The following is a 141171-nucleotide window of genomic DNA, read 5'->3' on the forward strand; positions in this document are numbered from 1 at the left end:
CACAATCAGAAAAACCCTAAAGTGTGTGTGTGTGTGTGTGTGTGTGTGTGTCCCTCCCTCTACGAACACAAACCCTCTTGGTTCTTTGGTCTCGGTCTAGTGGTGCGTCTCCAGTGATGAAACAAGTTGTAGTACCAACAAAGTTAACTGAACAACGATCAGTTTACCGTATGTGTCCCTTCACACGATGTGGTAGACAAGGAACAAAGTGTGTATTATCCATGTTTGCGTCAGCAGATGGGCTTTGTGGTCGTTTCCATTTGTTTAATGATAACTCCCAACAACTCCCCCTGTTGAGCTGGCCCAATCGGGTCACCTCACAAAACTTGTGTGGTGATCCAAATGAACATGGCTCTGGCCCCTAAAGGGATTTAGCATAAAATCCGTCTCCCAGACAGTGGAGTGTGGATGTAGCACTGTGTTTAGAGCTGGAACCAATGGAAGCTAACCTTCCCATGAGCCCTAGGGGTTAGGGTTCCAACCCTAACACTAGGGACCTGTAGGCATGCCATTAGTACCACAAGCAGTACAGGGGGAGGCCGAGTGAAGGTCGCGCCGCAAATTTGGTTGTAGGGGGGACACCGCCTCATTCAAGGGCTCCTCGGCAGTGACCGGGAGGTGAGCAGACACCTCCCACTCAATCTGGCTGGTGGGAGCAGGACTCGAACCGCCAATGTCTGACCGCAAGGCGTCTGCTCTACAACGGAGACACTACTGCCCCAAAAGAGAAGATCCATGGCGTCTTTGTAGATCTAGAGAAAGTCTATGACAGAGAGGAAGTGTGGGACTGCATGAGCAGGTCTGGACTGGCAGTGAAGTCCGTTAGAACAGTACAGGACATGAACGAGGGCAGCAGAACAGGTAAGGTGTGCTGCAGGTGTAACAGGAGTTCGAGGTAGAGGTGGGACTGATCACGAATCAGATCTGAGCCCCTTCCTGTTTGCAGTGGAGGTAATAGGCTGACATATGAAGTTAGACTGGATTCCCCATGGACCATGATGTTCACAGATGACACTGATCTGCACGGAGCTGGTGGAGGAACATTTAGAAAGGTGGTGGCATGCGATGGAGAGGAAAACAGCACCTGTGCATAAATGAGTGGCGAAGGAAGAATGTTCCTCCACCTGATCCCTGCTTTCACAATGTCATCTGTGAACATGATGGTCCATGAGGTAATCCAGTCCAACTCCATCAGTCAGGCCATCATCACCACTGCAAACAGGAAGGGGCTCAGATCGGATCCCTGATCAGTCCCACCTCTACGTTGAACTCCCTCACACCTGCAGCACACCTCACCTGTTCAGCTGAACTCGTTCATGTCCTGTACTGTTCTAACGGACCTCTGCCACTCCAGACTTCATGCAGGACCCCAGTTCCTCTCTGGGTACCCTGTCATTCTTTCTCGAGATCTACAGCCACCATGGAGCTCCTCCTGACCTTCTCTGTACTTCATTAACATCCTCAAGGAAAAGAATGCATCTGTGGTTCTTTTCCTGGAAATTAAACCAAAGTCGCCTGTAAATTCTCACATCTGTCCTAACTACCTTCTACCACTCGTTACCCACAACTTCATCGTGGGATTCATCAAATTTATTCCGCCATCGTTCCGACAACTCAGCAGATGACCCTTGTTCCTAAAAATGCATGTCCTTCCCATCTCCATCCCTCTGTCCGGCCAACCTGTAGAGACCTTTCAGGAAAGACTCACCGTATATCCAGGAGTCGTGGACCGACCCAACCTACATTGCCTCCACTTCAGAAATGTGGATTTCAGCACCACACATGATCTTGACAGGGCAGAGAATGATAGATGTTAGTTTAGCTATGACTCAGTCTAACATTTTAACAGTCAATCTACATGTACCTGCACGTTTGGGTTGATGGATTTATAGGATGGAGCCTCGATGGGGTGCCATCCATGCAGCCAGTTATGTCGGGAAATCCTAAAAAAAAATTAAACTGAGGTACTGAAGTTGCAGCACAATGTCAGATATAATTTTAAGTTAATTTAACAGATCTCCACATGACTCACCTGTAATCCTGTGGAACTCCTCCTTGATGGCTCAGACGGGTTTCTGTCCAGGGAAATTGACGACCGCGGTAAAAGCCGTTTTGACGTTGAGTCGCACTCTGATGACCGCTCTGATACAGGAGTCTTACTCAGGTGCATCTCCCACATCATACCAAGACAACTTTATATAATGTGGGAGATCGCAATACCTGTTGGGACGCGAGAGCATGACCGGTTGTTTTTTAGGCTACAAATGTGAGGACATATTAGGCCATGGATGTGATGGATTCATACATGAAACACCGAATACTGCTCGTCACCTCAATCACCTCATCGTCATCATTGTTAGCAGTATCAGCATCATGTTCATCAGCATCTTAATTATTGATACCCTAATCGGCATCCTCATCACCATAATCATTGTCAGTATCATCTTTGAGGCATTCCATTTCTTCAGCATTATCAATAGCACATCATCATCATCACCACAATCAGAAAAACCCTAAAGTGTGTGTGTGTGTGTGTCCCTCCCTCTACGAACACAAACCCTCTTGGTTCTTTGGTCTCGGTCTAGTGGTGCGTCTCCAGTGATGAAACAAGTTGTAGTACCAACAAAGTTAACTGAACAACGATCAGTTTGCCGTATGTGTCCCTTCACACAATGTGGTAGACAAGGAACAAAGTGTGTATTATCCATGTTTGTGTCAGCAGATGGGCTTTGTGGTCGTTTCCATTTGTTTAATGATAACTCCCAACAACTCCCCCTGTTGAGCTGGCCCAATCGGGTCACCTCACAAAACTTGTGTGGTGATCCAAATGAACATGGCTCTGGCCCCTAAAGGGATTTAGCATAAAATCCGTCTCCCAGACAGTGGAGTGTGGATGTAGCACTGTGTTTAGAGCTGGAACCAATGGAAGCTAACCTCCCCATGAGCCCTAGGGGTTAGGGTTCTAACCCCAACACTAGGGACCTGTAGGCATGCCATTAGTACCACAAGCAGTACAGGGGGAGGCCGAGTGAAGGTCGCGCCGCAAATTTGGTTGTAGGGGGGACACCGCCTCGTTCAAGGGCTCCTCGGCAGTGACCAGGAGGTGAACAGACACCTCCCACTCTGAAACTGGCTGGTGGGAGCAGGACTCGAACCGCCAATGTCTGACCACAAGGCGTCCGCTCAGACACTGCTGCCCCAAAAGAGAAGATCCATGGTGTCTTTGTACATCTAGAGAAAGTCTATGACAGAGAGGAAGTGTGGGACTGCATGAGGAGGTCTGGACTGGCAGAGAAGTCCATTAGAACAGTACAGGACATGAACGAGGGCAGCAGAACAGGTGAGGTGTGCTGCAGGTGTGAGGGAGGGGTTCGAGGTAGAGGTGGGACTGATCACGAATCAGATCCGAGCCCCTTCCTGTTTGCAGTGGAGGTAATAGGCTGACATATGAAGTTAGACTGGATTCCCCATGGACCATGATGTTCACAGATGACACTGATCTGCACGGAGCTGGTGGAGGAACATTTAGAAAGGTGGTGGCATGCGATGGAGAGGAAAACAGCACCCGTGCATTAATGAGTGGAGTGGAGAAGGAAGAACGTTCCTCCACCTGATCCCTGCTTTCACAATGTCATCTGTGAACATGATGGTCCATGAGGTAATCCAGTCCAACTCCATCAGTCAGCCCATCATCACCACTGCAAACAGGAAGGTGCTCAGATCTGATCCCTGATCAGTCCCAGCTCTACGTTGAACTCCCTCACACCTGCAGCACACCTCACCTGTTCAGCTGAACTCGTTCATGTCCTGTACTGTTCTAACGGACCTCTGCCACTCCAGACTTCATGCAGGACCCCAGTTCCTCTCTGGGTACCCTGTCATTCTTTCTCTAGATCTACAGACACCACGGAGCTCCTCCTGACCTTCTCTCTACTTCATTAACATCAAGACAAATAACGCATCTGTGGTTCTTTTCCTGGAAATTAAACCAAAGTCGCTCGTAATTATAACACCCTCAATGTCAAGTTTCCCCCTCATCACTGGATCTGACACATTCCACCCACACGACCCTCTTAGCTAACCCTTCTTTTGAAGTGACCCCCCACTCAGTTTCTCTTCCCATCAACACCACAGTAAATCTGAATCCTGTTCTTCAGATTCTAGACCTACTGCCTTTCCACCTGCTCTCCTGCACACAGTGATGCTGGTTAGTTCTAAACCTGGTTCCTTTAAAATACATAGTTAGCTGGGTTCAAAAACTAGTCATTTTAAAACCTAGTCCGCAACCTAGTTTTTCAGAATTAGAGTCTTCATAATTAAGATAATGTAAACAAAAAAATGTATTCCTATTCTTTGACGACTGATTTTTCATTAAAATGTTTATCTAAACTTAACATGTTTTTAATTGGATTGATAATTTTTATGATCCTTTTTGTAACCAAACAATTTCACTTTGAGATTCTGATTCATCGGTGCACTCTTCCCTCTCTGCCCCCCTCCCGAACTAACCAGCCCCTACCCCCAACCTCTAACAATAATTAAATAGACAAAACTAAGATACACAACTTTAGACCAATACAACTCTAGATCAGGTGAAACCAACAGTTCATTAGCTGTAGTACTCATTTTAACCACTCGAGAGAGACAAAGGACCATCGAGCCAAACCTGAGCTCCAGTCAGCAAAGACCAAATGACAAAAAGAAATGTTTCATGAACAGCTGAAGGAAAACTAAATGTTTACATAAAACTATAGAAAGTTGAAATGGTGCTCAATTTGCACAATGACTCACTTGTTTCACATTTATGCAAGTAAATGCTTTTTAGTTCTTGTCATTTCAAGTTAAAATAGTCTTTGTCAACCTTTACACGTTCACTGTGGACACCAAAGACTTTAATTGTGAAGTACATAGTGCCGCGCACTTATACTGTAATGCTTTGTGGGCGGAGTGATACGGGACAGTGTGATGAGACCAGACACCGGCATGGCTGAGAGTGTAACGTGTGTGAATGACAGTGAATAAAGTGTCGCTCCTGAGACCAACGATGAGTCTACGAGCATCTGTCATCTAAGGCAAGTTATGTGGTCACCAACAACACATTGTACAGGGAAACCAGTTTCTTTACACAACACACACTTTACATCTCGAGTCTTTTTAGATTAACTGTTAAACTATTCTGGTGTGTTTTCTTAACACTAATCCATCAGTCAGTTCACTTCAATACAGTCACGTCAGGTGACGTCACATTTAACATGACTTGGTATTATCATCAATAACCAGCAGCATCATCATCAATAACCAGCAGCATCATCATCAATAACCAGCAGCAGTATCATCAATAACCAGCAGCAGTATCATCAATAACCAGCAGCAGTATCATCAATAACCAGCATCATCATCATCAATAATCATCATCAGGGTGAAGGCCTCATGCGGTGGGCGGAGCTCCCCTTGTGGAACCAGGTGTCTCTGGATGATGACGCGTCTCATCGCTGTGACTCCAGCCGTTTAGATTTTTGCTCTTTTAGGTTTTTAATTAACCTATTACATCAAAGCTGGTCTGATTTTAAGTTTCAAACAAATAATTTCACACCGGAGCGCGCTCACGTTTCAGTCCGACCAACAACCGGTGTCTGCAGGCCTACGTCACCCCAGGTCCAGCTCGGTACCGGACCTGAGGGCCCGGTAGGTTAACGTGAGCACCGCCACACGGCTGGTGGCCACTGGTTCCTGTCCGACCACCGCTCTGGGACCCCCCCCCATGAGCCAACACCCCCATCAGGAGGGACTCACCTGCTGCTGGAGGCTCCTCCCAGAGGAAGCCGCTCAGGGGCTTCCTCTGGCCGCCCCGGACCGGGACTGTGGGGGTGACGTCCTGCAGCTCCATCAGCCAGCTTTACAAACACCTGCTGGTGTAGCCGGTCTGGCCCAACTTGTCCTTTAAGGTCTCTGCGTTGTGTAACAAGGACCCTGGACGTGATGGTTTGAGCCCAGCTGGCGTATTTATTCTGCACACAAAGCGGGACAGAGCGGCACAGGAAATGTCATGAAAACAATTGACGCGGTCGTCCTGAACTTTTCCCGCGAAATACACATTCTCTAAACATTGACCAAACACTTCACTCGGGACAAAAACTCGATAGTATCAAACCCAATTCTTACTTTCTAACACTTTAACTTCATTCGTTGAACTTTTTATACCACATGCAACGTGGGAGCACTTCACAAACTCACCTTCCTCCATCGCCACAACGGGACTGAGTTAAGGCACAGCCGCGGGTTAACGCCAGCTTTACACACAGCTGCTGGCTAACGCCGGGTCGCTGCTGCTTCAATCTTAACTCGTCCTGAAGCGAAGCTTCCAGAGCCGTGGAGGAGAAACCCGCGTTAACGCTGACCTGAAGGCGCTGGACCGAACTCTGCACGCCGACTGACATCACCTGTGTTGGAGACGCCAAATCTGACATAAAGCCATCCCATCAGCCAATCCACGCTAATCAATCAGCCAATCCACGCTGATCAATCAGCCAATCCACGCCCACCCATCAGCCAATCATCGTGGTCACGCGGCTCCTGCTGCAGCTGGTCATCATTAGTCTGATTTCCTTGAATCCACCGACGCAGCGCACATGCGCAGTAGAAGTTGTTCACGTCCAACATGAACTGTTTAATAGACAAGTTGTGTTTCTGATGATTCATTTTATTCTTGAACAATTACAACACTCTCACCTGAAAACGTGAATAAAACCCAAGGCTGAATATTTCAGAAGAATCACAGCGAACATGAAGGAGAACAGGAACCAGAACCAGAAACCAGATTTAATATTTAACACAAGTCCTCACACCAGTGATCCTGGACATGAGGGTCAGACCGGACTGATTAGAACCGGTTCTACTTCACACCTGATTGGGACTGAAACTGGTGCTCAGGTCCTTCTGCTGACAGCAGGTGGCGCTACACGCATGACCGCTCACCTGCTTCTTCTCAGGAGGACGGATCACAACACACATTTATCAGTACTGTGTGTGTGTGTGTGTGTGTGTGTGTGTGTGTGTGTGTGTGTGTGTGTGTGTGTGTGTGTGTGTGTGTGTGTGTGTGTGTGTGTGTGTGTGTGTGTGTGTGTGTGTGTGTGTGTGTGTGTGTGTGAACCCTCTTCTCTGCTGCCACAATGGTATAAATTTTCCACTGTGGGACAAATAAAATATTTCTAACCTTTTCTCATCTTCCTTGTTAAATGATTGTTTTCTCACCAGAATTTCATGAACAGAGACCAGTTCACAGGAAACCAGTTCACTGAACTGGAAACCAGTTCACTGAACTGGAAACCAGTTCTCTACACCACAATAAAGGCTTCACACCTTGAATCTTTTTAGTAATGATAGTGAACATTCTGGTGATGTCACAGGCTGGGGGGGGGCAGGTTCTGAACCCTCCTGGACTCATCGGCAACGCGTCCACTTCAAGATCCTCCACCACCTACAAACCCCAGTAACCTGCCCCCCCCCCCACACACACACACTGCCTTTGCCACAGCCGCCCCCTCCTCTGGAACAGCCTTCCCTCCTCATCCAACCTCAACTATCCTTGACCCTCCACTCCCCTGCCCCACCCACTATTCTGTCCCACCCCATTCCCCTGCCCCACCTGTTCCCCCACCCCACCCACTATTCTGTCCCACCCATTCATTCCCCTGCCCCACCCATTCCCCTGCCCCATACATTGCCCTGCTCCTGTCTGTGGTTTGTTTTATAAATCTGATCTATTGTTTTTACCATGTGGACGTTTCAGAGGTCCAGCAGTGGATGAGTCAGGTTTAGGGTTAGTTAGGTTTCCCCTCAGCCCAGCTTCAGTCCTGTGGGGGGGTCATCTGGCCGTGGGGTCAGTTGGTGGATGAATCTCCAGTGAACCTCCACCTGTTGGAGCTGCCGGCCTTCAGTGTGACGGCTGTCAGGAGTGGGACATCGACTCCATGCTGACCCGTCCTGGGGAGACAGATGTGCTGTGCTCCTCTTAGAGTCCCCCCCCCCCCAGGTTGGAGGGTGTTACTCTGTCCAGAGGGTAATGCCCCCACAGATACATCATTGGTTACGTTGGATTGCTGTCACAACCATCAAAACTTGGGGTTGGCTTCATGTCTTCAGATTCCTGGACCAGTGATGTCACCGGTTACCTGGACAACGTTCTCCAGCTCATCCAATGATGTCATCCAGATTCTCATTACAAACTTCTGTGTCAGTTTTAGTCACATTTTGCTCCAACTCCCAAATTTTAAATACCTATTAAGTAGTGTCATCGATGATAAAGATCAAAGATTTTTTCACCAAGTTATCATCACCTTGATGAATGAAATGTAAAACTAGCCAATAGGACGCCTCGACAAAAACCTTACATCACACGACTGTTTATGGATCTCTGCCTGATTTCAGTCAATGTCTGAAGCTGCTTTAGGAAAAGTCAATCTGCTAAGTCAGCAAATACATGACATTAACTCTCTGAAGAAGTCCACACACACACACACACACACACACACACACACACACACACACACACACACACACACACACACACACACACACACACACACACACACACACACACACACACACACACACACACACACACACACACACACACACACACACACACGAAGCTTTGAAGTTTATTGGTTTTCACAGGACTCAACGTGTGAACGGAGCTGGGATGTTCCTGTCTTCACTGACTTTAACATCCCATAATAGTGCATCCCAGTTAACTGATGATACGACTGTCGTAGTGTCAGAAACCTCAGACCAGCCCCTCAACGGGATGCAGCTGGTCACCTGACATACGGAGAAGCGTTCTAGGGTTCTTCACCCTGTGAGCAGAGAACCATCCCATGAGGTTGTGGAACATCTCCAGGGAGAAAATCCATTTGTTCGATGTGAACGCTGTTTGGTCCAACTTCACAACAAACTAAAATATTAAAGTTCAGTTTAGAACCCATAAATAAACTCCAACCTTAAATCATTTTAAAACTCATAAATAAACTCCAACATTAAATCATTTTAGAATCCATAAATAAACTCCAACCTTAAATCATTTTAAAACTCATAAATAAACTCCAACCTCAGAGTTCTCCACTGCTCCTGCAAACACATGAAAATAAAACCAAACACATCCTCAACAAACCAATGAAACTACAGAATGGTTCTGTCCTGTGGTGCTCGTGGGGGGGGGGGGGGGGGCACAAACACATCCACACCCTCTCAAACAAATAAAAAAGTCCTCCAGTGGCCCCCGATTCTCCAGCGGTCCCCGGTTGATCCGTTCGATGGCCCCCGACACAAACCGACAGCCATCAGTGTTTGAAAACGACAGAGCTGAACTCAGGCCGGTTCCATCGCCCCAAGGAGGGGAGGGTCATCCTGGAAAGAAGAGATCCATCCATCCATCCATCCATCCAATCATCCATCCATCCATCCATCCATCCATCCATCCATCCATCCATCCATCCAGAGTTTAGATAAACAACTTGTGTTCTGGACAGATGTTTTTTCTCATTCACCCATAATTGTTAAATTACCATCAATGAGATCTGCAGTGATTTTATTATCAATAAAACACATCAATAAGATGATGAGATCAATGTGATTTACCTGCAGCGCCCACTGGTGACGCTCCGCCCTCCATGTCATCTGTGGTGTCTGCTCACAGTCAGCAGTTTGTTCTGTCACACACAAACACACCAGTCCTGTCAGAACCTGTAGGGGGCGCTCACCCAGCAGTCCAGAGTAGTCCAGAGTGAACGGAGCTGTGAGGAGCCGAATGAGCAATCAGATGGTGACCCTAACCCTAACATTTAACCCTAACCATAACCTCTAACCCTAACCTCTAACCCTAACCCTAACCCTAACCCCTAACCAGAGATGGACTGTGTACTTGACTCCAGTACTTGAGTAAGAGTACAAATACTTCTGGTCAAAATTTACTCTGCTATAAGTAAGAGTAGCCCAGTCAATATATTACTTGAGTAAGAGTAAAAAAGTACTTGCTTTTAAATGTACTTAAAGTAAAAGTAAGAGTAAATTCCTATTTTTTTTATCTTTGATGAGAATGGACCTGACTGAATTACTGTCATTTTACAGTTTTATATATAGTACCTTGTATCTCTTGTTTCAGAGAAAACTCTTTGAAACCACCTGCACTGATGTTCTTGCCTGTAGAACCATCATGTTATACTGAACCAAGCCCTCCCCAACATCTATAACAATGGAAATAAAATTAATGGAATCATCAAAGAGGACTATTCTGTCCTTTTCACATTTTATTAAACAACCCCCCCTTCCATACACACACAAGACCAAATGGAGCCATACAGGCCCAACCAACTGGTTTAACTGGGGACCAACTGGAACCCCTAAAGGACACCCTGGTGGACTACTGGTTGAGAACCACTGCTTTACAACAAACTAAATCTCCGCTTTCAACAACTCAATGTTTACAGGAAGGACATATCCCAGGACCACAATATTGTCTCCCCCAGACTGTCTGCTCCCCCCCCCCCCACAATCTGTGTGTCTCTGTGGCCCGGTGTCCGCCAGTCTCTGTCAGTCTGTAAAATGAAGTGACCAGAGGTCTCTAGGTGTGACTTTTGTCAGTTTTTCTTCGGCGAACACAATAAGCATTTGAAAATGTACTTTTTCTTGTCTGAGTCTCCGTTGTCCTTTTTCACTTCTACCAACTCGAACATATCTTTAAGATGAGGCCGTGGGTTTTCTTCCTCCGCCTCATTAAACTCCAGCTCATCATGTTCATCAGATTCAACGGAGGCTTCTTCTTCCATCGCCACCGCGGCCTAGTTTTGAACTGATTGGGGAGGGGATGACGTATTTCTGCTTTTACGCAAATCCCAGTTGAGAACGTGTACTGTGATAGGTTTCCTTCTTTGACGAACACTGCGTGTGGCCAATTGCATTTTGGGGGGGGGACAAAACAACAACAACAGGCAAACCTAAAAGTAACGAGTATTCGTGAGCCTTCTCAGAAATTAACTCGAGTAAGAGTAAAAATCTTTGCCTTGGAAATGTATTCGAGTAAGAGTAATAAGTATGAAAGAATTCTAGTACTTGAGTAAAGTAAAAATCCTCAGAGTCTGTACTTAAGTACAGTACTTAAATAAATTTACTACATTACTGTCCACCCCTGCCCCTAACCCTAACCTTAACCCTATCCCTAACCTTAACCCTAACCTAACCCTGACCTAACCCTAACCTCTAACCCTAACCTCTAACCCTAACCTTAACCCTAACCTAACCCTAACCTCTAACCCTAACACTATTTAAGACTAGACTTAAAACTTTTCTTTTTCATAAATTTTACAATTAATGGCAACTTAGGTTACTACGTTTATATTCATATAGACCTACACTGCTGGAGACTCAACATCCAGACTCACTGAGTTCCTCTCTCCTCCCCCTTCTCTCCAACCATCTCTGTTACTCCTCCTCCTCTCTGATCTCACTCTCCAAGTCTCCAATCACACCGTACTAACTAAACTTCTTCCCTGGAGTCTCTGTGCTCTATGTCCTCCCAGGTTTTTCTCAAGTTCACCCCTCATCCACCCATCTGCTATGGACCTGCTCTTCCCATCCCACCAGTACCACCCCTAACCTAATTATTGGCTGGGGTCCGGCTTCCTTTTTCCTCCGCGCCACCATACTGTTCCACCCCTCATCCACCCATCCACTGTGGACCATCTGCTGTGGACCTACACCTCCCATCCACCAGTATCACCCCTCACCTAACCATCGACTGGGGTCCTGCTTCCTTTCTTCCTCCTTCCTCCATACAGTCATCCACACAGCTGTAGTTGTGCCTTGACTTTATCAACCTTAACCATATTGATACTGTCTCTCTCTGGCCTGTCTCACTCTCTCTCTGTCTCTCTCTCTCTGATGCTGTTCTTATCTTCCTTTGATTTCTTTTCCACCCAACCGGTCGAGGCGGATGGCCGCCCAAAAGAGTCTGGGTCCTGCCCGGAGTTTCTTCCTCAATGAGGGAGTTTTTCCCTCCACTGTCGCTGATGCTCTGGAGGGTTCAGTTGGGTTTCTGTCTGTTAAAGTGCTTTGAAATGTCTGCTGTCATGATTAAGCGCTATATAAATAAAACTTGATTGATTGATTGAACCTTAACCCTAACCTTAACCCTAACCTCTAACCCTAACCTAACCCTAACCTTAACCTTAACCTTAACCCTAACCTCTAACCTAACCCTAACCTTAACCTTAACCTTAACCCTAACCTCTAACCTTAACCCTAACCCTAACCCTAACCTAACCTAACCTAACCCTAACCTCTAACCTTAACCCTAATCTTAACCCTAACCCCTAACCCTAACCCCTAATCCTATCTTCACACACAAGTCAAGGCGTTTTTGGTGTAGATGCAGTTAGAAATCAGAATTTGAGCTCTCTTCACTCGGGCTCATTGAGACCCCCCCAGACTGCCTTCTGGTGACCTGGATCAGATGTGAGGTGCCCCCCCCCCTAACCCCCCCCCCCAGTTACCTTGTGTCCTGGACATCGGACAGAGAAGTTGTCTTCATTTAAGACACAACCTGAAACACAAAGCGACAAAAACACCCATCATCCCACCGTTCACACACAATCCACAGGGGACCAATCACAGCGCTCGCCCTGGGGGTCAGTACCTGACTGGACAGCGCATCTGAAGTGATAATTCCTGGGACAGCCTTTCTGAAAACAGCCCATGATGGCCCCCGACTGCTGGCACACGGAGCACGTCTGGAACAACAAACAGGACAAGTCGTCAGCCCCAGTTACCCCCCAGACACACGGACACATTGTGACCCCCCCAGACGCAAAAAACCCCGCTGTGACCCCCCCCACCACACACTGACCCGTTGTGCCCCCTCACCGTCTGCTGGGCCAGCTGCGCCGCCTCCTCCAGGCCATACAGCTTCCCCCGGACCAGGAAGACTCCAGCAGACCAGACCCCACAGTCCTCGTGGATCCAGCACTCCTGCAAACCAGGAGCCTCTGGGGGGGGACCGGTGGACTTCACAGCGTAGCCGTTCACGTGTAAACATTCTGCCTGGTTCTGCTGCTGCCGCTGCCAGTCCACAGCTGGGCAAGTGGACCGGTAGGGGGCCTGAAGGTCCACAGCCGGGCCGGTGGCCCAGGACAGACCCTGAGGGTCCACAGAGGGGCTGGTGGCTAGGGATGGACCCTGAAGGTCCATAGAGGGGCTGGTGGCCCAGGACCGACCCTGAGGGTCCACAGAGGGGCTGGTGATCCGGGACGGGCCCTGAAGGTCCACAGCCTGGCCGGTGGCTCGATAGGGGTCCTGAATGTCCACAGAGGGGCCGGTGGCCCAGGACGGACCATGAGGGTCCACAGAGGGGCTGGTGGCCTGGGACGGGCCCTGAAGGTCCACATCTGGGCCGGTGGCCCGGGACGGGCCCTGAAGGTCCACATCCGGGCCAGTGGCTCGGTAGGGGCCCTGAAGGTCCACATCCGGGACAGTGGCCTGGGACGGGCCCTGAAGGTCCACATCCGGGCCAGTGGCTTGGTAGGGACCCTGAAGGTCCACAGCCAGGCCGGTGGCTCGGTATGGGCCGTGGAGGTCCCCGAGGCCCATGGCATTGGCGGTCTGACCACACAGGCAGCACAGCAGCCGGGCGAGTGGCCTGTCGGAGCCGAAGCGACTGAGCTGGAAGCAGGAGGTGTTGGGAACGTAACCAGGCCGAGGTGTGGAGGCAGTCTGCTGCCCCCGCCTCACGGACACCGCTTCCTCCTGACAGTTGACCACGGTGCACAGCGTCGCCTCCATGTGGATAAACGGACTGAAGCCCCCGGACCTCCTGTCCTTCTTCTCCTTGACATTTGCATATCGGAGCTGGATTTCTGGTTCTCTTGGAGAGAAATGAACAGAACCTCCCGTCTGCGAGCGCCGTTTCTTCCTCCGTCTCCTGACAGGTTTTGCGGGTTTGCTTTGCGGTCTGTGCTCAGACAGAGTCTTACGTTTTTGTTTCCTGAACCTCTTTGTTGTAGAAACAGCCAACGGCGTCTTTCCCTTACAGCCGAGGCTTTGTAACGCTTTTGGCCGAGGCTGCGACCTTCCGTCTGCTTGGAACTGATTGGTCGCTGGCTCGTTGGCCTCGTCACTGGAGAGTCTCACTGCATGATCCAGGACATCGTCGGAATCACAGCTCTCATTGTAAATGCCCACGGCGTCGTTCTTGGCTCTTCTCCTCAGACGGTGTCGAAAAGCGCGGCAGGGGGACGACGCCTCAGACAGCGACTTCCTGAACCTGGCGCTGCGTCTGATGCCTCTGGCTGGAGCTGTGTCACCCCCACCCTGAGGAGGAGGAGGAAACGGGAGGCCTTCCTCCTTCTCTTTGGTGACTGACACTTCAATCACGTCGCTGTCGTCACTTGAAACATCCGGAGAGTCGGCTGGACGGCTGAATACGGCCTTCAGGTCCGACAGCAGCACGATGGGCCGGGTGTGATGCACAGGAATGTCCACCGAGCTGTCTGAGGAGTCCTCAGAGTACGAGCTGTCAGGGCTGGGGGAGCTCAGGTGGGGCGCCAGCTGGCAGCAGCCTGACCCCGCCTCCAGAGAGGAACCTTCTGGGGACAGGGAAGCACAGAGCAAGGGCTCCTTTGCCGATGAAACCAGGAAAATGACATCAGAGCCGCTATCACTCTCCTCCCCACCACTGCTCTCAGGATCCGGACCTCCCGTCTGGTTGGACCCGTAGAAACCGGGATGCCACAAATTGCCATGGACGCCATCACAATACAAGTCCAGCCCTCGGGTTACTGAAGCATTAATGTAGTTCCCTATCGACTCGGAACGCTGGTCCAGGTCCAGGTGGGGGGGGGGTCCGCTGGGCTCAGGGTGCAACCGCGTCGGCACCGAGTTGTAGGAGGATGAGGCTCTGGGTCTGAACGGGGAGGGGAGGTCCGTCCGGTGGTACCACTCAGGCTTCTGGGCCAGGTCTATCACCTCAGTGTGGCTGAAGGTGAGGGGGGGAACCGAGTAGCCCTTCGACAGGTCCATCGCCATGACAGGGGGGTCTGCAGGGGAGACGTCCATCACTGCAAGACACATGAACACATCTGAGGCGCATTTCTAGAGGCAGGACAAGAGAACATGAGAGAGGCTAACCTGACCCTAACCTAACCCTAACCTAAACCAAACCTAACCCCAGCTTCAACCCTTACACTAACCCCAACACAGACCCCAACACTAACCCCAACACAAACCCCAACACTAACCCAACACTAACACCTGCTCCAACCCTGAGACTAACCCCAACACTAACCCCAACACTGACCCCAGCCCAACACAAACCCCAACACTAACCCTGACACTAACCACAATACTAACCCCAGCTCCAACCCTAACACTAACCCCGACACTAACCCCAACACTAACCCAGGATCAAAACCCTCAAAGCAGGACAGCAAAACCTGAGTCCTCCACACCAATTTTGGACACGTCAAGTATTACATGGAACAGTTCAAAAAACATTCAGCATCATCAATATCAGAAATATGGATGAATGAAAAAAAAGACATGGATTTCTGCTTGGAGGGATAACATTGTTTGAGACTTTTAAAGAGCATGTTGATATGTGTTGATAATATAATAGCATTTTTAACTGTTAAAATGTCTGCAACAAACAGGTTAATTCTTGGATAAACTCTGTCTATCTGCTGAGGGATATTAGTATTATCATTTTATTCCTGTTGAGAACACTGGTAAGGTCAACAAACCTTGTTGTTCCTGGGAAGACTAAACATGGTTCTGCTCTAGGTTATATCTGGGACAAAGGCTAATATCTGGAAGTGGATAGGAGTATACACTGGTTGAAAACATTTAATGTTGAGTTTATTGACAGCATGTTGAAATGAGTAAGATGTTTGTTGATTCTGGGGGAATTTCACAGGCCTAATGTCTTCTACCCATCAGCCCTTTATTTATTCACTGGGGTAGACAGTGGGGTATGTTGATGTTGTAAATGTGATGAAGGAGTGAAGTCTGTTATATTAACATGTCCGGAAAAAAATAAACTAAATAAATACAATAAAAATAAAATTATTGTAGCTCTGTTATTGATCTATGATTGTAGTTCTGTTATTGATCTGTGATTGTAGTTCCGTTATTGATCAGATATTAGCTCTATTCTGTTATTGATCAGATATTAGCTCTATTCTGTTATTGATCTGATATTAGCTCTATTCTGTTATTGATCTGATATTAGCTCTATTCTGTTATTGATCTGATATTAGCTCAATGTCAGGATGTTAGCAGGAGGCCCTTCAGGCTCTTGATGACTACAAACGTAAGGAACCCGTTGTTACCGGTTTGCCGGCTCCGTCCATCTTTAGGGGCACCCGAGGCGAGGCTTACCCCTGGGGGGCAGCAGGTTGGCCGGACGACTCCCCTCCGACAGGTCGGCTAGCTGCGTTAGCTAACCCGCCTCTCCAGGCCCGCTGGATGTAAACAAAAGCAGTCCGACTTCATGCTAGCTGGAGCTAACGGCTCACCGCCGGCTAACTGACGGCACGTGACACGTGACGTAGCAGCTGTTGAAGAACGTGTTCATATCGTGACAGGGAATTAATCAGAGCAGCCGATGTCGTTTGTATTTCAAACTCGTCACCGCGGGTACCTACTTCCGGTAGTCGCTCGTCAACCGGAAGCTGTCGGAGGCCGATCAAATAAAAACACATAAACCGACGAGAAACATGCGCGGTTTTTTCTCCATCTCGAAGAGGACCGAACAGATGCTGATTAAATCGTTTTTGTGCTGAATGTTTAGCCAACGAAGTGGCTATTAAATGTAGGTCTAAATACAAATGGGGTTAGAATAGCTTACTGAAGCAAAACCATTCTAATCACATGCAAACATTTTACAATTTTACCTTACATGAAAGCACTGAAGTGCTTCAGAAGAAGAACATTTCGTGCAAAAAAACTTCAATCACATTCAGAACATTTTACAATCTTTCATTAGATGAAACTTCAAAAACACTCAACACCAATAAATAAAAGGAAATACAATTTAAAAATTAGTGCATTATATCAGGAAGTTTGCAAAAGTGAGCTGGTCATCAACTAAAGTGCATAGGACATTTTTGTAACACCAGATGTTCCTAAAGTTGTTTAGGTCTTTCGTCATTTTATAGAAACCAAATTCTAGTTTAAAGCGACATCTGATGTTACAGCATTACAGTATTGTTTTCAATTCTCCTCTTACTGGTCACATAAATTGCGAGTTTTGCCTCTCCAGAAATAAAATTTAAAAGCTGCCACTTTCTCTGATTCGATCTATTGTACCCAGCACCGTAGATGAATTTCCTGATACTAAAATTTTCACTGAACAAATTAAAAACATTCGTTAGAAGAGTGAAGAGCACTGAAGTCTCCCACACTCACTGAAAGCATGACAGACTGTCTCCTGAAGGGGACAGAAGGGACACTGGCTGGACACCGCAGGGTTAAAAACAGAGATAAAGCATTGGAACCGATGGCACCATGTAAAATCCTCCACTGGGGGTTAGGGTTGGCTGGATTTTTCTTGAGGGGGGGTTTGTACAGAAGTCTCCACTGTGGGTCAGGTCCATTTCCCCTCATCCTGTTGGCCCAGGTAGTGGGGGCTCTGTCACACAGGCTTCTCTTGTTGATTACTTTTACACATTGTTTGTACAGTATTTTTTTGTTGGCCGTGTGCAGGCTGATTTGTCGTTCGAAGAAGAAGAAGGTGGGCTGTAGGTACACCAGGTTATGATCTGATTTACCTAGTGGAGGGAGGGGGGTGGCGGTATATGCCTCCTTAGCATTAGCGTAGAACAGATCGATGGTTCTGTTCTTCCGTGTGGGACAGTCTACACACTGGACCATTGTGGGGAGAGATGAGTCCAAGGTGACGTGGTTAAAGTCACCGGTGATGATGACGAGCGCCTCCGGGTGCCGGGTCCGAAGAGCAGAGGTGGTCCCACAGATGGTCTCTCGTGCCGTCTCTGGGTCGGCCCGTGGAGGGACGTAGACGGCGAGGACAATGACTTGTGAGAATTCACACACTAGGTAGTAGGGTCTGATGCTAACAGCTGTTAGCTCCAGATCACGGTTACACAGTGTTGATTTCACCGTCACATGTCCCGGATGGCACCATCTATCGTTGGTATAGATGATTAATCCACCTCCTTTCTTCTTACCGGCGGTGTTTATGTCCCGGTCCGCTCGTACGGAGGAGAAGCCGGTTAGTCCGACGTTAGCGTCTGGCACGTCACCAGTTAGCCACGTCTCTGAGAACACCAACAAGCTGGTCTCCCGGTAGCGCTGTTCAGTCCTGCACAGCGCCGTCAGTTCGTCCAACTTGTTCGGTAGCGAGTTCACGTTCCCCATGATGACGGAGGGGACGGAGTGCTTGACTCTCCTCCGGTTAGCGGCTCTAGCCGTTAGTCTAGTCCTTTCAACGCGACCCGCTCAGCATCCACGATATCTCCGTCGGTGCTCAGCGGGGATGAGATCGCGTGTTGCTGGGTCTCCTTTGACCCTCATAGACATCAACTCCTCCCTGGAGTACACTAGCATATTACTGTACATTATCTAAATTTATGTTAGAATAATATACACAGAAACATGGGAAAAAACGCAAAATTGAGCACAACAAACTCGCTCAGAGCAGAGGAAACTGCAGCCTGCTCGCGCATGCGCAGAGGAAGAGGACTTTAGTGATCCCTGTAGAGAATTCTTTTATTTTCTCTCATGGTTAGTAATAATGCATGTATATATGATTTTGTACAGGCCCCTTGAAACAACTAAACACACATGGGGCCTGTAGGCATGTAGTAAATACAGGGAGGCAGAGTGATGGCCAGCCCCATCTTTGGAACGCCCCGAATAAGCAGCTTGTGGAGGGGACGGCGCCTTGCTCAAGGGCACCTCGGCAGTGCTCGGGAGGTGAGCTGGCACCTCCCACTGCCAGCTCACACTCCCGAGAGTGAATGATGAGGAGCGGGCATTGAACCGCCGATCTTGGATCATTGGACGACCCGCTCTACCGTCTGAGCTACTGCCGCCCCTTTTCCAGAAGAAAGTGTAATTACACATCCGCTACTGTGGGTGGCAGTGGTGCCTTCAAGTCTACATGTCCCGTGTAAATAACAGAGCCCAGGGTTTACTCCACTGCTACGGGGTATGGAGAAGCACTGGGTTAGACAGTGGGGTATGGAGAAGCACTGGGGTAGACAGTGGGGTATGGAGAAGCACTGGGGAAGACAGTGGGGTATGGAGGAGCACTGGGGTAGACAGTGGGGTATGGAGAAGCACTGGGGTAGACAGTGGAGTATGCAGAAGCACTGGGGTAGACAGTGGGGTATGGAGAAGCACTGGGACAGTGTCGTTCACATGCCTCGATGCTTCATCTGTATGTATGAGTTAAGAAAAGTCCAGAAGCTCCTCTTTTTGTGGATAACTCAGGATAAACTCCTGATGCTGGTTGAATGATTCTGGTATTTATTCACACTAGAACCACTCTGTAGCCATTTCCTGTCTTTTCCAAGTTCAAGGAAACAGGACATTAAAAAAGTAGCTTGATATTTTTGATAGAAAAACGAATAAAACCCAAAAAATCTAATCATAAAATGTACATGGCAAATAAGGCCGACACTGAACAGAAGAGAACGAGTGAATTCACTCCTTTGAAGGAGGAAAGACACTTCACCCGTTCATCACATCGACTGGGGGGCCTCAGCACCAGTTCATCACATCGACTGGGGGCCTCACTCATCTGCTCTCAGTGTTTTGTAAAGATGTGACATTGATTAATGATTTGTTTGACATGTTCAATATTTATTTCAAGTAGTCTCCAGTGGGCAGGACCAATTTAATGCATTTATTATCTTCAGATATTGAAATTCTATATTTACAATTTTTTAAATTTTCGACAAAACATTTGCCTTAAGCAGTTAAAAGCATTGAATACTTTTAAGGAACATTGATGAGTGACATACGCCGGAAAATATCAGCTCAAATACATAAAGAAGTGTTGTTTTTTTCCCGTGGCCAGATGATGGGTTAGATGGTTTGTCCAATCGTCAGCTAGAACAGGAACCAGGTTGTACTCCGGAGGGAACCTCCGTCTGATGGGATGTGTCCTCAGGCAGGATTCAGGTTCACAGATTCTTTCTGCTGCAGACATGATGCTTCTGGAACCCAGCAGGTTTGAGTACTGGGCTGAAGCTGACTGAGATATTTGGAGCTGAAGAGACACCAAAGTCCAGTCTGGCCAGCGGGGGGCTCCAGGAGTGGCTCCAGACATCCAGGCTTTCAGAACTGGTGTCGGTGATACAGGTCGGGGTCGTAATATTTGGTGACCACCACTCGGTTGGCAAACTTGCGGCCGGTGAGCGCCTGCATGGCTTTCTGACAGTCAGCAGCAGAAACATACTCCACAAAGATCTGCAGAGAAAACAAGGGATTGGTTCCTGATGGGGTGATGAGCGCGAGCACCCTGACCCCGACCCTGACCCAGGACGGGATGCGTGGACAGACGCTCACCTTTCCACAGCCGGGGACGTCCACGCCGTCCAGGGGGCGGGGGATCTCCATGGAGCGCACGCTGCCATACTTACAGCACTCCTCACGGATGTCTTCCAGGATCTCCTCGTAGTCGTCGTCGTCCACCAGCTCGTCGGGCATCACCATGTTGAGGAGGCACAGGACCTCCGTGGCCACGCCCGAGTTCTGCAGCCGCTGGAGCCCCGGGACCTGCAGCATCACCGGCGTCTCTACGGTGGAGGTCTGGGGGGAGGGAGAACGTCAGCCTCGGTGCTGCTGCACCTGGACCTGCTCTGGGCTCCTGTGATTATTTAATCCAGAGCAGCTCAGGATACTGGATTAAAAACTCCCAAGACCCCCGAACCGCTCTCAGTCTTTCCAATCAGGGGGATCCCTGGACTCTGCTGAGGGTCGGAGGGGTCCCGCCCCCAGTCAGGTGTCTGCATGGAGACACAGCTGAGCTACTGATAGACCACAGGACACCAGACAGACGTGAGCACACACTGGGGGGGTACAGACGTGAGCACACACTCGGGGGGCAGACAGACATGAGCACGCATTACGGTGGGGGGGCTGGACTCACAGGTGTGGTGTTCTTAGCCCCCACACTCGCCCTCTGGACAATCAGCTTCTTGTCCCCCAGCTGCATCCCGTTGAGCCCGGCGACCGCCTGAGAGGGAAGTCTGAGTGAGACGGGGCCGGGGCCACGGCGTCAGCGCGGAGCAGCATTGGGGCCCCAGCCGGGGCCAGGGCGTCAGTGGGCAGCAGCAACCCCTACCTGGTCGGTGGCACTGATGTCCACGTATTCGCAGAAGGCGTAGCCCTTGGACAGCGAGGTTGCGCTGTCCTTCACCAGGTTGAAGGCTTTGAGGGGCCCGAACGACGTCAGGAGCTCCTTTACCTGCCGACAGGAGGAGATCCATCTATTCATTCCTTCACAGCGTGATCACGGGACGTGTGCCGTCAGGCACTCAGGATGGTGTTGTTTCTACACTAAGGAGTTTGTGAAGACGCGTGAACGACAACAAGAGAATGACGAGTGTCATTACAATAAAAAAACAAAAAAGAATGACATACAAGTTCAGACTCAAGGGGTCAAAGGTGGAATCATTTCCCTGAAGCTGTAGTAATAAAAAATAGCTAAATCCAGTTCAGAAAGCTTCAGACCTGACATGGATAAAAGAAAATCCCCAAAATCATTGAGATTAAGCCTTTACCCACAATCCCCGGGTCCTAAACGCACTGCAAAGCATGATGGAAGAAAGAAATCAGCCAGTAAAGAACCTGCTGGCTTGGAGTGTATCCTTGTGAGGACGAGGAAGTCTGGCAGAAGTAGATGAGAACTCCTGAAAAAAATGATCTTAGGGGCCCTAACCCAAACTGTAACTCTAGCCCTAACCCTGATCCTAACTCCTAACCCTAACCAGTTCTAACCCTAACCCTAACCTGAACTGTAACTCTAGCCCTAACCCTGATCCTAACTCCTAATCCTAACCAGTTGTCACCCTAACCCAAACTGTAAGTCTGGCCCTAACCCTAACCCTGATCTAAACCCTAAGCCTAACCAGTTCCAAACCCTAACCCTAATCAGTTCTAACCCTAACCCTACCCTGAACTGTAACTCTGGCCCCAACTCAAACCCTAATCCAAACCCTATCCATAACCCCTAACCCTTAATCCTGATTCTAACCCCTAACCAGTTCTAACCCTAACCTGTTCTAACCCCTAACCCTAACCAGTGCTAACCCTAACGCTAACCCTAACTCCATTCAATCGGACCCCATAATATAAGGATTCCTCGATCCTGTCATGTTGAGGTTAGGGTTACAGTTGGGTAGGTCATGTTGAGGTTAGAATTAGGGTTAGTCATGTTGAGGTTAGACTTAGTCATGTTGTGGTTAGGGTTAGGGTTAGTCATGTTGAGGTTTGGGTTAGAGTTAGGGTTAGTCATGTTGAGGTTTGGGTTAGAGTTAGGGTTAGTCATGTTGAGGTTTGGGTTAGAGTTAGGGTTAGTCATGTTGAGGTTAGAATTAGGGTTAGTCATGTTGAGGTTAGAGTTAGTCATGTTGAGGTTAGGGTTAGGGTTGGTCATGTTGAGGTTTGGGTTTAGAGTTAGGGTTAGTCATGTTGAGGTTTGGGTTAGAGTTAGGGTTAGTCATGTTGAGGTTAGAATTAGGGTTAGTCATGTCGAGGTTAGGGTTAGTCCTGTTGAAGTTAGAATTAGGGTTAGTCATGTTGAGTTAGGGTGAGGTTTAGTCATGTTGAGGGAAGGGTTAGAGTTAGGGTTAGTCATGTTGAGGTTAGGGTTAGGGTTAGTGATGTTCAGGTTAGGGTTAGGGTTAGTCATGTTCAGGTTAGAGCTAGGGTTAGTCATGTTCAGGCTAAGATTAGGGTTGGTCATGTTGGGGTTAGGGTTAGTCATGTTGAGGTTAGGGTTAGTCATGTTGAGGTTAGGGTTAGGGTTAGTCGTTTTGAGGTTAGGCTTAGGGTTAGTCATGTTGAGGTTAGGGTTAGGGTTAGTCATGTTCAGGTTAGGGTTAGTCATGCTGAGGTTAGGGTTAGTCATGTTCAAGTTAGGGTTAGGGTTAGTCATGTTGAGGTTAGGGTTAGGGTTAGTCATGTTCAGGTTAGGGTTAGTCATGCTGAGGTTAGGGTTAGTCATGTTCAAGTTAGGGTTAGGGTTAGTCATGTTCAGGTTAGGGTTAGTCATGTTGAGGTTAGGGTTAGGGTTAGTCATGTCCAGGTTAGGGTTAGGGTTAGTCATGTTCAGGTTAGGGTTAGGGTTAGTCATGTTTAGGTTAGGGTTAGTCATGTTCAGGTTAGGGTTAGTCATGTTGAGGTTAGGGTTAGTCATGTCCAGGTTAGGGTTAGGGTTAGTCATGTTCAGGTTAGGGTTAGTCATGTTCAGGTTAGGGTTAGTCATGTTCAGGTTAGGGTTAGTCATATTGGGGTTGAGCAGATGGAAACACGTTCATCACACGAGACTGGCGTCTTTGCTTTCGGCTGGATTCTCCTGATCTTTCTGTTCTTTGTGTTTCAACAGCTGCCTGTTCAAACATGACTACACCTCAGCACAGGACAGAACGGCAGAAAAGCAGCGCACCTGCCGACGTGGTGTTCGAGCCATACCTGATCATCGTTCAAGTAGTTGGGGAGGCCTCCTATAAAGAGTTTATGGGGGGAATCAGGAACGACTGTGGAGACCACACCTACAGAGACCAACAACAAGCACACTGAACTCCTCCTCTTGGCCAGGACAGCGAGTCACCATGGGGATCTGGTCTGGCACAAACCTGGGACGTGGAACGCTGGCTGCTCTGAGATCCCAGGAAGCGGCCGGTAGTCGTGAGGCCGTCGAATCTTCAGCGACTGACCCTGGAAAATGATTCCGTCAAAGGCCATGGCCTGAGTCGTCTCATCCACGGAACGGAACTATGAGAGAGAACCACAGAGACCTGCTGCTAGGTAACTTAAGGAGGAACAAGTTCAAAATGGTTCATTCAGTGGGAAGCCTTCTGCTAAAAATTGAAAGCATGTTCCACTAACAAATTGGAGTTTAAAGGTCCTGAAAAAGGTGTCTGCTTACTGCAGACCTGCACCCAAGCCTTCCTTCCACAAAGGAACACATCTTTCTACACGGCAACACAAACCTCCAAGAAAGCAAAGTTTTTATCCTGGTTGATCTGGACAGCAAGCACAGGGTTGCTCGGGGCTTGAGAGAGTCCTGCCAGCCTCATCTGAGCGTTGAAGAACTCGGCCATGGACTCCTGCACAGACAAGCAGAGATGTCTGAACGCCCAACGTGAGCTGGAGCTGAAGACGTGCAGCCACACACCTTACCTCCGTCACTCCAAACGGAATGTTTCCCACGTACAGGCGTCTGGCTTGTCTCGTCATCTGATTGCCAACGACGGGCACTGGTGTCGGCGCCGTGGCCACGCCACCGCTGCTGGGCGTGGCCAGCAGCGCTATCGTGGGAATCTGGCCAGCCGCTAGAGAGAGAGCACATTGTTAGCAAAGACGCGACGCCTTTCTGGCGATTCATCTGAGCTGCTGGACTGTGATGAAGACCTGACAGGAGAAACCACCGGTCAGTGGGAGGACCTACAGGATCACGGCTCTGTCTACCTGTGACTAGTGAACTATGATCCAACATGGATGCAGAGCAACACTGCGAGGCAGAGCCTGAAGCTCTGAGGAAAACCTTGACTACTAGAGAATGAAGCACCTTGCATAGCTTTGTACTGCAGTGGTGTGATGTGTTCGAACCCCGGCGGAGGCACGTCCCAGTATCGACAGCTCCGTTTCTTCCTGGTTCTCCGAGGGGAGTGGCTGAAAGCAGGTGAGAGTGAGGTTGAGGAGCATGTGTTGGGCGGTGCTCTGACGGCGGCAGACACCCGCCGGCTCACCTGTGCTTCTTGTGATCCCGGGAGGAGCTCCGACGGTCCCGGCTCCTCCGGTCGTGGCTGCGGCTGCGCTTCTCTCGACTGCGACTCCCTCGGTCTTTGCTCCAGCCGCCATGTTTGTCGGCTCGGCCAGTCGATCCACTGCGACTCCTCTTCCTGTGCCGCTCTCTTTCTCTCTCTGTTCGGAACGAGGATCACACTTCTGTCAGGAACCAGCAGGTCAGTCCACCAATCAGCTGCTAGTCCAGTTACTACACAGAATACATCACTGGACTGACCACCAATCAGCTGCTAGTCCAGTTACTACCCAGAATGCATCATGGCCTGCAGCGCGTCCAGAGTTTGGGCTGAAGACAGGATCGACATGACGTCTGTGAGACTTGTTCCATTCTTTTCGTCATAACATGAACTATGTGATATTGATCACTTACTGCTGTATTGATCATTTATTGCCAGTGACGTGCGGTGAGGTTCATCGCTGGTGAGCCACTGACTTCATCATAATTTACGAACACATGAACCTGCAGTGTAGTTTATTCACCATTTAATTATCAACAGTGAGTGGGTTATGTTAAAGTCTCATAGCAGAATAATTTTCACATACTAACTGTAACACACTAATACGCACATTGGATTAAAAATCATTGTGTTGTTTCCTACATGTTTGCTTATATGTTATGTTGACTTATAAATGAAGTCCACGCGCCACTTCCGCTGAACAAAAGTAGAGAAAACATTTTGGTTTGAGATACGTAATCCTCCATTGTTATAGTACGGGGAGAGGAAAACAGATGAATGGCTGCTCTTGACTCGCTGACTATAGATTATGGTTTACTGTCACTTCTACGGCCGAAGACGGAGAATCTCTGGGATCACCGGCACCCCCTACCATGAGGCAGGAGAACTGCATGCCATAATTATTGCCCCTTCGGCAATCTATGTTGAGGCTGTCCTGCTGCTGCCCCCCCATAGGTCCCTTCTCTATTTCAGCGGTAAATGGGGTGGGAGGCAGCAGTGTCTCAGACGGGGGTGGCAGTGTCTCAGGAGCTGCCCACCACTCTACCTCTCAACTCAAAATGTCTCAGTGGGGGGGCGGGTCGTCTAAAGTTGCCGAGGTTCGGCGGTTCGATTCCCGCTCCCGCCCTTGAGCAAGGCGCCGTCCCCCTTTACAAGTTGCTCATCTGGGCGCTCCACAAAGGGGCTGCCCACCGCTCTACCTCCCCTGCATCCATACAGGCCTCCCGTGTGTGTGTGTGTGTGTTCAGGGCCTGTACACACACATATATATGAATGTGACTAACTAGAGTGTGCTACTAATTGCCTTTCAGTAATGAATGCACTATTTATAAAAAATGTGAAAATTCAGCTGTGCTGAGTAAAAATAATCAATAACTGGTGACGAAAAACAGAAAATAACTTTAGAATATCAACACTGTAATCAATTAATCAACTGTTTCATTTATTTATTCCATTGTCCATTTTTTTTCTCTCATGATGTCAGGTGAGGCCGTGCCTCATTGGTAAGTGCTGCATTGATCAGTTACTGCTGTATTGATCAGTCAGGTTAAACATCAAACCTTTTATTTTAGTGCTACATCAAGAATTCATTTTAAATAACCTATATTTTCTCTGTACAAATAACAGACCAGATAATTTTAACAGGTTATGACGCACAGTTGTAGGGCTTTGATTGGCTGTTTGATTGGGTATTGATTGATTGGAACTGTTCGTTTTATCTGTGTTCTCTATCTGGAGGTGAAGCTGGAACCTGGTTCTGGTTTTTATTCTCAGTGTGTGACGTGGAGCTCCTCTTGTGTCGACAGGATGTGAGTTAACCGGTCCGGTCCCGGTCCATCTCTGGGCTAACGGTTTAAGCATGGATCTAAATACTAACGGCTGGTCGCTGTCAGCTGTCATTGGCTCGAACTGAACGCGGCTAACGGAGCGCATGACGCCATAACGCGCACACACCGGGCGGAGCGGTCGGTAACGGGACCGGCACCGGTTTCCCACCTTGTCGGTTCTCGTTCAGCTGCTTCTCAAATTCCTCGAAGTCAGACATTCTGTCGGTGATCAGAAGTGTCGGTGGGCAGCGACCCTCCGACCGGCCGGGCTTCAGAGCATCCAGACCCCCGCGTCCCAAAACACACAGCATCCGGTGGCCCTTTCAAAATAAAACACACACTGAAACACCCATGAAGCAGTGAACGAGATATTGACGAGGACGTGGTGTGACACCAAACAGTGACGTCATCATCTGACGTCATTAAGACAACAACATGTCCGCTGGCGGTCCGTGCGCTTCAGACGACCTCTGTGACTTTTTTAACTTTAGTTAGAAATCACATCAAAATCACATTATTTTGATCAAATGTCCTTTTTGTATTTTTGTCAGCGGTTTGAGGTCAGACATGACCCCCCCCCCCCCCCCCCCCCACACACACACACACACACACACCAGCCCTCATTCTGAAGATAACATGCATGGAAAACACGTGACTCAGCTGTGCTGCTATTAAAAGAGCTCAAAGCCCAGAGAGGAATCAAACCCGAGTCCACCGCTCCTCAGGACGGGAATCAAACCCGAGTCCACCGCTCCTCAGGACGGGAATCAAACCCGAGTCCACCGCTCCTCAGGACGGGAATCAAACCCGAGTCCACCGCTCCTCAGGACGGGAATCAAACCCGAGTCCACCGCTCCTCAGGACGGGAATCAAACCCGAGTCCACCGCTCCTCAGGACGGGAATCAAACCCGAGTCCACCGCTCCTCAGGACGGGAGTCAAACCCGAGTCCACCGCTCCTCAGGACGGGAGTCAAACCCGAGTCCACCGCTCCTCAGGACGGGAGTCAAACCCGAGTCCACCGCTCCTCAGGACGGGAATCAAACCCGAGTCCACCGCTCCTCAGGACGGGAGTCAAACCCGAGTCCACAAGGCTGGTAATTGATTTGAGTCTTTATTTGTTGAAGCCACTCCGTGAAGCGGAGATCTTTTTCAGGTGTTTCTACTAGAACGAGCTCTGATTGGCTGTCTCTCTAACTATGGGAGCACTCTGGCACTAGTGAGAGACAGGATCTATTTCTAGTCGTTTATATTTAGGACCAATGCTTGATGGCCGGTGAACCCAAACTGAAACTTCAAGTAGGACAAAGAAGAAATCCATAATGACCCTCGGAAAACAAGTCATAAACCGTTGTGTTATGAATTATTACCATTAAATATTCATTGAAGACACCACTACTCGGACATGCAGCAGCTCAACACTGAGGGGTCCAACAGACACGCATGCACATTAAATGTAATACCTGGACGAACATAAAGAATGGATAAAATAACTATTTCAATCATGAGACAGCAAAATGCTCTTTTTATATTAAAATCAATGTGGGGCTGGACAGAGCGTTCAGGACCAGCCCCCCCCCCCCTCAGTAAAAGGGGTTGCTGCTTACCAAATCCTGTTTTGCACAACTACTTCTCCTTTTAAAGTACGACTATTTGTATCCTGTATAAATACGTAGAAATACAAATAATACGAATATCTTATTAAGCAATATTGAGTTCATAAAAATGTCAGTGATGTTTTTATCATTTCGTTTGACTAATTTAAGAACAATCCTAAACATCCTCTCTATTTTCATTTCAGAACTGTAAGAATAATTAGCTTGAAAGATGCTTGTAGAGAGTGAGATGGATTCCAAAGTTACCGAGCTGGAGCGATTTGGTGTAAACGCAGATCTTAAATAAAACCCATCCAATCACGTTTATCACCTGAAACATAATCTCCATCTAAACAGTATGGTGATATCGTCCAAACACACTTTTACAACAAAAGAGTTAAACTCACTAACCAGGAACTCTGTGATGACAACAGCAACTCTGGTGGAGACTCTGCCTCGCCTTGTTTTAGGGAACAATTCAGTATTCACTGACAAGGCACCGTCCCCTCCACAAGCTGCTCATTCGGGACGCACCAAAGATGGGGCTACCCATCACCCTGCCTCCCTGTACTTAGCCTGCAGGCCCCTTGTGTGTGATTGGTTGTTTCAGGGGCCTGTACAAAAAACATATATATGCATGATTACTAACCACGAGTTAAGATATAATTTCCCTAAGGGGATCATTCAAGTGTACTACTTCTTCTACAGTTTACTGTAGCATAGTACAGAATAGTATAGTGCAGTAGTGTAATACAGTGCAGTACAGTATAATAGAGTATAGAACAATTTTCTTCATGCAGAAGCCAAAACACTGTTTACACAATTCAGAAGGTTAGTGTCTCTGGACTTACGGACTAAACCACTTCCTGTTCTATGCACTACATTGCATGGTGGATTGATGCCAAGCTACACTAACCACCTACAAACAGGTAGAGACAGATGTCAAACCTCCTCATTAACTTCCTGACTTGTGGTTTAGGATGTTTTATACAAACCTGTACAAACTAATTTCGTTTTTTGGGCTCTGTTTTTTCAGAATCTTCTCCAGAAGATGGACCCAGGCTGGACCACCACTGCTCTCCTATTGCCATGTGTTGTGCTGACCGCCGGGTTCTTCTACCTCTACAGTGCAATGATGGGTTTGTTGTCCAGAACATCTGTGCACAACAAAGTGGTGGTCATCACCGACGCTCTGTCCAGCCTGGGCAAAGGTAAAGAACCAATGACTGCAGAACGTTCCCTTCATGGTGTCATGGCTTCTGCTTCATGTTCTCTACACAGAGTGTGCAGGCGTGTTCCACAGAGGGGGGGCGCGACTGATCCTCTGTGGGAAGAGCTGGGACAAACTGGAAGAGCTTTCTGATGACCTGGCCCACTCTTCAGACCCCACTGTGGTAAGTCTAGCAGAACCCAGACCAGGAATGATCCAGTGCTGTTACCCATGAGCCCCCCCTCCACTGACAGGAGGCGCCAAACTTCCACCTTGAACCCCTACAGGGGGTCAGCCTGAACCTGCTCAAAAGGTTTTTGGGTCTTTAGGGCGACAGTGGCTCAGTGGTAGAGCGGGTCATCCAGTGATTCAATATTGGCAGTTTGATTCCCGCTCCCGCTCTGTCCTTTTTTGTTGTGTCCATGGGTAAGACACTTTACCCTCCTTGCCTCCAGTGGGGCACTCGTTGGCATTTGTTTGTTCCGGTGGTGAGTCGAGGGGCTGTTGGCGCAGATTGGCAGCCACGCCTGTCAGTCTGCGCCAGGGTAGCTGTGGCTACGTTCGTAACTTACCCTCACCAAGTATGAATGAGGAGTGAATGAATAATGGATCCAATGTAAAAAGTAGCTTTGAGTGTCCAGAAAAGCGCCATATAAATCTAATCTATTATTATTGTGTCATTAGTTGTACATGTGTTCTTCCTGTGCGTAGAACCAGTTTTAGAACCTGTTTAAGAACCTGTTTAAGGCCCTGTTTTAGAATCTGTTTAGAACCTATTTTAGAATCTTTTAGAACCTGTTTTAGTCTCTGACAGCATGGGTGTCTCCTGCCCAGACTTTCCCTCCCAAACTGGTGCTGTTGGACTTTGGAGACATGGACAGCCTGCCTGAGGTGGTGGAGGAGCTGCTGGACTGTTACGGCTGCATGGACATCCTCATCCTCAACAACAGCATGAAGGTCAAAGCCCCGGCTCACAGGGTGTCTCTGGAGACTGATAAGATCCTCATGGACAACAACTACTTTGGACCTGCTACCCTGGCAAAAGGTAAGAAGGTTAGGAACGTCTAGAAGCACACAGTTAGGAACATTGCAAACGTCTAGAAGCACGACGTGAGGAACGTCAAGAAGCACACAGTTAGGAACGTCTAGAAGCACACAGTTAGGAACATTACAAACGTCTAGAAGCACACAGGAACATTACAAACGTCTAGAAGCACACAGGAACATTACAAACGTCTAGAAGCACACAGGAACATTACAAACGTCTAGAAGCACACTGTTAGGAACGTCTAGAAGCACACAGTTAGGAACATTACAAACGTCTAGAAGCACACAGGAACATTACAAACGTCTAGAAGCACACAGGAACATTACAAACGTCTAGAAGCACACAGTTAGGAACATTACAAACGTCTAGAAGCACATCGTGAGGAACGTTGAGAAGCACACTGTTAGGAACATCTAGAAGCACACTGTTAGGAACGTCTAGAACAGGGGTCTGCAACCTTAAACGTTCAAAGGGCCAAATTGAACCAAAAAAAAATAAAATCAAACCTGTCAGGGGCTGCAAAAAATTATGAGCTTTATATGAAGGCAACACAAGCTCTAAGCGTCTATATTAGCTATGTTAACCTACTATCAAATTGATAAACTACTCGACAATGCATAATGAGATTCATTATTTTCCATGCAGCGCATCCTAGAGAGGATGATGCACCACGTGACTCTGTTGTACCAGATTTGGTGCTTTAAGTTTAACTTCCATTACTTTATTATTGTATTATGTTTTGTTGCATTGATGAACTTGTTAAATCTGCTCCCAAATGCAGCTCAAATATCAACGATCTCTCCTAAATACAGTAATCCCCGTTCAGTGTGTGATGGTGATGGGGGGGGGTCGTCTCTGGACTCTTTCAGGGAGGGGGGCTGAGAGCCTCGCTGTTCATCCCTGATGAGTAGTCAGCTGGAGCTCCAATGACAAAAGTGTTTCCCTCCCTGGAGACTTTTATTGAGCATGTTTAGGTAACATGTTCTAAACAAGCAGTGCTATTAACTATCGTTTCTTTTTGCTGCTCGTTGGAGTTTACAGACCTGCACAACAGCCTGTCTGTTCACCATCGATCACATCACACAACTCATCACGTTTAATTGATAATGCTGGAGTTGAATTAATGTCCTAGATTTGCTGACTGGTGATGTTGTGTAGCCGGGGCGGTCCGCATGCTCCGACTACCCTGTGTTGTGTTCTGGTGCGCAATAGACCGGACACAGAGGTGACTTTTTCGGTCGGTATTTATTCCTGCAGCGTGATATTAGAACAAACCAGGGTGTGAATATTCATGCCCTCCATGCAACACCTCCCGCAGTCAGGTTCAAGGCAGACCGACTTAAAACATTCAAAATGTCACAGAAAACAAATAAAATATAAATGATTGAAAATAAAATACAATGTACATGAAAGAAAACCTACAGTTTATGAACATAACACAGGACACTAAACACCTGTACACATACCTGCAGCGTGATGAAATTAAAACAAACCAGGGTGTGAATATTCATGCCCTCCATGCAACACCTAACACAAGGGGGAAATATGTTAGGTTGGGTTAACAAGGAGAGAAGTTAGGACGCTCCTGTGCACCCCTCCACACACACACACACACACACACACATACACACACAGAGACACACACACACACACACAGACAGACACACACACACACACACAGACACACACACACACACACACACATACACACACAGACACACACACACACAGACACACACACACACACACACACACAGACACAGACACACACACAGACACACACACACACAGACACACACACACACAGACACACACACACACACACACACACACACACACACACACACACAGACACACAGACACACACACAGACACACACAGACACACACAGACACACACACACAGACACACACACAGACAGACAGACAGACACACAGACAGACAGACAGACACACACACACACACACACACACACAGACACACACACACACACACACACACACACACACACACACACATACACACACACACAGGTAGAACACGTGTAAAGCTAGCTTACTTTTCCCATCCCAAAGCAGCTAACGGATCCCGTCCCACAACACAAACACCGTAAACATGTAAACATGTAAACGGATCCCGTCCCACAACACAAACACTGTAAACACGTCACTGAACAACATTACTTTTCAATATTGCAAGAAACCGTCACTAAAACTTGTCAGTAGAACTTTTAGTGGACAGCGGACCGGTGCACCTACCTCCCGCCGTCAGGTTCAAGCAGACTGACGAGTCGGACGGACCGGATGTTACGGACATCACTTCCTTTATTTTTCAAAATAAAGGTGCTGACCGTAAGCGCAAAGGAAATACAAAATATAAAACTGAAATAAATAAATTCACATCCTTAAAAGAAATCAAAGCACATCGTGAGGGATTTTGGTGAAATTAATAAAACTCCAAAATCAATCTTTTCTTGTCTGTTACAGTTGCGTCTTCTTTCCTTCACTGTCTTTGCAGAGAGAAGCAGGTCTAACTTTCTGTATTGTTTTGTTTTCATTATTTTAATGAGTCCTCCGTGTAATCACCACCTGTTGGAGATATAATGGGGGGACTGTGTGTGTGTTGGAACCCCCTTATCCACAGCGGTAACTCCGGTCAGAGAGCAGGCACCACACAGGGAACAGTTGATTTCTGGCATTTAATCAGTAACTTCTGGCATTACAGACCATAATTTCGTGAACAACTGTTTTGTAGTTCACCGCTCTCCAGAATCGCCTCCGTCCAACGGATGCGTCCTCCCTCAACGGAGCAACAGGCGCTTCTCCGGTCCTGATTTCACCCCCTACCAGAACAACCGGCCCCGCAGACAGGCCCTACATACATAGTGTTACACATACCAAGGCTGAACAAACCCAACAGGAACACACTTGTTTGGATTAATGATAATAACTACACGATTCACTTCGCTATTAGCAGCGTTAGCGCTAATTAGCGCGGCTTTCAATTCCCGTCTAATCTGTATGAACTCATATAAATGTACACGTATGTGTACCGACCAGCAGCGGACCTCCTCCCCCCACCACTGAATGGCTGCAGCGCTGCTGTGGAGTCCTCGTGCCTCTCTGTCGTCCACCCTGACTCTGTCCGGCAGCCCCCCAGGACAGAGCGGCAGTGCCGCTGAGGCAAATCGTAGACCGAGTAGACCCGCCCTCAGGTGGCCAGAGATACCGGGAGTCTCATCCGATTGGTCAGGACTCATGTCACATCACTCATCACCCGCCCACTGTGCTGCCAACCAATCACCACTGCTTTCTGGAGCCGGGGCAACAGTAGGACCCCACAGTGCATCTGAGCTGTCCTAGAAGGTGCCTGACTAAAATTTTAAACAACACGATAACGATGATAAATCAGCCAGTCAGTCATCTTCAGATCACCACCGCTATATCCGCCGCAGCGCGTCATGGGGAGCCGGAGCCTATCTCGGCAGCATAGGGCGTGAGGCGGGGGACACTCCGGGCACGACGCCAGTGCACCGCCGACGATGATAAGTATTCTTTTTTATTTTGTGATTAATCTCCAGGGGGCCACAAGGGAGGCACTAAAGGGCCGCATGCGGCCCCGGGTTGCCGACCCCCTGGTCTAGAAGCACACTGTTAGGAACATTACAAACATCTAGAAGCACACTGTTAGGAACATTACAAACATCTAGAAGCACAATGTTAGGAACATTACAAACATCTAGAAGCACACTGTTAGGAACATTACAAACATCTAGAAGCACACTGTTAGGAACATTAGGAGCGTCTGGAAGCACACGGTTTGAAACGTGTGATAGTGTCAAGCCTGTTCTGCTGTTTCTTGTCTGTTGATCTGTCCTGTATGGAACCTTCAACAATGGACTAAAGTTTATGCAGCGCTTTTCTTTGCGTCTCAGGTGTGCTGCCCTCCATGATCTCCAGGAGAACCGGACACATCCTGCTGGTCAGCAGCATCCAGGGGAAGCTGGCGGTACCATTTTGCACAACATGTGAGTTTATGCACTTAGTTCCCTGTTACTACATTAGTTATTAGAGAAGGTCCTTCCCTAATAAGGACTATCGTGACAGCCAATCACATTAGAGTTTGTATCAGCCAATCATGACACAGTAGGAAGGAACTTGTCAAACCTGTGTTGTGCCGTCAGTTGATATAAGCTTCTGTCCAGTTTTAGTTCAGACTCTAAACTCAAACAGGGCAAAATATTGATTAGCGGGCAGAGACAACAAAATTAGATTCATTTAAAACAATTAATACAAATCAAAATACACAAATACATGGAAGCAGGAGGGAGTAGGTTGTTGAACTGAATTCTGATCCTGGTGCAATGTTTCCAAAATAACCAATTATAGTAACCAATAACTACAGGATTCATTCGATTAAAGTCTAACAGGAAACAGGAAGTCTGTCTTTGGATCAACTCGTTGTAAGAGATGATCCAATTGATGATCCGTTGAGATGATCTGTTGTAAATGACGTGACGTCTCTCAACCATTGGCTAAAACGCCTGTTTATCCAGTTTTTGTTGGGATTCTTTTTATTATTGTAATGGATTATTATTATTATTAGTTTGTGCATCAGTTGTTTTATAAGACCTAATATTCTGTCCAGAGATTCAACAGCAATCCAAGACTAGAACGGTACCAAACAGACATGTGAGAACATTTACTGTGTCCATGTGGAATGAGCGGTTCCACGCAGTGTTCCTCTCTGCTGAGACGAACCACCAGAGCTGTGACGGTGGAAACGGCGTGTAAAACTGCGGGATCAGGAGCTGCTGTTTCACCGCCTGCCTTTTTCCAGACGCAGCCTCTAAACACGCCGTTCAGGCGTTCTTCGACTGTCTGAGGGCTGAGGTGGACGAGTATGGGATCTCCATCAGCACCATCAACCACACCTTCATCAGCTCATCTTCCTCTGACAGCGTGGAACCAACCTCCTCCAGGTCCATCTGGTCCTGTAAGTAAGACCAAGCTGGACCACACTTCTACGCTGCGTTGGGTTTGATCGTAATGGAGCAACGTCGTGACGTGAACCTATGACCAATGAAGGACACGATCAATGTCTCCTGCAGGGTTCTACACCCAAAGACCTGGTGGTGTGTCTCCACATGAAGCAGTGGCGGAGCTCGTGAAGACCCTGAATAACAAGACGAAAGAGGTTCTGATCGCTCCCTCGCTCCCCAGGGTGGCCATCTACACCCGGGCCCTCCTCCCCGACGTGTTCTTTGCCGTGACGGCTGCAGGCGTGAATGGCACCACCGCCGACAGCATGTTGACATGACAGGAACAGCGTCCTAACGACGTACAGTCATGAGTTCCACGTGATCGCCCACGTTAGTTCTCCTGTATGTGTGAAAAATGTCTCAAAGTTATTAAAGGATCGTACTGCACCAAAATCTGAACAAGGAGACTTGAGATTTTGTTTCCTGGTCATTTTAAGTCTTTGAAAATGAGATAATATTGATTAATTTCTTACCTATACAATCCTGAGTTGTCCGTAACGCATGAAAAACACACTCCATCACCTTAAAGTCGTGATTATTTATGCCAGAGTATTTGATCATCGGCCCATCACTGACGGTTCTGTCGGTAGACCGCAGGTGGGGCGGCTCGGGGTTCGCAGCGCCCCCTACCGGACGCTCCTCACACGACACACCGGAGCACTTCCGGGTCCTTCCGTGCCATCATGGGGTTGGAACTGCTTTCCAGAGTCGCTGCGGTGACCCTCAGGGTCCAGGCTCACCGGACCGCCGTCGGTTCGTCCAGCTCCGGTCGGTCGTTCGGTTCCGTGGTGCAGCACGACCGGCGGAACCGGCTCTTCACCGTCTGTGCGGCCAGCGGGGCGGGTAAGCAGCGTGAGCCGGGGCCGACGCTCCTTTGCAGGGGACACTCCACAGCTCGAGCCCGGCGTCTGTGAGCGGCCTGTTGACGTCACGCTGGTGGACTCGTCGTTTCCCGGTTGGCCCGTTAACCGGTAGCTGGAACCGGAGGCCTGAACGGTACCGAACGGAAAATGTTTCATCTTGTATTTCGGCGTGGATTTGACGCGTTAAAGTAACACGTGATCACCCGTTCCAGCCAATTACAGCGGAGGAGCAAGTCACGTGACACTAATAAGAAAGAATTTAAGGTTCAGTCTTTAGGGTTCATCCATCATTACTTTAAACTCCTCCCTTCAGGGTCTCCACAGCCAATCAGTGTCCTCCATCTAACCCTGTCTTCTCATCCTCTTCTCTCACACCAACTACCTTCATGTCCTCTTTCACTACATCCATAAACCTCCTCTTTGGTCTCCTGACAGCAGCTACTTCTGCTCTCCTCTGCCCTCCTCTGGTCTCCTCTGCCCTCCTCTGGTCTCCTCTGCCCTTCTCTGCCCTCCTCTGGTCTCCTCTGCCCCCTCTGCCCCCTCTGGTCACCTCTGCCCTCCTCTGGTCACCTCTGCCCTTCTCTGCCCTCCTCTGGTCTCCTCTGCCCTCCTCTGGTCTCCTCTGCCCTCCTCTGCTCTCCTCTGGTCTCCTCTGCCCTCCTCTGCTCTCCTCTGCCCTCCTCTGGTCTCCTCTGCCCTCCTCTGCTCTCCTCTGCTCTCCTCTGCTCTCCTCTGCCCTCCTCTGCTCTCCTCTGCCCTCCTCTGCCCTCCTCTGCTCTCCTCTGGTCTCCTCTGGTCTCCTCTATCAGCATCTGTAGCATGAAACCATACTGCTGCTCACTAATGTTCACTTCTGCCCTTAGTCCAGCTTCACTACTCTTTCCCATAACTTCCTTGTGTGGCTCGTCCATTATTAGTATTACTAGTGATATTAATGACATTGATATTCATATAAACATTAATATTAACGTTAATATTAATGGTGACCCCGTGAGGAAACGCCAGTGATTCAGTGAACAGTAGAAATGTGTCCACGTCCCATCTGTTTGCCGTGAACCTCTGACCCCCCCCCCCCCCGTCTACAGGTTGTAGTGACCGGGCCGTGCTTCACTACAGGTTCACAGCCCCCCAGGAGGTGGAGCTCATGTCCACCTTTGTTCCAGAGGCCCTGAGGGGTCGAGGCGTCGCAGCCCTGCTGTCACAGGTCAGAGGTCAGCGGTGAAGCTTTAGAACCGACCTCTGGGGGAGGGTGACCTTCTGGTTCTGTCTTCTAGGCTGCTTTGGAGTTTGTGGTGGAAGAGAACCTCAAGGCTCACGTCTCCTGCTGGTACATCCAGAAGTATCTGGAGGAGAACCCTCTGCAGCGCTACCAGGACCGGATCTTCCCCTGACTGCAGAACCACCACCCGAGCAGAACTGGGTCGACCGGTACCAGCGACCCACCTGTGGAACCAAGTCACGGGGAATATTTGTGGAATGCTGGACAGGGGTTCAGGCTTCCAGCAGAGGCTGCAGTGCTCCACAGACGTGTGTGTGGGTGGTAATGACATTGATTTGATCTGTGATCGGTTCTGATTGGTGGGGGACCCATTCATTTGATTTGAAGCTGGGACTGAATCACACTGAGTTTAGGTAATCAATATATTTGATCAGAGTTTATAACGATGGAATTAAAGGTGTGATAACCTGCCCAGCCTTCCTCTTTTTAAGGTAACAACACAAACTGTTAGACCTCATAGTGGAAGTGTTGGCGTGGCCCTGGGCCCGGGGCCACAGGAGGGGTCATCACCTGATGGCGCTTCTGTTTCTGCTTCTGGTAAAATTAGGACAAATTATAAAATTTTCTGAGAAATGAAATGCAGGTTATTTCAAAGTTGTGTGACAGGAAGACCTGACGGAGCAGAGCTTCTCTCACAAGATCCCATAATAATCCAGTCCCTTCATCAGCAGTAGCATGGTTACATGATAACAGGATGGTGATGTCACTTACAATCTGCGCTGATGGGTTTCCTGTATCAATAAATGCAGCAGGATGGACATATTCTAGAAGAATAGAACCGTTCCAGAAGAATAGAACCGTTCTAGAAGAATAGAACCGTTCCAGAAGAACAGAACCGTTCCAGAAGAATAGAACCGTTCCAGAAGAATAGAACTGTTCCAGAAGAACAGAACCGTTCCAGAAGAATAGAACCGTTCCAGAAGAATAGAACTGTTCCAGAAGAATAGAACCGTTCTAGAAGAATTGAAATGTTCTTGAAAAACAGAGTGGAGGAGGACATTTGTGGAGGGTCGGTGACTTCCTTCACATTCTAAAGCAGGGGCATCAAACTCATCTTCATTGGGGGTGGGGGGGCACATCAGCATCACGGCTGTCCTCAAAGGGCCAGATGTAACTAATAAATGTAACTCATTGTAACTCAATGTAATGTAAATGTAACTAAATGTAACTCAGTGTAATGTAACTAAATGTAACTACTCCTTAATGTAACTAATAAATGTAACTAAATGTAACTCAGTGTAATGTAACTAAATGTAACTACTCCTTAATGTAACTAATAAATGTAACTAAATGTAACTCAGTGTAATGTAACTAAATGTAACTACTCCTTAATGTTAAATAACTGAATTTCTGACTGATTCTAGTTCCAAACATTACAGTTAGACAGAAAAAACATGTTTGTTTGTTTCTCTGTTCTAACATAAATCCTTTTCATTTGTCAGGTTATTAAACCCACAGAACTCCATCAATCAAGGATCAAACGATCAATCAATAAAGAAAAATAACATCAGACACAAGTTAGGACGTTAACTTTGTTCACTATGTTTAGTCAGACTTAAAATGGGCTGAACTACTGCATTGTGGGAAATGTAGTTTTGGTCAAAGCACACTTTTGACCTATTTATTTTCAGACACTCTGACCTTTTATGCTCTCGAGGGCCACATTAAATGATGTGGAGGGCCACATTTGGCCCCCGGGCCTTGGGTTTGACACAAGTGGTCTAAAACATCAAAATCCCGGCTGTCACCGTCACACATGTTCCACAAGCAGGAAGCCAATCACCAGTCAGCGGCGAGAACCTGTGACAGCTGGCTGTCACACCAACACGCTTCTAGTCTGTCGTGTGCATCTGAGGTTCTGCGTTGTGATCATCCATCTATCTTCTTACCTCCTCATTGGCTGTGGGGGGTAATGGGAGGGGTGGAGCCTATCCCAGCTGACTGAGGACGTGAGGTGGGGCAAACTCTGGGTGCGACGCCTGTGCGCCGCGGAGCCACACACAAAGACAATCACGCACACACACACACACACTACGGTCAATTTGGGACGGCCAGTTAACCTGAAGCTCATGTTTCTGGAGGGGGGAGGAAGCCCCCCAAACACGGGGAGAACATGCAAACCTTGCCTTGCTGTGCGGCGACAGCTTCCCCCACTGGCCACCGCGCCGCTGCTTTGTGATCATGTAGAACTGATTTTCCATGGAACACGTTCTTCTGCCCCCTCCTCCGTGGTGACAGCGAGCTGCTGGAACGTTCTCCAGCCTCGTCCATCTGGAGGACTCATTGGGCTGAGGAGGTCCGTGTGTCAGAGCTGCAGCTGGAAAGGAATTCTGGGATTCCTCGTGACGCCAGGAGAAACAAAACTCCTCCAGTGGAAGAAATCAGTCCAGCTGTTGGAGACGAGCAGGAGAAGGGAGGTTCTCCAGGTTCAGCAGTACGCCTCTCCTTGTTCTGGGACCTGGTCCAGTCCCACCAGGGTCCTGGTCCCCGTGGTCGGCTTGTGGCCGTTGACCAGCAGCTCCAGCTGTGCCTCGCCATCCGGCGGCGCGGCCGTCAGGAAAACGTCCCACACGGGCTCTGGCAGCTCCAGCTCCAGCAGCTTCTGCTTCACCAGCAGGTTCTTCTCGATGTTCCTCCGCTTGTATTTGAACTCGATGATGGTCTTGGTGTAGCGGTTCAGCGCCGTCACTGCCGAGGCCATGCAGGTGCCGAAGGAGCCCCACGCTAAGCTAGGAGTAGACCAGGATTAGATTCAGGTTCTACTGATCAGACTGATGGGGAGAAGGTCAGAGGTCATGTTGTTGAGATGCTCACACGTAAGACCAGCTGTAGTCCCAGGTCTTCGGCCTCCAGTCCTCTGGCCCCATGGCCACGGCCAGCTGGAAGATGGTGGTGAACATCATGTGGGCCACCATCCCACAAAGGCCTGAGCATCCCAGGGTAACCACAGAAACCAGGTCAGTGGTTAATAACCAAAAATAACTAACAATAAATACCAATAATAATAAATAACACTAATAATGATGATGATGAGGATGAGGAGCAGGAGGAGGTCACCTGACAGCGCGGTGCACATGGCAGCGAAGGCACTGAGCTTCAGCTTGTTCATGATGCTGAAGCAGGGAGACTGCTCCAGGGTCATCAGGGCGCCGCCGGCGAACAGCAGGCTGAGGTACAGGCTCTCCGCCACGATGCACAGCCACAGGACCCCTAGGACACAGGGGCACAGAGCACCTGTCCCTCACTGATGATGTCACATGAGCTCAGACGTTCTGACGTCCTCCAGCCGTAGAGACGCATCATCACCTAGCATGTGAATGGACCCCGGCCACCAGGCTGACCTGTGATGGGACTCAGCTGATCCACCTGCTGCTAGCGCTGCTGCTGCTAGCGCTGCTGCTGCTAGCGCTGCTGCTGCTAGCGCTGCTGCTGCTAGCGCTGCTGCTGCTAGCGCTGCTGCTGCTAGCGCTGCTGCTGCTAGCGCTGCTGCTGCTAGCGCTGCTGCTGCTAGCGCTGCTGCTGCTAGCGCTGCTGCTGCTAGCGCTCACTGAGGACTTAAACCTCAGTGATTGGACGCTTCCTCCTGATGGAGGCTCCATCTGTGCATCCCATAATGTCATCAAGTCATCACAATTAATCCCACATCTGAGGAAATGAAAAAGCTCTCGTGGTCCTTCTGCCGGACCTTTTAGAGAGCCTTCAAAGGTCAGCCAAAGGTCAGACCAGGTGTGAAACTGGGTGGCAGGGTGGAGGCATACCTCCAGGCTCCGTTCACAGGGTGAAAACGTGGAGGCGTGTCCCACTGAGTGAGAGCCAATCAGACGCAGACACCACATACAAACCTCTCTCGTGCTCCGGGGCGATCTCTGAGAAGTCCCGACAGTTAAAACCTGAAAGAGAAAGAACACCGCTCAGGAGCAGGACGCATTCCACACAAAAACGGGGCCCGAGGCTCCGCCCCTGGGAGGCAGATGCCCCACCCTGAATAGGGTCAGACATGCTGAGGCCCCTTCCCTTCCTGTCCACAGTCAGTTCCTTCTCTTGAGCCGTATCAGCCTTCTGGTTACCATGGAAACAATCCATGGCATGACTGGGTTGGCAGCAGCACAAAGTGACATCATTATCACCATCATCATCACTATCTTTATTTTCATATGTTTTCTTTTTCTTAGTGCTCGATTAAAAATACTACAAACTGTAGTCTCTCTCATGGAAGTAAATTAAACAGGATTATCTTTAGATTAAAGTATTCCAGTATTATTCCACTATGGTCAACCAGTGAAAACAAACCACACATTCATGGTTTTCAGGGTTGAATTTTTGTAAATGAACTAAACCCTAAAACTTACCAGATTTTAAAGCTTGTTGCTCATTTAGTCATTAATATTTAATATGATTTAACAATATAAGCACTCTGAACAACCCCTGAGCTGAACCACAGTTCTCCTTTCAGGCATAAATGTTCTCTTTCATTCTTCATGTGGACATCAAGTCTCTCCATCCTGGATCTGAACTTAATCCATGCAAACAGGAGACAATTAGAATGAGGACACATCCCAAAATATTTGATAGGGGGTTGAGGAGAAGAGCCTTCTGTCGGGAACGTTACGTAAGGATCTTACAGGTAGATCTGCTCTGAACACCTGCTGACATGATTTCTGCTGCAGCGACTCGACGGAACAGAAACGTGTGAACGGCTTTAATGTTTAATCTGATGAGATTAAGCTCCACATTAATTCTAGAATCTGATTCCTGACGTTGGAAACGATCAGCTATCCTGGTGTTCAGAGGCCCAACAATCCCCTAAAAACGATTCTTCTATGATGCAACATGGTTGTCATGGTTACCTGCTGCAACATCCCACAGAATTAACCCTGCAGAGTATGGATGGATTTGTTCATTTTCCACAGACTGACAGCTGTCACACCTGCAGTTCCCCCTACTTTAGTATTTGGAGTAGTAATGACATTACTTTAGTATTTGGAGTAGTAATGACATTACTTTAGTATTTAGAGTAGTTCAATCAATCAATCAAGTTTTATTTATATAGCGCTTAATCATGACAGCAGACATTTCAAAGCGCTTTAACAGACAGAAACCCAACTGAACCCTCCAGAGCATCAGAGACAGTGGAGGGAAAAACTCCCTCATTGAGGAAGAAACTCCGGACAGGACCCAGACTCTTTTGGGCGGCCATCCGCCTCGACCGGTTGGGTGGAAAAGAAATCAAAGGAAGACAAGAACAGGGTCAGAGAGAGAGAGACAGAGAGAGAGTGAGACAGAGAGAGAGACAGAGAGAGAGAGAGACAGAGAGAGAGAGAGACAGAGAGAGAGTGAGACAGAGAGAGAGACAGAGAGAGAGTGAGACAGAGAGAGAGACAGAGAGAGAGAGAGACAGAGAGAGAGAGAGACAGAGAGAGAGTGAGACAGAGAGAGAGACACAGAGAGAGTGAGACAGAGAGACAGAGAGTGAGACAGAGAGAGAGACAGAGAGAGAGTGAGACAGAGAGAGAGACAGAGAGTGAGACAGAGAGAGTGAGACAGAGAGAGAGACAGAGAGTGAGACAGAGAGAGAGACAGAGAGAGAGTGAGACAGAGAGAGAGACAGAGAGAGAGTGAGACAGAGAGTGAGACAGAGAGAGAGTGAGACAGGCCAGAGAGAGACAGTATCAATATGGTTAAGGTTGATAAAGTCAAGGCACAACTACAGCTGTGTGGATGACTGTATGGAGGAAGGAGGAGGAAAGGAAGCAGGACCCCAGCCGATGGATAGTTGAGGGGGGGTACTGGTGGGCTTGGAGGTGCAGGTCCACAGAGGAAGGTCCACGGCGGCTGGGCGGATAAGGGGTGGAACAGTAAGATGACACCAAGGAAGAGAGGCAGCAGGACCCCAGTCGATGGTTAGGTGGGGGGTGATACTGGTGGATGGGAGGTGCAGGTCCACAGCAGATGGTCCACAGTGGATGGGTGGATGAGGGGTGGAACAGTATGGTGGCGTGGAGGAAAAAGGAAGCCGGACCCCAGCCGATAATTAGGTTAGGGGTGGTACTGGTAATGACATTACTTTAGTATTTGGAGTAGTAATGACATTACTTTAGTATTTAGAGTAGTACTGACATTACTTTAATTTTTAGAGTAGTACTGACATTACTTTAGTATTTATAGTAGTACTGACATTACTTTAGTATTTTGAGTAGTACTGACATTACTTTAGTAGAGTAGTAATGACATTACTTTAGTAGAGTAGTAATGACATTACTTTATTATTTAGAGTAGTACTGACATTACTTTAGTATTTGGAGTAGTAATGACATTACTTTAGTATTTAGAGTAGTACTGACATTACTTTAGTATTTGGAGTAGTAATGACATTACTTTAGTATTTAGAGTAGTAATGACATTACTTTAGTATTTAGAGTAGTAATGACATTACTTTAGTAGAGTAGTAATGACATTACTTTAGTAGAGTAGTACTGACATTACTTTGGTAGAGTAGTAATGACATTACTTTAGTAGAGTAGTAATGACATTACTTTAGTAGAGTAGTAATGACATTACTTTAGTAGAGTAGTAATGACATTACTTTAGTACAGTAGTAATGACATTACTTTAGTACAGTAGTAATGACATTACTTTAGTAGAGTAGTAATGACATTACTTTAGTAGAGTAGTAATGACATTACTTTAGTAGAGTAGTAATGACATTACTTTAGTAGAGTAGTAATGACATTACTTTAGTAGAGTAGTAATGACATTACTTTAGTAGAGTAGTAATGACATTACTTTAGTAGAGTAGTAATGACATTACTTTAGTAGAGTAGTAATGACATTACTTTAGTAGAGCAATAATGACATTACTTTAGTAGAGTAGTAATGACATTACTTTAGATAGATAGATAGATAGATACTTTATTAATCCCGGAGGAAATTGCATATACAGTAGTAATGACATTACTTTAGTAGAGTAGTAATGACATTACTTTAGTAGAGTAGTAATGACATTACTTTAGTAGAGCAGTAATGACATTACTTTAGTAGAGTAGTAATGACATTACTTTAGTAGAGTAGTAATGACATTACTTTAGTACAGTAGTAATGACATTACTTTAGTAGAGTAGTAATGACATTACTTTAGTAGAGTAGTAATGACATTACTTTAGTAGAGTAGTAATGACATTACTTTAGTAGAGTAGTAATGACATTACTTTAGTAGAGTAGTAATGACATTACTTTAGTAGAGTAGTAATGACATTACTTTAGTAGAGCAATAATGACATTACTTTAGTAGAGTAGTAATGACATTACTTTAGATAGATAGATAGATACTTTATTAATCCCGGAGGAAATTGCATATACAGTAGTAATGACATTACTTTAGTAGAGTAGTAATGACATTACTTTAGTAGAGTAGTAATGACATTACTTTAGTAGAGTAGTAATGACAATTGAATTTCCTCAAATGTAGATTACAGATTGAAATTTAATCAATAACGATTTATGAACAATTCAACTTATGAACAACCTCTAAGAACCAGTTATGTTCATATGTTAAGGACCACATGTACATACAGTATACTGTATACACACACACACACACACACACACACACACACACACACACACACACACACACACACACCCTGTATATACTGTATATGTATATATATTACATACACACACATATATATACATACACATATATACAGTGTATACAAATATATATACACAAAGATACAGTATACTGTATGTATGTGTGCATACACACACACTAATATAAGTAATCCCTCGTGCATTCACGCACCAACGCTCGTGACTTCACCTCATCGTGGATATTTAGTAGACAGTCACGTGATAATTTACGCGCATCCTATTGGCTGACGGCATCCTGAAGTGCGCTATGTTCTGTGAGTCTCGGACTACCGTGAGACACTTAAGTGTTTTAAACAGTCTATCAGAGTGGTTTAAAGGTAAAACAGATAGAAGGTGGTTTAATATCAGGATGGGGGGGTTCAGAAACCCTTACATCACCCTACATAACAAGATAGTTTTTCGCTCTATCTTGGAATTCGTTATTCGTTTGTGGTTCCTGGAATGCATTAACCGCGAGGAACGAGGGATCACTGCCTACAGATACATATATATATACACATATATATATATATATTTATGACTGTAAATAAGATGTTATTGTGATGAAGAGTCAGCCCCCCCCCAGACAGTTAGGCTCACCGTTCATGTCGGCCGCCTGCTCGCAGGAGAAGAAGATGCCGGTGTGGAACTTCCTCAGGAGGAACTTTTCCTCCCCCGTCTCAAAAATGTACTGGACCAGCCGGCTGTCGTTGACATTGGAGCTGTTGAAGCGGATGCAGAACCACTGCTTCACCTTGAGGGGGGGTCCGGTGCAGAAGGGCTTGGCCACCTTCCTGGTGCCCTCGCACCAGTAGCTGGTGGTAACCGCTGACAGGGCGAAGGCAAAGGCCAGCAGGTTGAGTGTGAGCGCCATCGAAGCCCGCCAGCCCCGCTCCAGCCTCATGGTGGGGGCCAAGTAGGGATGAAACCAGAAGCAACTAATCCTGGCTTTTGAGATGCAGCCACTGCGTTGCGCCTGTCAACAGAGACACCAAATCTTCATAATCTGGTTGCGTTTGAGGCTCTTTGGGTGAGAAGTGTGTCCATCTCTCCGCCGGCTCTAGTAACGAGGCGCCGCCGTCTGTCCACAAACCCCCGGCGGTCCCACAAACCTCTCATTCCTGTGCTGCCACTCCTCCTGCCCCGTCGCTCCTCCCCTTCTGCAAATCTTTGCCTTCAATATCATCCATTACAAATCATAAATTATGGTCCAGACTTAGGCTGAGCATATTATAAAAAAGATTACTCTGATTTAATCCAGGACAAGGTTTGCATTTCCCTCATTTTTCTGCATTTCATGTCATCTCAAAGCATTTGCAGCCGCAGGCAGAAGATCAAGTTTAGCAGTGGCTGAGCTGTGACATAACGCGTGTCCCACGGGAAAATCAGGACAAATCTCCTGCCGGTCCACGCACAATCACCACATAAGTAGGTGAAGGAGACACAGTCAGGAGGCAGCGGCGCAGCCCAACATCAGGCACCAGAGAGACACAGTCAGTCAGGAGGCAGCGGCGCAGCCCAACATCAGGAACCAGGGAGACATAGTCAGTCAGGAGGCAGCGGCGCAGCCCAACATTAGGAACCAGGGAGACACAGTCAGTCAGGAGGCAATGGCGCAGCCCAACACCAGGAACCAGGGAGACACAGTCAGTCAGTCAGGAGGCAGCGGCACAGCCCAACATCAGGAACCAGGGAGATACAGTCAGTCAGGAGGCAGCGGTGCAGCCCAACATCAGGAACCAGGGAGAAACAGTCAGTCAGGAGGCAGAGGTGCATCCCAAAATTAGGAACCAGGGAGACACAGTCAGTCAGGAGGCAGTGGCGCAGCCCAACACCAGGAACCAGGGAGACACAGTCAGTCAGTCAGGAGGCAGCGGCGCAGCCCAACATCAGGAACCAGGGAGAAACAGTCAGACAGGAGGCAGCGGCGCAGCCCAACATCAGGAACCAGGGAGAAACAGTCAGTCAGGAGGCAGCGGCACAGGCCAACATCAGGAACCAGGGAGAAACAGTCAGTCAGGAGGCAGCGGCACAGGCCAACATCAGGAACCAGAAAGGAGAAGCTGGCCAGGAAGTGTAGGTCTGATGAAGAGTAGGTCTGATGAAGAGTAGGTCTGATGAAGAGTAGGTCTGATGAAGAGTAGGTCTGATGAAGAGTAGGTCTGATGAAGAGTAGGATGGATAAAGACGTAGAACCAGACAAGAGACGGGGAACAGGAATGAACTGAGATGTGAATGCAGAGGTGAGGCGTGTTGATGATGTCAAAGAGCGTGTTGATGATGTCAAAGGGCGTGTCGATGTCATATATTTCTGATGGTTTTAGTTCTCCTGCAGGCCGGACAGCAGCGTTCTGCCTCCCCGCCGGCGTCACGCTGAATGATTCCCCCTGAACATAAAGGGATTAGCGCCAACATTAGCTTCCATGTAATAAAATGCAAACAAGGGCCAATCCCCCGAGACGGATACGCTGGACATTTTATGCCTTTTTGATGACAAAGCCTTGAGTGGAGGATGATTACATAAACGGAGGCCTACATGATGATTTGGATTGTCCTAATCCGATGCTGAGGTGGATCTGGTTCAGGAGTCATTCCAGGTTGAAGGTCTTTGTTCTCCTGTTCTGTCCCCTGATATGACAGGAACTTATGGATTCCTGCAGATTAATGCTGCGGCACTCTCACAAGACTGGGCCTGATTGTGTCATGGACTGGGTCAGGACCCATATGCAGAACACCAGTGGAGAAGAACACTGGTGGAAAAGAACACCGGTGGAAAAGAACACCGGTGGAAAAGAACACCGGTGGAAATTTGATTTTTGATTTTTTAAAAATACATTTATTCATAAAAGCCAAATTACAAGATAATCACTTTGACACAAAATCCAAAAGAGATTCACACAAAAAGGAATTCACATCAAAAACATTCCTGAATGAAGAAAACTAACATTTATCAAACTAAAAACAGAGGCTCTTGTCTCCATGTTGAATATGCTCCATTCATATTCAAAGTACAGGAAAAGACTGTCTCCTGAAGGGGACAGAGGGGACACTGGCTGGACACCGCAGGGTTAAAAACAGAGATAAAGCATTGGAACCGATGGCACCATGTAAAATCCTCCACTGGAGGTCGGCTGGTTTTGTCTTGAGGGGGGGTTTGTACAGAAGTCTCCACTGTAGGTCAGGTCCATTTCCCGTCATCCCGTTGGACCAGGTAGTGGGGGCTCTGTCACACAGGCTGCTCTTGTTCACTTTTACACATTGTCTGTACAGTATTTTTTTGTTGGCCGTGTGCAGGCTGATCTGTCGTTCAGAGGACCCTCCAGCTCTCCAAACAGGGACTGATGTGGACCTCTGGGAAAGGATCTTTATTGTCTGGCACAGTCCCTGTACTTTAGTCCAGGAGGAGGCTTCTCTCCTTCCCGGAGAGTCTTTGCCTCCACAGTTGTAGCCCCCGCTCAATCTCTAGAGATGTTGGGTTAAAGGTTCTAGAGAACAGGAAGCCCACCCCACCACTCAGCGTGGTGTTGAGGCTCAGGACCACCTGTCCTTCCCACTCCTTCATCCAGTCCACCTCATTGTTCTCGTCGCTGTGTGTTTCTTGTAGAAACAGAACATCAATAGTTTTCCTCCTTGCTGTGTCAAAGACCAGAGGCCTTTTCCTTTCTTCTCTGGCTCCATTTACGTTTAACGTCCCCTCTCTAAAAGAATCCATGATGAGGGGAAAGTTGAAGGGACCTTAAAATAACTAAATAGGAAAAATAATAAAAGCAAAATTAAAAGCTGTTGTTTACGGACTTTACTCATTTTTTTTGAGTCGGTATATCTCTTGGTCACTGAGTTCTGATGTGGCTCTGTTTTTAATAAGTTGTTTTGCCGAATTATAAAAAAATAATTTATCAGGGAAAAACTGTTCTAGATTCAGACCTTTCATGCCTTTAGTTTGTTGTAAAAACAATTTAAACATTCTTTCAGGGTACAAATCGTGCTGTTGACTGGCAGTGACTGGAGTATGAGATACCGTATTTATTCGAGTATAACGCGCACACGTGTATAACGCGCATCCCTAATTTTCGATTAAAAATCGGTATAAAATTTTGTTTCACTTTTTCTCGGCTCAGACAAAGCATTGTAAGTGCCAAACATTGTTAAACACGTGCGTCCATGATAAAAATCATTTATTGACAACGTAAACTATGAACACAATACCGAAATAAAATTGACAATATCTACCGGTATTTAAAATCCTTCAAAGTCAGATACACCAGCAATGCTTACCGGTAACTCACGTTTCAGTGTGGCCGAGGCGAGGGAAGGAAATGAAGAGACAAGGCGTAGCTAATAAAATGCTAATCAATAATCAAATATCATACGTCACAGCGGATAATAAGAATTCTCGGAAATGACACCATCCGACAAGGTCTGCTGAGGACGCATTTGATTATTGAATACCATTTCCTTAGATACGCCTCGCCTCTGCAGGAGTGATGCGCATGAGCCATCATGAATTACCGGTATTTATTTTAGATCGCCCACGCAAATGATTTGGATACTGTTACTAAAAATTGACCACGGATGTTTTGTGGGTCGAGAGATGTGGTTGCATTCAATGTTTTGGGATTGTGGTCAGCGATATCTTCGACCAATAAGTCATTGCGCAAATAATACTGTATACTAATACATCTAAGAGTGTCACCCCAGCTCTCGTTTATAACGCGCACCCAAACTTTGAGTTCTTTTTTAGGTAGAAAATTTTACGCGTTATACTCGAATAAATACGGTAAGTCACTGCAATCAGACGTACAATCATCACTGTCACTACTGTCTGGAACACTCGGTGGGACCTCAATCCGGCCAGCTTTACATCTGGCAGAAACAGTTAAAACATTCTTCCGCTCACCGCGCCGCCTGGTCGGAACAGGAATCCATCCAGACGAATGGTCATCTGTGATATCTTCAGTACCTGTCTGGTTTCCTGTCTCAACATTCTCATTTTCATCACCAGTCTCCCTCCTATTCTCACCCACTGCACCTGTCACCACCTTAGTCTCACCCAGTGTACCTTTCTCACCCAGTTCACCTACCACCTCCATAAACTCATCCATTTCACTCATTACCTCTCCATCCTCCCCCTGTTCATCTGTCAGCCCCCCATTCTCACCCCCCACAACCGTCACCTCACCCAACTCGCTGGGCGCCGCCCCACTCTCACCCATCACTCCACCTGCTCTCTCAGCCAACTGCCACCATCCTCACTTGTCCCACCTTCACTCCGCCCCCTCACAATATTACTGGTTATCACTGCTCCTACCTGCATCTGACTCTCAGTCTCGCCCCTCGGAGCATCTCTCTGCTCCGATTCCCCGATGCTACGGCGCCGCGGAGCCGGAACGGGACGCCTCGGAGCGGCGGTGGGAGCCGCTGTGTCACCGGGACCCGGAGCATCGCTGATGTGCCTCAGACAGGCGCTAACAATGTGTCCCTCCTCTCCACAGCCAAAGCATTTCATCCGAGAGGAGGTGGCGTACCACGGGTAGTCATAGTAATCCACTCTAACAACAAAAAGGAAGTTAAATTCTTCCGCCCTGTTGTTCAGGATCATGGAAACCTGTCAGCGGTGACACACGAGATGCCCCAGTTGCGGGGACTTACACCCCGATGTGACTTTGGTAACTGGCAACACAACGTTTCCGTGTCGAGAGAGTTCTCTAACCGGTGGAGAAGAACACCAGTGGAGAAGAACACCAGTGGAGAAGAACACCAGTGGAGAAGAACACCAGTGGAGAAGAACATCGGTGGAGAAGAACATCGGTGGAGAAGAACATCGGTGGAGGAGAACATCGGTGGAGCAGCCTTCCTTCATAGTTCAATCAGAGAAGCAAAAATCCAGGAAACACAAGAAAACTCTCAAAGTCCAACAAACTAGACGTGTGGAAAGATGAAACAATCTGGCCCCAAACCGAAGGGGAAACCAGCTTCAGAAGCTTCAGCCTAATCAGCCTGATGAGGCACAGGTGTGAAGATGAGGCACAGGTGTTGAGATGAGAGACAGATCTGGAGCTGTTCAGCCTCTCCTCCTGCCACACCCCCAGAGCAGCAGAGCAACACCCAACTCACCATTTGAAATAATACAAAATTCAAATTGTAAAATATTAAAATATTATGAGTTTATGATACATTTTATATTATTATACATTATACTGACTTTAATGTTTAAAGATATGACAGGAAACATGGATGAAATGTTAAAGCAGGAAGTCAGGTGACAAGTGCATTCATCAAAACAATAAGCTATTCGCTGAAGACAAGTGTTGCTTGGTAACATGCTACTTGTGGTTAATGTGTGGAATTTAACACCAGTGGTCCAGGTAGGGTTGCAGAGTCAGTGATAATCCTGCAAAAAGCATTAAAGGCCCCCAGATGTTGACCCGTTTGCCACCTGCTGGCTTTAATCCTCTGCTTTAGCAGCGTGTAAGCCTGTCTTCAGCGAGGTGTCATCGTGTGCTGACGTGGTTATCCCCTTAATCTTTCAGACAGCCGTCAGGATATAGGTAGCGATGACCATAATCCTGTTTGGCAGCTTCAGGGGCCATAGGAGTGAACAGAAGCCAGAACTGCAGGACCCCAACAAGGATGGGGAACAGCAAGAGCAGCGCCTTGTCCAAGGAGCTGCTGGAAGAGCTGAAGTCCAACACCAAGTACTCGGAGGCTGAGCTCTGCACCTGGTACCAGTCCTTCCTGAAGGAGTGTCCCGGTGGGAAGATCAGCAAGGAGCAGTTTGAAGGCATCTACGCCAGCTTCTTCCCCAACGCCGACCCCACAGAGTACGCCCGGCACGTCTTCAGGAGCTTCGACACCAACGCCGACGGCACCCTGGACTTCAAGGAGTACATCGTGGCTCTGCACCTGACCTCGGGGGGGAAGACGCTCCAGAAGCTGGAGTGGGCCTTCGCCCTGTACGACGTGGACGGGAATGGAACCATCAGCAAAAACGAGATCCTGGAGATCGTTAGGGTACTTCTTACCTTCTGCCATTACAATGGTGCAGAAAAGAAATTTCCTTTCCTTACTCACACATTCTGTATTCAGTCACTTTACCACAAGTAAACGTTGAAAACAAGAGCGAATAGTTTTGCAAATCTGGTTTAATTAATGACAACAGTTTCAATTTGGCAGATAATTCATCACTTTAGATGAAGCTGCATATGAAATGGCAAACTGGGACTTCATGAAATTCATTCATGCATTGTGGACGCGGTCGGATGGTTTTAAACCTTCGTAAACAGATAAAGTCGGACCCTCTGAATAAAGTTAACCTTTTAAAGTTATTTAAATTGCAAGTGAAATATTTCTGTAATTCCAAAATATAGAGATATTTTTATTCAGTTGGAAACAGCAAATGTTGAATCGTGTTAATCCCTGAGACATGTTGAGATTGTTCTACTGACTGCGGGTCCTTTAAAGTCACGTCTGTGAAACATATTCTTCCTGTCACTCAGTCCATTTTCAACATGATTCCTGCCGACGACCAGAAGAACCTGCCTGAGGATGAAAATACACCCGAGAAACGAGCTGGAAAAGTCTGGGAATTTTTTGGAAAGAAGGAGAACGGTAACAGAACTGCCCCCACATTGAGGTTTAAAAGAACGACAATATGATGCTTCTTTAATTCTGCTGTTTTAAATCCCATCAGACAAGATCTCGGAGGGAGAATTCATTCAGGGTGTGATGGAAAACAAGGAGATCCTGCGGCTGATCCAGTATGACGAGCCTCAAAGAATTAAGGACAAGCTGAAAGAGAAGAAGCAGTAGTGTTCAGACCAGAGGGGGCAGAAGATCAGGCAGGAGGTCTGAGCATGTTAAAATCATCTACATGTTCATCTACGTGGATCCTTGTGTGTCTATTTTTATTTATGGACTAATGGTTTGTGTTCCTGTTGTACCCAGAAATCACTGAATTCATTTTAAACGGATGACCTTTAAAACGTCAGAAAACGTAAAATTCATGAGATTGACAGATGACCTCACAGTGGTGACCCTAACTGTAGGCTCCAAGCTAGGGGACAGGAAGGCAACTTGTGATTAAAAAAAGAGAATCCATCAAACCTGCCCGCCACTTAGTTTAGGACAAATAGTAAGATAGCATTTAGCCACCACTAATTTACCTGGAAACATAATATGTTTCCTGGAATAAACATTGAAAGAAAAATAAACACTCGATCAACTGCCCCTGCTAAACCCGATTTGCCCTGTTATCAGTGCAACAGCAGCTGTCATTTCAGACACCTCACACTTCAGTGTGTGGATGTGTGTGTTTTCAGGGTTAGGCTAAATGCATTACATACCCTGAAGTATGTAGAAGTTTGTAAAAAGGTTTAACAATCAGTATTTAATGTAAATTTATGAACTTTTTTAAATTATGAGGTCCATATGCTCCACAAGTCTGTAAAGGCTAGCTAGTGCGCTAACCTTATCTAGCTTTAGAAAAACCTAACTTACTTGGAATTCAGACATACCTTGATCATTTTATTTTTATACAGCACATTGACAAGAAAAACGGTCCATCTTAAACTATGTGAGCAAGAGTAACATCTGATAAATTACACTGGTAAATACTGACTAGTCCTGCTAGCAGAGCAGCGCTATCTGTCAGCTGTTTCCTGTGGTCAAGCTGCATAAATTTATTGATTTTTGTTTAAAAAGATATTGATATTGTGTGTTTTTGATAAGGTTATTTTGTATATTCTGTGTGTTTTTCTGTACCTATTAGTTTGTGGCCCCACGATGTCTTTTGGGGTCATTAACACCAATCTGCTCAACTGTAAGATATACAAAGGTCAAGATTAGCAAGAAATATATGAAGACTTGGTTTTACTGGTTAAAAGCTGGTGTGGCTGCTTTTCTTGTGTATATGGGTACTCTCAAATTATGACATTATTAAAATGACAACTAGACAAACATGGGAAAAATTAGCTGGGATCATGGAACTATGGCGTTCATTTCATTTCTGTTGCACTTAGTCCTTTTTTCCTCCCCAGGCTAGCAAAGAGTTCTTTGTACATTTTTAAACTTCAGTTTTTGTTTGTGTTGCTGAAACAAAGCCGACAGACTCTTTGTGTTACTGGGTACTGGCTGTAAAACACGATTCAGTTCAGAGTTTCCTCTTTTGTTTGGTGGCAGCATGTTTGTTCATCAGTTCATCAGAGCTCTTTTGAAAGATTTAGGCTCAGGTTAACAATCCAGCCGGATTAGCCAATCCTATTAGGAGGTGAAGGTCGGTTGAGTCGATCTCCTTCTTCATGTCTAGATCGGATTAAGCGGGTGGAACAAACAATGTGCTGGTGTGGGTAGCTGTGATTTAAATCAACATAATGTCATTTATAACAACACAACATGGAATGACAAATGCATTTACTGACTGAAAACATACTGATGTTGTGGTCATCAAATAAATAAAAAGAGATGACGACACAATGCCTACATTTTAATGCTTTGTTTCCTTCAGTCCTCCAAATGCACCGTATGTGTCCTGACTAGGCACACATTATCATGTCTGCTCACACACTATTAAATATCCTGTGCTTAACTCATTACTGTTATTACTATATTACTATTATTATTATTATTATAAATTTTATGCTTTCTGTCAGTCATCTGCTGCATTTCTAATGTCCTTGTTGAAGAAATGCACACATAACATCTCGTCCATTGCATCCAAAATTCATCATCTGGATTTAAGAGAACCCAAACCCTAAGTCTAACCCCTTACCACTAAACCAAACCCTTATCCCTAAACCCAACCCTAACCCTAACCCAACCCTAACCCAACGCTGACCCCTAACCTTCCCAACCCCTAACCTCAACCCTAACCCCCCAAACCCAACCATAATCCCTAACCCTGACCCCTAACCTCTAAACCTAACCCTAACCCCTGAATCCAACCCTAACCCCTAATCTTAACCCCTAACCCAAGCCTAACCCTAAGCCTAAACCCAACCCTAACCCCTAAACCCAACCCTAACCCCTAAACCCAACCCTAACCCCCTAAACCCAACCCTAATCCCTAACCCTGACCCCTAACCTCTAACCTTAACCCTAAACCCAACCCTAACCCCTAAACCAAACCCTAACCCCTGAACCCAACCCACCCAGCCCTAATCCAACCCTAACCCTACCCCCTAAACCCAACCCTAACCCCTAAACCCAACCCTAACTCCCTAAACCCAACCCTAATCCCTAACCCTGACCCCTAACCTCTAAACCTAACCCTAACCCCTGAACCCAACCCACCCAGCCCTAACCCAACCCTAACCCCTAAACCCAACCCTAACCCTTAAACCCAACCCTAACCCCTAAACCAAACCCTTATCCCTAAACTCAACCCTAACCCAACGCTGACCCTAACCCAACGCTGACCCCTAACCCTCCTAACCCCTAAACCCAACCCTAACCCCCTAAACCCAACCCTAATCCCTAACCCTGACCCCTAACCCCTAACCCTAATCCTAACCCCTAAACCCAACCCTAACCCCTAAACCCAACCCTAACCCCTAAAACCCAAACCCAAAAGGTTGTGTTAGTCCCTGGTGATTAGTTGGATTCAGTTTGACCCGATTGGATGAGGTTCAAACATCTGTTTCTGTTTGCTGGTTAATAGTCCAACCTTAATCAGGACAAACATCTAAGCGCTGTTCTGGTGTGATTCTGGTTTGTTTGTGTTTGGTTCTGTTTGGTTCTGGTTTGATTTGGTTCTGGTTTGATTTGGTTCTAGTTTAATTCTGGCTTGGTTCTGGTTTGGTTCAGATTTAGTTCTGGTTTGGTTCTGGTTTAATTCTGGCTTGCTTCTGGTTTGTTTTGGTTCTGCATGAGTTCGGGTTTGTTTCTGGTTTGGTTCTAAATTAGTTCTGGTTTGGTTCTGGTTTGCTTCTGGTTTGGTTAGGGTTTGCTTCTGGTTTGCTTCTGGTCTGGTTCTGGTTCTGGTTCAGTTCTGGTTTGGTTAGGGTTTGTTTCTGGTTTGTTTCTTGTTTGGTTCTGGTCTGGTTCTGGTCTGGTTCTGGTTCAGTTCTGGTTTGGCTAGGGTTTGTTTCTGGTTTAGTTCTGGTTTGGTTAGGGTTTGTTTCTGGTTTGTTTCTTGTCTGGTTCTGGTCTGGTTCTGGTCTGGTTCTGGTCTAGTTCTGGTCTGGTTCTGGTTCAGTTCTGGTTTGGTTAGGGTTTGTTTCTGGTTTGGTTCTGGTTTGGTTCTGGTTTGGTTAGGGTTTGGTTCTGGTTTGGTTCTGGTTTAGTTTTGGCTTGTCCATCCCGTTTCAAAGCGGTGATGTATTGTAACTGTCAGTGTTGGTGTGTTCGTCCGTTAGTCCACCAAATGTCTTCACAACCGTTGCAGATAGACAGATGAAACAAGAAGCGCATGACTCAAGCAGCAAAGAGGATGAAGATGAGATGATGAACTTGACAAAAGTAGGTCAAAGTCAAATTTCCATTTTTATACCTTTTTAGATACACATCTCTAAACCTGATGAGATATAATCATAAAACAAAAAGCAACATTTTCAGGAAGCCAGAGGCACAAAAATGTGATGATTTTGTGGGATGTTGCATCTCTGACTGTCTTGTTTCCGGTTTGTTTCCTGTTTGTTTCCGGTTTGTTTCCTGTTTGTTTCCGGTTTGTTTCTGGTTTGTTTCCTGTTTGTTTCCGGTTTGTTTCCGGTTTGTTCCCGGTTTGTTCCCGGTTTGTTTCCGGTTTGTTTCCGGTTTGTTCCCGGTTTGTTTCCGGTTTGTTTCCGGTTTGTTTCCGGTTTGTTTCCGGTTTGTTTCCGGTTTGTTTCCGGTTTGTTTCCGGTTTGTTTCCGGTTTGTTTCCTGTTTGTTTCCGGTTTGTTTCCGGTTTGTTTCCGGTTTGTTTCCGGTTTGTTTCCGGTTTGTTTCCTGTTTATTTCCGGTTTGTTTCCGGTTTGTTTCCGGTTTGTTTCTGGTTTGTTTCCTGTTTGTTTCCGGTTTGTTTCCGGTTTGTTTCTGGTTTGTTTCCTGTTTGTTTCCGGTTTGTTTCTGGTTTGTTTCCTGGTTGTTTCTGGTTTGTTTCCTGTTTGCTTCTGGTTTGTTTCTGGTTTGTTTCCTGTTTGTTTCTGGTTTGTTTCTGGTTTGTTTCCTGTTTGTTTCTGGTTTGTTTCCGGTTTGTTTCTGGTTTGTTTCCTGTTTGTTTCCGGTTTGTTTCTTGTTTGTTTCCTGTTTGTTTCTGGTTTGTTTCCTGTTTGCTTCTGGTTTGTTTCTGGTTTGTTTCCTGTTTGCTTCTGGTTTGTTTCTGGTTTGATTCCTGTTTGTTTCTGGTTTGTTTCTGGTTTGTTTCCTGTTTGTTTCGGTTCTGGTTCGGTTATAAATGAGGTTGAACACAACTAGAGACAGAGAAATCCATTTTCAGAGCAGATTTATTACGGACACTGCATTCCACGGCACACGTCTGGACAGAGGCGGGGTCACCACATTGGGAGATGTTCACCACAAAGGGGGGTCACCACAGTTGGAAGTGTTCACCACAGGGGGCAGTCAGTTTAACAGTTACACCACCAGAAACTGGTCAGGAACATTAGAATGTAAAACTGGTCACGACATCGACACACTGATAAACTCTACGACACACACGCTGCTGAAGCCTCTCGCTGTAAAACATTCAGAAAGAGCCACGCACGTTAGCATTTCTTTTCACATAGTTGGATGAAGAACTTTCTGCTTTGACCAATCGGAATTATTCTGCTCTTGATACACCAGAAATAATAGATCTCAACAAAATGTAAGGACAAAGACACACATGACCTGCAAACACACACATTGTACACGCAGGAAACATGTTGGTCCACTGACTCCACCCACAGGTCACCACTGTGTAAACGGCGTGTGGACGCCGTGGGTTCGACACTCAGATTGGGGGGGATGAATCTTCAGATCCACCTGATGTTGACCTACCTGAGACCTACAGCTACCTGTAGGTCTCAGGTAGGTCAGGTCTCTATCTCCACCTGTCTAATACAGTCAGTGTTGGAATGTTGGCTTCTTCACCGCCCTCTAGTGGACGACTCATCTGTCTCCATGAACACGACTGTTTTTATTCATTAAAGAGACGCTGCTTCATACATATTCATTCCTGTACCACCGGTGGATGTAGAGACAGGAAACACCCTAAAGACAGACCCAGACCTGAATAGAGACGGGGGACACCCTGAAGGCAGACCCGGACCTGAATAGAGATGGGGACACTCTGAAGACAGACCCAGACCTGAATAGAGACGGGGGAAACCTTGATGACAGACCGGGACCTGAAACGGTTGTGCTCATGTGATGACAGCTGATGGACAGCCTTTGGTTTTTTTGTTCTACGCTGTGAAAATGGCCTCAGAGGGTTTCCCTCGTCTGCTGACGACACCATGAAGATGTTCTGTACATTTTCCAAAAATAAGAAAAACACTGTACAGTACAATCTGGAACATTACACACCTGACAACAGGAAACATGGAGCCCGTATGTACTATCGTACACTGAAGCAGAGGAGAACGTGTCAAGAACATTCCAGGTACAGAACCGGAGGCACTAAAGGGTGTTCAGTGTAGCTCGGACCACCTCCTCCTAAAACAGAGCCTGACCTAAATCCCATCGATGTTGGGAGTCGAGGTGTCTAGAATCACATTCACATAAATCCTGAATGGGTCGGGTTTGTCGATGCTGGGCCTGTGTCTCTTTTGTTATGTGAGAGCTTTCAGACAAAAAACACCACTGCTGTCCGTTAACAGAGCAGCTCATCGTGTACAGAGTAAGGAAAACGTTCAAAACATGCATTTCCACCGAAATGAACCAACAAGATTTAAACTAGATCAAATCCTCCGAGGCTGTGCTTCAGCGCCGCTGTCTGAGGTAACGGCGTATCGGCCTGGCTTCAGCGCCGCTGTCTGAGGTAACGGCGTATCGGCATGGCTTCAGTGCCACTGTCTGAGGTAACGGCGTAACGGCCTTCAGACTTTTGTTCCGGCAACTCAAACTGGAAACGTGTCGTCAAACTAAGAGATTCAAAACACATCTAATTGTTCTAAATGTCGACTCTACTACAAGCACACAGGAGAATATCTGGGATGGCGTTGAAGAAGCTGATGCTGACGATGATGGGATGACACTGCAGAGGAACATGCTGGTATTGGATTCATCACCACAGAACCTCCTCCTGAGAACCCAGTCAGAAAGGAGACGAGCAGAAGTCCACCGTTGGAACGTGTGTGTTCCTGGATCAGGTGTTCTGAGGCTGTGGGCGTGGCAGTCAGGAGACCATTGGGGGCTATATGTCCATGTCCACGGGCCGGACCTCCCCCGTTTTGTTCTCCTTTACCCACAGCTCTCTGTCTCTGCTCGGATCCACGTTCTGCAGCAGCTGGTCTACGGGTTCCACCATCTAGAAGACACGAGCATTTGTGAGGCCAACGGCCGTCTGTCTCCGCCCACATGATGTTGTAATGTCACGCCTCCAACAGGTCATTCTTGTCACTGATGTTCTACCTGTGTGGACTCCTAACAGGATGTGAGCTACATTAGCAGCGTTCTCGATTGCGTTCATGCGTCTTTGACGCACGTTTTTTTGACGGGGAGCATGATTGTCAGGCAGCGAGTGTGTGACAAGTGTGAACAGAAGAACTCACGCTCTGGTTGAACATGTCCGTCTCGTGTCGTAGGGTCGTGTACTGTCGCAGATGCTGCTGAATCCACTCGATCCGGTCCACCTCCAGCTTCTCCAGCTCCTGTTTGGACCAAATCAGTCATTACAGGTACGGACGGATTGGCTCGCACCGCTGGGCCAGTGCTCAGCTGGAAGTGTTGGGTTCACGTCTGGTGACGCCATGTGATTGGCTGTCTGTAAAGAGGTGTGTTTACCATGCTGGTAGTGACCACCTCCTCAAACCACTTGGACTGGGTCTGGTTGTAGAGGTCCACGCAGCGCATCAGGTCATCTCCTGCAGGACAGGAGAGGTCAGAGATCACAACACAAGAACAGGACCAGAGGTCAGAGGTCACAACACTGTAGTGAAAGCGCTGTACTCTAGCAAAACTGAAATAAAGACTCAGGAGCAGCAGAAGAATGTTTGACAGCCAAAACGGGAATTCTTGTATTGATTCTCAGTTCGTCATAACTCCACCGAACTCATCTCCCACGACCCTTTTAGATCTCACAGGTCCACATTCGTGTGTACGTGTGTGTGTGGATGTGTGGGTGTGTGTGTCTTTTCCTTGATGGGAAAACAGGAATCATTGGATTTCCAGGCAAACACCCCAAACATTCGTCACCAGCCTCAACTCACCGTGACCCTTCCTGTCTTTCCAGTTTTACACAATCAGATTCCTACTGATTTGCAGAACTATTTTATAAGCATACATAATTCACCACCACAAGAACAGGACCAAAGGTCAGAGGTCAGGCTCTGTTGACGGACTTATTACGTTGGTAACTGGACGTTCCTCACTTATAAAGCTCACGGTGAAGTTTTGTGATTGCATCATTGTTTAGTTAAGTTTTCAGCTCTAATGTCAAAAGATTTGTTCCATCATGGAGCAACAAGCCTTCACTAGTCCACATTGAACAAACACTGGTGAGGAACCAACAGGGTGAAGAACCAACGGGGTGAAGAACCAACAGGGTGAAGAACCAACGGGGTGAAGGACCAACGGGGTGAGGAACCAACACCTTGTTCATAAGAAGTCCACAGAATCACCGAAAGACCGACTTAAAGGTGGCCGGTCTGAGGCAAAGGTGAAAGGAATTGGGACTTATCTCTGAAGCAGCGGACAGTCCAGACCGTCTATCCTGAGACATTGAGCGCAATCAGAATTGTGCACCTCCACATGACGGCCGTACGATAACATAGGAGACTCGAGGGACTGTTAGTCTTAACGTGTGATTTACAGACTCCGTACTGGAGGGCTATGATATCACACGCTTGACTGAAACAAAAGCAGACCATGTCAATGAGCTTCTTGTTCCAGGGTTAACCCCTCTTGTTATGCCGAGGTTGACCAGAAACATGAATTTGGTGGTATCCATGGCATTTAAGTCCTTGGACACCACCAAACTATTTGTGGTTATCATTTTTTGCTTGGTATTGTATACAGGTAGTCGCCGACTTACGACCGCGATTGGGACCGACAGATCGGTCGTAACTCGACTTGGTCGTAAATCGACTCTTAAGTAAAAATTCAATCCAGCAGCGCTGGTTCTTGGCTGGGGGTCGTCCGGATCGTCAGCTGGGGCAGCGTGTGGGTTGGTGGGAGTGGGACACGATCTTTTCATAATCATTGTGAGCTTTGACTGAATTGTTCGTTTCTTTTTCTCCTCATAAATTTCACGATATGGACGGAAAGCGTCGTTTGCCATCCGTTCAATCCTTGCAAATGTTTCTATGTTCTATGTGCATTTCTTCAAAGTGTGCACGGAGTTTATTTAACAGGGAAAAGCCTTCTGACAAGCCTTTGGTGGTGAACATTGTTTCTGTTTCCTCCTCTTCTTTCTCTGCTTCTCTTCTCTCTTCTTCTTCCACTCTTTCTTCTTCCAGCGCGATCATTCGTGAGTTCTCCAAGGAGAGGTTTTTTGCCAGTTTCACTATTTTCTCTCGAATCTGATCAAGTTCTTCGTCACTTTCAAATCCAGCAGAAGAGTTCACGTAACGCTTGACAGTTTTTCCATACGCCATTCATACATTTCTCCGTCACAGCCTCCTAAGCAGCCCAGCCCATCAGTAGTGGGCTGGGCTGCTGATCTCAGTGTGACTGAACAGCGTGTGTGCGCCGTGGGGACTGGAGAGAGCGCTGGAGCCTCAGAGCGTGAGTACTGTGGCTGGAGGGAATGCCCGCGTTACCCAGACATAGTGGCCGTAAAGTCGGTCGGTCGTAAGTTGCACAGGTCGTAAGTCGGCGACTACCTGTACATTCAATTCCAGGAATGGGTTACTTGATGATTTTGTTAATGATCATTCATTCATTTATTTTCCTACCCGCTTCACCAGCTTGCGCGGGTCACGGGGAGCTTGAGCCAATCGTAGTTGTCACAGGGCGTGAGGCGGGGGACACTCTGGGTGCAACGCCAGCGCACCGCAGAGCTACACAGAGACATACGAACACACACACACACACACTCCTGTGGGCATTTTGGACCAGCCAATTAACCTGAAGCGCATGTTTTTGGAGGTGGGAGGAAGCCGGAGAACCCGGAGAGAACCCCCCCAGACACAGAGAGAACATGCAAACTCCACACAGAGCAGGACTCGAACACGGAACCTCCTTGCTGTGCGGCGACAGCGCCACCCACTGGCCACCACGCCGCCCGCTGTCAATGATCAATCAGCCCTCATTGACAACGATGTTACGTCTGATGGTGTTAACTGTCAACGATTTTTTATTGATAATAATCTGATATTGGAGAGAAGCAAGCGTGATATTCATGTTAATGCAAATGGGCGGAACCTTAACCCTCACCCTACTGGAAGCTCTAATGATTCCAACCCGTGTGATATAACCAGAGCATTAGTGACGGCTTAAACCGTCCCTTAAATACTAAAGAAATCTTCGTGGTAGTCAGGATCTCCATGGTAACAAAGCGTGTGGTGTCCACAGTGTTAGCAAGGAATGTCTAAAAACTGTCCCCAGGAATTAGTTGTTACTAAACTCTGTAGTTTGGTTCCAGCCTCAAGTAAAATTCCCCTGACTGGTGTGTTGGAATTATAAAACCTCTACGTTTACTGCATTAGTACCTTAATGCAGTAAACGTAGTACCTGAACGTAGTAAATGTACCTGAACGTAGTAAACGTCGTACCTGAATGTAGTAAACGAAGTACCTGAACGTAGTAAACGTAGTACCTAGACGTAGTAAACGTAGTACCTTAACAGAGCAAATGCACCTGAACGTAGTAAACGTCGTACCTGAATGTAGTGAACGAAGTACCTGAACATAGCAAACGTAGTACCTGGACGTAGTAAACGTAGTACCTTAACAGAGCAAATGCACCTGGACGTAGTAAACATAGCACCTTGATGTAGTCAATGTAGTACCTGGACATAGCAAACATAGTACCTTAACGTAGTAAATGTAGCACCTTGACGTAGTAAACATAGAACCTGAATGTAGCAAACGTAGTACCTGAACGTAGTAAACAAAGTACCTGAATGTGGTAAATGTAGCACCTTGATGTAGTCAACGTAGTACCTGGATGTAGTAAATGTAGTGCCTGAACGTAGTAAACAAAGAACCTGAATGTAGTAAACAAAGTACCTAAACGTAGTAAACGTAGCACCTTGATGTAGTCAACGTAGTACCTGGACATAGTAAACGTAGTACCTGAACGTAGCAAACGTAATACCTTAACGTAGTGAAGGTACTAGGTTTCTGTGGCACCAGTACTACGTAGTACCTCCTGTCCCGTGTCCTACCTGCTTGTGTGGATTTCCTGCGGGCCTTCTTGATGTCCTCCTCCGTCTTGTTGCTGAGTTTGATCTCCAGCTGCTGGGTCTTCACCTCCAGGTCCTTCTGCCGGTCGGCCAGAGCTTTACGGGCCTGCATCAACACAAACATCACGCAGCTTCAGATCCACCACATCTACTAAACACCTACTGGTCTCACATCCTGCTCTCATCCTGGAATCGGTATCAGGGAGACTCCTCACGTTCTTTTGTAGGACCTTTCATGCGTGTTGAACAGTGACAGAGTAACAGTGATTGGTCAATCAAGACAACCGAAACAAAACGGCTGTGGTTGACCAATGACGGTTCCTGTGGGGGAACTGACAGTCGATACTTGGCTCCATGTGTTATGAGGACATGGATGAAGACCCACCTTTATATTCACATTTCCATGAGAAAACTGAAGATCTGCAGAGGCTGGACTGTAGGTTGGACTTTGTCAGGCATCGTTGGGGATAGTGCAGCGTGATTTAAGTTCTTCCTCAGCCTGACCTTCATCCTCAAACTAAAGACGTTTGATGTGACCTTTGACCAGTCAGGGTTACTGGAACATGGACCATTAGTGCCTCTAACACCAGACAGGCCATCTGGAAATCCTGCTGACTCATGACTCGTACCTTCTCCACGCCGGCGTAGCGGCTGGCTAGCTGCTTCCTGAGGTCAGCAATGTGATGGTCGTACTTCTTCAGGTCCTTCTTGAAGTTGTCACCTCTAAATGTCAACAAGGGTTTTTCCACCTCGGTGTGTAACTGTGAACAGAAATCAGTCAGCTGGTGGTCATGTGAACAGAACACAGCCTGCCTGAGTCATGCTTTGGTGCACAAACCTATGAACACATATAACCAAGTTCTACACGGTATGTCACGCATGGGACTTCTTAAACCCATGCACCTGTGGTCGCTGACATGAAGGTGAGTCTGACAGGAAACTGATGAGATGCTGATTTGATTTTATTTGCGGCAAACAGAAATGTTAGCATGTGTAGCTTCAAGCTAACTCACATCTGTAGTCTCCTGACAGGTCAGCCCCCTTCCACACAAATATCCACACCCATCCACAAAAGGGCATCTAGATCCTTTGAGCTGCTGCTCCTCACGTCAGGTCAGGTGTCCCACTAACTGGCTGCCCCGTGACAGTCTGGTGTGGTACGTTCCAGTCCGGTGTGGTACGTTCCAGTCCGGTGTGGTACGTTCCAGTCTGGTGTGGTACGTTCCAGTCTGGTGTGGTACGTTCCAGTCCGGTGTGGTACGTTCCAGTCCGGTGTTCCAGTCCGGTGTGGTACGTTCCAGTCTGGTGTGGTACGTTCCAGTCCGGTGTGGTACGTTCCAGTCCGGTGTTCCAGTCCGGTGTGGTACGGTCCAGTCCGGTGTTCCAGTCCGGTGTGGTACGTTCCAGTCTGGTGTGGTACGTTCCAGTCCGGTGTTCCAGTCTGGTGTGGTACGTTCCAGTCCGGTGTGGTACGGTCCAGTCCGGTGTGGTACGGTCCAGTCCGGTATGGTACGTTCCAGTCCGGTGTGGTACGGTCCAGTCCGGTGTGGTACGGTCCAGTCCGGTGTGGTACGGTCCAGTCCGGTATGGTACGTTCCAGTCCGGTGTGGTACGGTCCAGTCCGGTGTGGTACGGTCCAGTCCGGTATGGTACGGTCCAGTCCGGTGTGGTACGGTTTACTAAGTTATATTTTATTATTTTTAACCATTTGAGGCTTCTTAAAGTTTAAATTTGGGTCCAGAATCATGTCAGGATAATTAACTTCAGGAATAAACAATTGGCTGACCTCTAATGAGGGTCAACATCACGAAGTTGTTCCAGGGTTTCAGAACAGAACATATATTTGTTTTGTTTACATTTAGTCTTAGACATGAGTAATCGAGCCACAGAGCAATTCTATGTACAGGTAGTCGTCGACTTACGACCTATGCAACTTACGACCGACCGACTTTACGACCACAATGTCTGGGTAAGGCGGGCATTCCCTCCAGCCACAGTACTCCCGCTCTGAGGCTCCCGCGCTCTCTTCAGTCCCCACGGCGCACACATGCTGTTCAGTCACACTGAGATCAATAGCCCAGCCCACTACTGATGGGCTGGGCTGCTTAGGAGGCTGTGACGGAGAAATGTATGAATGGCGTATGGAAAAACTGTCAAGCGTTACGTGAACTCTTCTGCTGGATTTGAAAGTGACGAAGAACTTGATCAGATTCGGGAGAAAATAGTGAAACTGGCAAAAAACCTCTCCTTGGAGAACTCACGAATGATCGCGCTGTATGAAGAACTGATCGCGCTGGAAGAAGAAAGAGTGGAAGAAGAAGAGAGAAGAGAAGCAGAGAAAGAAGAGGAGGAAACATAAAAAATGTTCACCACCAAAGGCTTGTCAGAAGGCTTTTCACTGTTAAATAAACTCGGTGCACACTTTGAAGAAATGGACATAGAACATAGAAACATTTGCAAGGATTGAACGGATGGCAAACGACGCTTTCCGTCCATATCGTGAAATTTATGAGGAGAAAAAGACACAAACAATTCAGACAAAGCTCACAATGATTATGAAAAGATGGTCTCCCGCTCCCACCAACCCACACGCTGCCCCAGCTGACGATCCGGACGACCCCCAGCCAAGAACCAGCGCTGCTGGATTGAATTTTTACGTAAGAGTCGATTTACGACCAAGTCGAGTTACGACCGATCTGTCGGTCCCAATTGCGGTCGTAAGTCGACGACTACCTGTAATGCAGTTCCTGCCTGACGATGCATCACCTTGTCCTCAGCTATCTCCAGTGATGTGTCGGCACCGGTGGGCAGGAGCCCGTGTGGCCAGCGGGGGGCCATCAGAACACTGAACTAATTAGACAACAGAGGCCCCAGAAAAGCTCTGAGGCCACGTCTGGGTTATTCCAGGCTGTATCTGAGGCCGGCTCAGGTTGTGAACTGCTGATAAAGGCGTCATGGACAGGTCAAGTTTGGACTGACCTCAGGATGGGTCATTAGTTTGGATTCCCTCAGTCGCTGAAAAAACAGCACCTTGAAACATGCAAAGGATTCACACAAAGACTAGGCTGAAGCACGCAGGCCCCTAAAGACTAGGCTGAAGTACGCAGGTCCTCAAAGACTAGGCTGAAGCACGCAGGCCCCTAAAAACTAGGCTGAAGCACGCAGGCCCCTAAAGACTAGGCTGAAGCATGCATGCCCCTAAAGACTAGGCTGAAGCACGCAGGCCCCTAAAGACTAGGCTGAAGCACGCAGGCCCCTAAAGACTAGGCTGAAGCACGCAGGCCCCTAAAGACTAGGCTGAAGCACACATGCCCCTAAAGACTAGGCTGAAGCACGCAGGCCCCTAAAGACTAGGCTAAAGTACACATGCCCCTAAAGACTAGGCTGAAGCACGCAGGCCCCTAAAGACTAGGCTGAAGCACGCAGGCCCCTAAAGACTAGGCTGAAGCACACATGCCCCTAAAGACTAGGCTGAAGCACGCAGGCCCCTAAAGACTAGGCTGAAGCACACATGCCCCTAAAGACTAGGCTGAAGCACACATGCCCCTAAAGACTAGGCTGAAGCACGCAGGCCCCTAAAGACTAGGCTGAAGCACGCAGGCCCCTAAAGACTAGGCTGAAGCACACATGCCCCTAAAGACTAGGCTGAAGCATGCATGCCCCTCAGCTGGATAGATGGAGAGAAGTCATGCGTGTGCATCTCTGTCCTTTCATTATTAACATGAGATCAGGATCATTCTCACCTTGTTGGAGAATTTGAGGTGAACTTCAGCTTCATCATGAAGACTCTTCTTTAGTTGAGTCCAGGCTTCGCCAAGAGTCCTGACAAAAGATGAATTACAAAGAATCCTGAATGCTCTCTAGATCTGGAAGTCGAGTGTTCTGACAGAACAAACTCTCTACACCAGATTTACTTCAAAGCTTCTAGATGATTCAGAGATCTGCACCGACAGACCCTCTGGTTTCTGATTGGCTATCATGAAGAGGAACACAGTAATGTGGGGTTACCTGATTTAAACCCTCTGTTCTCTACACCCTCCTTCTCTTGGGGGAGGTGGGGTTGTTGGGTCTATTTAATGCACTCACCCTTCCTCCTGTAATGCCAGCGGACTTTGAGACAGCTTGGACAAGTTCTTGGCGTACTCTTCTTCAATCTTTATCCTGAAACACAAGCAAGCCGAAGCGTGAGACTCTGAGGCGGTTCAGAGTCTCACGCTGCTTTAGTAACGTACAGAGAATCAGGAGACCCCGATAACCTCAGGAGACCCCGATAACCTGAGGAAACCCCGATAACCTCAGGAGACCCCGATAGCCCCAGGAGACCCTAATAGCCCCAGGAGACCCTGATAGCCTCAGGAGACCCTGATAGCCCCAGGAGACCCTGATAGCCCCAGGAGACCCCAATAGCCCCAGGAGACCCTGATAGCCCCAGGAGACCCTGATAGCCCCAGGAGACCCCGATAGCCCCAGGAGACCCTGATAGCCTCAGGAGACCCTGATAGCCCCAGGAGACCCTGATAGCCCCAGGAGACCCTGATAGCCCCAGGAGACCCCGATAGCCCCAGGAGACCCCGATAGCCCCAGGAGACCCCGATAGCCCCAGGAGACCCCGATAGCCCCAGGAGACCCTGATAGCCCCAGGAGACCCCGATAGCCTCAGGAGACCCTGATAGCCCCAGGAGACCCTGATAGCCCCAGGAGACCCTGATAGCCTCAGGAGACCCTGATAACCTCAGGAGACCAGATGCTATCTGGTGAAGCTGAGGTGCAGCACAACAACAGAACTGTAAACTGATCTTGATGTGAGTGCTGAAACCCAACAGGTGCTGACCCACAATCCCGCTGTGCTATCCAGCTGTGCTCAGGTGTGTGCCATCTGTCTATTTCACTTCACAAACACTCTTCACTTGAGGAGATCCACATCTGTCCTCTGACTTCGGAGAACGGTAGAAATGATTGTGGTGCATTCAGGCACGAGTTCCCATCAACGTCTCGCAGCAGAGACCAGGATGTAGGCGGAGCTCAGCTGGTCTGAATTACGGAGGTGGACGTTGGTTCTTATGCTTTTAGCTGAGCTCAGAGGACTCAGCAGCAGCTTGGATCACTTCCTGTCCTGAAGATGTTGAACACAAAGCCCCAGCAGCAGCTTTACCTCTCATGGATGAACTCGGCCATCTCTTTTTGCATCTGTTTGCCCTTCAGCTGCTTCTGCAGGAGGACCTCGAAGCCAGCGACCGATGTGGTCCCCTGGGGGTCCTTCCTGTCCGTCTGCAGGGGGCGAGAAGAAGGAAACCACTTCAAACCAGCAGGAGCGTGTGTGTGTGTGTGTGTGTGTGTGTGTGTGTGTGTGTGTGTGTGTGTGTGTGTGTGTGTGTGTGTGTGTGTGTGTGTGTGTGTCAGAGGCGTACACACACATATATATGTCCATGTTTCAAGACAGACTAACAGGAAGGAAGGATGGGAGGGAGGGAGAGACGGAGTGAGGGATAAAGGACGGACGGACGGACGGACGGAAGGAAGGAAGGAAGGAAGGAAGGAAGGAAGGAAGGAAGGAAGGAAGGAAGGAAGGAAGGAAGGAAGGAAGGAAGGAAGGAAGGAAGGAAGGAAGGAAGGAAGGAAGGAAGGAAGGAAGGAAGGAAGGATTGCTAAAACAGACGTTGTGAGCACATGATGGCGCCACATGTAAATGTGGTGCGTTGGTTCCAGGTGAGGAACACAAAATGTTCCAACCATCAAGCAAGTTGCATGACAGAACCAAACCGATGACTGTCCTGTTGTCTGTGGACCTGGATTATTAGCTAGTGGTGTCTGTGGACCTGGATTATTAGCTAGTGGTGTCTGTGGACCTGGATTATTAGCTAGTGGTGTCTGTGGATCTGGATTATTAGCGAGTGATGTCTGTGGACCTGGATTATTAGCGAGTGATCCTGAAGGAAACGTCTTCAGACCACCACACAGAGACATGCCAGCGCGGCGCCACCTGTTGGACTGGACCGGACTCACCCAGAAGTAGTCGCAGTAGCTCCAGTCGTTGGGCTTGAGCAGCTGCTGCTCCGGACCTTCTCCTGGCAGAGGGAACGTCACGCAGTTGATCTGCAGCACAGGGAAACAGATCATCATTAAGGACACGAGGGGGCGCTGTTCTGGTTTCTACAAGTGAAGAGATCGGACATGAGGGACGTGAACGTGGTGTCGCTGACAGATGGGCCTGAAACATGTTGGTACAGGTAAACATGCAGAACCTGCTGCCAACCACAGGGGGCCGCAGGGAGCCCCCACACTGGACAGATACTTATTGATGGTTCTGAATCTTCTAGTCAGGAGCACCAGGTTCTCCCCGCTGGACCCTGACTGAACTCTGTCCTCTGCTTCGCCCTGAGGGGCAGGTGGCAGCCCACCAGGCCCCCTGGGGTCAAACCACGAGTGGGCAATCACTCTCACCTGCTGATCCACAGGAGCCACTTCTCCTCCTGTGGATCATGAGGTTCAGGTTCTGGTTTCACCCCGGGCCTCCTCCAGGGGGTCAGGCCCAGAGAGGCTCCAGAGGGAGTAGACACAGAGCAGAACCCTGTCCATCTCACAGGAACAAACCCTGGACTCCAACGGCCCAACTGGACGCAGTACCTCAGCACAGCCTGAAGGGGGCAATCTACTGGATACAGCAGAGAATCACGATACATTCATGTGACCTCCTCTGGAACGGAGCTGTTTGTTCATGAAGTCTTCCTCTGGTGTTGAGGAAGAAACTTTTGTGTGGAAGAAGAGCTGGACCTCTTAATCAGCAAGTTAATACCCAATCCCGCTAATACCCTATCCCGTTAGCACCTGATCTCGTTAATACCGGATCCCGTTAATACCCAATCCCGTTAATACCCGAACCCGTTAGCACCTGATCTCGTTAATACCGGATCCCGTTAATACCCAATCCCGTTAATACCTGAACCCGTTAATACCCTATCCCGTTAGCACCTGATCTCGTTAATACCGGATCCCGTTAATACCCTATCCCGTTAATACCCTATCCCGTTAGCACCTGATCTCGTTAATACCGGATCCCGTTAATACCCAATCCCGTTAATACCCGAACCCGTTAATACCCTATCCCGTTAATACCCAATCCTGTTAATACCTGAACCCTTTAATACCGGATCCCGTTAATTACCAAACCCGTTAATACCCAATCCCGTTAATACCCTATCCCGTTAGAACCCGATACCGGATCCTGTTAATACCCAAACCCGTTAATACCCAATCCCGTTAATACCCTATCCCGTTAGAACCCGATACCGGATCCTGTTAATACCCAAACCTGTTAATACCCAATCCCGTTAATACCCTATCCCGTTAGAACCCAATCTCGTTAATACCCTATCCCGTTAATACCCTATCCTGTTAGAATCCAATCTCGTTAATACCAGATCCCATTAATACCCGAACCCGTTAATACCGGATCCCCTTAATACCCTATCCCATTAATACCTGAACCCGTTAATACCGGATCCCGTTAATACCTGAACCCGTTAATACCGGATCCCGTTAGAACCCGATCCCGTAAGAACCCGATCCCATTTAACCAACAATGAAGGAGACACTCCAGTTATACAATTACAAAGTTCAGGAGGGAAACCTTCCAGACAGGCACACGGAGGCCAGCCTGACATCAATCCACAGACGCATCAACTCCCACAGCATTCTGGGATTCAGAACACACGTCCTGGGTTGTAACATGTAAACACATAAAATGGGTTGATTTTAACACGTAGACACATGATCTGGGTTGATTTTAACATGTAAACACGTAACATGGGTTGATTTTAACATGTAAACACATAATCCGGGTTGGTTTTAACACATAAACACATAATCTGGGTTGGTTTTAACAGGTAAACATGTAATCTGGGTTGGTTTTAACACATAAACACGTAACATGGGTTGGTTTTAACAGGTAAACACATAATGGGTTGGTATTAGCACGTAAACACGTAGCATGGGTTGGTTTTAACAGATAAACACGTGACATGGGTTGGCTTTAACAGTTAAACACGGGTTGGTTTTAACACGTAAACACATGTCCTTGGTTGGTTTTAACACGTAAACACGTAATCTGGGTTGGTTTTAACATGTAAACACGTAACATGGGTTGGTTTAAACATGTAAACACATGTCCTGGGTTGGTTTTAACATGTAAACACATAACATGGGTTGATTTTAACATGTAAACACATAACATGGGTTGGTTTTAACACGTAAACACATAACATGGGTTGGTTTTAACATGTAAACACATAATCTGGGTTGGTTTTAACAAGTAAACACATGTCCTGGGTTGGTTTTAACACGTAAACATGTAAAATTGGTTGGTTTTAACACGTAAACACGTAACATGAGTTGATTTTAACACGTAAACACGTCCTGGGTTGGTTTTAACACTTAAACACGTAACATGGGTTGGTTTTAACACGTAAACACGTCCTGGGTTCGTTTTAACACGTAAACACATGTCCTGGGTTGGTTTTAACATGTAAATACGTAACATGAATTGATTTTAACATGTAAACACATGTTCTGGGTTGGTTTTAACAGGTAAACACTTAATCTGGGTTGGTTTTAACATGTAAACACGTAACATGGGTTGGTTTAAACAAGTAAACACATATTGGGTTGGTTTTAGCACATAAACACGTAACATGGATTGGTTTTAACAGGTAAACACGTAACATGGGTTGGCTTTAACAGGTAAACACGGGTTGGTTTTAACACGTAAACACAGGTCCTTGGTTGGTTTTAACACGTAAACATGTAACATGGGTTGGTTTTAACACGTAAACATGTGACATGGGTTGGTTTTAACACGTAAACATGTGACATGGGTTGGTTTAAACACGTAACGGGTTGGTTTTAACATGTTAACACATAATCTGGGTTGGTTTTAACAGGTAAACGTAATCTGGGTTGGTTTTAACAGATAAACACGAAACATGGGTTGATTTTAACACGTAAACACGGGTTGGTTTTAACACGTAAACACGTAACAGGGGTTGGTTTTAACACGTAAACACGGGTTGGTTTTAACACGTAAACACCCATCCAAACACGATTGATGTAATCCTCTCAGAGTAGACGGAGGCTCAGCTTGCAGAGCAGAAAGCTCCTCGGCTCTCAGGAGCCGTTCTCCTCGCTTCCCTTTGACGCCCATTAATCAGTGCTATTGCCTTGTCGCCATGGAAACTGGACTTGCTGCATCCCTTCAGGTCTGCTGGCGCTCTCAGGTTTTCTGCACACTGACGGCTCGCGGCTGCTGAGGGTCGGAGCCACCGAGGGACGTGAGCCCGGCTCCTCCTCATCATCACAGGTTACATAAGCAGCCGGAGTCACGTTTAGCACCTTAATGGCGGCGGTTGGAGTTGGGGGGGTGGCTGTGTGACCTGTGCCTCCCTGCAGTTTACATGCATCAGATGTTTGGGGGGGCAGCATCCACCCCTCCATCACAGACACCCTCCAGCTCTGAATCTGTCGGCCTGGCGACGGTCGGACATACAAACAGTCAACCGATCAACCTGATGGTGGAGGGAGGGGGGGCTCCTGGGGGCTCGTTACCCCCCAGGAGCCCCCACGACAACACCACCGACGTCTCTGTACTCACAGTGACTTTGGTCTCCTTGACCTCCTTGACTTGCCTCCGGGCGGGCGACACCGAGCCGGGGGGTTGGGGGGCGAGGCAGGAGGGGTCGTCGAAGCTCTCCTCCGTGTCGAAGCTGGCCTCCATCATCATCTCACCGCCGCTGCTGCTACCGCTGGGACGCCGTCTGTCCCTGCAAGCGCCTCAGCAGCTACTGAGGGAGTGGAGAGTCGTCATACTGGGGGGGTGTTGAGGAGGAGGAGGAGGGGTGGGGGTTGCAGGGAAATCGGTGTGAGCGTGATGAAGTCTCGCCTGCAGTGAAGCTGCTGTCAAACCGGTTCTCAGGTCCACGGCTGTGAGATGGAAGGAACGTGAACACCCCCACCTCACCTCCACCCCCACCCAAAGACGTCTGTGTAGAGAGGGGGGGCAGAGACAGAGAGAAGGGGGGGCACAGAAAGGGGGGAGGCACAGAGAGAGAAGGGGGGCAGAGAGAGGGGGGGGTGCATAAAAGCTGAGAATGTGAAGAACTGATTGGGGGAGGAGGTTTCATTAACATGATGCTGTACACTTCCTGCTCTGGGGGGGGGGGGTTAAAATGATGATCGATAAAAGACTCGTTACGCCTGGAGGGAGGAGGAGGGCGGGGACAGAGGGAGAGGGAGAGCAGGCAGCCAATAGCGTGCAGCCTCTGGTTGTCTGTTTACATGCATGTCACATGTTTCAGTGGAAGGCAGCCCCCACATGGGTGAGCAGTCATGTGACCTGCATAACATTTGGTCTTTAATGTGACCCCCTCCCCAGTCTGGATGTGAACATCATGTTAGCAAGACCAGACAGGTGGTGATGGACTTCAGGAAGAAGAGGAGCATGCCTCAACCAATCCCCATCCTGGGAGAGGCTGTAGAGGGGGTGGAGGACTACGAGAACCTGGTGTGGAGATCAACAACAGACTAGACTGGGGATCCTACGTGGTCTCTGTCCACAAGAAGGGCTGAGTAGACTCTACTTCATGAGGAAGCTGAGATCCTTCAAGATGTTGGAGATGTTCCACCAGACTGTTGTGAACAGCGTTCTCTTGGGGGAGCAGCATCGGAACCAGCGACACCAACAGACTCGACAAGCTGACCAGCAAGGCTGGCTCCTGATTGGCTGTATGACACTGTGGAGGCTGTGATGGAGTGGAGGACTCTGAACCAACTGTTATCCATCATGGAGAACCCCGATCACCCTCTCACCACACACTGGACGGACAGCGGAGCTCCTTCTCCAACACACTGCTACAGCTCAGCTGTCCAAGGGACAGGTACAGGACGTCATCCACAGGGACAGGAAGTCATCCACAGGGACAGGAAGTCATCCACAGGGACAGGAAGTCATTCCACAGGTACAGGAAGTCATCCACAGGGACAGGAAGTCATTACACAGGTACAGGAAGTCATTCCACAGGGACAGGAAGTCATTCCACAGGGACAGGAAGTCATTCCACAGATACAGGAAGTCATTCCACAGGTACAGGAAGTCATTCCACAGATACAGGAAGTCATTCCATAGGTACAGGAAGTCATTCCACAGATACAGGAAGTCATTCATGCCACAAGCAATCGCTCTGTACAACAGCTCTGAAATATCAGAGTTCCTCCAGTCTGAGGGTTTAGATATGACTCTCCTTAGGTCCTGTGTATGGCCACAGAGCACCACACTTGTTTATAACTTTATGCCTGCCATGTTGGGTACTATTATTATTATTGCTAATATTGTTAATATTTTTAAATATAATTATTATTCCCTTTCCCTATTGTCTTCATTTTTTTAATGTATATTTTCTCTGTTTCTGTCTGTTCTTATATTTAAAGGCTAGTTACATTTAAATTTGCAGTTTGGGATAAATAACCTGTCTGAACAAAATCCAAAACGTTGAATTATCTGAGACGATGCTGCGCCTCCATCAATGGGATCCTCTACAAACGGACATGTTTGCGTCTAAAATTTCTCTACAGTCCTGTTTTCTTAAAAACTGACAGTAAAACTCTCCATCCGACAGAACCAGGAAGTGAAACTTGAGTGGCTTTGAAAAGGGGCGGAGTCAGAGGAAACCTGAGTTTCTGGAGTAAAAACTGCTCCCGACCAGATGAGCACCTGAGTGTCTGTTTTTATGGTAACAAACCCAGTTCAGTTTCCTCGCTTTGTGAAACAGGTCAGGGTTAAGTCATCTCCCTATGTGAAACCCCAAACCCTGGGTTTCCCTCATGTCAGGGTTAACATATCCAGGGTTTAACTAAACCTGCTTCATGAAACGGGCCCTTGCAGAAAACCTACGATCCTCCGGCGGATTTTAACCCCTAACTTGGATGATTTTAGGATCACAGCCCCCAGGGTGCAGGTTTCTGATCACGGATCACGTCGCAATCCAAGAACAGGAAGAGAGGACTCACTCAGTTCAAAGGTCAACATCCACCTCCAGTTACATGAGCCTCGTCCCTCCATCATGTTGTCTCATGTTGTCTAACCAAACTGAGGCCCTGCAGGCAGGGGTCAAACTGCATTCAAGCGGGCCTGCATCCCGATGATCACAGAAACGTTTTTAGACCACAGTGACACGGACATGAATTAAGGATCGATGCTTCGGCGTGCCAATCCAGCTGGATCCAGTCCAGATTGGGATGTTTATACAGTCTTGTGACAACATGGATGAATTCACTGACGTTATCTCCAGATGGATGTCCTATAGCGAGGATGTGGTCATCCCTGTAAAAACTGTTAAGATCTACTCTAACAAGCCATGGATATCAGAGTATCTGACAGGGTTCTTAACAGGACCTCTGAGATGCACAACAGAGACAAAGACATCAAATCAGAAATTAGGGCTGGGACATTGGGTACAAGGACATTATGGGAATTAGCTCAGGATGAAAAATCTGGGCTCTGCTTGGAGAGGTACGAAGGGAGAAGGACTAACTCAGGTTATATGGTTATAACTCAGATCTGCCTTGAGAGACTCTCAATGGGAGACTGAACATCATCCACAGCCTCAAACCGAAGTGCTGCTGCCCCTGATTTACTTTTTTACTGGCCTACCTGCCACTCTTTCTGTCTCTTTTACTTGACCTATCTCTGTCCCCAATGTATTTCTCTTTTCCAACCATCAGGTCAAGGCGGATGACGGCCCTCCAGAGCCTGGGTCCTGCCCGGAGTTTCTTCCTCAATGAGGGAGGAAGCGCCGCTGTCGCTTATGCTGCTCTGGAGGGAATTGTTGGCTTTCCATCTGTAAAGCACTTTGAAATGTCTTCAGATGTGATTAAGCGCTATATAAATAAAAGTTGATTGATTTTATTTTGAAATGCTGCAACCTGGATATTGGATTTGTCTTTGTTCGTGTTTCTGTATGTTTGTGTTTAGATTTTTATTCTTACCCAGTGTGTTGACAATTGCTCAGTTGGGCACATGGAAATAAACCGAGTGGAACTGGCGAACATGTGGTGAACCTGTGGTTAACGTGTGGTGAACCTGTGGTGAACACATGACGAACCTGTGGTGTATATGTGGTGAACGCATGGTGAACCTGTGGTGAACATGGTTTTGAACATGTTGGGTGAGCCAGCGTTTACCCTTCATTAGGGGTTTCTACAGTCTGATCAGACTTTCTGCAGAGACTTCTAGTCGACTGTGGCAGACGGAGAACCCCAAAGCACAGCGGCAGAGGGGGGGTCTCAATCTAATGCAGAGTCCCAACCAGGTGATGAATAACAGGACAAATGTACCCGACAGGAAACACACAGGATCAATAAACAATAATCACACAAAACCTGAGTGCTGCCGAGTGCTGGATCCCTGTTTACTGAGCTGCATGTATTGATCTGTGATCAACCAATCACTGCCGTTAAGCAAGACGAGGTTCAAAGCCCTTCCACAGACCTTCAGGCAGTGGAAGGAAATGTTTAAAACTTGTTTCCATCGGTTATGTTTCAACCAATCACGATGCTACAGATCAGGTCATTGGTTCAAGGCCCCTGTGATGTCAGGACCCCCAGAGAACACGTGACCGTGACAGAGCAGAGATGCCCCTCAAACTGCTCCCAGTGAGACACCAGTGGGACTCTCACTCCACATGGAGTTTCATTCTGAAACGTGAAGTTGGGTCGTTTTAACAACAGAACCACTGGTTTTCTTTCTGGGGGGGGTTCCGCCTATCGGTTCTCTTAAGTTCTCCAATCACAGAACGGACCCCTCAGAACTCAGACCTCCTTTATTTATGACAGGCAGCAGTCGTCCTCACGGGAATGAAATAAATACAGAACACCAAAACAAATGGGCACCGTGGAGAGGGGCCCTCAGAAGCGGTCCAGGGGCCCCCGGCTCACGAGGGCCTCTTCTGCTTCCTCATATAGGCTGCTACCGAACTGATGATCTCCACGCTGGTTCTGTTCTGTCCGTAGTACTCCACGAACTCTCCGTCAGGCCCCACCAGGTACATGATGATGGTGTGATCCACCTGGGGGGTTCAAACACAGATGGGCGTCGTTTCGTGACCACACGAGGAGCTCCAGGGGAGCTGGTGGAACTCACGATGTAGTCGCTGTCCTCGTCCTTCGGCCCCTGACTGTAGTAAACCCTGTAGGCCCTGGACACCTGCTCCACCTGCGACGCCGTTCCCGTCAGGCCAATCAACTTCGGGGAGAATTCTGAGGAACACGTGAGGAACACGTAAGGAACATGTGAAGAACAAATGAGGAACATTTAAAGAACCCATGAAGAACACATGAGGAAAATGTGAGGAAAACAGGACGAACACATAAACAACACATGAAGAACACATGAAAAACACAGGAAGAACACGTGAACAACACATGAAGAACACATAAAGAACACGTGGAGAGCATGTGAAGAATATGTGACAAGAGAACTCTGACGAGCACATGAAGAACACATGGAGACCACGTGAGGAAAACAGGAAGAACACGTGAACAACACATGAAGAACACATGTGAAGAACGTCATGTGTTCTGAGGAACACATGACGAACATATGGTAACTCAATGTAATGTAACATAAATGTAACTACTCCTTCTTCTTTTCCTTTCGGCTTTTCCCTTCAGGGGTCACCAGAGTGAATCAATTGCCTCCATCTAGCCCTGTCCTTTGAATCCTCTTCTCTCACACCAACTACCTTCATGTCCTCTTTCACTACATCCATAAACCTCCTCTTTGGTCTTCCTCTAGGCCTCCTGCCTGGCAGTTCAGAACTCAGCATCCTTCTACCAATATATTCACTATCTCTCCTCTGGACATGTCCAAACCATCTCAGTCTGGCCTCTCTGACTTTATCTCCAGAACCTCTAACATGTGCTGTCCCTCTGATGTACTCATTCCTGATCCTATCCATCCTGGTCACTCCCAGAGAGAACCTCAGCATCTTCATCTCTGCTACCTCCAGCTCTGTCTCCTCTTTTCCTCAGGGACACTGTCTCTAGACCAAACAACATCGCTGGTCTCACCACAGTTTTGTACACCTTTCCTTTCATTTTAGCTGAAACTCTTCTATCACACATCACACCTGACACTTTCCTCCACCCGTTCCATCCTGCCTGGACACGCTTCTTCACCTCTTTTCCACACTCTCCATTGCTCTGGACTGCTGACCCTAAGTACTTCAAATCCTCCACCTTCTTGATCTCTTCTCCCTCTAACCTCACTCTTCCACTTGGGTCCCTCTCATTCACACACATGTACTCTGTCTTACTGCGGCTAACCTTCATTCCTCTCCTTTCCAGGACAAACCTCCACCTCTCTAGCTTCTCCTCCACCTGTTCCCTGCTCTCCCTACAGATCACAATGTCATCTGCAAACATCATAGTCCATGGAGATTCCTGTCTAACCTCGTCTGTCAGCCTGTCCATCACCATAGCAACAAGAAGGGGCTCAGAGCTGATCCCTGATGCAGTCCCACCTCCACCTTGAACTCCTCTGTCACACCTACAGCACACCTCACCACTGTCTTACAGTCCTCATACATGTCCTGCACCGCTCTAACATACTTCTCTGCCACTCCAGACTTCCTCATACAATACCACAGTTCCTCTCTGGACACCCTGTCATCAGCTTTCTCCAGATCTACAAAAACACAATGCAGCTCCCTCTGGCCTTCTCTGTACTTCTCTATCAACATCCTCAAAGCAAATACTGCATCTGTAGTACTCTGTTTTGGCATGAAACCATACTGCTGCTCACAAATGTTCACTTCTGCCCTTAGTCTAGCTTCCACTACTCTCTCCCATAACTTCATTGTATGGCTCATCAGCTTCATCAGCCTCTGTAATTTCCACAACTCTGCACATGTCCCTTGTTCTTAAAAATGGGCACCAGCACACTTCTCCTCCATTCCTCAGGCATCTTCTCACTATCTAAGATCTTGTTGAACAACCCAGTCAGAAACTCTACTGCCACCTCTCCTAGACACTTCCAAACCTCTACAGGTATATCATCAGGACCGACTGCCTTTCCACTCTTCATCCTCTTCAATGCCCTCCTCACTTCATCCTGACTAATCTTTGCTACTCCTGGTCCACAACAGTCACCTCTTCTAGTCTTTGTTCTCTCTCATTTTCCACGTTCATCAACTCTTCAAAGTACTCTTTCCATCTTCCCATCACACTACTGGCACCTGTCAATAGACTTCCATCCCTATCCTTAATCACCCTAACCTGCTGCACGTCCTTCCCATCTCTGTCTCTCTGTCTTGCCAACCGGTATAGATCAGTCTCTCCCTCCTTACTGTCCAACCTAGCATAAAAGTCATCATCAGCTTCTTGTTTGGCCTTTGCTACCTCTACCTTCACCTTATGCTGCATCTCCCTGTACTCCTGTCTACTCTCCTCAGTCCTCTCAGTGTCCCACTTCTTCTTAGCTAACCTCTTTCTCTGTATACACTCCTGCACCTCCTCATTCCACCAAGTCTCCTTATCTACTTTCCTTCCAGATGACACACCAAGTACTCTCCTACCCGTCTCCCTGATCACATTAGCTGTAGTTTCCCAGTCATCTGGGAGCACCTCCTTGCCACCCAGAGCCTGTCTCAACTCCTTCCTAAAAGTCATGCAACACTCTTCCTTTTTCAGCTTCCACCATTTCGTCCTCTTCATCTTCCTCACCACCAGAGTCATCCTACACACCACCATCCTATGCTGTTTGGCTACACTCTCACCTACCACTACTTTACAGTCACTGATCTCCTTCAGGTTACACCGTCTACACCAGATGTAGTCTACCTGTGTGCTCCTACCTCCACTCTTATAGGTCACCCTATGTTCCAGCCTCTTCTGGAAGAAAGTATTCACTACAGCCATTTCCATCCTTTTTGCAAAGTCAACCACCATCTGTCCTTCTGCGTTCCTCTCCTGGATACCAAACCTGCCCATCACCTCCTCATCACCTCTGTTTCCTGCACCAACATGTCCATTGAAGTCTGCTCCAATGACAATTCTCTCTCTTCTAAGCATGCTATGCATCACTTCATCAAAGTCCGACCAGAATTTCTCCTTCTCCTGCAGCTCACATCCTACCTGTGGAGCATACCCACTAACAACATTGAACATCACACCTTCCATTTCTAGCTTCAGACTCATCACTCTATCTGACACTCTTTTTACCTCCAGGACATTCCTAACAAACTCCTCCTTCAAGATAACTCCTACTCCATTTCTCTTCCTATCTACACCATGATAGAACAACTTGAACCCTACTCCTAAAGTTCGAGTCTTGCTACCTTTCCACCTGGTCTCCTGCACACACAGTATGTCTACCTTCCTCCTCTGCATCATGTCAACCAACTCTCTACCTTTTACTGTCATAGTTCCAACATTCAACGTCCCTACTCTTAGTCCTACACTCTTGGCGCTCCTCTTCTCTTTCTTCGAGCGAACGCACTTTCCTCCTCTCCTTCTTCGACCAACAGTAATCCAATTTCCACCGGCGCCCTGTAGGTCAACAGCGCCGACGGCAGTCGTTGTTAACCCGGGCCTCGACCGATCCGGTATGGAAGTCATAGGCTTGATTCGCATCTTTGATTTGGCAAAAGTTTTACGCCGGATGCCCTTCCTGACGCAACCCTCTGTATTTATCCAGGCTTGGGACCGGCAAAATAAGACACTGGCTTGTGTCCTCTTGCAGCTACATTTAACTACTCCTTAATGTAACCAATATATGTAACTAAATGTAACTCAATATAACGAAATGTAACTCAATGTAACATAAATGTAACTAAATGTAATGTAACTAAATGTAACTCAATGTAATGTAACTAAATGTAACTACTCCTTAATGTAACTACTAAATGTAACTAAATGTAACTCAGTGTAATGTAACTAAATGTAACTACTCCTTAATGTAACTAATAAATGTAACTAAATGTAACTCAGTGTAATGTAACTAAATGTAACTACTCCTTAATGTAACTAATAAATGTAACTAAATGTAACTCAGTGTAATGTAACTAAATGTAACTACTCCTTAATGTAACTAATAAATGTAACTAAATGTAACTCAGTGTACTGTAACTAAATGTAACTACTCCTTAATGTAACTAATAAATGTAACTAAATGTAACTACTCCTTAATGTAACTAATAAATTAACTAAATGTAACTCAGTGTAATGTAACTAAATGTAACTACTCCTTAATGTTAAATAACTGAATTTCTGACTTATTCTAGTTCCAAACATTACAGTTAGACAGAAAAAACATGTTTGTTTGTTTCTCTGTTCTAACATGAATCCTTTTAATTTGTCAGGGTATTAAACCCACAAAACGGGGGGGGGGGGTTTACCTTTGACGTACGCTGCCAGGGCCTTGGGCGTGTCCCGATCCGGGTCGATGGTGATGAGGACGGGGGTCAGGTTGGGCAGAGACTCGATATTGTCTGTGGAAACAGGAGAATGTAAGAACCAGGGCCTCGACAACAGCTGGGAACCGTGGCCCCTGGGATCCCCGGGGTCCAGTGTGGTCTGGGGGGCCCCTACCGATGCCCTCCACCACCTCAACCATCTTCTCCAGTTCGTCGGGGCAGATGTCAGGGCAGTGGGTGAAGCCGAAGTAGATCAGGACCCACCGGCCCAGGAAGTCCTCGCTCTTGGTGGGCTGGTTATTGTGGTCGACGAGTGAGAACGGCCCCCCCAGAGCCGGCCGGCCCAGGGACCGCGTCCGCTCCTTCTCCAGCACTGCAAAACGGCGCGGGGGGGTGGATTAGAACCCATGTGAGCCGACAGAACCTACCACACGCCGTCAGGATACTCACACTCCTCCTTCTCCTTCTTGAAGTACTTCATGGCTCCAAGCAGAGACCCCCCCAGAGCAAATGTCACGGCAAGCGACCTCCAGGTGACGGGCTGAAGGACAACCAGCACAACCACGGGTTAACCCCGCTGGCAGCGCCAGGACTCTGTCCTAGCAACAGATTCCCCTCATGGGGTCTAGAACCTCTGGAAACCGGTTCTGACACCAGTGTGACACCAGTGGACACTCGTGAGACACCAGTGAGACACCAGCGTGACACGAGTTTGACACCACTGGACACCAGTGTGACACCATTGGACACCAGTGGACACCAGTGAGACACCACTGGACACCAGTGAGAGACCGGTGTAACACCAGTGAGACACCGGTGTGACACCAGTGGACACTAGTGTGACACTAGTGTGACACCAGTGAGACACCGGTGTGACACCACTGGAAACTACTGTGACACCAGTGAGACACCAGTGTGACATCAGTGTGACACCACTGGACACCAGTGTGACATTAGTGAGACACCGGTGAGACACCAGTGTGACATCAGTGTGACACCACTGGACAATAGTGTGACACCAGTCAGACACCAGTGTGACACCACTGAAAACCAGTGTGACATTAGTGAGACACCAGTGGACACTAGTGTGACACCAGTGAGACACCAGTGGACACTAGTGTGACACCAGTGAGACACCGGTGTGACACCGGTGTGACACCGGTGTGACACCACTGGAAACTAGTGTGACACCAGTGTGACACCGGTGAGACACCAGTGTGACATTAGTGACATTAGTGTGACACCAGTGTGAGACTGGTGAGACACCAGTGTGACATCAGTGTGACACCACTGGACACTAGTGTGACACCAGTGAGACACCAGTGAGACACCGGTGAGACACCAGTGTGACATTAGTGTGACACCAGTGTGACACCGGTGAGACACCGGTGAGACACCAGTGTGACATCAGTGACATTAGTGAGACACCAGTGTGACACTGGTGAGACACCAGTGTGACATTAGTGAGACACCAGCGTGACACCGGTGAGACACCAGTGTGACATCAGTGTGACACCACTGGACACTAGTGTGACACCAGTCAGACATCTGTGTGACACCACTGAAAACCAGTGTGACATTAGTGAGAGACCTGTGAGACACGAGTGTGACATTAGTGAGACACGAGTGTGACATTAGTGAGACACCAGTGGACATTAGTGAGACACCAGTGGACACCAGTGGACAATAGTGTGACACCAGTGAGACACCAGTGGACACTAGTGTGACACTAGTGTGACACCAGTGAGACACCGGTGTGACACCAGTGAGACACCAGTGTGACACCAGTGTGACACCGGTGAGACACCAGTGTGACACCACTGGACACCAGTGTGACATTAGTGAGACACCTGTGAGACACTAGTTTGACACCAGTCAGACACCAGTGTGACACCACTGGACACCAGTGTGACATTAGTGAGACACCGGTGTGACACCAGTGTGACACCACTGGAAACTAGTGTGACATCAGTGTGACACCAGTGGACACCAGTGAGACACCACTGGACACCAGTGAGACACCAGTGTGACACCACTGGACACCACTGTGACATTAGTAAGACACCAGTGAGACACCAGTGTGACATTAGTGAGACACCAGTGAGACACCACTGAAAACCAGTGGACACTAGTTTGACACCAGTCAGACACCAGTGTGACACCACTGGACACCAGTGTGACATTAGTGAGACACCAGTGTGACACCAGTGGACACTAGTGTGACACTAGTGTGACACCAGTGAGACACCGGTGTGACACCACTGGAAACTAGTGTGACATCAGTGTGACACCAGTGGACACCAGTGGACACCAGTGAGACACCACTGGACACCAGTGAGACACCAGTGTGACACCACTGGACACCACTGTGACATTAGTAAGACACCAGTGAGACACCAGTGTGACATTAGTGAGACACCAGTGAGACACCACTGAAAACCAGTGGACACTAGTTTGACACCAGTCAGACACCAGTGTGACACCACTGGACACCAGTGTGACATTAGTGAGACACCAGTGTGACACCAGTGGACACTAGTGTGACACTAGTGTGACACCAGTGAGACACCGGTGTGACACCACTGGAAACTAGTGTGACATCAGTGTGACACCAGTGGACACCAGTGAGACACCACTGGACACCAGTGAGACACCAGTGTGACACCACTGGACACCACTGTGACATTAGTAAGACACCAGTGAGACACCAGTGTGACATTAGTGAGACACCAGTGAGACACCACTGAAAACCAGTGTGACATTAGTGAGAGACCTGTGAGACACCAGTGTGACATTAGTGAGACATCAGTGGACATTAGTGAGACACCAGTGGACACCAGTGTGACACTAGTGGACACTAGTGTGACACCAGTGAGACACCAGTGGACACTAGTGTGACACCAGTGAGACACCGGTGTGACACCAGTGAGACACCAGTGTGACACCAGTGTGACACCAGTGTGACACCGGTGAGACACCAGTGTGACACCACTGGACACCAGTGTGACATTAGTGAGACACCTGTGAGACACCAGTGTGACATTAGTGAGACACCAGTGGACACCAGTGGACACTAGTGTGACACCAGTGAGACACCAGCGGACACTAGTTGACACCAGTCAGACACCAGTGTGACATTAGTGAGACACCAGTGTGACACCAGTGGACACTAGTGTGACACCAGTGAGACACCGGTGTGACACCACTGGAAACTAGTGTGACATCAGTGTGACACCAGTGGACACCAGTGAGACACCACTGGACACCAGTGACACACCAGTGTGACACCACTGGACACCACTGTGACATTAGTAAGACACCAGTGGACACCAGTGTGACATTAGTGAGACACCAGTGTGACATTAGTGAGACACCAGTGAGACACCAGTGTGACATTAGTGAGACACCTGTGAGACACCGTCTGTCTGGGTTCTGGAAGAAGAACCCAGACAGACGGTGTGTTCAGGGCGAGCTGCGAACCCGTCACCACAGGTTTGGGGGGAGTGGACTGAGATCGACCAGACACTGTCTGAATGGAAAGAAGTAGAACCAACAACCTGCTCACCCCAGAGCGCGTGCTTCCCCCCCCCGGGGGCGGCGGCCTGGAGGTCAGGGTCCTGGAGGGGGGGTCCAGCCACAGACCCACCTGTAAACCAGAGATCAGAAGTGACTGCTTTGGGTTCGAATCTTTCATCACCTGGAAGCAGCTAAGCTAAGCTAAGCTAAGCTAACGAGACGAGCCGCGGTTGCGCGGCCCGGTGCTGCCGGTGCGGAGGGCTTCGACCTACCGGGCAGCAGCGGAGACACCGTGTCGGTCCCGGTGCCGGTCGTCCCGTTAGAGTCCGGACCCTCCGCAGCGCCGCGGTCCACCGGGAGGGAAACGACCTGAGCAGCATGTTTGAACCGCACCGGAACCGGAAGCAGGAGGCGGGTCTGACGGTAGAACGGAGAAGCACCGGCTGGTCTGGGGTCGGTTCTCCGTGTCGGTAATTCCGGCTCGGAGCATCACGGCAACTTCCGGGTTCCCGGAAGAGCCGCCGGAAGTGACGTACAGTGTTCCCTTCTGTCATTGGTTGGTGTGTGTTCCGTTCCGCCCTTATCCCACCGGGGGTGGGGGGTGGTAAGGACAAAAGAAACTGACAAAATGGATTGGCATACTTTTATGACGTCATCACACAACTCATTACGTCATCAACACTTAATTTTGTTTATGTTAAACATAAACAAAACAGTGAGAAAGTTGTGATTTAACACACACATTTAACACACACACACACACGTGTGGTTTTGATCAGTGGTCAGGTTCTGGTGTCAGGAGTTCGTTCTGGTTCTGGTGTCTGGACGGAGAAGCGCAGCAGAACCTTCAGGCGTCTACAGCGCGGTTCTGCAGTGTGGGGGCCAGCTGGACCGGAGGTTCTGGTTGAGGTGGTAGTAGAACCAGGCGGCGAAGGGGAAGACAGTGATGGCGACAGCGGCCCACACCCGGAGAGACCCGACCGGAGCCCTGGAACAGACCAGACCCAGAACCTTCAGAACTTTCAGGTTCTCCTGCGTTCCACCGGATCGGTTTGTGAAGAACGTTCTTCAGAACTTTACCTTCCAGAATGGCGACAGAGCAGGAACCAAACCACCGTCAGGACGAGACCCGAGAGTTCCCTGAGGGGGGGGGTCCGGTTAGAGTTTCCCTGTGGAGGGGTGAGCACTACACACGGACCCTCAGTGGAACCGGACCCCGACGCGTCTCAGAGTCCGAGGTGAACCGCTGAGGCCTTGCTGGTTCTGTGTGGAACGCGGCCCCAGAGCGTTCCACACACCTGAGTTGCGACTGGAGCTGAACCTATCGGGACCTACAGAACCTAATGGGACCTACAAAACCTACTGGGACCTACAGAACCTACTGGGCCCAAGAGGGACCTACAGAACCTACTGGGACCTACAGAACCTACTGGGATCTACAGAACCTACTGGGCCCAAGACAGACCTACAGTACCTACTGGGCCCTGCAGAACTTACTGGGACCTACAGAACTTACAGGGCCCTACAGAGCCTACTGGGACCTACAGAACCTACTGGGCCCAACAGGGAACTACAGAACCTACTGGGCCCAACAGGGACCTACAGAACCTAAGGGGACCTACAGGAACCCCAGCATGAAGCCTACCTGCCCTCCTCCTGCTGCAGGATGTCCGTGGCTCCGCCCCCATGAAGCCTCCAGCCCAGCATGGCGACGGAGGCGCTGGACATCATCACGTGGAGGTCAGCGACACGTCTCCATGGCAACGTCTCTGCAGCAGAAGCACCGCGCACGTTAGCTTTAAGCTAGCAGACCTGCAGAACCTACAGGGACTGAAGCCCAACCCTCAGTGTTGGACGCTCAAACGGCCCCTGCAGATGACGGAAACGAGCGCACCTGTCACGTGGGGGTCCAGGCCCACAGACACACTCAGGGCCGCGGGGACGCCATAGCCCACCTGAGGACACAGGACCAGTACGACCAGTACAACCTATCGAACCAGTAGAACCTGTACAACCAGTACAACCGCAAGAACTAGTAGAACCAGTACAACCGGTAGAACCAGTAGAACTAGCAGAACCGGTCCAGACAGAGCTTCACTGACGGAACCTCACCATCCACAGTCCTGCGTCCGGATCGTTGATCTGAAGCCGAGACAAGCGTGTTAGTCCTCACAAACAAACAAACAGACAAACAAACAAACAGACGAACAAACAAACAGACGAACAAACAAACAAACAGACAAACAAACAAACAAACAAACAAACAGACGCTACCTGCACGTAGGCAGCCAGAGCGAAGAAGACCGCCATGAGGCCGTGACAGACCCTCCAGACCACCAGGAGCCACGACCGCCGCTCCGCCGACGCGTCCCGCATCGCATCCGCGTGAGGGCTTGTCTTTGTCCACGCGGGGACACGGGACCAGAATGACGACAGACCCCCAGTGACGTGGAAACACGCCACGCCCCTTTGCTTTACCGAGTCAAAGTGCATGGAGTGTTGTTTTCCACCATCGCTATGACTTACAACGAAACGAGCGCATCGTCACGGCGACAGCAGTGACGTCAAGGTGACTCGAAGGCGACGCAACTTCCGGTTAGGGGTCCAAAATAAAGTCCTGGTTCCCTGTAGTGCGTTGCTGCCCTGATTGGTGGTCCAGGATGTTTGAATCTAAAGTCTGTTAATGGTGGAGCTCCTTCCCGCTGGTGGAACGTTTCATGACCGGAAATCCGCTGAGCCTTCAAACCACCGGCTCTGAAACGAGAAGGAACGTTTCCATGAAGCTGACGCTCCATTGGCCCTGATCGTCCGCGGTGGTTTTATTGTGAAAGGGAACGCGCACAACATCCGGTAGCGCTGTGGGAGGAGTCGGCTCGAGCCGTGATGGGCGTTGACATGTCAGTGTCACGGGTCAGCTGATCGGAACGCGCTGCTGCTCGTTAGCCTCGTTAGCTTAGCCTAGCTGCAGTTTGTTTTGGTTAACGGGAGCAAACCAGGAGCTTCCTCCGCCGCTCCAGCGAGCCCCGCCCGTTCCAGCCCGCGCCCCGCTCGTCCTCTGCGCGGGAGCCGCTGTCTGTGGGCCGCCAGCCCGGTGGGGAGGTGAACCCGCTGCCCGTGGACCCGCACTGCACCCCGGCGCTGCGGATGGAATTCAGACGCACAACAATGGCGACTCCCGGTGCGAACACCGCGGCACCCAGCAGCGGAGGGTCGGCGGCCGCCCACCAGCAGCAGTCCCAACACGTCACCACCCTGAGCAGCACGCAGGGTGAGCGAGCCGAGCCGAGCCGGGCGGGCCGTTAGCAGGCTAGCCGTGGGAGGCTACTCCCAGGACCGACCGTCCCTCCCTGGGGAACGGGACTAGGAGGACCCGGTGTTTAACACGTTAACACGTTAACATGTTAAAGCGTTCAGCTACATGTCTGTTAGCATGTTAAAGCGTTCAGCTACATGTCTGTTGGCATGTTAAAGCATTCAGCTACATGTCTGTTGGCATGTTAAAGCATTCAGCTACATGTCTGTTAGCATGTTAAAGCGTTCAGGTACATGTCTGTTAGCATATTAACATGTTAATGCTTTCAGGTACATGTCTGTTAGCATGTTAACATGTTAAAGCATTCAGCTACATGTCTGTTAGCATGTTACAGCATTCAGCTACATGTCTAGTAGCGTGTTGGAGCGTTCAGCTACATGTCTGTTAACATGTTAGTGTTCAGCTACATGTCTGTTAGCATGTTAAAGCGTTCAGCTACATGTCTGTTAGCATGTTAAAGCATTCAGCTACATGTCTGTTGGCATGTTAAAGCATTCAGCTACATGTCTGTTGGCATGTTAAAGCATTCAGCTACATGTCTGTTAGCATGTTAAAGCGTTCAGCTACATGTCTGTTAGCATGTTAAAGCATTCAGCTACATGTCTGTTGGCATGTTAAAGCATTCAGCTACATGTCTGTTAGCATGTTAAAGCGTTCAGGTACATGTCTGTTGGCATGTTAGTGTTCAGCTACATGTCTGTTGGCATGTCAAAGCGTTCAGCTACATGTCTGTTAGCATATTAACATGTTAATGCTTTCAGGTACATGTCTGTTAGCATGTTAACATGTTAAAGCGTTCAGCTACATGTCTTTTAGCATGTTAAAGCATTCAGCTACATGTCTGTTAACATGTTAAAGTTTTCATCTACATGTTTTTAGCATGTTAAAGTGTTCAGCTACATATCTGTTAGCATGTTAAAGCATTCAGCTACATGTCTGTTAATATGTTAGTGTTCAGCTACATGTCTTTTAGCATGTTAAAGCATTCAGCTACATGTCTGTTAGCATGTTACAGCATTCAGCTACATGTCTAGTAGCGTGTTGGAGCGTTCAGCTACATGTCTGTTAGCATGTTAACATGTTAATGCTTTCAGGTACATGTCTGTTAGCATGTTAACATGTTAAAGCATTCAGCTACATGCCTGTTGGCATGTTGGAGCGTTCAGCTACATGTCTGTTAACATGTTAGTGTTCAGCTACATGTCTCTTAACATGTTAAAGTGTTCAGCTACATGTCTTTTAGCATGTTAAAGCATTCAGCTACATATCTGTTTGCATGTTGGAGCGTTCAGCTACATGTCTGTTAGCATGTTAACATGTTAATGCTGTCAGGTACATATCTGTTAGCATGTTAACATTTTAAAGCGTTCAGCTACATGTCTTTTAGCGTGTTAACATGTTAAAGCGTTCAGCTACATGTCTGTTAGCATGTTAACATGTTAAAGCGTTCAGGTACATGTGTTTTAGCGTGTTAGCGTGTTCACCAGCCGTGTCTTTCCTTCCAGACGCCGCCCCCTGCTGGAGGTGTCAGAGTGAAACCGGTAGGTCCACCTTTGGTTCTTTCTCACAGACGTAGGGTTTGTGTTCACGTCCCGTCCTGCTGTCCTACCAGGAAGTAGGCGTGGTCTGAATGAAAGTATGTCGGCATGCTGCGGCCCCGCCTCTCATGTAACCTTGTTTTTTCTCTCCTGTTGAACTTCCTGCTGCTAACTGATGTTACGCCGCCTGATGGTGAGCCCCTCACACGGGTAGAACACGGGTAGAACACGGGTAGAACACGTCTTCCTTCCCAAACATTCCGTGATGATGTTTCCCTGCAGCTCATTCCTGATTGGTTGCCTGACTGACGCATGGCGTGTTTCAACCTGCTTGTCCCGTGTCTCGTGTGCATGCTAGACCGTCTGTGTCCAGGTGAGGTGGGTAGGCTGTGGCCCCCACGCCCCGCCCTGCAGGTGAGGCGGGTGGGCTGTGGCCCTCAAGCCCCGCCCTGCAGGTGAGGGGGTTAGGGTTAGAACCAACTGAGGTGAACAATTAGGAGAGTAAAGAGCTGTCTTCTTCCCCTCCAGGGTTCCAGATGAACCTGTCTGGAGCCCCTGCAAGTAAGACGCGCCTCTGTCGTCTGTTTGGTGTGACGCGGTTTGTCCTCACTAACCCCGCCCACACGTCTGACGGCTAACTCTGGAGTGTGTGACCAGTGTCGGGTTACAGCTGCCGTCATGTAATGGCAGGGCGTGTTCTTCAAGCCTCCCCCCAGCTCAGGACACACCCCCAGCTCAGGTCACGCCTCCAGAGCAGCGGTTCTGTTCTCCGACTCACAGACCCTAACCCTAACCTCAGCAGAGGGTCTGGTGTCACCGCGTTTCCTGTTGGCGCGGCTGGGCTCTAGCATAGACCTGCCTGTGGAGACGAGGCCCACCAATCAGGAGATGTCGTTTCCACCGGGTTCTCCACCCCAGCCCAGTGGCGTGGAGCACACGCCCTGGTGGGTTTCTGGGAAGAAGACCACCTCCTCGCCTCCCCCTCCGTGTGTCCGAGGGTTCACGTGGATAGACCAGGTAACACCTGAGACGGGGTGGACCAGGTAACACCTGGTCTACCTGGATAGAGCAGGTGCTACCTGGATAGCACCTACTCTATCCAGGTAGACCAGGTGCTTTAAAGGCGACGACACCAACAGACCTGAAGCTTCTGAAGGCTGGACACCAGCCGTCCTCCAGGAACCGTTCATTAGAAACAACAACCCCGTCCCTCCGGTCAAGTTTTAGGTCAGGGGCTTCCAGGTGTGCATCAGTTCTCGTCTCGTTTTGCCGCTGCCTCTTCCTGCATGTGACTGCCTCTGTCCCCCGTCTCTGTGACATCACAGACCATGTGACTCTGTGCTGACTGTCTGTTGGGTAAGACGAAACACATGGTTCAGGTCCTTTTTTGTGCTCAGGTAAACGTAAAGCTCTGAAGCTGAACTTCGCCAACCCGCCGGTCAAACCCACGACTAGATTCACACTCAACACAGCCGGAACGCCCTTCCAGAACCCGCACATGTGAGTAAAGCTCGGGCGTCGGTGTTTGAGGGGTGGCGTGAGACAGGGTGGCCGTGTTGGGTGGGGTGAGACGGAGTGGCCGTGTTGGGTGGGGTGAAACGGGGTGGCCGTGTTGGGTGGGGTGACTGTTGGGTGGGGTGAGACGGGGTAGCCGTGTTGGGTGGGGTGACACGGGGTAGCCGTGTTGGGTGGCCTGAGACGGGATGGCCATGTTGGGTGGGGTGACACGGGGTGGGGTGGGCATGTTGGGTGGGGTGACACGGGGTGGGGTGGGCGTGTTGGGTGGGGTGACACTGGGTGGGGTGACACGGGGTGGGGTGGGCGTGTTGGGTGGGGTGAGACGGGGTAGCCGTATTAGGTGGCCTGAGACGGGGTGGTCATGTTGGGTGGGGTGAGACGGGATGGCCATGTTGGGTGGGGTGACACGGGGTGGGCGTGTTGGGTGGGGTGACACGGGGTGGGGTGGGCGTGTTGGGTGGGGTGAGATGCGGTGGGGTGAGACGGGTGGTGTTGGTCGTGCTCTCACTGACCCGTCTCCAGCGAGCGCCTGAGGACACACAGCATGGAGTCGTCGGGGAAGCTGAAGATCTCTCCGGAGCAGCTGTGGGACTTCACCGCCGACGACCTGAAGGACCTGGGCGAGATCGGCCGCGGCGCCTACGGCTCCGTCAACAAGATGGTGCACAAGCCCAGCAGCCAGATCATGGCGGTCAAGGTGGGTCACGTGGCACGTGGACGGGCCGTCTGTCGACGGGCGTGGGGTCACAACCCCCAGGGTTTGTCTGTAGTGTCCGTCAAGATAGACATGGACCAGGTAGAACAGATGGACCAGAACCTGTCAGATTAAACCAGAACCTGTCAGATTAAACCAGACCCTGTCAGATTAAACAAGAACCTGTCAGATTAAACCAGAACCTGCCACCAGCTGAATCCCTTTGAACGGTGTTCAGAAACACCTCCAGCAGTTTTCTGGACGGAATCGGCCACACGATAGACAAAAAACACTAGGACAGTGTCACAGGAAGGGAGCTAGTGTGATGCTAACAGCTAACAGACACGCCACAGCGTGAGTCCTATTGGGTGAACGACAGGACTCATGCTGTGATTGGTCCCTGCAGAGGATCCGCTCCACGGTGGATGAGAAGGAGCAGAAGCAGTTGCTGATGGACCTGGACGTGGTGATGAGGAGCAGCGACTGTCCCTACATCGTCCAGTTCTACGGCGCCCTGTTCAGAGAGGTGACCCCGCCCCCGCTGCAGAAAGCACGCCGCCGCCACGCCCCCTCCCACCCACGTCTCATGACAGCTCTCTGGTGTTTCAGGGCGACTGCTGGATCTGCATGGAGCTCATGGCTACCTCTTTAGACAAGTTCTACAAGTTTGTGTACGGCTCCCTGGACGACGTGATCCCAGAGGAGATCCTCGGGAAGATCACCTTAGCTGTAAGTCTGGCCCCGCCCCCAGGGCGGAGCCTCAGCGCCTGTTATAACCTGTGTCTGACCCCGCCTCCAGGGCGGAGCCTCAGCACGCGTTCATACCAGCACTTTGAACCAGAATTTTTTGCCAATCGGTTCGTTCCGAACAGAAAAGGAATTATACCGTTTCTGTTTTTGCGTTCCACCCATAAACTGACGTTCCTGAACCGGTTAATAATTTTCCTTGTAAATATAAATATGTAGGTGTTGTATTTTCCGCACCATAAGACGCGCTTAAAAGCGATCCTCCAGATCGACCATTGTCCACCGACATAGGACGTATTACATCACTACGTACGCCGGCAGCGATGGACCAATCAGAGAACATGACGCGAGGCTCCGTCCGGCACACCTCCGGTAGGTACCGGTAGAGGGGAGATACCGGGACTGTACCGCAGGTATGCTGGTAACCACATCTGATTGGCTGAAGACCCCCGACGATGACGTCAGCGAAGAGACACGCTCACGACACAACATGTAAACTCCAGGCTATCAGTTCCGGTTGTTTCGGTTCACGTAAAGAGACCGGGGGGCTTTTTTCACGCTTCTCCATCTCTCTTGATCTGTGACTCCATCCTGGACTAACGTGTCTGCTCAGACTTCTGTCCGATGTTTCTCTAAAGCCGGCATCATTACCGGACACCCGGAAACCAGCCGGTCAGCGGTGGAGAAACTACCGAGATATTCTATGCAGACCGGAGATGAGGACTTCAGGGATTTATTACACATTTATCACAAAATAAAGACAGAAAAACATTTAAAAAATAATGTCGGTGTATTTTTTTAAATTTAAATACGTAGTACAACACAGTCCAACCACAGTCAGCTTTTTGCTTCCGTTAGCTAGAATGCACCGAATAAGGTGTACCGAGTGTCCGGTTAAAGTACAGAAATAAACTCCGTTATTTAGACGGAGCCTCTTTGTACAAGGAGCTGAATGTTGCGCAAAATACGGTAACTTAAGGACTTTAAATTGACACCTAAAGCAATTAATTTATATACTATAGACTATAATTATAGATATATCCCTACCCTCCAGTAAACAGTACCACAGCACTACACCTCTGCTTTATGACAGTTATATCATGTAGTTAAGGCTTATGCCTCCTACTTAGACACTACATGACATAAGAACAGAATAACTTCCATTTATTGCTGAACAACAGATCTTCATTGTTCTTCTCCCATAGCTCAGTATTACTACAAAGCGCTGGCAGTACGGGCACACTGCTCTGAAAATGACTGCATTCATGTCGAAAACATACATGTTCAGACTGACACGCTGAGTGTTTAGCTGTAATGATTAATGGTGACTGGGAGCCCTCCCTGTTCTTAACTGCTGCTGATAGCCGCTACTTCTCTCAGGTCATTATTTTTTTCAAGAACGAAAAAAAACCCGGTATTAACCGGTTCACAATTATTTTCTGTTCCGATTCTGTTCCGGAACATAAAAAAATATGAAGTTTTCGGTTTCGTTTTCGTTCCTGCCAAAATACCAAAAGTTTCTGGTTTTCGTTCCATGAACAGGTTCAAAGCCCTGATTCAAACCTGTTTGTCTTGCAGACTGTGAAGGCACTTAACCACTTAAAGGAAAACTTGAAGATCATACACAGAGGTAAGGCCACACCCACACAGAGGTAAGGCCACGCCCACACTGGTCCCATCTGCTCTTCATCTCCTGATTGCTCATCATGCCCCCCCCCCAGACATCAAGCCGTCAAACATCCTCCTGGACAGGAGCGGCAGCATCAAGCTGTGTGACTTTGGCATCAGCGGTCAGCTGGTCGACTCCATCGCCAAGACGCGCGACGCCGGCTGCCGCCCATATATGGCGGTAAGTGGAGACCATGGCGAGGCACGGTCCTCTCATCACACCGGTGGGGTTCTGGGGGCCTCTCATCACACCAGTGGGGGTCTGGGGGCCTCTCATCACACCAGTGGTGGTCTGGGGGCCTCTCATCACACCAGTGGTGGTCTGGGGTCCTCTGATCACACCAGTGGTGGTCTGGGGGCCTCTGATCACACCAGTGGTGGTCTGGGGGCCTCTGATCACACCAGTGGTGGTCTGGGGGCCTCTCATCACACCAGTGGTGGTCTGGGGGCCTCTCATCACACCAGTGGTGGTCTGGGGGCCTCTGATCACACCAGTGGTGGTCTGGGGGCCTCTGATCACACCAGTGGTGGTCTGGGGTCCTCTGATCACACCAGTGGTGGTCTGGGGGCCTCTCATCACACCAGTGGTGGTCTGGGGTCCTCTGATCACACCAGTGGTGGTCTGGGGGCCTCTGATCACACCAGTGGTGGTCTGCGGGCCTCTCATCACACCGGTGGGGTTCTGGGGGCCTCTCATCACACCGGTGGGGTTCTGGGGGCCTCTCATCACACCGGTGGGGTTCTGGGGGCCTCTCATCACACCGGTGGGGGTCTGGGGGTATCTCATCACACCAGTAGGGGTCTGGGGGCCTCTGATCACACCGGTGGTGGTCTGGAGGCCTCTCATCACACCAGTGAGGGTCTGGGGGCCTCTGATCACACCAGTGGGGGTCTGGGGACCTCTGCAGACCTGCATGCTGGGCTTCAGTGACAGTGTGGACAGGACTTATCTCCACCTGTAACATCACAAGAAACCTTGGGGGGAGTCTCAGTGCTCAAAGGGACATCAGCTGGTTAGCAAAACCCAGGAATATGGGGTACACCCTGGATGAGACGCCAGCTCATCGTGTGGCCACATGAAAGACAAACACACACACCTACAGTCAGTAGGTGTGTGTGTTTGTGTGTGTTGGTCGTGACCAGTCCGCCTCAGCTGGTGTTGTAGGAGGTGGAGGAACTCGAACCCACAACCTTCTTGCACTGCAGAATGTGCATTAATACTAAATGATTCAGGAGTGTAACAGGAAGTGGTTCTCATTAGTTCTAGCTTTTTGCGATCCTGACATAAACACCAAGGCATAGAGAAAAGAAGACAGCGTCTTTACGCTTCTTTTAAGTAGAAAAGGAATTTCAGAGTCAGTTCCTACATGTGGTCAAACCCCAAAGACACAAAAGTCAGACCCCAAAGACACTAAAGTCAGACCCCAAAGACACTAAAGTCAGACCCCAAAGACACTAAAGTCAGACCCCAAAGACACCAAAGTCAGACCCCAAAGACACTAAAGTCAGACCCCAAAGACACTAAAGTCAGACCCCAAAGACACTAAAGTCAGACACTAAAGACACTAAAGTCAGACCCCAAAGACACTAAAGTCAGACCCCAAAGACACTTAAGTCAGACCCCAAAGACACTAAAGTCAGACACTAAAGCTGCGTTCTACTCCTTTGTTTGACTTCCAGCCGGAGCGAATCGACCCCAGCGCCTCCCGGCAGGGCTACGATGTCCGTTCCGATGTCTGGAGTCTGGGGATCACACTGGTGAGTGGAGTCCACACGAGAGGCTCTCTGCAGATAGGAAGCGGGGCCGGTCAGGGGTCTGCCGGTGGCTTTGTCCAGGAGATAGTAGCAAACACTTCCTGTTGGCTGCCTGACTTCCTGTCCCGTGTCCTTCCAGTACGAGCTGGCCACCGGCCGCTTCCCCTACCCCAAGTGGAACAGTGTGTTTGACCAGTTGACCCAGGTGGTGAGGGGCGACCCGCCGCAGCTCAGCAACTCAGAGGAGAGGCGCTTCTCGTCCAAATTCATCTCCTTTGTGAACGTGTGGTGAGGAACCGCTGCTTCCATGCAGATGGGGCAGCGCCCCCTGGTGGATAAAGCTGTGACTGTGTTTCCTTCTCCCTCCAGCCTTACGAAGGACGAGTCCAAGAGGCCCAAGTACAAGGAGCTGCTGGTCAGTGTGTGGCGCTGTGAGTGATTGGGCCCCTCAGGCCTGATGCTGTGTTTCATGTTCTTCTGTTTGGTTCTCCGCTGCAGAAAGACCCGTTCATCCAGATGTATGAGGAACGCTCGGTGGACGTGGCCGCGTACGTCTGCAGGCTGCTGGACCAGATGCCGGCGTCGCCCAGCTCCCCCATGTTTACGGACTGACGGCGGGACGAGAGCCCCCAGCACTCAGCGGCCCCCCGGGACCCTGAGACGGAACCAAACCAGTCCATGTGTAAATTAGCTTGGTCCCTTCCTGCAGTGTTAGAGAACCGACAACGGAAAATAAGAGTTACAACCAGAGTGGAGCTCCTGTGTTAACGTCTCTCTCTCACACACACACACACACACACACACACACACACACACACACACACACACACACACACACGTAAGCAGAATGCAGTTCAATCAATGAATCGTGTTGATGGGAAGCTCCTGGTGGTGAGCAGGTGACTGGACCTTGTATTTGTGGGATCCCTGGGGGGGCTGCAGGTCTGGACCTTGTATTTGTGGGATCTCTGGGGGGGCTGCAGGTCTGGACCTTGTATTTGTGGGATCCCTGGGGGGGCTTGAGGTCCTCCAGACTGGACTCTTGCTTTGTGGTCGTTCCTCCTGTATGCAGATGACAGCGTTGTGTTTGATCTGTTTGCTTCTCTGTCTGTAAACGTGTTGCTGCTCAGAACCAGAACCCTGTCAGAGGCTCCGCCCCCCCAGAGGGCCGGCGCCAACAAACCAATAAAAACAAAGAGGGTGTGAAAGGGTCCCGCTCCTGCTGCTGCCACGCACCTGGAACCAGGTGGACCCGCTGAGGAACCAGGTCCAGAACCACAGGGGTGCTCCTGGGTCCACTGCAGGGGAACCAGGTCCAAGGCCAAACACACACACACACACACTCAGTGCCTGGGGGGGGGGCGCATCAGAAACATCAGCGTTCAGTCAGAACACCCCCGACTTTCCCAGGCAGGGGGACATGACATCACGACCAGCACAGCCAGATATTTGTGATGACATCACGGTTTGACTGAGAACAGGTCACGTGAACAATGATTGACATTCTGTGGAGGCGGGCCGTCAAACAGCGGCGGTTCAAACAAGTTTCAAGTTTCAAGTTTATTTATTTTTATATAGCCCAGATTCACAATGTCTCAAAGGGCTTTACAATCTGCACATGGACGATATCCCTCTGACCTTTGTGCACTGCAAGCAGTGCGACCCTCGCATCGGATAAGGAACAACTCCCCCCAAAAACCCTTTTAACAGGGGAAAAAATGGATGGGAGAAACCTCAGGAAGACTGCAGAGGAGGGACCCCTCTTCCAGGAGTGGACAGACGAAGCAATAGATACCGCATGTACAGATTAATAACACAATAATAATAACAGTAACAATAACAGTAACAATAAATGTATAACAAAGGCATGCCGATCCATCCAGTAGAGCGAGTCACCACCAGCCGATGAAGCACACAGAGGTCACCGATTGCCGAGGATCCACCACTCTGAGGACAGACCAGACAGTGCCTAAGTCATTCAGCTCAAAAAAGTTAAAGTCAAGGTTACTCTGGCAAAACCCCAAAACCACAGCAGAACCAAATGAGGCAGAACCAGCACTCCCCTAGTGGATGGTGAAACAGGACCACTGTACAGCTTGTGCTATCGCCAGCCATGGAAGCAGACAGAGGTAGCCGATTGCCGATGATCCACCACACAAAGGCCTGTGAGAGAAAACAGCAGAAGAAGGAAGAGAGACAGAGATAGCAGAGATAGCAGGGGCGAGAGTGGTGCTAGAGGGACCAGAATAGCAGAGAATTAATGGGAGGCAGGGGCCTAACTAAGCAATCCTATGACTCATCGGCAGGACTAGGCTAAACCTAAACATTGAGACCGCCATCCCCGATATTACTTATATGTTAGGTCGAACAGATATGTTTTGAGTCTAGATTTAAAGACATTCACAGATTCAGACTGTCTAATATTGATAGGGAGGTTATTCCACAAGAAAGGGGCACGATAGGAGAAGGCCCTCTGGCCAGCTGACTTCTTTTTAAATCTAGGAACACACAAGAGACCAGTATTCTGAGAGCGGAGAGCCCTAGTCGGCGTATAAGGTTTAACAAGATCAGACAGATAGGTTGGTGCAAGCCCATTAAGGCTTTTGTATGTTAGTAAGAGTACCTTAAAATCGGATCTAACATGAATCGGGAGCCAGTGTAATGCAGCCAAAACTGGGGTGATATGGTCAAATTTCCTAGTTTTAGTTAATATTCTTGCTGCTGTGTTCTGAACCATCTGAAGGCCCCTAGTTCTAGACCGAGGCAACCCTGATAACAGAACATTACAATAGTCAAGTCTAGAGGACACAAAGGCATGAATCAAAATTTCTGCATCAGCCATGGCTAAAGAGGACCTAATTTTGGAAATATTACGTAGATGAAAGAAGGCGATCTTTGTCACCTCTTTAATATGCTTGTCAAAGGCAAGAGTCGAATCTAACGTTACTCCTAGGTTCTTGACTGTTGAACTATGGGTTATAAGAGAGTTATCTACAGATATTGTTAGGTTTTGAAATTGGTTTCTATGTCGTGCAGGGCCAATGATTAACATTTCAGTTTTGTCTGGGTTTAGGAGCAAGAAATTACTGGACATCCAACTATTCACAGCAGAAAGACAGGCCTCTAGTTTACTCAATTCAGATCGATCATCTGCTTTTATGGGCATATAAAGTTGTGTGTCATCCGCATAACAGTGGAAACTTATTCCAAAGCTGCGTATAATTTGACCAAGAGGTGCAACATACAGGGAGAATAGTAGAGGACCAAGGACAGACCCCTGAGGTACGCCATATTTGACGTCGGAGAAGGCAGAAGTTTTATTATTGTAGGAGACACATTGTGTCCTATCAGATAAGATTTTAACCAAGCCAGAGCTAACTCACAGACACCAAACTGTCTCTCCAGTCGGTCAAGGAGTATACAGTGATCTATAGTATCAAATGCTGCACTAAGATCCAAAAGAAGGAGAACAGAAGTGGTATCAGAGTCCAGATTTAATAGGAAATCATTCACAACTTTGGTAAGTGCTGTTTCAGTGGAATGGCGGGCCCGAAAAGCTGATTGGAATGGTTCGAAAAGACCGCTTAATGATAAATAATCTAAGAGCTGTTGAGATACTACCCTTTCTAGTATTTTAGATAAGAATGGAAGGTTAGAAACTGGTCTATAATTATTTAAAGACTCTTGGTCAAGATGTGGCTTTTTAAGCAGAGGTTTAACCACGGCCGCTTTAAAGCGAGTGGGAACAACACCAGTTGCAAGAGAAAGATTAACTTTCTGAACCCTGAAGGTTTTCCGGTTCCTTCCTGGTGACGTCTTACGGCCAGGCCCCGTCGGCCCGCCCTCCGCTCCCTGTTCCCCGCTGTGATTGGTCCACACGCTATCAAGGCCACGAACGTCATCAGTAGAAGCCGGAAGAAGTGTCGCGTGCGTGATTGACCCGCGAGCTGCTGCTGACCGACCTCCAGTCGGTTCTACGGTAGCGACAGAACCGAGCGCCTCCAGGAGCCGGCCAGTCCGTTAACGCTGATGACGTCGCTGCGTCACAAGCTCCTCACGCCAGCTGTCGTTCTGCCGGTTTACCGAACAATGGCTTCGAACACAACCACCCGGGAGTCGGTGGGACCGAACCGGGCCAGGAACACCGAACCGCTGCGATGGACCAGAGCCAAGGAGCGGCGGAGCCAGCAGGCGGGCTCCTACGGGCCCCACCGCGTGTGTCTGCAGGTGGTGGGGGCCGGAAGCAGGGACACCCCCCCGTCCCTCTTCGTCTTCTCCGACTTTAACGGGTAACGGAAACACACACACTGACGTCACTGCCCTATATTTACATACAGTAAATATAAACAAACAGGGTTGAAGCGTGGAAAGGCGGTCGGTCCTGATGATGTACCTGTGGAGGTGTGGAGGTGTCCAGGACAGGTGGGGTGGGGTTACAATCAGTCCAACTTTATTTATACAGCCCTTCATCACATCTGAAGACGTTCCAAAGCGCTTTACAGATAGAAAACTAACAATGTCCTCTAGAGCAGCATAAGCGACGGTGGGGGGGGGGGACTCCCTCATTGAGGAAGAAACTCAGGGCAGGACCCAGACTCTGGAGGGGGGGTCATCCACCTTGACCTGTGGGTTGGGAAAGAGAAATACACTGGGGACAGAGATAGGTCAATGAACAGAGAGTGAGAGAGGCGGATAGGCCAGTTTGAGTTTAATGCCCACAGTGATCTGTCGCTCAAGGGGGGGGGTTTCCAGGCCTTTGGGTATCCTGTCTTCCATCCACGTTCTCCACCTGTGGAACAGAGGAACAGACAGCAGCAGTGTCGTGCAGACCGAGAGTGATCTGACAGTAATAATAAATTCTAGGAGCAGACAGAAGTGACAGGAGCTCCAGAGTATCTCCCTTCAACGGGAGAGACGGAGAAAAATACCCTCAGCAGCCTAGGCATACAGCAGCATGTCTAGTGGGGGGGTTATTTCTGATTGTAGGTTCTATCAAAGAGGAGGGTTTTTAGTCTACTCTTAAATAAGCTCAGGGTGTCCCGTCCCCCCCCCCCCGGACCGAAGCTGGGAGGTTGTTCCAGAGTAGAGGGGCAGATAGCTGAAGCTTCTGCCTCCTGTTCTACTCTTAAAAACCCGACAGGTCACCAGAAATCCTGCATCCTCTGATCCAAGGGCCCTGGGGGGCTGACTGGGATGTTCAACAGGATCTTAGATAGTGAGAAGATGCCTGAGGAATGGAGGAGAAGTGTGCTGGTGCCCATTTTTAAGAACAAGGGAGATGTGCAGAGTTGTGGCAACTACAGAGGAATAAAGCTGATGAGCCATACAATGAAGTTATGGGAGAGAGTAGTGGAAGCTAGACTAAGGGCAGAAGTGAACATTTGTGAGCAGCTGTCCAGAGGAGAGATAGTGAATATATTGGTAGAAGGATGCTGAGTTCTGAACTGCCAGGCAGGAGGCCTAGAGGAAGACCAAAGAGGAGGTTTATGGATGTAGTGAAAGAGGACATGAAGGTAGTTGGTGTGAGAGAAGAGGATGAGAAGACCAGGTTAGATGGAGGACACTGATTGGCTGTGAAGACCCCTGAAGGGAAAAGCCCAAAGAAAAAGATATAAATATATAGGTGTAGATATATAGACGTATAGATATACAGTGGGGGAAAAAAGTATTTAGTCAGCCACCAATTGTGCAAGTTGTCCCACTTAAAAAGAAGATGCCTATAATTGTCATCTTGGGTATACCTCAACTATGAGACAGAACGAGAAAAAAAATCCAGAAATTCACATTGTTTGATTTTTAAAGGAATCATTTGCAAATTATTTTGGAAAATAAGTATTTGGTCACCTACAAACAAGCAAGATTTGTGGCTCTCACAGAGCTGTAACTTCTTCTTGAAGAGGCTCCTGTCTTCCACTCATTACCTGTTTTAATGGTACCTGTTTGAACTCATTAGCACTATAAAATACACCTGTCCACAACTTTGAACAGTCACACAACAAACTCCACTACGGCAAGACCATTAAGCTGTCAAAGGACACCAGAAACAAAGTTGTAGACCTGCACCAGGCTGGGAAGACTGAATCTGCACTAGGCAAGCAGCTTGGTGTGAAGAAATCAACTGTGAAGGCAATTATTAGAAAATGGAAGACATGCAAGACCACTGATAATCTCCCTCCATCTGAGGCTCCACGCAACAAAGGATCAGCTTCGTCAGAAGCAAAGTCCTGGAGTGGCCGAGCCCGTCTCCAGATCTCAACCCCATAGAAAATCCTTGGAGGGAGTTGAAAGTCCGTGTTGCTCAACGACAGCCCCCAAACATCACTGCTCTAGAGGAGATCTGATGGAATGGACCGAACACCAGCAACAGTGTGTGAAGACCTGGTGAAGACTGACAGAAAACCTTTGACCTCTGTCATTGCCAACAAAGGGTATACAACAAAATATTGAGATGAACTTTTGTTATTGACTAAATACTTATTTTCCACCATAATTTGCAAATGAATTCTTTAAAAATCAGACAACGTGAATTTCTGGATTTTTTTTCTCATTCTGTCTCACAGTTGAGGTAAACCTATGATGACAATTACAGGCCTCTCTCTTCTTTTTAAGTGGGAGAACTTGCACAATTGGTGGCTGACTAAATACTCTTTTCCCCATTGACATATATACAGTATGTGGACGCCAGGAGGATACATATAAAGATACTGCATATGTCTGTGTGTCTCATATACTGTTTATAAATGTATTATATAACGTGTGTGTATGTACAGTTTATAGATACGTAGGCTAAGGACTAAATGTACACCTGTGTCTCAGAGGTAGTAGAACCTTGAGGATGTCAGTAGAGGCGTCAGGGTGTCGTTAGAACACCACGAACAGAAGGCCCACTAAGTTCAGACCCAGAAGAGATTTGAACTCTGATCCTGAACAGAGCTTCAGTCAAGATCAGAAATACCTTCTGTTATAAATGTTAATATAATTAATATTCACTCACGTGACTCCGCCCTCAGATACCTGTTCAACTGTGGGGAAGGAACGCAGAGATTGATGCAGGAGCACAGGTGAGATGCTGTGAACACATGACATCATCGAGTGATGAGTGAATGAATAACATCAGTGTGATGTTCTCCTTACAGACTGAAGATCGTGCGCCTGGACAACATCTTCGTGACCAGGATGAATTGGTCGAATGTGGGCGGGTTATCAGGTGAGTGGATGGGTCATCAGGTGAGGGGGTGGGTTATCAGGTGAGTGGGCGGGGCATCAAGCGGAGGCGCTTTTGCTGCCGTCATGGAGTGGTGGGCTGTGGAGGAGGTCCAGAGCTGGAGCATCAGACCAGTGATGGTCACATGACATGGATAGTAATCACATGATCATCATCATGATCACAACTTGACAAAATTGAAGAAGTGTGTGTGTGTGTGTGTGTGTGTTCTGCTCTGCAGGGATGCTTCTAACCATGAAGGACACGCGTGTTTCAGGGTGTGTCCTCTCTGGGCCTCCACAGCTGGTGAGATGAAAACACCTGTTCATTCACATCGTTGTGCCGGGTCATCATTCAGATGTGTCGTCTTGTTTTCAAAGGAGAACTACCTGGACGCCATCAAGACCTTTTCCGGCTCACTGGACAGCATCAAACTGTGTAAGTGTCACACACGCGTGTGCCGGTGTAATGGACGTCACACATGCGTGTGCCGGTGTAACGGGTCTCTCCTGTGCAGCGGTTCGCGCCCCCTCGGACGCGGCGTACGTGGACGACACCATGGCGGTCCACCAGGTGCCCATATTTGGTGAGTGAGGATGTTTGTGCTGAAGGTTATTGGGCGGTTCTCCGTTCTCATTGGTCGGTTTTGGGTTCCAGCCCAGCTGAAGGACGGCAGCACAGATGTACCCCCCAGGCCAGACAGGAGCTGCCCCCCTCCAGGTATGGACCAAACCGTCCATCCAGGTGAGTCCAGCGGGCGGGGCTGCTGCTCCAGTGCCTTTGAGCATGATAGCTCTGAGCTACGTGCTAACATACTAACGTGATGGAGCTGATGATGATGTAGATGATGATGAGTGATGTCACCCAGCAGGGGGCGGAGCAGGACCGTCGAGGGACGACTCTCTGGTGGTGGCCTTCATCTGCAGGGTGAGGCGTCATAATCATCCTCAGGGTGAACACAGTAAGCAGCGCTTCCCTCTGCTTCACTGCTTCACTCTGCTTCACTGTTTCACTCTGCTTCACTGTTTCACTCTGCTTCACTGTTTCACTCTGCTTCACTGTTTCACTCTGCTTCACTGTTTCACTCTGCTTCACTGTTTCACTACTTCACTCTGCTTCACTTCTTCACTCTGCTTCACTGTTTCACTCTGCTTCACTGTTTCACTCTGCTTCACTGTTTCACTACTTCACTCTGCTTCACTTCTTCACTCTGCTTCACTGTTTCACTGCTTCACTCTGCTTCCCTGTTTCACTCTGCTTCACTGTTTCACTCTGCTTCACTGTTTCACTCTGCTTCACTGTTTCACTCTGCTTCACTGTTTCACTACTTCACTCTGCTTCACTTCTTCACTCTGCTTCACTGTTTCACTGCTTCACTCTGCTTCCCTGTTTCACTCTGCTTCACTGTTTCACTCTGCTTCACTGTTTCACTCTGCTTCACTGTTTCACTCCACGTAACTGTTTCACTCTGCTTCACTTTGCTTCACTCTGCTTCACTTTGCTTCACTCTGCTTCACTGTTTCACTGCTTCACTCTGCTTCACTTTGCTTCACTCTGCTTCACTTTGCTTCACTCTGCTTCACTCTGCTTCACTTTGCTTCACTCTGCATCACTGTTTCACACTGCTTCACTGTTTCACTCTGCTTCACTGTTTCACTCTACTTCACTGTTTCACTCTGCTTCACTTTGCTTCACTCTGCTTCACTTTGCTTCACTCTGCTTCACTGTTTCACTCTGCTTCACTGCTTCACTCTGCTTCACTGTTTCACTCTGCTTCACTGCTTCACTCTGCTTCACTGTTTCACACTGCTTCACTGTTTCACTCTGCTTCACTGTTTCACTCTGCTTCACTGTTTCACTCTGCTTCACTGTTTCACTCTGCTTCACTGCTTCACTCTGCTTCACTGTTTCACACTGCTTCACTGTTTCACTCTGCTTCACTGTTTCACTCTGCTTCACTGTTTCACTCTGCTTCACTGCTTCACACTGTTTCACTCTGCTTCACTGTTTCACTCTACTTCACTGCTTCACTCTGCTTCACTGCTTCACTCTGCTTCACTGCTTCACTCTGCTTCACTGCTTCACTCTGCTTCACTGTTTCACTCTGCTTCACTGCTTCGCTCTGCTTCACTGTTTCACTCTGCTTCACTCTGCTTCACTGTTTCACACTGCTTCACTGTTTCACTCTGCTTCACTGTTTCACTCTACTTCACTGCTTCGCTCTGCTTCACTGTTTCACTCTGCTTCTGTCTCCACAGGTTCAGCCCCGGAAAGGAAACTTCCTGATTCCTCAGGCCAAAGCGCTCGGTCTGCCCCTGTAAGTGTACCGACACGCCTTCACCCGTCCATCCATCTGTTCATCCGTTCATTCATTCGTCCACTGTCTTTAATGAGGTGTTTGTGTGACCTCTCGGGTCGTGACCCCGGACCTTCTGTCCCGCAGGGGGACGGCGGCGATGCACCCACTAGTCACGGCTCTGAAGGAGGGGAGGAGTGTGACGTATGAAGGAAGAGAGGTATGACGACACGCCGGTGTTCCAACGCTCCGCCGCCCCTGCTTTGTGACGCCGCCGGGCGAGGTCTGATGCTGGTTCTGGTCCCGTAGATCCGACCCGAGCAGGTGTGCACCCCGACCATCCAGGGGCCGCTCTTCCTGGTGGCGGAGTGTCCGTCGGAGGAGTTCGTCCAGCCGCTGTTCACCAATCAGCAGCTGAGCAGGTATCGATCAGGTGTGTGTGTTCTGTTTGTCCGCGGCAGCGCCTAACTACCGTGACCCCCCCAGGCACCAGACAGGGGGGACGGACGAGCCGCCGGCGCTGGTGGTCCACATGACTCCAGAGCGGATCCTGAAGATGGACCGGTACCAGCAGTGGATGGAGAGGTGGGTTCACTTCCTGTCTGGCGGGAAGTCCTCTGGTTCTGGTTCCAATCCTGGTTCTGGATCCGATCCTGGTTCTGGTCCTGCAGGTTCCCGTCCACCACGGAGCATCTGGTCCTCAACGAGCACGTCTGCACCACCCACCATGTCAGGAGCTTCGGGCTGCAGACGCAGCTCCACATGATCCACCCCCAGATCTTCCCCCTGCCCAGAGTCTACAGACCCAAGGTGCTGTCTGTCTGACCGTCTGTCTGTCTGACCCTCTGTCTGTCTGACCCTCTATCTGACCGTCTGTCTGTCTGACCCTCTGTCTGTCTGACCGTCTGTCTGTCTGACCCTCTGTCTGTCTGACCCTCTATCTGACCCTCTGTCTGTCTGACCGTCTGTCTGTCTGACCCTCTGTCTGTCTGACCCTCTATCTGACCCTCTGTCTGTCTGACCGTCTGTCTGTCTGACCCTCTGTCTGTCTGACCCTCTGTCTGTCTGACCCTCTGTCTGTCTGACCCTCTGTCTGTCTGACCCTCTGTCTGACCCTCTGTCTGTCTGACCCTCTGTCTGTCTGACCCTCTGTCTGTCTGACCCTCTATCTGACCGTCTGTCTGACCGTCTGTCTGTCTGACCCTCTGTCTGACCCTCTGTCTGACCCTCTGTCTGACCCTCTGTCTGACCCTCTGTCTGACCCTCTGTCTGTCTGACCCTCTGTCTGACCCTCTGTCTGTCTGACCCTCTGTCTGACCCTCTGTCTGTCTGACCCTCTGTCTGTCTGACCCTCTGTCTGTCTGACCCTCTGTCTGAATGTCTGAAACTGATCTGGGATCAGGTGTGAAGCTGAGTCAAATTGATCCTTAGAGCTCCTGATCTGGATCCAGAAGTAAACGTCCATCAGCCTAATCTAATCTAGATCCATGTGGACCAGACTGGCAGACAGTCACATGTCGAGGCTCAGCCAATCAGGGGCTTCTGCTCCAGCTGTGTAGTTCTCTGGTGTTTCTATGCAGGAGCCTCAGGCGGCCCTCAGCGTCCCCAGCGTCCGCGGCCAGAGTCTCCTGAAGTTCCAGCTGAGGCCCGTCAAGGAGTGGCAAAGGTCAGTGAGTCCTTCAGCTGGGGTCAAGGGTCAGCCAGGGTCAATGGTCAGTTTGTCCTTCAGCCGGGGTCAAGGGTCAGAGTGTGGACGGCTGGCTCTGACCCGCTCTAGTCTCTGTCCTCAGAGAAGCCGTCTTCTGTAGCCCTGCCCAGTTTGTGGAGGAGGCGTCGGCGCTGCCAGACTTCCTGGAGGAGGTGGACAAGTTGAGGAGGGGCTGGACGGAGGCTGTAGAACCTCTAGGAACGTTCTCCAGAGACGCTGCAGAACCTTCTGCTGAGTCGTGCTCCAAAGACGCGACGGACCCGGCTGGAGGTTCTGCTGGGGGTTCTGCTGGACGGGGGCGCGAGTACCCGGAGGTGGTTTTCCTGGGGACGGGATCAGCTCTGCCCATGAAGACCAGGAACGTCAGCGGGACGCTGGTCCACATCAGGTAGCGTGTCCACAGGTGCAGGTGGCTGCAGGTGAGGGGGCGGGGCTGAAACACATGATGTCCTCTGTCCCGTTGGCTGCAGCTCCCATCAGGCCGTGCTGCTGGACTGTGGCGAGGGGACCTTCGGGCAGCTGGTCAGACACTACGGAGACGAGGTGGACGAGGTTCTGTCCGGCGTGTCGGCGGTCTTTGTGTCACACATGCACGCCGATCACCACAGTGTAAGCGGCACCGCCCCGATGGCCACACCCCCCGCCACGCCTCCGTGCTGACACGAGTGTTGTGTTTCAGGGGCTGCTGACGCTGCTGCAACAGAGGGAGCAGGCTCTGGTAGGTGGACAGGAGACCGTGGCTCCGCCCCCTCCTCTGGACGCTCAGGACAGTCTCGTGTCTTTCAGAGGGCGGTGGGGCAGAAGATCAGCCCCGTGTTCCTGGTGGGGCCAGACGCCATGATGACCTGGCTGCAGAAGTACCACGCCTCCTGTGAGGAGGTCCTCCACAGCGTTCAGTACGTGTGTGTGTGTGTGTGTGTGTGTGTGTGTGTGTGTGTGTGTGTGTGTGTGCGCGCTGATGACCGTCTGGGTGGAGTCATGTGACTCGTCTGGACTTCAATGAGGACATTTCTTAGCGTGGTTTTTAGCTTGTTAATAGAGGCGTGTTCAGTGGACTGAACCTCCGCTGCTCTGTTGGACCTCCTCCATGACAACACAGTGTTTCTACTTCGGTGGTTATAAAGTGGTGTGGGGGGGTTCTGTAGCACGGAGCTGCTTGGTAGCAGAACCTATAAGGGGAACCCTTCTGCTGGGGGGGGGCTGTGGTGGAATCATCTGTTGTGTGTTTCAGCTTCATCTCCAGCAAAGTTCTACAGGTGGATGCCAAGGTGTCGCCATGGCAACAGAAGACCATCAAAGCACTGCTGGAAAAGAACAATCTAGAAAAGGTGAGCTACTGTTTAGAGCGTGGTGACGGTGGCTCATGTGTTTGTACACATGTCACCTCCAGGAAGCACTGCATCATGGGATGCGCTTCAGTAAATGTGTGCATCCCAACATGACGTTTCTGCATCCCATAATAACAGAATATATGGTAGAAGCGACGCAAGGATTGTGTTTAGACAATAGTAAAATATAAAAACTAAACAAACTTAATTTAATGACTTTATTAATAACATAACTTTAAGTAAAAACAAAAAAAGAGTAAAGTTACATATTTTATCAAAATGTTGAAGCCTGGTAGTCATTGAAAAGTTTGTAGTAGTTTTTTATTTTACTTTTCAATCAGTAGTTTCTCCTGACGCTGCACCAAACTGACAACCTTCTAATTATTTTGTATTGAGTGCTGACATGTCACTGTGCCCCCCCCCCCCCCCCACACACACACACACACACACACAATGGAAACAATCGCGTCCATTACGGTGCAAATGTTGGAATTTTTGCTGGTTTTCTCTCAACTTATTCTGCGTCTTTATCCGTACTGTCTACAGTAATATCTGTAGTAGTATCTGTAGTAGTATCTGTAGTAATATCTGCAGTAGTAGTATCTGTAGTAATATCTGCTGTACTAATATCTGTAGTAGTATCTGTAGTAGTATCTGTAGTAATATCAATACATAATGGAGATTTCCAGGTTCGAAATGTAAGTGGAGAAATTAATAAATTGTGAATATTTTTGTTGAATAGAAGTGAATTTTTTCCCAATATTATATCGCCGTAAAAATCTAGTTTTTAATTGTGTTTAAAGTTTGTGTCCCGGAGACTAGCGCTGTCTGATGATGGTGCATCAGAGACACGCTGTCTGATGATGGTGCATCAGAGACACGCTGTCTGATGATGGTGCATCAGAGATTCACGCTGTCTGATGATGGTGCATCAGAGATTCACGCTGTCTGATGATGGTGCATCAGAGAGACACGCTGTCTGATGATGGTGCATCAGAGACACGCTGTCTAATGGTGGTGCATCAGAGATTCACGCTGTCTGATGATGGTGCATCAGAGATTCACGCTGTCTGATGATGGTGCATCAGAGAGACACGCTGTCTGATGATGGTGCATCAGAGACTCACGCTGTCTGATGATGGTGCATCAGAGACACGCTGTCTGATGATGGTGCATCAGAGACACGCTGTCTGATGATGGTGCATCAGAGACTCGCGCTGTCGGATGATGGTGCATCAGAGAGACGCTGTCTGATGATGGTGCATCAGAGATTCACGCTGTCTGATGATGGTGCATCAGAGATTCACGCTGTCTGATGATGGTGCATCAGAGATTCACACTGTCTGATGATGGTGCATCAGAGAGACACGCTGTCTGATGATGGTGCATCAGAGACACGCTGTCTGATGATGGTGCATCAGAGAGACACGCTGTCTGATGATGGTGCATCAGAGAGACACGCTGTCTGATGATGGTGCATCAGAGAGACGCTGTCTGATGATGGTGCATCAGAGATTCACGCTGTCTGATGATGGTGCATCAGAGACGGACGAACACGCTAACAGGCCCATGTTTGTGTCTCAGTTCCAGACGTGTCACGTGCACCACTGCCCGGACGCCTCAGCCTGCAGCTTCATTCACCGCTCCGGCTGGAAGCTGGCCTTCTCTGGTGACACCATGCCCTGCAACGCCCTCGTGCACATCGGTGAGTGGCATCAGAGGGGTGGGGGAGCGTCAGGTGATGGGAGCGTCACACGGCGATTCACGAAAGATGAGTCGCTTCTCCAGACAAACAGGGCGTGGCCATCCTTGATTGCTTGGACGACGTGATTGGTTCCCTGTGAGACAGGAAGCAGTGGGTCTGTGTTCACACCTGTGACTTCCTGTTCCCCAGGAAAAAACGCAAACCTGTTGATCCACGAGGCTACGCTGGAGGACGGGCTGGAGGGGGAGGCAGCGGAGAAACGGCACAGGTGAGTAGAACCTCAGTGGAACCTCAGTAGAACCTTAGGTAGTACAATAGAACCTCAGTGGAACTTTAGGTAGTACAATAGAACCTCAGAGGAACCTCAGTAGAACCTTAGGTAGTACAATAGAACCTCAGTGAAACCTTAGGTAGTACAATAGAACCTCAGTGGAACCTCAGTAGAACCTATAGGTAGTAAAATAGAACCTAGGTAGTACAATAGAACCTCAGTAGAACCTCAGTGGAACCTTAGGTAGTACAATAGAACCTCAGTGGAACCTCAGTGGAACCTTAGGTAGTACAATAGAACCTCGGTGGAACCTCAGTAGAAGCTAAAGTAGTAAAATAGAACCTCAGTAGAACCTTAGGTAGTACAATAGAACCTCAGTAGAACCTCAGTGGAACATTCGGTAGTACAATAGAACCTCAGTGGAACCTTGGGTAGTACAATAGAACCTCAGTGGAACCTCAGTAGAACCTAAAGGTAGTGAAATAGAACCTCAGTAGAACCTCAGTAGAATGTTAGGTAGTACAATAGAACCTCAGTAGAACCTAGAGGTAGTACAATAGAACCTCAGTAGAACCTTAGGTAGTACAATAGAACCTCAGTAGAACCTAAAGGTAGTAAAATAGAACTTCGGTGGAACCTCAGGTAATAATACGTCGCTGACTCATGCTGTTTATCGCTGACTCGTCCCGTGTCTTGCTGACTCGTCCCGTGTCTTGCTGACTCGTCCCGTGTCTTGCTGACTCGTCCCGTGTCTTGCTGACTCGTCCCGTGTCTTGCTGACTCGACCCGTGCTTTGCTGACTCGTCCCGTGTTTTGCTGACTCGACCCGTGCTTTGCTGACTCGACCCGTGTTTTGCTGACTCGTCCCGTGTTTTGCTGACTCGACCCGTGCTTTGCTGACTCGTCCCGTGTTTTGCTGACTCGACCCGTGTTTTGCTGACTCGACCCGTGTTTTGCTGACTCGACCCGTGTTTTGCTGACTCGTCCCGTGTTTTGCTGACTCGTCCCGTGTTTTGCTGACTCATGCCTCCAGCACCACGTCTCAGGCCATCGGCGTCGGCGTGAGGATGAACGCCTCCTTCATCATCCTGAACCACTTCAGCCAGAGATACGCCAAGATCCCCCTGTTCAGCCCCGACTTCAGCGACAGAGTGGGGGTCGCCTTCGACCACATGAGGGTAAGAACCAGAGGGGGGCATCAAAACCAGAGGGGGGTATCAAAAGCAGGGGTTCCAGCCCCTAACTGCCCCCCCTCTGTCCACAGATCTCCCTGGGGGACCTGCGGACCCTTCCCAGACTGGCCCCCGCCCTGAAGGCCCTGTTCGCTGAGGACATCATGGAGATGGAGGAGAGACGCAAGCTGAGGGAGAATAGGAGGGGTCAGGGGGCGCCGGACGACGCTCGAGGCGTCAAGAGGGACCTGGGGGGGGGGCAAGGCCAGACCAAGAGACTGAAAGCCGAGGCCGCCCCCCAGTGAAGACGCTGCTCTGCTTTGTTTTCATGTGTTTTGATCGGAGGAGTCAGAATAAACTGAGGTCAGCGCTGCAGCGCCCCCTCAGGCCACAGGGGGGCGGCAGAGAGCCGTTAGTCAAGGACGAGGGTGAGGAACACCGCTGGGGGGTCACGTGGTTGGAGGCTGAGTTGGAGCAGCTGAGCTCCACCAGGAACCAGTGGAACCATTAAAGAACCAGTGGAACCATTAAAGAACCTGTGTGTGTGTGTGTGTGTGTGTGGTGTATGTTTGTGTGTGTGAGTGTGTGTGTGTGTGGTGTGTGTGTGTGTGGTGTATGTTTGTGTGTGTGAGTGTGTGTGAGTCGTCGTGTGTGACGACCTCTTCACACTCGACTCACTTTGAAGTGAACAGGGAGTCGTGTGAAGGGGGAGGAGAATCAGGCCAATGTGAAAAAACACTGAGGATGAAGATGAAGACGAGGATGACGATGCTCAGCCGTCATCTGCTGCACTGAAGAACTGGACCTCAAAGCAGGATGAAGACGATGGTGATGATGAAGGTGATGATGATGATGATGAAGGTGATGATGATGATGATTGTGTTCTTCACACTACTGCCTGAGGTGGAATCTGTCCCGGTGTCGTCAACACGGTGTCCATCCGCAGCTGGTAATAGTCCCCTCCTTAGGCCCCCCTCCTCCGGGTGGACAGGAGTCAGCCAATCACAAACAGGAGTCATGAGGAAGAGGAGGGGTCAGGAGGAAGAGGAGCAGGAATGTGAACGCTTCCTTTATTTTCAGCATTTCTTCAGTGAGCAGAGAAGAGGAGGATCATCAGGTGGTTCTGTGGAGATAAACCCAGCCTCGCCCTGGGGTAGGTGGGGGGGGGTAGGGGGCAGGGGGGCAGACAGACAAACGGAAGCTGATTCTAGAAGTTAATGACGACGTCAGCCTCTGGTGTCCCCTGAACACCAACGGTCACTCCAGTCCTGGTCCAGTACATCGGTCCGTGTGTGTGTGTGTGTGTGTGTGTGTGTGTGTGAGAGAGAGGGGAGGGGCATGCTGCCCCCCCTGCACGGAGCTACTGGACCTTCCTGGAATAACATTCAAACTGGACGTCTGTAGATTTGACTTGGGGGTCACAGGGTCACCCGGTGGACCCAGAATCTGACCCGGTCAGGAACGTGGGTCAGAACGCGATCAAGAGCATGTCAGATGGTCACAGCAGATCCTGACCAGAAAAAAACTGGTCCAGGTAACGATCAGCGTTGGTAAGAAACAGGCTGCTTCACGTCCAGGTGGATCCTGGTGTGAACATGTCCCGGTTAGGTCACATCCAGGTGTGAACCCCATGTGCACCTGATGTGAACCAGGTGTGGTCAGGCTGGTTCTGATCCACAGCTTTATAACTGGAGCAGGACATGGGTTCAGTTCCCCTTGGCTTTAAGCCCCTCCTCTTCTGGTGTGTGTTCACACTGAGTGAAATGCGGTGTGACACCTCATCCTGGTCCTCACTGGGTCCCTCGTCCCACCTGTGTGGACAGAACACACCGGTGTGTTTGGGTCTTCACACAGATGCTAACAGAAAGGGGAGCGTTCCATTTATCAGGGAGGGAGGATAAAGGATGTGAGCTCGGTTCCATTCAGGAGAATGAACGTCAGCTTCAGCTGAGCTCAGGCTTCTTCGCTGTGACGAATCAGTGGAGGCTGATTACCATCCTGCAGGGAGTGATATCATCTCAGCCTCCCCAGAAAGCCCGGGCGTGTCCTTGGTGGAAACGTGAGGAACGCTCCCCGAGCCCACCAGCAGTTGAGTTCTGCTTGGAGGCAGAAACACGTCCCGGCGGGAAAGAAGCCCTTCAGTCTGGACCGTTAACCTGTGTGGCCCTCAGCTCTGACTGGCAGGCAGATGGAGCTGGACGAGGCTCCGCCCTCAGCTAGACTAACCTCTCAGTTCTCATTGGACACTCTCAGTCCTCACCTTCATGGAGTCCTCAGGTTGGCTGCTGGATGGATGCTGGTCGGGTGCTGGTTGGATGCTGGTCAGGTGCTAGTTGGATGCTGGTCGGACCCCCCCAGATCCCCCCACCTCTTGGTGGCGCTTTGGGGTCCCAGATGGTTCCCTGAGGGGGGTTTGGGTGGGCCAGTTCTCTGAAGCTCCGCTTCGTCCCTCTGACAAACCAAAGCCTGCTATGCTAACTGCTAACCAGCTACAATGCTAACAGGACTCTGATGACCTGATTGGCCACATTTCGTACATTGACACCCACAAACCTGATGTTTCATTGGGTCTTTGAGGTTTCAGCTGGTTTGTGAGGGGGCGGAGCTTCAGATGAATGGTTTCTTTTGGGTCCTGGACGTTTACGTATTTCAGTGAAGCTTTCAGATGTTTTTCTTCTACGCTGAAGATGAATTGTCTTCTGAGGCCATTTAACTTTTGTTGAATAAATCACCCTAACAGACAAATGGGACTGGAACAACTGACCCCCCCAGTCTAATAATCTAATAATATTTATTAGATGTGCTGGAGGTGCAGAAACAGGCCTGGGAGTGAATGCATCACCATACTTCTGTCGTCGGTCCACTGCTGTGCTGTCACACAGCAAAAGGCAAAAAACGAGCTGCGTTTGTTTGTGTGGGCGGACGTGACACCGACGCTCTTTCCAAGGACACCCCCAGCCATGCAGAGCCCCCCCACTCCGCTAGCAATGGGCTGCAACACGGCGCGCTGACTATTATCGCTCTGCTGTCAAAGCGGCTCTCCTAGCACCACCCACAACGCCATCGACGGAACGCTATTTGCTCTGGATGGCCCTCGGGTTGCTAGGCAGCTGCGAGGCTATCAAAACTCTGATTCCACACGTCTGCAGAGGATGTAGTGACGCCTCCATGACAAAAATGGACAGTGATTCGTCAAACGTCTCTCAAATTAGAGGCAATGAGATGAAAATTTTATGAATTTCAATGATCACCGTGAAGGAAAAAAAGGATTGTAAGATACAGCAAAGACTTGGTAACCTGTGACTGTCAATAGTAGCAGCGCTAAACCTAGAAAGAGTTCTAAGGTTGTGCTAAACATTAAAATTATTAACATTATTAAGGTTTGTGCCTGTTAGTCTTTCCTTCCCCCTGGAGCTGGTCTTCAGATGATCCAGGTTCTTCTGCATCATGTGAACCTCTATAATGACAGTACATGTTTCTGTGTACTCCTATATGCGTCCCTCACCTGTAACTGATATACCTTGATAAACTAGAGCCTTCTGCACCCCCCCTCCCCCCACCTTGTAGAATCCATTCTACTTGTTGATTATCTACTAATTAGAGGGTAAATGTTGCGTCGGACTCTGAGGCAGTAGATATAGACGGCTCTGCCACGTGTGTGGAATTGATTTCCTGCTCTGCGTTTCTAAAGGAGAACAGTGAAGATGAATTATTCATGAGGTCCACAGCTCTCATTGGCTGCCTGACCTTTAGGAAGGGCTCGGCTTGCCTTGTTAGCGTATGACTGATGGACTCAGAGGCCTCTGAAAATCTGAAGGTGAGGCCACACAGATTACTCTTGAAGCCCGTCTGTAGACAGCGGAGACGTCACATGAGGGTGATGTCATCACGCGTGAAGAAGATCGGCGCTCCGTTCACCTCCACGCGTCAGAGAGGAGGAGGAACCGGACGGCGGCAGCGCTTTGGGGGAGCAGCAATTCGCTGGCGTAACGCTCATCTCCTCTTGAACCATATGCTCCGAGTTCATCGCCCCCCGCCCCCCCTCACAGATGCTGCTGTCAGAGCGCCAGCTGGAGATCCAAATACTCGTCCCGCCGCAGACGCCATGTAATGGGGGGGGGGCTCTTGACTTTACTCATCTCCACCCAGATGGAAAGTTGGTGGTCCTCGAAACGATTCCGCCTTTAAAATCATCTCAGCTGTCTAACCACGTTCTGATTCATCCACCCACTTATTTATGCTAATTACACCTGACAGCCAGGTGTACTCAGAACCTAGCTCTAACACTACCTTATCCCTAACTTCACCCTAACACTAACCCTAAGTCTAACTTCACCCTAACACTAACCCTAAGTCTAACTTCACCCTAACACTACCTTGACCCTAACTTCACCCTGACACTTACCCTAAATCTAACTTAACCCTAACACTACCTTAACCCTAACTTCACCCTAACACTAACACTAAGTCTAACTTCACCCTAACACTAACCCTAAGTCTAACTTCACCCTAACACTACCTTAACCCTAACTTCACCCTAACACTAACCCTAAATCTAACTTCACCCTAACACTACCTTAACCCTAACTTCACCCTAACACTAACCCTAAGTCTAAGTTCACCCTAACACTAACCATAAGTCTAACTTCACCCTAACACTACCTTAACCCTAACTTCACCCTAACACTAACCCTAAGTCTAACTTCACCCTAACACTAACCCTAAGTCTAACTTCACCCTAACACTAACCCTAACCCTTACTTCACCCTAACACTAACCCTAAGTCTAACTTCACCCTAACACTACCTTAACCCTAACTTCACCCTAACACTAACCCTAACCCTAACTTCACGCTAACACTAACCCTAAGTCTAACTTCACCCTAACACTAACCCTAAATCTAACTTCACCCTGAGACTACCTTAACCCTAACTTCACCCTAACACTAACCCTAAGTCTAACTTCACCCTGACACTAACCCTAAGTCTAACATCACCCTAACACTAACCCTAAGTCTAACTTCACCCTAACACTACCTTAACCCTAAATTCACCCTAACACTAACCCTAAGTCTAACTTCACCCTAACACTACCTTAACCCTAACTTCACCCTAACACTAACCCTAACCCTAACTTCACGCTAACACTAACCCTAAGTCTAACTTCACCCTAACACTAACCCTAAATCTAACTTCACCCTGAGACTACCTTAACCCTAACTTCACCCTAACACTAACCCTAAGTCTAACTTCACCCTGACACTAACCCTAAGTCTAACATCACCCTAACACTAACCCTAAGTCTAACTTCACCCTAACACTACCTTAACCCTAAATTCACCCCAACACTAACCCTAAGTCTAACTTCACCCTAACACTAACCCTAAGTCTAACTTCACCCTAACACTACCTTAACCCTAACTTCACCCTAACACTAACCCTAAGTCTAACTTCACCCTAACACTAACCCTAAATCTAACTTCACCCTAACAATAACCCTAAGTCTAACTTCACCCTAACACTAACCCTAAGTCTAACTTCACCCTAACACTAACCCTAAGTCTAACTTCACCCTAACACTAACCCTAAGTCTAACTTCACCCTAACACTACCTTAACCCTAAATTCACCCCAACACTAACCCTAAGTCTAACTTCACCCTAACACTAACCCTAAGTATAACATCACCCTAACACTAACCCTAAGTCTAACTTCACCCTAACACTACCCCTAACCCTAACCCTAAACCCTAAGTCTAACTCTAACCCTAACCCTAACCCTAACCGTAAGTCTAACTTCACCCTGACACTACCTTCAAGTTTCAAGTTTATTTTTTTTTTATATAGCCCAGATTCACAAACAATGTCTCAAAGGGCTTTACAATCTGCACATGGACGATATCCCTCTGACCTTTGTGCACTGCAAGCAGTGCGACCCTCGCATCGGATAAGGAACAACTCCCCCCAAAAACCCTTTTAACAGGGGAAAAAATGGATGGGAGAAACCTCAGGAAGACTGCAGAGGAGGGACCCCTCTTCCAGGAGTGGACAGACGAAGCAATAGATACCGCATGTACAGATTAACAACACAATAATAATAACAGTAACAATAACAGTAACAATAAATGTATAACAAAGGCATGCCAATCCATCCAGTAGAGCGAGTCACCACCAGCCGATGAAGCACACAGAGGTCACCGATTGCCGAGGATCCACCACTCTGAGGACAGACCAGACAGTGCCTAAGTCATTCAGCTCAAAAAAGTTAAAGTCAAGGTTACTCTGGCAAAACCCCAAAACCACAGCAGAACCAAATGAGGCAGAACCAGCACTCCCCTAGTGGATGGTGAAACAGGACCACTGTACAGCTTGTGCTATCACCAGCCATGGAAGCAGACAGAGGTAGCCGATTGCCGATGATCCACCACACAAAGGCCTGTGAGAGAGAACAGCAGAAGAAGGAAGAGAAACAGAGATAGCAGAGATAGCAGGGGCGAGAGTGGTGCTAGAGGGACCAGAATAGCAGAGAATTAATGGGAGGCAGGGGCCTAACTAAGCAATCCTATGACTCGTCGGCAGGACTAGGCTAAACCTAAACATTGAGACCGCCATCCCCGATATTACTTATATGTTAGGTCGAACAGATATGTTTTGAGTCTAGATTTAAAGACATTCACAGATTCAGACTGTCTAATATTTATAGGGAGGTTATTCCACAAGAAAGGGGCACGATAGGAGAAGGCCCTCTGGCCAGCTGACTTCTTTTTAAATCTAGGAACACACAAGAGACCAGTATTCTGAGAGCGGAGAGCCCTAGTCGGCGTAAAAGGTTTAACAAGATCAGACAGATAGGTTGGTGCAAGCCCATTAAGGCTTTTGTATGTTAGTAAGAGTAACTTAAAATCGGATCTAACATGAATCGGGAGCCAGTGTAATGCAGCAAAAACTGGGGTGATATGGTCAAATTTCCTAGTTTTAGTTAATATTCTTGCTGCTGTGTTCTGAACCATCTGAAGGCCCCTAGTTCTAGACCGAGGCAACCCTGATAACAGAACATTACAATAGTCAAGTCTAGAGGACACAAAGGCATGAATCAAAATTTCTGCATCAGCCATGGCTAAAGAGGACCTAATTTTGGAAATATTACGTAGATGAAAGAAGGCGATCTTTGTCACCTCTTTAATATGCTTGTCAAAGGCAAGAGTCGAATCTAACGTTACTCCTAGGTTCTTGACTGTTGAACTATGGGTTATAAGACAGTTATCTACAGATATTGTTAGGTTTTGAAATTGGTTTCTATGTCGTGCAGGGCCAATGATTAACATTTCAGTTTTGTCTGGGTTTAGGAGCAAGAAATTACTGGACATCCAACTATTCACAGCAGAAAGACAGGCCTCTAGTTTACTCAATTCAGATCGATCATCTGCTTTTATGGGCATATAAAGTTGTGTGTCATCCGCATAACAGTGGAAACCTATTCCAAAGCTTACCTTAACCCTAACTTCACCCTAACACTAACCCTGAATCTAACTTCACCCTAACACTACCTTAACTCTAACTTCACCCTAACACTAACCCTAAGTCTAAATTCACCCTGACACTACCTTAACTCTAACTTCACCCTAACACTAACCCTAAGTCTAACATCACCCTGACACTAGCTTAACCCTAACTTCACCCTAACACTAACCCTAAGTCTAACATCACCCTAACACTAACCCCAAGTCTAACTTCACCCTAACACTACCTTAACTCTAACTTCACCCTAACACACTAAGTCTAACTTCACCCTGACACTACCTTAACCCTAACTTCACCCTAACACTAACCCTAAGTCTAACATCACCCTGACACTACCTTAACCCTAACTTCACCCTAACACTAACCCTAAGTCTAACATCACCCTAACACTAACCCGAAGTCTAACTTCACCCTAACACTACCTTAACCCTAAATTCACCCCGACACTAACCCTAAGTCTAACTTCACCCTAACATTAACCCTAAGTCTAACTTCACCCTAACACTACCTTAACCCTAACTTCACCCTAACACTAACCCTAAGTCTAACTTCACCCTAACACTAACCCTAAGTCTAACTTCACCCTAACACTAACCCTAAGTCTAACTTCACCCTAACACTAACCCTAAATCTAACTTCACCCTAACACTAACCCTAAGTCTAACTTCACCCTAACACTACCTTAACCCTAACTTCACCCTAACACTAACCCTGAGTCTAACGTCACCCTAACACTACCTTAACTTTAACTTCACCCTAACACTAACCCTAAGTCTAACTTCACCCTAACACTACCTTAACCCTAACTTCACCCTAACACTAACCCTAAGTCTAACTTCACCCTAACACTAACCCTAAATCTAACTTCACCCTAACACTAACCCTAAGTCTAACGTCACCCTAACACTTACCCTAAGTCTAACTTCACCCTAACACTACCTTAACCCTAATTTCACCCTAACACTACCTTAACCCTAACTTCACCCTTACATTAACCCTAATCTAACTTCACCCTAACACTAATCCCAAGCCTAACATCACCCTAACACTACCTTAACCCTAAATTCACCCCAACACTAACCCTACGTCTAACTTCACCCTGACACTACCTTAACCCTAACTTCACCCTAACACTACCTTAACCCTAACTTCACCCCAACACTAACCCTAAGTCTAACTTCACCCTAATACTAACTCTAAGTCTAACTTCACCCTAACACTAACCCTAAGTCTAACTTCACCCTAACACTACCCTAACCCTAACCCTAAACCCTAACCCTAAGTCTAACTCTAACCCTAACCCTAACCCTAACCGTAAGTCTAACTTCACCCTGACACTACCTTAACCCTAACTTCACCCTAACACTAACCCTAAGTCTAACATCACCCTAACACTAACCCTAAGTCTAACAATACCCTGACACTACCTTAACCCTAACTTCACCCTAACACTAACCCTAACCCTAACTTCACGCTAACACTAACCCTAAGTCTAACTTCACCCTAACACTAACCCTAAATCTAACTTCACCCTGAGACTACCTTAACCCTAACTTCACCCTAACACTAACCCTAAGTCTAACTTCACCCTGACACTAACCCTAAGTCTAACATCACCCTAACACTAACCCTAAGTCTAACTTCACCCTAACACTAGCCCTAACCCTAACATCACCCTAACACTAACCCTAAGTCTAACTTCACCCTAACACTACCACTAAGTCTAACTTCACCCTGACACCACCTTAACCCTAACTTCACCCTAACACTAACCCTAAGTCTAACATCACCCTGACACTACCTTAACCCTAACGTCACCCTAACACTACCTTAACCCTAAGTCTAACACAACACTAACCCTAAGTCTAACTTCACCCTAACACTAACCCTAAGTCTAACTTCACCCTAACACTAACCCTAAGTCTAACTTCACCCTAACACTAACCCTAAGTCTAACTTCACCCTAACACTAACCCTAAGTCTAACTTCACCCTAACACTACCTTAACCCTAACTTCACCCTAACACTAACCCCAAGTCTAACGTCACCCTAACACTACCTTAACCCTAACTTCACCCTAACACTAACCCTAAGTCTAACTTCACCCTAACACTAACCCTAAGTCTAACTTCACCCTAACACTACCTTAACTCTAACTTCACCCTAACACTAACACTAAGTCTAACTTCATCCTGACACTACCTTAACCCTAACTTCACCCTAACACTAACCCTAACCCTAACTTCACGCTAACACTAACCCTAAGTCTAACTTCACCCTAACACTAACCCTAAATCTAACTTCACCCTGAGACTACCTTAACCCTAACTTCACCCTAACACTAACCCTAAGTCTAACTTCACCCTGACACTAACCCTAAGTCTAACATCACCCTAACACTAACCCTAAGTCTAACTTCACCCTAACACTAGCCCTAACCCTAACATCACCCTAACACTAACCCTAAGTCTAACTTCACCCTAACACTACCACTAAGTCTAACTTCACCCTGACACCACCTTAACCCTAACTTCACCCTAACACTAACCCTAAGTCTAACATCACCCTGACACTACCTTAACCCTAACGTCACCCTAACACTACCTTAACCCTAAATCTAACACAACACTAACCCTAAGTCTAACTTCACCCTAACACTAACCCTAAGTCTAACTTCACCCTAACACTACCTTAACCCTAACTTCACCCTAACACTAACCCTAAGTCTAACTTCACCCTAACACTAACCCTAAGTCTAACTTCACCCTAACACTAACCCTAAGTCTAACTTCACCCTAACACTAACCCTAAGTCTAACTTCACCCTAACACTACCTTAACCCTAACTTCACCCTAACACTAACCCTAAATCTAACGTCACCCTAACACTACCTTAACCCTAACTTCACCCTAACACTAACCCTAAGTCTAACTTCACCCTAACACTAACCCTAAGTCTAACTTCACCCTAACACTACCTTAACTCTAACTTCACCCTAACACTAACACTAAGTCTAACTTCATCCTGACACTACCTTAACCCTAACTTCACCCTAACACTAACCCTAAGTCTAACATCACCCTGACACTATCTTAACCCTAACTTCACCCTAACACTAACCCTAAGTCTAACATCACCCTAACACTACCTTAACCCTAACTTCACCCTAACACTAACCCTAAGTCTAACTTCACCCTAACACTAACCCTAAGTCTAACTTCACCCTAACACTACCTTAACTCTAACTTCACCCTAACACTAACACTAAGTCTAACTTCACCCTGACACTACCTTAACCCTAACTTCACCCTAACAGTAACCCTAAGTCTAACATCACCCTGGCACTACCTTAACCCTAACTTCACCCTAACACTACCTTAACCCTAAATTCACCCCGACACTAACCCTGAGTCTAACTTCAACCCTAACACTAACCCTAAGTCTAACTTCACCCTAACAGTAACCCTAAGTCTAACATCACCCTGGCACTACCTTAACCCTAACTTCACCCTAACACTACCTTAACCCTAAATTCACCCCGACACTAACCCTGAGTCTAACTTCAACCCTAACACTAACCCTAAGTCTAACTTCACCCTAACACTAACCCTAAGTCTAACTTCACCCTAACACTAACCCTAAGTCTAACGTCACCCTAACACTACCTTAACCCTAACTTCACCCTAACACTAACCCTAAGTCTAACTTCACCCTAACACTAACCCTAAGTCTAACTTCACCCTAACACTAACCCTAAATCTAACTTCACCCTAACACTAACCCTAAGTCTAACGTCACCCTAACACTTACCCTAAGTCTAACTTCACCCTAACACTACCTTAACCCTAATTTCACCCTAACACTACCTTAACCCTAACTTCACCCTAACATTAACCCTAAGTCTAACTTCACCCTAACACTAACCCTAAGTCTAACTTCACCCTAACACTACCTTAACCCTAAATTCACCCCGACACTAACCCTAAGTCTAACTTCACCCTGACACTTACCCTAAGTCTAACTTCACCCTAACACTAACCCTAAGTCTAACGTCACCCTAACACTACCTTAACCCTAACTTCACCCTAACATTAACCCTAAGTCTAACTTCACCCTAACACTAACCCTAAGTCTAACTTCACCCTAACACTACCTTAACCCTAAATTCACCCCGACACTAACCCTAAGTCTAACTTCACCCTGACACTTACCCTAAGTCTAACTTCACCCTAACACTACCTTAACCCTAACTTCACCCTAACACTAACCCTAAATCTAACTTCACCCTAACACTAACCCTAAGTCTAACGTCACCCTAACACTACCTTAACCCTAACTTCACCCTAACATTAACCCTAAGTCTAACTTCACCCTAACACTAACCCTAAGTCTAACTTCACCCTAACACTACCTTAACCCTAAATTCACCCCGACACTAACCCTAAGTCTAACTTCACCCTGACACTTACCCTAAGTCTAACTTCACCCTAACACTAACCCTAAGTCTAACGTCACCCTAACACTACCTTAACCCTAACTTCACCCTAACATTAACCCTAAGTCTAACTTCACCCTAACACTAACCCTAAGTCTAACTTCACCCTAACACTACCTTAACCCTAAATTCACCCCGACACTAACCCTAAGTCTAACTTCACCCTGACACTTACCCTAAGTCTAACTTCACCCTAACACTACCTTAACCCTAACTTCACCCTAACACTAACCCTAAATCTAACTTCACCCTAACACTAACCCTAAGTCTAACGTCACCCTAACACTTACCCTAAGTCTAACTTCACCCTAACACTACCTTAACCCTAATTTCACCCTAACACTACCTTAACCCTAACTTCACCCTAACATTAACCCTAAGTCTAACTTCACCCTAACACTAACCCTAAGTCTAACTTCACCCTAACACTACCTTAACCCTAAATTCACCCCGACACTAACCCTAAGTCTAACTTCACCCTGACACTTACCCTAAGTCTAACTTCACCCTAACACTAACCCTAAGTCTAACGTCACCCTAACACTACCTTAACCCTAACTTCACCCTAACATTAACCCTAAGTCTAACTTCACCCTAACACTAACCCTAAGTCTAACTTCACCCTAACACTACCTTAACCCTAAATTCACCCCGACACTAACCCTAAGTCTAACTTCACCCTGACACTTACCCTAAGTCTAACTTCACCCTAACACTACCTTAACCCTAACTTCACCCTAACACTAACCCTAAATCTAACTTCACCCTAACACTAACCCTAAGTCTATTGTCACCCTAACACTTACCCTAAGTCTAACTTCACCCTAACACTACCTTAACCCTAATTTCACCCTAACACTACCTTAACCCTAACTTCACCCTAACACTAATCCTAAGTCTAACTTCACCCTAACACTAACACTAAGTCTAACTTCACCCTAACACTACCTTAACCCTAACTTCACCCTAACACTAACCCTAAGCCTAACATCACCCTAACACTACCTTAACCCTAAATTCACCCCAACACTAACCCTACGTCTAACTTCACCCTGACACTACCTTAACCCTAACTTCACCCTAACACTAACCCTAAGTCTAACTTCACCATAACACTAACCCTAAGTGTAACTTCACCCTAACACTAACCCTAAGTCTAACGTCACCCTAACACTACCTTAACCCTAACTTCACCCTAACACTAACCCTAAGTCTAACTTCACCCTAACACTAACCCTAAGTCTAACTTCACCCTAACACTAACCCTAAATCTAACTTCACCCTAACACTAACCCTAAGTCTAACATCACCCTAACACTACCTTAACCCTAATTTCACCCTAACACTACCTTAACCCTAACTTCACCCTAACATTAACCCTAAGTCTAACTTCACCCTAACACTAACCCTAAGTCTAACTTCACCCTAACACTACCTTAACCCTAAATTCACCCCAACACTAACCCTACGTCTAACTTCACCCTGACACTTCCTTAACCCTAACTTCACCCTAACACTACCTTAACCCTAACTTCACCCCAACACTAACCCTAAGTCTAACATCACCCTAACACTACCTTAACCCTAATTTCACCCTAACACTACCTTAACCCTAACTTCACCCTAACACTAACCCTAAGTCTAACTTCACCCTAACACTACCTTAAACCTAACTTCACCCTAACACTAACCCTAAGTCTAACTTCACCCTAACACTAACCCTAAGTCTAACTTCACCCTAACACTACCTTAACCCTAACTTCACCCTAACACCAACCCCAAGTCCAACGTCACCCTAATACTACCTTAACCCTAACTTCACCCTAACACTAACCCTAAGTCTAACTTCACCCTAACACTACCTTAACTCTAACTTCACCCTAACACTAACCCTAAGTCTAACATCACCCTGACATTACCTTAACCCTAACTTCACCCTAACACTAACCCTAAGTCTAACATCACCCTAACACTAACCCTAAGTCTAACTTCACCCTAACACTACCTTAACCCTAACTTCACCCTAACACTACCTTAACCCTAACTTCACCCCAACGTCACCCTAACACTACCTTAACCCTAACTTCACCCTAACACCAACCCCAAGTCTAACTTGACCCTAACACTAACCCTAAGTCTAACTTCACCCTAACACTAACCCTAAGTCTAACTTCACCCTAACACTAACCCTAAGTCTAACTTCACCCTAACACTACCTTAACCCTAAATTCACCCCAACACTAACCCTACGTCTAACTTCACCCTGACTTCCTTAACCCGAACTTCACCCTAACACTACCTTAACCCTAACTTCACCCTAACACTAACCCTAAGTCTAACTTCACCCTAACACTAACCCTAAGTCTAACTTCACCCTGACACTACCTTAACCCTAACTTCACCCTAACACTACCTTAACCCTAACTTCACCCCAACGTCACCCTAACACTACCTTAACCCTAACTTCACCCTAACACCAACCCCAAGTCCAACGTCACCCTAATACTACCTTAACCCTAACTTCACCCTAACACTAACCCTAAGTCTAACTTCACCCTAACACTAACCCTAAGTCTAACTTCACCCTAACACTACCTTAACCCTAACTTCACCCTAACACCAACCCCAAGTCCAACGTCACCCTAATACTACCTTAACCCTAACTTCACCCTAACACTAACCCTAACCCTAACTTCACGCTAACACTAACCCTAAGTCTAACTTCACCCTAACACTAACCCTAAATCTAACTTCACCCTGAGACTACCTTAACCCTAACTTCACCCTAACACTAACCCTAAGTCTAACTTCACCCTGACACTAACCCTAAGTCTAACATCACCCTAACACTAACCCTAAGTCTAACTTCACCCTAACACTAGCCCTAACCCTAACATCACCCTAACACTAACCCTAAGTCTAACTTCACCCTAACACTACCACTAAGTCTAACTTCACCCTGACACCACCTTAACCCTAACTTCACCCTAACACTAACCCTAAGTCTAACATCACCCTGACACTACCTTAACCCTAACGTCACCCTAACACTACCTTAACCCTAAATCTAACACAACACTAACCCTAAGTCTAACTTCACCCTAACACTAACCCTAAGTCTAACTTCACCCTAACACTACCTTAACCCTAACTTCACCCTAACACTAACCCTAAGTCTAACTTCACCCTAACACTAACCCTAAATCTAACTTCACCCTAACACTAACCCTAAGTCTAACTTCACCCTAACACTAACCCTAAGTCTAACTTCACCCTAACACTACCTTAACCCTAACTTCACCCTAACACTAACCCCAAGTCTAACGTCACCCTAACACTACCTTAACCCTAACTTCACCCTAACACTAACCCTAAGTCTAACTTCACCCTAACACTAACCCTAAGTCTAACTTCACCCTAACACTACCTTAACTCTAACTTCACCCTAACACTAACACTAAGTCTAACTTCATCCTGACACTACCTTAACCCTAACTTCACCCTAACACTAACCCTAAGTCTAACATCACCCTGACACTATCTTAACCCTAACTTCACCCTAACACTAACCCTAAGTCTAACATCACCCTAACACTACCTTAACCCTAACTTCACGCTAACACTAACCCTAAGTCTAACTTCACCCTAACACTAACCCTAAATCTAACTTCACCCTGAGACTACCTTAACCCTAACTTCACCCTAACACTACCTTAACCCTAAATTCACCCCGACACTAACCCTAAGTCTAACTTCACCCTGACACTTACCCTAAGTCTAACTTCACCCTAACACTACCTTAACCCTAACTTCACGCTAACACTAACCCTAAGTCTAACTTCACCCTAACACTAACCCTAAATCTAACTTCACCCTGAGACTACCTTAACCCTAACTTCACCCTAACACTAACCCTAAGTCTAACTTCACCCTGACACTAACCCTAAGTCTAACATCACCCTAACACTAACCCTAAGTCTAACTTCACCCTAACACTAGCCCTAACCCTAACATCACCCTAACACTAACCCTAAGTCTAACTTCACCCTAACACTACCACTAAGTCTAACTTCACCCTGACACCACCTTAACCCTAACTTCACCCTAACACTAACCCTAAGTCTAACATCACCCTGACACTACCTTAACCCTAACGTCACCCTAACACTACCTTAACCCTAAATCTAACACAACACTAACCCTAAGTCTAACTTCACCCTAACACTAACCCTAAGTCTAACTTCACCCTAACACTACCTTAACCCTAACTTCACCCTAACACTAACCCTAAGTCTAACTTCACCCTAACACTAACCCTAAGTCTAACTTCACCCTAACACTAACCCTAAGTCTAACTTCACCCTAACACTAACCCTAAGTCTAACTTCACCCTAACACTACCTTAACCCTAACTTCACCCTAACACTAACCCCAAGTCTAACGTCACCCTAACACTACCTTAACCCTAACTTCACCCTAACACTAACCCTAAGTCTAACTTCACCCTAACACTAACCCTAAGTCTAACTTCACCCTAACACTACCTTAACTCTAACTTCACCCTAACACTAACACTAAGTCTAACTTCATCCTGACACTACCTTAACCCTAACTTCACCCTAACACTAACCCTAAGTCTAACATCACCCTGACACTATCTTAACCCTAACTTCACCCTAACACTAACCCTAAGTCTAACATCACCCTAACACTACCTTAACCCTAACTTCACCCTAACACTAACCCTAAGTCTAACTTCACCCTAACACTAACCCTAAGTCTAACTTCACCCTAACACTACCTTAACTCTAACTTCACCCTAACACTAACACTAAGTCTAACTTCACCCTGACACTACCTTAACCCTAACTTCACCCTAACAGTAACCCTAAGTCTAACATCACCCTGGCACTACCTTAACCCTAACTTCACCCTAACACTACCTTAACCCTAAATTCACCCCGACACTAACCCTGAGTCTAACTTCAACCCTAACACTAACCCTAAGTCTAACTTCACCCTAACACTAACCCTAAGTCTAACTTCACCCTAACACTAACCCTAAGTCTAACGTCACCCTAACACTACCTTAACCCTAACTTCACCCTAACACTAACCCTAAGTCTAACTTCACCCTAACACTAACCCTAAGTCTAACTTCACCCTAACACTAACCCTAAATCTAACTTCACCCTAACACTAACCCTAAGTCTAACGTCACCCTAACACTTACCCTAAGTCTAACTTCACCCTAACACTACCTTAACCCTAATTTCACCCTAACACTACCTTAACCCTAACTTCACCCTAACATTAACCCTAAGTCTAACTTCACCCTAACACTAACCCTAAGTCTAACTTCACCCTAACACTACCTTAACCCTATTTCACCCCGACACTAACCCTAAGTCTAACTTCACCCTGACACTTACCCTAAGTCTAACTTCACCCTAACACTAACCCTAAGTCTAACGTCACCCTAACACTACCTTAACCCTAACTTCACCCTAACATTAACCCTAAGTCTAACTTCACCCTAACACTAACCCTAAGTCTAACTTCACCCTAACACTACCTTAACCCTAAATTCACCCCGACACTAACCCTAAGTCTAACTTCACCCTGACACTTACCCTAAGTCTAAGTTCACCCTAACACTACCTTAACCCTAACTTCACCCTAACACTAACCCTAAATCTAACTTCACCCTAACACTAACCCTAAGTCTAACGTCACCCTAACACTACCTTAACCCTAACTTCACCCTAACATTAACCCTAAGTCTAACTTCACCCTAACACTAACCCTAAGTCTAACTTCACCCTAACACTACCTTAACCCTAAATTCACCCCGACACTAACCCTAAGTCTAACTTCACCCTGACACTTACCCTAAGTCTAACTTCACCCTAACACTAACCCTAAGTCTAACGTCACCCTAACACTACCTTAACCCTAACTTCACCCTAACATTAACCCTAAGTCTAACTTCACCCTAACACTAACCCTAAGTCTAACTTCACCCTAACACTACCTTAACCCTAAATTCACCCCGACACTAACCCTAAGTCTAACTTCACCCTGACACTTACCCTAAGTCTAACTTCACCCTAACACTACCTTAACCCTAACTTCACCCTAACACTAACCCTAAATCTAACTTCACCCTAACACTAACCCTAAGTCTAACGTCACCCTAACACTTACCCTAAGTCTAACTTCACCCTAACACTACCTTAACCCTAATTTCACCCTAACACTACCTTAACCCTAACTTCACCCTAACATTAACCCTAAGTCTAACTTCACCCTAACACTAACCCTAAGTCTAACTTCACCCTAACACTACCTTAACCCTAAATTCACCCCGACACTAACCCTAAGTCTAACTTCACCCTGACACTTACCCTAAGTCTAACTTCACCCTAACACTAACCCTAAGTCTAACGTCACCCTAACACTACCTTAACCCTAACTTCACCCTAACATTAACCCTAAGTCTAACTTCACCCTAACACTAACCCTAAGTCTAACTTCACCCTAACACTACCTTAACCCTAAATTCACCCCGACACTAACCCTAAGTCTAACTTCACCCTGACACTTACCCTAAGTCTAACTTCACCCTAACACTACCTTAACCCTAACTTCACCCTAACACTAACCCTAAATCTAACTTCACCCTAACACTAACCCTAAGTCTATTGTCACCCTAACACTTACCCTAAGTCTAACTTCACCCTAACACTACCTTAACCCTAATTTCACCCTAACACTACCTTAACCCTAACTTCACCCTAACACTAATCCTAAGTCTAACTTCACCCTAACACTAACACTAAGTCTAACTTCACCCTAACACTACCTTAACCCTAACTTCACCCTAACACTAACCCTAAGCCTAACATCACCCTAACACTACCTTAACCCTAAATTCACCCCAACACTAACCCTACGTCTAACTTCACCCTGACACTACCTTAACCCTAACTTCACCCTAACACTAACCCTAAGTCTAACTTCACCATAACACTAACCCTAAGTGTAACTTCACCCTAACACTAACCCTAAGTCTAACGTCACCCTAACACTACCTTAACCCTAACTTCACCCTAACACTAACCCTAAGTCTAACTTCACCCTAACACTAACCCTAAGTCTAACTTCACCCTAACACTAACCCTAAATCTAACTTCACCCTAACACTAACCCTAAGTCTAACATCACCCTAACACTACCTTAACCCTAATTTCACCCTAACACTACCTTAACCCTAACTTCACCCTAACATTAACCCTAAGTCTAACTTCACCCTAACACTAACCCTAAGTCTAACTTCACCCTAACACTACCTTAACCCTAAATTCACCCCAACACTAACCCTACGTCTAACTTCACCCTGACACTTCCTTAACCCTAACTTCACCCTAACACTACCTTAACCCTAACTTCACCCCAACACTAACCCTAAGTCTAACATCACCCTAACACTACCTTAACCCTAATTTCACCCTAACACTACCTTAACCCTAACTTCACCCTAACACTAACCCTAAGTCTAACTTCACCCTAACACTACCTTAAACCTAACTTCACCCTAACACTAACCCTAAGTCTAACTTCACCCTAACACTAACCCTAAGTCTAACTTCACCCTAACACTACCTTAACCCTAACTTCACCCTAACACCAACCCCAAGTCCAACGTCACCCTAATACTACCTTAACCCTAACTTCACCCTAACACTAACCCTAAGTCTAACTTCACCCTAACACTACCTTAACTCTAACTTCACCCTAACACTAACCCTAAGTCTAACATCACCCTGACATTACCTTAACCCTAACTTCACCCTAACACTAACCCTAAGTCTAACATCACCCTAACACTAACCCTAAGTCTAACTTCACCCTAACACTACCTTAACCCTAACTTCACCCTAACACTACCTTAACCCTAACTTCACCCCAACGTCACCCTAACACTACCTTAACCCTAACTTCACCCTAACACCAACCCCAAGTCTAACTTCACCCTAACACTAACCCTAAGTCTAACTTCACCCTAACACTAACCCTAAGTCTAACTTCACCCTAACACTAACCCTAAGTCTAACTTCACCCTAACACTACCTTAACCCTAAATTCACCCCAACACTAACCCTACGTCTAACTTCACCCTGACTTCCTTAACCCGAACTTCACCCTAACACTACCTTAACCCTAACTTCACCCTAACACTAACCCTAAGTCTAACTTCACCCTAACACTAACCCTAAGTCTAACTTCACCCTGACACTACCTTAACCCTAACTTCACCCTAACACTACCTTAACCCTAACTTCACCCCAACGTCACCCTAACACTACCTTAACCCTAACTTCACCCTAACACCAACCCCAAGTCCAACGTCACCCTAATACTACCTTAACCCTAACTTCACCCTAACACTAACCCTAAGTCTAACTTCACCCTAACACTAACCCTAAGTCTAACTTCACCCTAACACTACCTTAACCCTAACTTCACCCTAACACCAACCCCAAGTCCAACGTCACCCTAATACTACCTTAACCCTAACTTCACCCTAACACTAACCCTAAGTCTAACTTCACCCTAACACTACCTTAACTCTAACTTCACCCTAACACTAACCCTAAGTCTAACATCACCCTGACATTACCTTAACCCTAACTTCACCCTAACACTAACCCTAAGTCTAACATCACCCTAACACTAACCCTAAGTCTAACTTCACCCTAACACTACCTTAACCCTAACTTCACCCTAACACTACCTTAACCCTAACTTCACCCCAACGTCACCCTAACACTACCTTAACCCTAACTTCACCCTAACACCAACCCCAAGTCTAACTTCACCCTAACACTAACCCTAAGTCTAACTTCACCCTAACACTAACCCTAAGTCTAACTTCACCCTAACACTAACCCTAAGTCTAACTTCACCCTAACACTACCTTAACCCTAAATTCACCCCAACACTAACCCTACGTCTAACTTCACCCTGACTTCCTTAACCCGAACTTCACCCTAACACTACCTTAACCCTAACTTCACCCTAACACTAACCCTAAGTCTAACTTCACCCTAACACTAACCCTAAGTCTAACTTCACCCTGACACTACCTTAACCCTAACTTCACCCTAACACTACCTTAACCCTAACTTCACCCCAACGTCACCCTAACACTACCTTAACCCTAACTTCACCCTAACACCAACCCCAAGTCCAACGTCACCCTAATACTACCTTAACCCTAACTTCACCCTAACACTAACCCTAAGTCTAACTTCACCCTAACACTAACCCTAAGTCTAACTTCACCCTAACACTACCTTAACTCTAACTTCACCCTAACACTAACCCTAAGTCTAACATCACCCTGACATTACCTTAACCCTAACTTCACCCTAACACTAACCCTAAGTCTAACATCACCCTAACACTAACCCGAAGTCTAACTTCACCCTAACACTACCTTAACCCTAAATTCACCCCGACACTAACCCTAAGTCTAACTTCACCCTAACACTAACCCTAAGTCTAACTTCACCCTATCACTACCTTAACCCTAACTTCACCCTAACACTAACCCTAAGTCTAACTTCACCCTAACACTAACCCTAAGTCTAACTCCACCCTAACACTAACCCTAAGTCTAACTTCACCCTAACACTAACCCTAAGTCTAACTTCACCCTAACACTACCTTAACCCTAAATTCACCCCAACACTAACCCTACGTCTAACTTCACCCTGACACTTCCTTAACCCTAACTTCACCCTAACACTACCTTAACCCTAACTTCACCCTAACACTAACCCTAAGTCTAACTTCACCCTAACACTAACCCTAAGTCTAACTTCACCCTGACACTACCTTAACACTAACTTCACCCTAACACTACCTTAACCCTAACTTCACCCCAACGTCACCCTAACACTACCTTAACCCTAACTTCACCCTAACACTAACCCTAAGTCTAACTTCACCCTAACACTACCTTAACTCTAACCCTAAACACTAACCCTAACCCTAAGTCTAACTCTAACCCTAACCCTAACCGTAAGTCTAACTTCACCCTGTCACTACCTTAACTCTAACTTCACCCTAACACTAACCCTAAGTCTAACTTCACCCTGACTCTACCTTAACCCTAACTTCACCCTAACACTAAGTCTAAAAATACCCTGACACTACCTTAACCCTAACTTCACCATAACACTAACCCTAAGTCTAACATCACCCTGACACTACCTTAACCCTAAATTCACCCCGACACTAACCCTAAGTCTAACTTCACCCTAACACTAACCCTAAGTCTAACTTCACCCTAACACTACATTAACCCTAACTTCACCCGAACACTAACCCTAAGTCTAACTTCACCCTAACACTAACACTAAGTCTAACTTCATCCTGACACTACCTTAACCCTAACTTCACCCTAACACTAACCCTAAGTCTAACTTCACCCTAACACTACCTTAACCCTAACTTCACCCTAACACTAACCCCAAGTCCAACGTCACCCTAACACTACCTTAACTCTAACTTCACCCTAACACTAACCCTAAGTCTAACTTCACCCTAACACTACCTTAACTCTAACTTCACCCTAACACTAACCCTAAATCTAACATCACCCTGACATTACCTTAACCCTAACTTCACCCTAACACTAACCCTAAGTCTAACATCACCCTAACACTAACCCGAAGTCTAACTTCACCCTAACACTACCTTAACCCTAAATTCACCCCGACACTAACCCTAAGTCTAACTTCACCCTAACACTAACCCTAAGTCTAACTTCACCCTAACACTACCTTAACCCTAACTTCACCCTAACACTAACCCTAAGTCTAACTTCACTCTAACACTAACCCTAAGTCTAACTTCACCCTAACACTAACCCTAAGTCTAACTTCACCCCAACACTAACCCTAAGTCTAACTCTAACCCTAACCCTAACGGTAAGTCTAACTTCACCCTGACACTACCTTAACTCTAACTTCACCCTAACACTAACCCTAAGTCTAACTTCACCCTGACACTACCTTAACCCTAACTTCACCCTAACACTAACCCTAAGTATAACAATACCCTGACACTACCTTAACCCTAACTTCACCCTAACACTAACCCTAAGTCTAAAATCACCCTAACACTAACCCTAAGTCTAACTTCACCCTAACACTACCTTAACTCTAACTTCACCCTAACACTAACCCTAACTCTAACTTCACCCTAACACTTACCCTAAGTCTAACTTCACCCTAACACTACCTTAACCCTAATTTCACCCTAACACTACCTTAAACCTAACTTCACCCTAACACTAACCCTAAGTCTAACTTCACCCTAACACTAACCCTAAGTCTAACTTCACCCTAACACTACCTTAACCCTAACTTCACCCTAACACTAACCCTAAGCCTAACATCACCCTAACACTACCTTAACCCTAAATTCACCCCAACACTAACCCTACGTCTAACTTCACCCTGACACTACCTTAACCCTAACTTCACCCTAACACTACCTTAACCCTAACTTCACCCCAACGTCACCCTAACACTACCTTAACCCTAACTTCACCCTAACACCAACCCCAAGTCCAACGTCACCCTAATACTACCTTAACCCTAACTTCACCCTAACACTAACCCTAAGTCTAACTTCACCCTAACACTAACCCTAAGTCTAACTTCACCCTAACACTACCTTAACTCTAACTTCACCCTAACACTAACCCTAAGTCTAACATCACCCTGACATTACCTTAACCCTAACTTCACCCTAACACTAACCCTAAGTCTAACATCACCCTAACACTAACCCGAAGTCTAACTTCACCCTAACACTACCTTAACCCTAAATTCACCCCGACACTAACCCTAAGTCTAACTTCACCCTAACACTAACCCTAAGTCTAACTTCACCCTATCACTACCTTAACCCTAACTTCACCCTAACACTAACCCTAAGTCTAACTTCACCCTAACACTAACCCTAAGTCTAACTCCACCCTAACACTAACCCTAAGTCTAACTTCACCCTAACACTAACCCTAAGTCTAACTTCACCCTAACACTACCTTAACCCTAAATTCACCCCAACACTAACCCTACGTCTAACTTCACCCTGACACTTCCTTAACCCTAACTTCACCCTAACACTACCTTAACCCTAACTTCACCCTAACACTAACCCTAAGTCTAACTTCACCCTAACACTAACCCTAAGTCTAACTTCACCCTGACACTACCTTAACACTAACTTCACCCTAACACTACCTTAACCCTAACTTCACCCCAACGTCACCCTAACACTACCTTAACCCTAACTTCACCCTAACACTAACCCTAAGTCTAACTTCACCCTAACACTACCTTAACTCTAACCCTAAACACTAACCCTAACCCTAAGTCTAACTCTAACCCTAACCCTAACCGTAAGTCTAACTTCACCCTGTCACTACCTTAACTCTAACTTCACCCTAACACTAACCCTAAGTCTAACTTCACCCTGACTCTACCTTAACCCTAACTTCACCCTAACACTAACACTAAGTCTAAAAATACCCTGACACTACCTTAACCCTAACTTCACCATAACACTAACCCTAAGTCTAACATCACCCTGACACTACCTTAACCCTAAATTCACCCCGACACTAACCCTAAGTCTAACTTCACCCTAACACTAACCCTAAGTCTAACTTCACCCTAACACTACATTAACCCTAACTTCACCCGAACACTAACCCTAAGTCTAACTTCACCCTAACACTAACACTAAGTCTAACTTCATCCTGACACTACCTTAACCCTAACTTCACCCTAACACTAACCCTAAGTCTAACTTCACCCTAACACTACCTTAACCCTAACTTCACCCTAACACTAACCCCAAGTCCAACGTCACCCTAACACTACCTTAACTCTAACTTCACCCTAACACTAACCCTAAGTCTAACTTCACCCTAACACTACCTTAACTCTAACTTCACCCTAACACTAACCCTAAATCTAACATCACCCTGACATTACCTTAACCCTAACTTCACCCTAACACTAACCCTAAGTCTAACATCACCCTAACACTAACCCGAAGTCTAACTTCACCCTAACACTACCTTAACCCTAAATTCACCCCGACACTAACCCTAAGTCTAACTTCACCCTAACACTAACCCTAAGTCTAACTTCACCCTAACACTACCTTAACCCTAACTTCACCCTAACACTAACCCTAAGTCTAACTTCACCCTAACACTAACCCTAAGTCTAACTTCACCCTAACACTAACCCTAAGTCTAACTTCACCCCAACACTAACCCTAAGTCTAACTCTAACCCTAACCCTAACGGTAAGTCTAACTTCACCCTGACACTACCTTAACTCTAACTTCACCCTAACACTAACCCTAAGTCTAACTTCACCCTGACACTACCTTAACCCTAACTTCACCCTAACACTAACCCTAAGTATAACAATACCCTGACACTACCTTAACCCTAACTTCACCCTAACACTAACCCTAAGTCTAAAATCACCCTAACACTAACCCTAAGTCTAACTTCACCCTAACACTACCTTAACTCTAACTTCACCCTAACACTAACCCTAACTCTAACTTCACCCTAACACTTACCCTAAGTCTAACTTCACCCTAACACTACCTTAACCCTAATTTCACCCTAACACTACCTTAAACCTAACTTCACCCTAACACTAACCCTAAGTCTAACTTCACCCTAACACTAACCCTAAGTCTAACTTCACCCTAACACTACCTTAACCCTAACTTCACCCTAACACTAACCCTAAGCCTAACATCACCCTAACACTACCTTAACCCTAAATTCACCCCAACACTAACCCTACGTCTAACTTCACCCTGACACTACCTTAACCCTAACTTCACCCTAACACTACCTTAACCCTAACTTCACCCTAACACTAACCCTAAGTCTAACTTCACCCTAACACTAACCCTAAATCTAACTTCACCCTAACACTAACCCTAAGTCTAACTTCACCCTAACACTAACCCCAAGTCTAACGTCACCCTAACACTACCTTAACCCTAACTTCACCCTAACACTAACCCTAAGTCTAACTTCACCCTAACACTAACCCTAAGTCTAACTTCACCCTGACACTACCTTAACCCTAACTTCACCTAACACTAACCCTAAATCTAACTTCACCCTAACACTAACCCTAAGTCTAACGTCACCCTAACACTAACCCTAAGTCTAACTTCACCCTAACACTACCTTAACCCTAACTTCACCCCAACACTAACCCTAAATCTAATTTCACCCTAACACTACCTTAACCCTAACTTCACCCTAACACTAACCCTAAGTCTAACTTCACCCTAACACTACCTTAACCCTAACTTCACCCCAGCACTAACCCTAAGTCTAACATCACCCTAACACTAACCCTAGGTCCAACTTCACCCTAACACTACCTTAACCCTAAATTCACCCCGACACTAACCCTAAGTCTAACTTCACCCTGACACTTACCCTAAGTCTAACTTCACCCTAACACTACCTTAACCCTAACTTCACCCTAACACTAACCCTAAATCTAACTTCACCCTAACACTAACCCTAAGTCTATTGTCACCCTAACACTTACCCTAAGTCTAACTTCACCCTAACACTACCTTAACCCTAATTTCACCCTAACACTACCTTAACCCTAACTTCACCCTAACACTAATCCTAAGTCTAACTTCACCCTAACACTAACACTAAGTCTAACTTCACCCTAACACTACCTTAACCCTAACTTCACCCTAACACTAACCCTAAGCCTAACATCACCCTAACACTACCTTAACCCTAAATTCACCCCAACACTAACCCTACGTCTAACTTCACCCTGACACTACCTTAACCCTAACTTCACCGTAACACTACCTTAACCCTAACTTCACCCCAACACTAACCCTAAGTCTAACATCACCCTAACACTAACCCTAAGTCCAACTTCACCCTAACACTAACCCTGAGTCTAACTTCACCCTAACACTAACCCTAAGTCTAACTTCACCCTAACACTAACCCTAAGTCTAACTTCACCCTGACACTACCTTAACCCTAATTTCACCCTAACACTAACCCTAAGTCTAACTTCACCCTAACACTAACCCTTAGTCTAACGTCACCCTAACACTACCTTAACCCTAACTTCACCCTAACACTAACCCTAAGTCTAACTTCACCCTGACACTACCTTAACCCTAACTTCACCCTAACACTAACCCTAAGTCTAACATCACCCTGACACTACCTTAACCCTAACTTCACCCTAACACTACCTTAACCCTAAATTCACCCCGACACTAACCCTAAGTCTAACTTCACCCTAACACTAACCCTAAGTCTAACTTCATCCTAACACTAACCCTAAGTCTAACGTCACCCTAACACTACCTTAACCCTAACTTCACCCTAACACTAACCCTAAGTCTAACTTCACCCTAACACTAACCCTAAATCTAACTTCACCCTAACACTAACCCTAAGTCTAACGTCACCCTAACACTACCTTAACCCTAATTTCACCCTAACACTACCTTAACCCTAACTTCACCCTAACATTAACCCTAAGTATAACTTCACCCTAACACTAACCCTAAGTCTAACGTCACCCTAACACTACCTTAACCCTAACTTCACCCTAACACTAACCCTAAGTCTAACTTCACCCTAACACTAACCCTAAGTCTAACTTCACCCTAACACTAACCCTAAATCTAACTTCACCCTAACACTAACCCTAAGTCTAACGTCACCCTAACACTACCTTAACCCTAACTTCACCCTAACATTAACCCTAAGTATAACTTCACCCTAACACTAACCCTAAGTCTAACTTCACCCTAACACTACCTTAACCCTAAATTCACCCCAACACTAACCCTACGTCTAACTTCACCCTGACACTTCCTTAACCCTAACTTCACCCTAACACTACCTTAACCCTAACTTCACCCCAACACTAACCCTAAGTCTAACATCACCCTAACACTACCTTAACCCTAATTTCACCCTAACACTACCTTAACCCTAACTTCACCCTAACACTAACCCTAAGTCTAACTTCACCCTAACACTACCTTAACCCTAACTTCACCCTAACACTAACCCTAAGTCTAAATTCACCCTAACACTAACCCTAAGTCTAACTTCACCCTAACACTACCTTAACCCTAACTTCACCCTAACACCAACCCCAAGTCCAACGTCACCCTAATACTACC

The 141171-nt window shown here is 47.8% G+C and overlaps 11 protein-coding genes across 24 annotated transcripts; 5 read left to right on the top strand and 6 right to left on the bottom strand.

Annotated features, from left to right (window-relative positions):
- Window positions 1–7718: 7718 nt before the first annotated feature.
- On the bottom strand, window positions 7719–16698 carry LOC137609307 (transcription factor 20-like). Of its 3 annotated transcripts, XM_068336268.1 has the most exons (6): window positions 16374–16698; window positions 12916–15104; window positions 12689–12782; window positions 12546–12595; window positions 9637–9707; window positions 7719–9405 (listed from the first exon to the last, which is right to left on the bottom strand). In XM_068336268.1, exons 2-5 carry the CDS (start codon window positions 15100–15102, stop codon window positions 9672–9674), a joined length of 2367 nt encoding a protein of 788 aa, XP_068192369.1. In that variant the 5' UTR covers window positions 15103–15104; window positions 16374–16698; the 3' UTR covers window positions 7719–9405; window positions 9637–9671. The 3 variants fall into 3 exon arrangements, with proteins under 3 accessions (XP_068192369.1, XP_068192370.1, XP_068192368.1); XM_068336269.1 differs by having other exon boundaries at window positions 7719–9707; window positions 16423–16698; XM_068336267.1 differs by having other exon boundaries at window positions 7719–9707.
- Window positions 16699–19898: 3200 nt separating this feature from the next.
- LOC137610334 (splicing factor U2AF 65 kDa subunit-like) lies at window positions 19899–27391 on the bottom strand. Of its 3 annotated transcripts, XM_068337910.1 has the most exons (11): window positions 26997–27391; window positions 24987–25161; window positions 24806–24909; window positions 24418–24569; window positions 24228–24344; window positions 23871–24009; window positions 23707–23786; window positions 21356–21478; window positions 21161–21247; window positions 20578–20820; window positions 19899–20478 (listed from the first exon to the last, which is right to left on the bottom strand). In XM_068337910.1, exons 1-11 carry the CDS (start codon window positions 27136–27138, stop codon window positions 20347–20349), a joined length of 1494 nt encoding a protein of 497 aa, XP_068194011.1. In that variant the 5' UTR covers window positions 27139–27391; the 3' UTR covers window positions 19899–20346. The 3 variants fall into 3 exon arrangements, with proteins under 3 accessions (XP_068194011.1, XP_068194012.1, XP_068194013.1); XM_068337911.1 differs by lacking the exon at window positions 21161–21247; XM_068337912.1 differs by lacking the exon at window positions 19899–20478 and having other exon boundaries at window positions 20764–21017.
- Window positions 27392–27788: 397 nt separating this feature from the next.
- Window positions 27789–36111, top strand: LOC137610289 (dehydrogenase/reductase SDR family member 7C-B-like). Its single transcript, XM_068337840.1, has 7 exons — window positions 27789–27923; window positions 29458–29632; window positions 29703–29815; window positions 30466–30676; window positions 34614–34706; window positions 35519–35674; window positions 35790–36111. The coding sequence occupies exons 2-7, from the start codon at window positions 29473–29475 to the stop codon at window positions 35996–35998; spliced, it is 942 nt and encodes a 313-aa protein (XP_068193941.1). The 5' UTR covers window positions 27789–27923; window positions 29458–29472; the 3' UTR covers window positions 35999–36111.
- A 262-nt stretch (window positions 36112–36373) lies between these two features.
- On the top strand, window positions 36374–39263 carry LOC137609669 (protein NATD1-like). Its single transcript, XM_068336850.1, has 3 exons — window positions 36374–36563; window positions 37669–37787; window positions 37858–39263. The coding sequence occupies exons 1-3, from the start codon at window positions 36404–36406 to the stop codon at window positions 37972–37974; spliced, it is 396 nt and encodes a 131-aa protein (XP_068192951.1). The 5' UTR covers window positions 36374–36403; the 3' UTR covers window positions 37975–39263.
- A 310-nt stretch (window positions 39264–39573) lies between these two features.
- LOC137610152 (germ cell-specific gene 1-like protein) lies at window positions 39574–46395 on the bottom strand. The gene is made up of 5 exons (XM_068337624.1): window positions 46092–46395; window positions 41705–41752; window positions 40920–41072; window positions 40677–40788; window positions 39574–40591 (listed from the first exon to the last, which is right to left on the bottom strand). Exons 1-5 carry the CDS (start codon window positions 46393–46395, stop codon window positions 40291–40293), a joined length of 918 nt encoding a protein of 305 aa, XP_068193725.1. The 3' UTR covers window positions 39574–40290.
- Window positions 46396–52070: 5675 nt separating this feature from the next.
- rcvrna (recoverin a) lies at window positions 52071–54985 on the top strand. The gene is made up of 3 exons (XM_068337114.1): window positions 52071–52502; window positions 52988–53099; window positions 53182–54985. Exons 1-3 carry the CDS (start codon window positions 52122–52124, stop codon window positions 53298–53300), a joined length of 612 nt encoding a protein of 203 aa, XP_068193215.1. The 5' UTR covers window positions 52071–52121; the 3' UTR covers window positions 53301–54985.
- A 2953-nt stretch (window positions 54986–57938) lies between these two features.
- gas7a (growth arrest-specific 7a) lies at window positions 57939–73763 on the bottom strand. The gene is made up of 10 exons (XM_068337279.1): window positions 73597–73763; window positions 69957–70046; window positions 69106–69221; window positions 68040–68114; window positions 67697–67775; window positions 64583–64714; window positions 63936–64059; window positions 60392–60471; window positions 60160–60258; window positions 57939–59915 (listed from the first exon to the last, which is right to left on the bottom strand). The coding sequence occupies exons 1-10, from the start codon at window positions 73723–73725 to the stop codon at window positions 59802–59804; spliced, it is 1038 nt and encodes a 345-aa protein (XP_068193380.1). The 5' UTR covers window positions 73726–73763; the 3' UTR covers window positions 57939–59801.
- A 4037-nt stretch (window positions 73764–77800) lies between these two features.
- On the bottom strand, window positions 77801–86416 carry sco1 (synthesis of cytochrome C oxidase 1; the record flags this gene model as incomplete). The annotated part of the gene is made up of 7 exons (XM_068336288.1): window positions 77801–78064; window positions 78139–78254; window positions 82394–82486; window positions 82587–82784; window positions 82862–82952; window positions 85969–86057; window positions 86200–86416. Coding segments are annotated over 7 exons (939 nt in total), but the record flags the coding sequence as incomplete, so codon positions are not given.
- tmem220 (transmembrane protein 220) lies at window positions 86352–88572 on the bottom strand. 4 transcript variants are annotated; one of them, XR_011038342.1, is made up of 7 exons: window positions 88202–88572; window positions 88040–88069; window positions 87822–87915; window positions 87573–87696; window positions 87008–87067; window positions 86670–86915; window positions 86352–86474 (listed from the first exon to the last, which is right to left on the bottom strand). XR_011038342.1 is itself a non-coding variant. In XM_068336495.1 (6 exons), exons 1-6 carry the CDS (start codon window positions 88418–88420, stop codon window positions 86783–86785), a joined length of 627 nt encoding a protein of 208 aa, XP_068192596.1. In that variant the 5' UTR covers window positions 88421–88572; the 3' UTR covers window positions 86559–86782. The 4 variants fall into 4 exon arrangements, 2 of the variants coding, with proteins under 2 accessions (XP_068192596.1, XP_068192593.1); XR_011038341.1 differs by having other exon boundaries at window positions 86408–86547; XM_068336495.1 differs by lacking the exon at window positions 86352–86474 and having other exon boundaries at window positions 86559–86915; window positions 87822–87882.
- Window positions 88573–88828: 256 nt separating this feature from the next.
- On the top strand, window positions 88829–100874 carry map2k4a (mitogen-activated protein kinase kinase 4a). Of its 3 annotated transcripts, XM_068336489.1 has the most exons (14): window positions 88829–89195; window positions 90746–90781; window positions 91137–91151; window positions 91307–91339; window positions 92176–92278; window positions 92819–92993; window positions 93397–93516; window positions 93600–93719; window positions 95316–95367; window positions 95459–95586; window positions 97086–97163; window positions 97300–97448; window positions 97530–97575; window positions 97659–100874. In XM_068336489.1, the coding sequence occupies exons 1-14, from the start codon at window positions 89072–89074 to the stop codon at window positions 97770–97772; spliced, it is 1293 nt and encodes a 430-aa protein (XP_068192590.1). In that variant the 5' UTR covers window positions 88829–89071; the 3' UTR covers window positions 97773–100874. The 3 variants fall into 3 exon arrangements, with proteins under 3 accessions (XP_068192590.1, XP_068192591.1, XP_068192592.1); XM_068336490.1 differs by lacking the exon at window positions 91137–91151; XM_068336491.1 differs by lacking the exons at window positions 91137–91151; window positions 91307–91339 and having other exon boundaries at window positions 88832–89195.
- Window positions 100875–101045: 171 nt separating this feature from the next.
- elac2 (elaC ribonuclease Z 2) lies at window positions 101046–113392 on the top strand. 5 transcript variants are annotated; one of them, XM_068336484.1, is made up of 23 exons: window positions 101046–101449; window positions 104171–104221; window positions 104297–104367; window positions 104606–104670; window positions 104745–104802; window positions 104882–104950; window positions 105022–105108; window positions 105233–105291; window positions 106623–106681; window positions 106808–106880; window positions 106970–107082; window positions 107147–107245; window positions 107332–107470; window positions 108241–108326; window positions 108451–108756; window positions 108839–108977; window positions 109048–109086; window positions 109155–109264; window positions 109600–109696; window positions 111281–111401; window positions 111591–111669; window positions 112706–112850; window positions 112937–113392. In XM_068336484.1, the coding sequence occupies exons 1-23, from the start codon at window positions 101190–101192 to the stop codon at window positions 113147–113149; spliced, it is 2538 nt and encodes an 845-aa protein (XP_068192585.1). In that variant the 5' UTR covers window positions 101046–101189; the 3' UTR covers window positions 113150–113392. The 5 variants fall into 5 exon arrangements, with proteins under 5 accessions (XP_068192585.1, XP_068192587.1, XP_068192586.1 ...); XM_068336486.1 differs by having other exon boundaries at window positions 108469–108756; XM_068336485.1 differs by having other exon boundaries at window positions 105236–105291.
- Window positions 113393–141171: the final 27779 nt, after the last annotated feature.

The sequence above is a fragment of the Antennarius striatus genome, chromosome 16 (genome assembly GCF_040054535.1).
Source record: "Antennarius striatus isolate MH-2024 chromosome 16, ASM4005453v1, whole genome shotgun sequence".
NCBI classification, from domain to species: Eukaryota; Metazoa; Chordata; class Actinopteri; order Lophiiformes; family Antennariidae; genus Antennarius; species Antennarius striatus.

What these genes read in the sequence shown, in the direction of transcription:
- LOC137609307 (XM_068336269.1), bottom strand. Translation starts at nt 15,102, where the DNA reads ATGGACGTCTCCCCTGCAGACCCCCCTGTCATGGCGATGGACCTGTCG. An exon ending in CGCAGCTGGCCCAGCAGACG is followed by an intron (nt 12,783 to 12,915) that starts GTGAGGGGGCAC and finishes TTGTTGTTCCAG; the next exon opens with ACGTGCTCCGTGTGCCAGCA. An exon ending in CAGATGCGCTGTCCAGTCAG is followed by an intron (nt 12,596 to 12,688) that starts GTACTGACCCCC and finishes TTTGTGTTTCAG; the next exon opens with GTTGTGTCTTAAATGAAGAC.
- rcvrna (XM_068337114.1), top strand. Translation starts at nt 52,122, where the DNA reads ATGGGGAACAGCAAGAGCAGCGCCTTGTCCAAGGAGCTGCTGGAAGAG. An exon ending in AGATCCTGGAGATCGTTAGG is followed by an intron (nt 52,503 to 52,987) that starts GTACTTCTTACC and finishes CCTGTCACTCAG; the next exon opens with TCCATTTTCAACATGATTCC. An exon ending in TTTTGGAAAGAAGGAGAACG is followed by an intron (nt 53,100 to 53,181) that starts GTAACAGAACTG and finishes AAATCCCATCAG; the next exon opens with ACAAGATCTCGGAGGGAGAA.
- tmem220 (XM_068336492.1), bottom strand. Translation starts at nt 88,420, where the DNA reads ATGCACTTTGACTCGGTAAAGCAAAGGGGCGTGGCGTGTTTCCACGTC. An exon ending in CTCTGGCTGCCTACGTGCAG is followed by an intron (nt 88,070 to 88,201) that starts GTAGCGTCTGTT and finishes TCTCGGCTTCAG; the next exon opens with ATCAACGATCCGGACGCAGG. An exon ending in CCTGGACCCCCACGTGACAG is followed by an intron (nt 87,697 to 87,821) that starts GTGCGCTCGTTT and finishes CTTCTGCTGCAG; the next exon opens with AGACGTTGCCATGGAGACGT.
- gas7a (XM_068337279.1), bottom strand. Translation starts at nt 73,725, where the DNA reads ATGATGATGGAGGCCAGCTTCGACACGGAGGAGAGCTTCGACGACCCC. An exon ending in GCTACTGCGACTACTTCTGG is followed by an intron (nt 69,222 to 69,956) that starts GTGAGTCCGGTC and finishes CGCCCCCTGCAG; the next exon opens with ACGGACAGGAAGGACCCCCA. An exon ending in GCTACGCCGGCGTGGAGAAG is followed by an intron (nt 64,060 to 64,582) that starts GTACGAGTCATG and finishes GTGTTGATGCAG; the next exon opens with GCCCGTAAAGCTCTGGCCGA.
- map2k4a (XM_068336489.1), top strand. Translation starts at nt 89,072, where the DNA reads ATGGAATTCAGACGCACAACAATGGCGACTCCCGGTGCGAACACCGCG. An exon ending in GCTGCCGCCCATATATGGCG is followed by an intron (nt 95,587 to 97,085) that starts GTAAGTGGAGAC and finishes TTTGACTTCCAG; the next exon opens with CCGGAGCGAATCGACCCCAG. An exon ending in CCAAGTACAAGGAGCTGCTG is followed by an intron (nt 97,576 to 97,658) that starts GTCAGTGTGTGG and finishes TCTCCGCTGCAG; the next exon opens with AAAGACCCGTTCATCCAGAT.
- LOC137610334 (XM_068337910.1), bottom strand. Translation starts at nt 27,138, where the DNA reads ATGCTGTGTGTTTTGGGACGCGGGGGTCTGGATGCTCTGAAGCCCGGC. An exon ending in AAAACTTTGCTTTCTTGGAG is followed by an intron (nt 24,010 to 24,227) that starts GTTTGTGTTGCC and finishes TCTCTCTCATAG; the next exon opens with TTCCGTTCCGTGGATGAGAC. An exon ending in ACGTCCCCGGCTGTGGAAAG is followed by an intron (nt 20,479 to 20,577) that starts GTGAGCGTCTGT and finishes TTTTCTCTGCAG; the next exon opens with ATCTTTGTGGAGTATGTTTC.
- elac2 (XM_068336484.1), top strand. Translation starts at nt 101,190, where the DNA reads ATGACGTCGCTGCGTCACAAGCTCCTCACGCCAGCTGTCGTTCTGCCG. An exon ending in TGCACGCCGATCACCACAGT is followed by an intron (nt 108,978 to 109,047) that starts GTAAGCGGCACC and finishes GTTGTGTTTCAG; the next exon opens with GGGCTGCTGACGCTGCTGCA. An exon ending in GCAGCGGAGAAACGGCACAG is followed by an intron (nt 111,670 to 112,705) that starts GTGAGTAGAACC and finishes TCATGCCTCCAG; the next exon opens with CACCACGTCTCAGGCCATCG.
- LOC137609669 (XM_068336850.1), top strand. Translation starts at nt 36,404, where the DNA reads ATGGGGTTGGAACTGCTTTCCAGAGTCGCTGCGGTGACCCTCAGGGTC. An exon ending in CTGTGCGGCCAGCGGGGCGG is followed by an intron (nt 36,564 to 37,668) that starts GTAAGCAGCGTG and finishes CCCCGTCTACAG; the next exon opens with GTTGTAGTGACCGGGCCGTG. An exon ending in TCGCAGCCCTGCTGTCACAG is followed by an intron (nt 37,788 to 37,857) that starts GTCAGAGGTCAG and finishes TCTGTCTTCTAG; the next exon opens with GCTGCTTTGGAGTTTGTGGT.
- LOC137610289 (XM_068337840.1), top strand. Translation starts at nt 29,473, where the DNA reads ATGGACCCAGGCTGGACCACCACTGCTCTCCTATTGCCATGTGTTGTG. An exon ending in ACTCTTCAGACCCCACTGTG is followed by an intron (nt 29,816 to 30,465) that starts GTAAGTCTAGCA and finishes TCTCCTGCCCAG; the next exon opens with ACTTTCCCTCCCAAACTGGT. An exon ending in ACCTGCTACCCTGGCAAAAG is followed by an intron (nt 30,677 to 34,613) that starts GTAAGAAGGTTA and finishes TTTGCGTCTCAG; the next exon opens with GTGTGCTGCCCTCCATGATC.
- LOC137610152 (XM_068337624.1), bottom strand. Translation starts at nt 46,395, where the DNA reads ATGAGGCTGGAGCGGGGCTGGCGGGCTTCGATGGCGCTCACACTCAAC. An exon ending in GCAGGCGGCCGACATGAACG is followed by an intron (nt 41,753 to 46,091) that starts GTGAGCCTAACT and finishes TTTCTCTTTCAG; the next exon opens with GTTTTAACTGTCGGGACTTC. An exon ending in CATGTGCACCGCGCTGTCAG is followed by an intron (nt 40,789 to 40,919) that starts GTGACCTCCTCC and finishes TGGGATGCTCAG; the next exon opens with GCCTTTGTGGGATGGTGGCC.